General features: G+C 42.6%; 2 protein-coding genes across 8 annotated transcripts; both read left to right on the top strand.

The window, feature by feature from the left end:
- The first annotated feature begins 16,895 nt into the window (after positions 1-16,895).
- SNUPN (snurportin 1) lies at positions 16,896-35,806 on the top strand. Of its 4 annotated transcripts, none has more exons than XM_061394772.1 (10): positions 18,329-18,436; positions 20,571-20,613; positions 21,113-21,275; positions 22,871-23,018; positions 27,518-27,622; positions 27,856-27,952; positions 29,411-29,508; positions 31,864-31,941; positions 33,460-33,540; positions 35,219-35,806. In XM_061394772.1, exons 3-10 carry the CDS (start codon positions 21,118-21,120, stop codon positions 35,540-35,542), a joined length of 1,089 nt encoding a protein of 362 aa, XP_061250756.1. In that variant the 5' UTR covers positions 18,329-18,436; positions 20,571-20,613; positions 21,113-21,117; the 3' UTR covers positions 35,543-35,806. The 4 variants fall into 4 exon arrangements, with proteins under 4 accessions (XP_061250754.1, XP_061250753.1, XP_061250756.1 ...); XM_061394768.1 differs by having other exon boundaries at positions 18,341-18,532; XM_061394770.1 differs by lacking the exon at positions 20,571-20,613 and having other exon boundaries at positions 16,896-18,334.
- Positions 35,807-50,048: 14,242 nt separating this feature from the next.
- On the top strand, positions 50,049-120,116 carry PTPN9 (protein tyrosine phosphatase non-receptor type 9). Of its 4 annotated transcripts, none has more exons than XM_061394781.1 (13): positions 50,049-50,266; positions 81,268-81,411; positions 83,726-83,815; positions 84,535-84,659; positions 89,760-89,865; positions 98,783-98,893; positions 100,671-100,999; positions 104,849-104,942; positions 109,929-109,995; positions 114,858-114,936; positions 116,692-116,842; positions 117,262-117,469; positions 118,280-120,116. In XM_061394781.1, the coding sequence occupies exons 1-13, from the start codon at positions 50,204-50,206 to the stop codon at positions 118,492-118,494; spliced, it is 1,782 nt and encodes a 593-aa protein (XP_061250765.1). In that variant the 5' UTR covers positions 50,049-50,203; the 3' UTR covers positions 118,495-120,116. The 4 variants fall into 4 exon arrangements, with proteins under 4 accessions (XP_061250765.1, XP_061250762.1, XP_061250763.1 ...); XM_061394778.1 differs by lacking the exon at positions 50,049-50,266 and adding an exon at positions 57,582-59,232; XM_061394779.1 differs by lacking the exon at positions 50,049-50,266 and adding an exon at positions 68,762-70,381.
- Positions 120,117-123,681: the final 3,565 nt, after the last annotated feature.

Raw genomic sequence — 123,681 nt, forward strand, 5'->3', positions numbered from 1 at the left:
TGCAGGATGTTGTACAGGGCTGAGCAGATTTGTCAGTTTACTGATCCCTTCCTCAGAAAGAGTGTTTTGGCAGAACTCTTCCCCACAGGACTTCCTGTTGCTATTCCAGCCTCAGGAAATACCATATTAGAGGGCTGAAGTGTTTGCTTGCCTAAGGAAATAATCACCCTGTAGCTTGTCTATCTAGCGGTTAGAAGTAGCCCAGGAGGGTCTTGGAAAAATCTTAGGAGTGGAGACCTCAGCAGGCTCCAGGGCTGCCTGCCCAAAGCAGCAGCTGCACAGCTCCTATCCATCACAGCCCACCATCACTACCTGCCCAGCCTTTAATTTAGAGAAAGGTTTGTTGCCCAATTAGAGTGGGTTTTATTGAGGGACACAAAGGGTGGATTGGGAGTCAGGGAGCCTAGCCTGTTGACAATGGAGGAACATGAAGGGAGAGGATCTGTTCTAATGCAGCCAGCTCACTGGTAGGAAGACTATCGCATTTACTCAGTACCACTACAAGGAAAATAACAGAACGCCAAGACCAGTGGGTTGCTTTTCCCTGGACCATCTGCATTTCCCCAGGTGTAAAGCAACATTTGGTGAAGAAACGAGAAGGTGACACTGGAGATGACAATAATAGCAAATGCTTCTACTGTATGTCAGACACTTAGTGCGTTACATATCTTAATCCGTTTAACCCAACAATTCAGTGATGTGGGGAGCCCAGTTCTCTACTGTTCAAATAAGGGAACTGAGGCAGAGATGGGTCAAACTACCCCAGATTGCATAGCCAATAAGTGGTGGAGCTGGAATGCTTCTTTTAAGAGTTAGAACTGCCATATGACCCAGCAATCCCACCGCTGGGCATACACACCAAGGAAACCAGAATTGAAAGAGACACGTGTACCCCAGTGTTCATCGAAGCACTGTTTATAATAGCCAGGACATGGAAGCAACCTAGATGCCCATCAGCAGATGAATAGATAAGAAAGCTATGGTACATATACACAATGGAGTATTACTCAGCCATTAAAAAGAATACATTTGAATCAGTTCTAATGAGGTAGATGAAACTGGAGCCTATTATACAGAGTGAACTAAGCCAGAAAGAAAAACGCCAATACAGTATATTAATGCATATATATGGACTTTAGAAAGATGGTAACGATAACCCTGTATGTGATACAGCAAAAGAGACACAGATGTATAGAACAGTCTTTTGGACTCTGGGAGAGGGCGAGGGTGGGATGATTTGGGAGAATGGCATTGAAACATGTATATTATCATATGTGTAATGAATCACCAGTCCAGGTGTGATGTATGGTACGGGGTGCTCGGGGCTGGTGCACTGGGATGACCCAGAGGGATGGGATGGGGAGGGAGGTGGGAGGGGGGTTCAGGATGGGGAACACATGTACACCCATGGTGGATTCATGTCAATATATGGCAAAACCAATACAATATTGTAAAGTAATTAGCCTCCAAAAAAAAAAAAGAGTCATGCGGGGACTTCCCTGGCGAGCCAGTGGTTAAGACTGTGCTTCCAAAGCAGGGGCTGGTGGTTCGATCCCTGGTCAAGAACAAAGATGTCCCATGGCACAGGGTGTGTCCAAACAAACAAAGTACAAACATTGTCACAGCCAGCCTGTGGGAAACATCAGGGTTTAGAAAGAGTTCCTGAACCTCAGTTTCCAAGCCAGCAGAGAAGCAGCAGCTCTAGACAACATGGTTGGTCCCCAACAGGGTGTAAAGGTTTGAATTGAACAAGGAACAGGCATTGAGTTGCCAAGGTTTGACTAACATTCATTGAGGTCCTGTCTATGCTAGGCTGCCGTTTCTTTTCCTAACAATCCTTACAGGTAGGTGGTGGTATTTAGACATTTTCAGTTTGGCAAACAAATTTGGGAGGATAACTTGTCCAAAGCTGGGGTTCGGGTCTAGGCTCATGCAGCTCCAAAGGCCGTATTCTTTTCAGTGCCATTCCTTTAAGAAAGGAAGAAGAAAGAATCCCACTCCTCAGCTCTGGTGGCTGAGCAGAATCTCTTGCCCATTTGAGGAGTGTCCTCAGGGCTCTTAAAATTAGGGATCTTATGGGGGAGAATTTGGTGGTTCTAGAAGGCAGAAACCGCCTATAGCCCTCCAGCTCTCACTAGACCCCACAGGGCAAGGCAGACTGGTCCCTTTGGAGTAGTTGAATCCTGCCTTTATCACTCAAGCAGATACAACTTCAAAGTTCTCATGAAGGAAACTGGGTTTAGAAAGTTAGGAGTAAAATTCAAGATTCTTTAGAAAAGCTATTTCTTCTCTCTTTGGGGGGAAAGAGTGGAAAGAAATAACTTACTAGAACCTGTAACCAGAAACTTTGGGCTTAAAAAACAAACCCAAAAAAAAAAAAAAAAAAATCACTGCAAAACAAGTGATTCGGAAGGCTACCAGGTCTGTGCCCAACTAGCTGTGTAACGATTATTTTACTTGGCCTCTATGTGCTTCCATTTTCCTTGTCACAAATATGGTAATATAGAGTGGGGGGAAAGAATGGGAAATATTATTTAATGGGTCCAGAGTTTCTGATTGGGGCAGTGAAAAAAAATTGGAAATAGATAGTGATAATGGTTGTACAACATTGCAAATATAATGCCACTGAATTGTACACTTAAAAATAGCTAAAATGACAAATTTTGTTATACACACACACACACACACACACACACACACCTGGGGAAGGAAATGGCAACCCACTCCAGTATTCTTTCTTGGAGAATTCCATGGACAGAGGAGCCTGGCAGGCTACAGTCCATGAAGTGGCAAGAGTCAGACGACTTAGCAACTAAGCAACAACAAGTTTATGACTTTCCAGGCAACAAACTGATGAACCCAAATGAGCAACATCCTCAAACACACGCAACAACAATATAAATTTTCTTACCTGTGACATCTAGTTTGACAGAATGGCTCCAGATTAAACTTGTAAAAAGTTTAATTTTTCATGTTCTCTCTGCTGCCTTTGATTAGTCCTTTACTCTCTTCCCACTTACTTGCCTATTTTTGGTGGGGCTTTGAAACATGTCTTTCTTTACAAAATGACTTGGAGAAATTTCCAATATAGTTCTTTCTTTTTGGAAAGAATAATATCTCACTGGTACATCAGGTCATTTTATCACCGTATGGCTCTATTATTTTCCTGAGTCTTTCCAACTGACTGCTACCTATGGCAACAGCGCCACAATCCGAACCTCTGGAAACTGACCAAGAATTTGGAATCAAGCATGCTAAGGAGGAAACTGAAACTTACAGAAAATATAATGGGCATTCTGTCTCTGATCTCTTAACCACAGAGAAGTAAAGAAGATTCTGTGGTAATTCAGTTTAGGTCAGTCGCTCAGTCAGGTCCGACTCTTGGTGACCCCATGAACCGCAGCACACCAGGCTTCCCTGTCCATCACCAATTCCCAGAGCTTACTCAAAATCATGTCCATCGAGTCAGTGATGCCATCCAACCATCTCATCCTCTGTCGTCCCCTTTTCCTCCTGTCCTCAATCTTTCCCAGCATCAGGGTCTTTTCAAATGAGTCAGCTCTTCGCATCAGGTGACCAAAGTATTGGAGTTTCAGCTTCAACATCAGTCCTTCCAATGAACACTCAGGACTGATCTTTAGAATGGACTGGTTGTATCTCCTTGCAGTCCAAGGGACTCTAAAGAGTCTTCTCCAACACCACAGTTCAAAAGCATCAATTCTTCATCGCTCAGCTTTCTTTATAATCCAACTCTCACATCCATACATGACCACTGGAAAAACCATAGCCTTGACTAGATGGACCTTTGTTGACAAAGTAATGTCTCTGTGGTAATATATAAGGCAAAATTGATATTAAGACTAGGGAGGTGGGAGAGGAGTTCAGGATGGGGGATGTATGTATACCTGTGGCTGATTCATGTTGATGTATGGCAAAAACCATCATAATATTGTCAAGTAATTATCTTCCAATTAAAATAAATAATTTAAAAAAATTTATTACACAGGGGGCAGGAGGGCAAGTTTGTACAAGCTCTCAGGAGAGCGGTTTTACATGTATCAAGAACTTTAGAAACATACATTATACACCTTCTGACCTAGAACTGCCCCTTTTAAGAATTCAGCATAAATAATGGATATTTGCAAAAAATTAATTACAGGGATCTTCATCACCATGTATGTGTGTGTTTAAGTTGCTCAGTCGTGTCCAACTCTGCGACCCCATGGACTGTAGCCTGCCAGGCTCCTCTGTCCATGGAATTCTCCAGGCTAGAGTACTGGAGTAGGTTGCCATTCCCTTCTTCAGGGGAATTCTCCAGGATCTTCCCAACCCGGGGTTTGAAACTGGGTCTCCTACATTGCAGGCAGATTCTTTACTGTCTGAGCCACCAGGGAAGCCCCCAAAATAGAATATAATAGGGAAGAATTGAAAATACGTCTAAAGGGGACCTATTAAATTACCGGATATCTTTATGATGAAGCACAACTATTAAAAATTATTGTAACAAGATATTTAAGGACTCAAAAAGTTAATAAATAAAACGTAAAACAGTACTAATAGTGTCCGCATTTTTTTGAAGACATATAAGCATAGACAAAATAATGGAAAAAATATTGTCTCTGGGTAGTAGTAGTATTGGGTTTTAATCTTTTTCTTTGTGCTTTTCAGTATTTTCCAACTTTTCTATGAAGATTGTGCATTATGCTAAGATAAATTACAGTTTTGTATGATCTCAGTCCGACGTTTATACCTGCAGCAAGTTTTTGGAAAAGAAACAGCTTTAAAAAGCAGTGTTCTTAATCAAAGAGTGACTGAAATGCTCTCGTTAAAGAGAAAAGCAGTGACACTAACCTCTCTTAGAAAGAGGCTTGGACAAAGAGCTCAGGGAACTGAAAGTCATTTCTTCCCCAAATTCAGTGAATCAAGGAAAGGGCAGCTTGGGAATTAATTCCCTGTTGCTGGTGGTTAGGACTCAGCACTTTCACTGCTGGGGCCTGGGTTTGATCCCTACTCTGCATGCTGCTGCAGTGCAGCCAAAATAAATAAATAACTAGGTAGATACTAAAAGTTTCTCATCACAAGGGGAAAAAAAAAAGAATGGTCAGCTTTCCTCAGCCTCTGGGAGCCTGGTGTGCCATCACAACTTAGGCCAGCTTCCTAAGTATTAATATGTAGATAACTGAAACAAAAGTTTTATAAAACTATGTGTCATTATTAATTTTTTTAAATGCTGGTCCCAACCTACTAAGTTAATTTCACAATCCACTGATGAGTCAAAACCTTTGTTAAAGTTTGAAAAAGTGCCCTTAATAACATTTCAACCTTTTTCAAATTACTATGGTATTTTAACTTGGAATATTTAAGAAATTGTTGTTTCCAGGGGCGGAACATAGGCTCCATCTTTTATTGACTGTTTAATCACAAATAAGCTTCCTCCCACCTCAGAGCCTTGTTTGCTCATCTGTGAAATGAAGATGTGACGGTATCACAAAGCCCTCTAATGAGCTTGTGTGCCCAGATGGACTCTTGGGCAGGCCTCATTGTCAAGGGATGTCCAAGAGACTCTGGCTGGATCTGAAGAATCAAAACGATAGGACCGGGATTTCCCTGGCAGCCTGGTGGTTAAGACTTCTGAGCTTCCAAAACAGGGGCCGAGGGTTCGATCCCTGGTTGGGAAATTAGGATCCCACATGCCCTGTGGCATAGCAAAAAAAAAAAAAAAAATTACAGGACCAAGCTGACCTGGGAACGTTGTGGACAAAAGCAGGTCCCAGGCTGCCATTTCCCCCTGAGGCCTTTGCACATGATTTTGCATGTGAGCTATGTCGAGGTAAAAATGCCTCTGACCACAGTAGTCAAGAGCAACTGAGGGTTTGGGGGCTGTACAAGCCAGAGGAGTAGCAACAAAAGGAAAGAAGAGAGCTCAGGCCTCATTCTGTAAGTACTTAGGTCAGAGCTTTTGGCATTGCCCAGTTCTGTGCCTACTTAGTCACATGCACCTCTGGTCTGAGCAATTTTTTTTTAATTTATTTATTTTTAATCAAAGGATAGTTGCTTCCTATTATTGTGTTGGTTTGGTCTGGCCAATTTCTGTATCAGTTATCTATTGCCTCAATAACGGTGTATAACAAACCCAACCCAAAACTCAGAGTTAAAACAGTAAGGATTGATTTAGCTCATGAATTTGCAGGTCACCTGGCACTTCAGATCTTTGCTGGGCTCACTTAGATTCTGTGATTGAGTGTGTATTGGATTAATGACTCTGCTGACTTTGACTATGCTGTCTCAAGTCTGGAGGTAGGCTGGCTGGCTGTCAGCTGGTCTAGGATGCCTTGGCTGTGAAAACTGGCAACTTGGCTGAACTGCATTTGTCTCATCCCCCAGCAGCAGCAGTTAACTTGCATGGTATTTTAATATTAGTCTTAAGTTGCCTGTGGCTAGTGTGACTGCCCAAGAGTGTGGCTCAGGCATGATGGAAAATTAGCTGTGTCACCACCATGGGCCCCAGGATGAGGACTTGCATACAGTAGGTGTTTAATAAATGCTTCAAATTTAACCTCTTTGTAGTGACCAGCTGGGCTGGATCAAGGTGAGGCAAAGGAGGGACTTCCCTAGTGGTCTAGTGAGCTCCCAACGCAGGGAGCACAGGTTTGATCCCTGGTCGGGGAACCAAGATCCTGCATGCCTCACAACTCAGCCTTAAATGTGGGCTTCCCATGTGGCTCAGTGGTAAAGAAACCACCTGCCAAGCAAAAGACACAGGTTCGATCCCTAGGTTGGGAAAATCCTCTTGAGAAAGAAATGGTAACCTACTCCAGTATTCTTGCCTGGAAAATCCCATGGACAGAAGAGCCTGGCAGGCTATGGTCCATAGGGTCGCAAAGAGTTGGACACGACTTAGCAACTAAGCAACAACAGGGAACTGTATCCTGCATGCTGCAACTAAGATCTGGTGCAGCCATATAAATATTTTTTTTAAAGGGGAGGAGGCACCCAGGGCACTTGCTAGACCCCAAAAATGAGCACCTGCTTAAATTTTGCACCCTTCATTTGTCTCTCCTTAGCTCCTGCCCTGGTGATAGGCATGGTGCTCTCAAAGCTCGTGAGAAATTAATACAGAGAAGTCCCGGTCCCTATCTGAAGAAGACAGAGGCTACAGTAAGTTGGCTGTTTACATCTCTGGACTTACTAGCAGCTGAGGATTTGGGAGCTGAGCAAGCCAGAGGAGAATCTAACAGGCTTCACTCTGGGTCTCCCAGGGTCTGGTCATTCTGAACAGTTATCACACTTATTTGCCATAGCCACTTCTCACTGGTATTATGGTGTAGTAAAGAATTTAACTTTGGGGACTTCCATGGTGGTTCTGTGGCTGACACTCTGTGTTCCCAATGCCAGGGCCCTGGGTTCAATCCCTGGTCAGGAAACTAAATTCCATGAGCCACAACTCAGAGTTCTCATACTGCAACTAAAAAAAAAAAAAACCTCACATGTCACAACAAATAAAGATCCACCACCACAGCTAAAATAAACCAAAAAAAGTGAAATCGCTCAGTCGTGTCCGACTCTTTGAGACCCCATGGACTGTAGCCTACCAGTCTCCTCAGTCTATGGAATTTTCCAGGCAAGAATACTGGAGTGGGTTGCCATTTCCTTCTCCAGGGGATCTTCCCAACCCAGGGATCAAACCCAGGTCTCCGGCACTGCAGGCAGACGCTTTACCGTCTGAGCCACCAGGAAGTCAAAATAACAAATATTTAAAAAAAAAAAAGAAGAATATAACTTTGCCCCAAAAGGTCATCACCCTTTCTTCTGGGAGGTAATCCCTAAACCTTTGGACTGTCATGTCTGATAGGAATGTCTTTGTTTGCCTGGTGCCCTTGGCACAGTCAGATAACTGCAGTGTGAGTTAGGGTGGGGCTCTGAGCCACACCCACACCATGATGAAGGGTGGGAGTTTTGGAATAATAGCTGTTGTCTTGAAGGGGCTGAAAACTGCCCCGAGGTGGACAGTTAACCATTCATTTTTTAATTTATTTTTAATTGAAGGATAATTGCTTTACAATGTTGTATTGATTTCTGCCATACCTCAATATGGATCAGCCATGGGTATACATATGCCCCTTCTCTCTTGAACCTCCCTCCCACCTCCCACCCCTTCCCACCCCTCCATGTTGTCAGAGAGCACCGGTTTGAGTCCCCTGAGTCATAGAGCAAATTCCACTAGCTACCTATTTTGACAGTTAACCATTTCTATGTAATGGAGCCCCAATAAAGGCTCTGGCCTGGTGATCTTCGCTGGGGGGCAGCATTCTGTGCATATTGTCATCCATGGAAGCTAGCAGAAGAATGCTGTCCTGACCCCATAGGGAGAGGACAATGGAAATTCTTAGATCTGAGCTTCTTCCCTTGGGTTACTTTGTTTATTTTTTTTTATGGCTGTGCTGGATTCTCCCTGCTGCTTGAGGGCTTTCTCTAGTGTCGAGAGGGGGCTACTCTCTAGATGTGGTATGCAGGCTTCTCATGACTGTGGTTTCTCTTGTTTCAGAGCACCAGTTCTAGGGCATGCTGGCTTCAGTAGCTGCAGCTCGTAGGCTCTAGAGCATGGGCTTAGTTGTCTGAGGCACGTGGTATCTCCCTAGAGCCCGGACCAAATCCATGTCCCCTGCATTGGCAGGCAGACTCATCCACTGTACCAACAAGGAAGTCCTCTCCTGCCTGTTTTAAGATAGGTCTTTTTGGTTGAGCTGTAGTTCTTTTTTATATTCTGGATACTAGCCATTTGTCAGATATTTGATTTACAAAATTTTCTCTGTAGGTTGTCTATTCACTCTTGACAACGTCCTTATTTTTGCTTTCTGGGTTTTTTTTTTTTTGGCCATGCCATGCGGCTTTAGGGAATCTTAGTTCCCCAACCAGGATTGAACCTGGGCCCCTGGGAGTGGAAGCACAGAGTCCTAATCACTGGACTGCCAGGGAATTCCCCATAGTGTCCTTTGATGTACAGAAGTTTTTACTTTTGATGGAGTCCAATTTATCTACTTTTTTCTGTTGCCTGTGCTTTCGGTGTCGTAACCAAGAAACCACTGGCAAATTCAATGTCATAAAGATTTTCCCTTGTGGTTTCTTCTACAAGTTTTACAGTTTCAGTTGTTTCAGTTCTGGTTCTTTTTTTTTTTTTTTTCTCAGTTCTAGTTATTTAAGTTTTTAAAGTATTTTTATTTATTTTGGCTGTGCCGGGTCTTCCTTGCTGCTCAAGCTTTTCTTCAGTTGTGGCAAGCAAGGGCTACTCTCTAGTTTCAGTGCACAGACTTCGCATTGTGCCTTCTCTTGTTGGAGCACAGGCTCTAGAGCCTGCAGGCTTCAGTAACTGCGGCTCCCAGGTTCCATAGCACAGGCTCAACAGTTCTGGGCCACAGGCTCAGTTGCTCCGTGGCATGTGGGATCTTCCCAGATCAGGGATCGAACCCATGTCTCACGTATTGACAGGCGGATTCTTTACCACTGAGCCACTATCGAAACCCCAGTCACTTATTTACACACACATGCACCTTGGATTTGCTTGCTGCTGGCTCCAAGTTCCATACACTTATGGCTTAGAGCAGTTCTCAACTTGAGCAGGCATCAGACTCACTCGGAGAGCCCGTGAAAACAGATGCTTCCCATTCCTTCTGAATTTCTGATTTAAGAGGTCTGGAGTGGGCCTGAGAATTTGCTTTTTTTTTTTTTGGTCATGTCTCGAGGCTTATGGGATTCTGGGTGGTGAAAGATCAGAGTTCTAACAGACTTCTCAGGTGGTCCAGTGGTTGGGAGTCTGCTTGCCAGTTTGATCCCCAGTCTGGGAAGATGCTGAAGTTCCAATACTTTGGCCACCTGATGCGAAGAGCCTACTCATTAGAAAAGACCCTGATGCTGGGAAAGACTGAAGGCAGGAGAAGGGGACGACAGAGTGACAGTCCGACATGACTGAGTGACTAAACTAGGAAGATTCCACACGCCTCAGGGCAGCTAAGCCGGTGCACAGCAACTACAGAGCCTGCATGCCCTAGAGCCCAAGTTCTGCAACAAGAGAAGCCAAGGCAGTGAGTGGCCCCTGCTTGCCACAACTTGCCGCCACTCACGGCGATGAAGACCCAGCGCAGCCAATAAACAAACAACAAAAATGAATCCAAATAGAAAAAACAAAACTCAAGAGTCCTAACCACTGGTTGTTCGGTTGATCTTGCAGAGTAAAGATTAGGACGTTGGAATCAGTGGGGCCTGGATTAAAATCCTGGCCCTATGGCTTTCTGGCTGTACATAACTTGGACAAGCTGCTTCAAACCCTTTAATCTGGGTAAGCACTACTGTCTGCAGTTTTTAAAAAAAATATATATTTACTTATTTATTTGGCTGTGCTGGGTCTTAGATGTGGCACTTGGGACCTTTAGCTGCAGCCTGTGGGATCTAGTACCCTGACCAGGCAAACCCAGGCCCCCTGCACTGGGAGCATGGAATCTTAGCCTCTGGACTACCAGGGAAGTCCTGGAAGCAGAGCCTTAACCACTGGACCACCAGGGAAGTTGGAGAAAGGTTATCTTATTCAGTTCAGTTCAGTTCAGTCGCTCGGTCGTGTCTGACTCTTTGCGACCCCATGAATCGCAGCACGCCAGGCCTCCCTGTCCATCACCAACTCCTGGAGTTCACCCAAACCCATGTGCATCGAGTCGGTAGTGCCATCCAGCCATCTCATCCTCTGTCATCCCCTTCTCCTCCTGCCCCCAATCCCTCCCAGCATCAGGGTCTTTTCCAATGAGTCAACTCTTTGCATGAGGTGGCCAAAGTATTGGAGTTTCAGCCTCAGCATCAGTCCTTCCAGTGAACACCCAGGACTGGTCTCCTTTAGGATGGACTGGTTGGATCTCCTTGCAGTCCAAGGGACTCTCAAGAGTCTTCTCTAACACCACAGTTCAAAAGCATCAATTTTTCAGTGCTCAGCTTTCTTCACAGTCCAACTCTCACATCCATACATGACCACTGGAAAAACCATAGCCTTGACTAGACGGACCTTTGTTGGCAAAGTAATGTCTCTGCTTTCGAATATGTTATCTAGGTTGGTCATAACTTTCCTTCCAAGGAGTAAGCATCTTTTAATTTCATGGCTGCAATCACCATCTGCAGTGATTTTGGAGCCCCAAAATATAAAGTCTGACACTGTTTCCCCATCTATTTGCCAAGAAGTGATGAGACCAGATGCCATGATCTTTGCTGTCTGAATGTTGAGCTTTAAGCCAACTTTTTCACCCTCCTTTTTCACCCTCCTCTTTCACTTTCATCAAGAGGCTTTTTAGTTCCTCTTCACTTTCTGCCATAAGGGTGGTGTCATCTGGGTATCTGAGGTTATTGATATTTCTCCTGGCAATCTTGATTCCAGTTTGTTCTTCTTCCAGCCCAGTGTTTCTCATGATGTACTCTGCATAGAAGTTAAATAAACAGGGTGACAATATACAGCCTTGACGTACTCCTTTTCCTATTTGGAACCAGTCTGTTGTTCCATGTCCAGTTCTAACTGTTGCTTCCTGACCTGCATATAGGTTTCTCAAGAGGCAGGTCAGGCGGTCTGTGTTCCCATCTCTTTCATAATTTTCCACAGTTTATTGTGATCCACACAGTACTCTTGCCTGGAAAATCCCATGGGCGGAGGAGCCTGGTAGGCTGCAGTCCATGGGGTCACTAAGAGTTGGACATGACTGAGTGACTTCACTTTCACTTTTCACTTTCATGTATTGGAGAAGGAAATGGCAACCCACTCCAGTGTTCTTGCCTGGAGAATCCCAGGGACAGGGGAGCATGGTGGGCTGCCGTCTATGGGGTCGCAGAGTCAGACACGACTGAAGTGCCTTAGCAGCAGTAGCAGCACACAGTCAAAGGCAGAAATAGATGTTTTTCTGGAACTCTCTTGCTTTTTCGATGATCCAGAGGATGTTGGCAATTGGATCTCTGGTTCCTCTGCCTACAAACAAAACAACATTTTTGAGGACTTAGCCTGTGCCAGGTACTGTTCTAAAGACCTTCCCTGGAATGACTCACTTAACTATAATAATCTTATGAGGTAGGTGCTATTAGCCACATTTTACAAAGTGGGAAACTGAGGCATATGGAGATGAAATAAACATGCAGGCCCCAGAGCCAGCGAGTAACTGAGTTAAAATTTAGACCCAAGCCATCCAACTCCAGAGCCTAAAACCTTAATCACTCTGACATGCTTCCTGCAACCCAGAGCTGAGCCCCAGGAACCATGCTGGGGTGGAGAAGAGGTTTGCCATGTCCCAGAACTTAATAGTCTCCTATGACTGAGTTTCTGCATCCTGGCTCATGGGACCCCTCCCACTGATACACGACTTTGTCACGCTCTCAGTTCAACTTCTCCTTCCTGCCACAAACAGCTGAAAAAGCCCCCTCCTGCAGGTGTCTCCAAGTGGGCAGTGAGAAGCACTGGTCCTTAAGATGGCGTAGGTGATGGCCTCAGGGAGTTATTTCAACTCCACAGTCTCAGTTTCCCCCTCCAGGCCTTAAATATTGAATTACATAGGGGAAAGCAGTTCCCTTTTCAATTTCAGTAACTTCAAGGGGAAAGTCTTCGCTGGGGGCTAGACTTTTACACATGTATAATTCTTAGTGACATCTTCCTTTTAAGAACAGTAAGCCCTCTTGGTTTCTTTTCTAGACTATATCCCCAATCCAGCCCTTCCCATAATGTCCACTGCCACAACTTGAGTGCTAGTGCTGCTTACTGACCTCCTGACCTCCATGCTCGCTTGGCTGAATTCAGTTCTCTATCCAATAGCCAGTGTACTCTCTCTGCAGCTCAATTTTGGTTATGTTATAGCTGTTTAAAAACCTTTGTAACAGAGGTAAAATCTGAACTCCTTTTGGCCCACAGGCCTGTGTCCCACCTGCCTCTGTGACTCCCTTTGCCTCCTGCTTCCCCCTCCTGCTGGCTTTCTGTCTGTTGTTGTTGTTCAGTCACCCAGTCGTATATGACTCTTTGCGACCCCGTCGACTGCAGCACGCCAGGCCTCCCTGTCCCTCACCATCTCCCGAAGTTTGCCCAAGTTCAGGTCCATTGCATCGGTGATGCCATCCAGCCATCTCATCCTCTGACGCCCTCTTCTCCAGCCCTCAATCTTTCCCAGCATCAGAGACTTTCCCAATGAGTAGGCTGTTCAAATCAGATGACCAAAATACTGGTGCTTCAGCTTCAGCAGCATCAGTCCTTCCAGTCAGTATTCAGGGTTGATTTCCCTTAAGGTTGATGACTGATTTGATCTCTTTGCTGTCCAAGGGACTTTCAGAAGTCTTCTCTAGCACCACAGTTCGAAGGCGTCAATTCTTTGGTGTTCTACCTTCTTTACAGTTCACCCCTTCATGGATCACTGCCTTGTCATGGTGAAGGGGCCTGCATAACTCAGTGAAGCTATGAGCCCTGCAGTGTAGCGCCAACCAAGACGAACGGGTCATGGCACAGAGTTCTGACAAACATGATCCACTGGAGGAGGGAATGGCAAACCATCCTGTATACTTGCCGAGGGAACCTCATGAACCGTATAAAGGCTTTCTGTCTACCCTTCACACAAAGCCTCTCTTTGCACCCATGGTGCCTTCCACTGGAAATGGTTGGTCTTCCTATCCTTATGACTGGCTCCTTTTTTCATTATTTAGGTCTAGATTCAGATGTTACCTCCTGGGAGAAGAGTTTCCCAAACACTGTAGCTTCAGCAGCTCCACCCAACTCATTCTCTGCCCAGTTACCTGAGCTCCCTGGTACTGGTCTGCATTCAGCTATGGCATCTATGTTTATCGTTCCTACCACAGTTGGGCTGTGAGTTCCTGAAAGGCAGGCATCAACTCAGTCTTGGTCATTATGGTATCTCTTGGGCCTGGCACAGTACCTGACCAACAGCAGGCATTAAACACATATTTGTTAATTGAGTGACACTCAGGGTGCTTCTTTGGGAAAAGGGTGGACACCTTTCTGCCTCGCTAGAGGCCTGTCCCTGGCACCATTCACAGTTTCAAAGGGAAGGAGCCGACCTCGGGGACCCCCAAGATTCCACCCCTTTCTTCCTCTCAATCTCCTATTTTCAAGGTAGAGATTCTTCTGCCTGTAGGTGCTTACTAGATTTTGTGTGCTCAGTCACTCAGTCCTGTCCGACTCTTCTGCAACCCCAAGGACAGTAACCCACCATGTCCCTCTGTCCATTGGATTTCCCAGGCAAGAATGCTGGAGTGGGTTGCCATTTCCTTCTCCAGGGGATCTTCCTGACACAGGAATAGAACCCGAGTTCTCTGGTGTCTCCTACATCGCCAGGTAGATTCTTTACCACTGCACCACCTGGGAAACCCTACCAGATTTTAGGGGGTACACAAATTCCACCTTTTTTTTTTTTTGGCCATGTGGCTCAGCATGCAGGATCTTAGTTCCCTGACTAGGGATGGAACCAGAGTCTTAACTACTAGACTGCTAGGGAAATCCCCAAATTACACCTTAAATAATATTAAGTCTTAACTTGAGAAAGTAGATGTTTGCTGTGAATTTTCTAATTATATAAAAGAAGAATTCTGTGTTACTCCTTATGACTTCTCCAACATTTGCTAATCTGATTTTTACAAAGTCTACAGCCTTACACTTTTTTGTATACATCAGTATCTAGATTATAACATTATACTATCTTCACTATTGAGTTCATAGGTACTTTCTATTAAAGTGGGAAGTGATTTAAGGTAATTTTATGGTGTTCTTCTTTCAAATAAATGTACTCAGTTAGTTCAGTTCAGTCGCTCAGCTGTGTCGGACTCTTTGCGATCCCATGGACTGCAGCATGCCAAACTTCCCTGTCCATTACCAACTCCCGGAGCTTACTCAAACTCATGTCCATCGAGTTGGTGATGCCAATCCAACCATCTCATCCTCTGTCATCCCCTTCTCTGGCCTTCAATTTTTCCCAGCATCAGGATCTTTTCCAAAGAGTCAGTTCTGTGCATCAGGTGGCCAAAGTATGGGAGTTTCAGCTTCAGCATCAATCTTTCCAATGAATATTCAGGACTGATTTCCTTTAGGATGGACTGGTTGGAACTCCTTGCAGTCCAAGGGACTCTCAAGAGTCTTCTCCAACACCACAGTTCAAAAGCATCAATTTTTCAGCACTTGGCTTTCTTTATAGTCCAAATCTCACATCCATACATGACCACTGGAAAAACCATAGCTTTAGACGGACCTTTGCAAAGTAATGTCTCTGCTTTTTAATATGCTATCTAGGTTGGTCATAGCTTTTCTTCCAAGGAGCAAGCATCTTTTAATTTCATGGCTGCAGTCACCATCTGCAGTGATTTTGGAGCCCCCAAATATAAAGTCTTTCACTGTTTCCACTGTTTCCCCATCTATTTGTCATGAAGTGATGGGACCAGATGCCATGATCTTAGTTTTCTGAATGTTGAGTTTTAAGCCAACTTTTTAATTTTCCTCTTTCACTTTCATCATGAGGCTCTTTAGTTCCTCTTCACTTTCTGCCATAAGGGTGGTGTCATCTGGGTATCTAAGGTTATTGATATTTCTCCCAGCAATCTTGATTCCAGTTTGTGCTTCATTCGAGTGATGTACTCTGCATGTAAATTAAATAAGCAGGGTGATAGCCTTGACATACTTCTTTTCTTATTTGGAACCAGTCTGTTGTTCCATGTCCAGTTCTAACTGTTGCTTCCTGACAGACTTCTCAGGAGGCAGATAAGGTGGTCTGGTATTCCCATCTCTTGACGAATTTTCCAATTTGTTGTGATCCACAGTCAAAGGCTTTGGCATAGTCAATAAAGCAGAAATATATGTTTTTCTGGAACTCTCTTGCTTTTTCAATGATTCAACAGATGTTAGAACTTTAATGTCTGGTTTCTCTGCCTTTCTAAATCAAGCTTGAACATCTGGAAGTTCCCAGTTCATGTACTATTGAAGCCTGGCTTGGAGAATTTTGAGCATTACTTTGCTAGCATGTGAGATGAGTGCAACTGTGTGGTAGTTTGAGCATTCTTTGGCATTGCCTTTCTTTGGGATTGGAATGAAAACTGACCTTTTCCAGTCCTGTGGCCACTGCTGTTTTCCAAATTTGCTGGCAACATCATCTTTTAGGATTTGAAATAGCTCAACTGGAATTCCATCTCTTCCACTAGCATTGTTTGTAGTGATGCTTCCTAAGGCCCACTTGACTTTAAATTCCAGGATGTCTGGCTCTAGGTGAGTGATCACACCATTGTGGTTATCTGGGTCATGAAGATCTTTTTTGTATAGTTGTTCTGTGTATTCTTGCCACCTCTTCTTAATATTTCTGCTTCTGTTAGGTCCACATCATTTCTGTCCTTTATTGATAGAGTGCCTGAAGAACCATGGACAGAGGTTTGTGACATTGTACAGGAGGCAGTGATCAAGACCATCCCCAAGGAAAAGAAATACAAAGGCAAAATGGTTGTCTGAGGAGGCCTTACAAATACCTGAAAAAAGAAGTTAAAGGCAAAGGAGAAAAGGAAAGATATACCCATTTGAATGCAGAATTCCAAAGAATAGCAAGGAGAGACAAGAAAGCCTTCCTTAGTGACCAATGCAAAGAAATAGAGGAAAACAATGGAATGAGAAAGACTAGAGATCTCAAGAAAATTAGAGAAACCAAGGGAACATGTCATGCAAAGATGGGCACAATTAAAGTACTAGGCTTTTCTAAAAAGTAAATTGGTTTAAAGACATTAAATACAGGTGTATGTGGCCAACCTTGTGGAGTGCAAGAGTCTACAGTTACGGTATCATTGTTGCAGGTAGAGCATAGTTCCCCTTATGGTAAACTGGCCCCAAATGAGCTCCTGGGCTGAGTGCCATTTAGTTTGTTTTTTTCAGTGACATGGGAAGTTATTCATCTGGTGTGAATGATGGACTGGAGCCGTTCTCCTGGACCTCAGTGTGTGAGTTTGTCCATGTCAGTCTATTTTCCTCCAATGTATAGGGCTTTTATTTTCTGTGACCTCCGTGGTGGTGGGTAGAGAATTGTGGTTCTAAGACACAAAATACTTAATATCCTGGTATCAAAGTCGGTCTCATAAATCAGCTTTTATCTGCCAATGCATCAAATAACCTAGTGCACAGCCTAATCATTGCAAGTTAAAGCTCACCTATATAAATTCTAAATTTTTTTTTTTTTAATTGGTCTTCCGGGACCCCTCTACCCTTCCATCAATCTTACCTCCAAATGGATGGAATCGTGTATATAAAATATGCAACACATCCACACCTTGGCATTCCTTGGACTCAAAACGTGCCAACACTGTTTCTGTAGTATAGTAATAATCAACTTCCTTGTGAGACAACCATGCCGCAAACTTAACTATTTGGCTCAAAAGCTGTGTGACTTCCACCGTTACTCAACCTCTCTCGCTTCAGTCTCTACTTCCTTGTATTATTTTAAGTTGAAATAAGATAGGGCGTGTGAAACTCGGTATCCACTTCAACGTAAGTATTCAATAAATGGCTATTCACATTTCTATTTTGCATCTCTACGGTCCTAGTTTACAAAGGCCGCTGTCTAGTTTGATTAACTTCCTAAACCTCAGCTGCTTCCCTCTACCCTTAGCACCAATTCAATCATTCCTTCACCAGTACCTTGCCGTTTGCCGGAGGCAGAAATCAAACCAGGTCCCTACCATTGCCAAGCTCACAGCCGGCTAACGGGCTGTAATCAAGGTTTCCAGTGTTCTAAGGAAACCTTGAACTGAAATGGGGAGGGGACGACTGAGACTTAGGGATCCGCGGGCGGGTGAGGAGGAGCAGTCATTCAGGGCAACTTGCATTGCCCGTATAAGCACGGGCACGGGAGTGGAAGCGGACTGCAGCTGGACCCTTAAGGACTGTGCGGATCTGGGGGAGGCGACAGGACGCAGGCGCTGGAGGAACTTGAATGCCCGGGCACGAGATCGGAGTTCCTGTTGTTAGCCGAAGAAACCTGGAGCAGCTTGTGCCAAGGAGTGAGGCCTCGGCCCAGCCAAGTCACCTTGCAGGCGGGTCACAACACAGGAGGAGAAGGCGGACCCCAAATCCGAGCGGACTGGAAAATACCCGGCCGTTGAGGACGGAAGTAACCGCAAACCTGTGACCGAATCCCCGAGTAACTCCCAGAGTTCTCAACGGCGAGAGGAGCCGGAAACTACCAGCGCAAGGTGGGTGGGCCCGGCGGCGGCCAAGGGGGCGGGGCTAGCTCTCTCACAGCAGCTGATTGGTCGGCCCGGCGGTGGTGGAGGCTGCCCGTGGAATCGTCACCTCGGCCTGGTGAGTCCTGAGTTCGAGCCTGGGCCTCGTCGGCTCGGAAATTGTCCCTAGGCTCCCGGCCGTGACTCCCTCGGGCCGGCTTCACGCTCCCGGCCTCCCGAGGCATGGTCTGGGTTGGGTCGCCGAGCGAGACCGGGGCCTCTCCTTGGGCGGGCTTCAACTCTCAAGTTCCCGGCTGTCTAGCCAGGACCCCTCGGGGTACTTTTGTGGGGGAGGGACGAGTCATGCACTCGTCCATAGAGAAAAACAGTGCGGGGATGTGGCGGGGAGGACTGTCGAGTGGAGCAGGTAGAGGCCCCCGAACTGAAGCCCAGTGGGAGACGCCGAGGAGGCCCAAATCCTGGTCTGGGGGATTCGACGCGGGGGTCCCTGGAGGGGGAGGGAAAGGAGGAAGGAGCCATGGCGGGGAACACGCGGGGTCTGGAGCTCGGAGGGGAGGTCTGAGCCGGTCGGAAATTGAGAGTGAGAGGATGAATGGAGATGGAGGTTGAGACCGCCAAGTCATCTCCATCCGAAGAATGGGTTGAAAGAGCAGGATCTAGCCAAGGACAGCCATAAAAGCGTGGTACAGGGGAGCGGGGCGGGGGTGGGGTGGTGTGGGGGTGGGGGAGGGGAGTCGCCCCACCCCAGTGTACAACGCATCAATTTTAAGGATTTTATAGTTCTTGGCAGAGCATGAGCCCACACCACGATAAGGCATGATGAGGCCTAACGTATTTTTGGTTTGGTCATTACTTGGTAAACCGAAGACATAATGAATATTTTAAAATTTTTATTATGGAAGTGTTCAGACTTACACAAAAGTATAGAAAAATACAGAAAATAGCATACAATTTAGAATCCTAAGTACTTACCACCTAGCCTCAACCATGAATGGCCACCCCCAGTTGCTTAACATATGTGTGTCAGTACGCCTCAAATCCATACTGATAAACTTTAAGTTTTTTTTGTTTTCCATTCATGTTTAGTGAGTATAAAGGTTCCATTTTTCAAGAGTAGAGAGTTCTGGAAATTGCTTGCACAACGGTGAATGTAATTAACACAGCTGGATTATACACTTAATGATTAAGTGGTAAACTTTATGTCATGTGTTTTTAACCACACACACACAAAATGTCCTTTCAAATTAGAAAAAAAACCAAAAAACTAGGGAATTCTCTGGCTGTCCAGTGGTTAGGACTTGGTGCTTTCACAGTGGGGTTCCATCCCTGGTTGAGGAACTAAGATCCCACAAACCCTGCGGTAGGCATTTAAAAAAAAAAACCTAATGCTGTAAATTAAGAAATAAAATCTGAGTTCAAGTGTGCAGTGGAAAATAACTCGTTGCCAAGTAGAGGCCCATAGAGTGTATTTCTCACTATGGAGGCTCTGAAATGAACCTGTTGGTTTTGATGCTGAGAGGACTGGAGCTGGCCTGGGGCGGAGCTGAGCACTAGTGGTGCCCTCTGGTTTGTACCAGAACTTGAAGGGTTGGGCCAGCCCAGCTGTGTGAGTCCAGTTTCTCCCAAATATTCCTGTTTTCTTCCAGTCTGAGGCACACTTTTTTTTCCTGGCCGTAGCAGCTTGTGAGATCTTAGTTCCCAGACCTCGGATTGAGCCCTGGGCAGGGAAAGCAGAGTCCTAACCTTTGGACTACCAGGGAATTCCCTGAGGCGCACATTTAATCCTTGGGTAAGCGCCTGTGCCGGGCTTCTTGGGTGGCTCAATAATAAAGAATACACCTGCTAAGCAGGAGACTTGAGTTCCATCCCTGGGTGGGGAAGATCCCCTGGAGCAGGAAGTGGCAACCCACTCCAGTATTCTTGCCTGGGAAATCCCGTGAACAGAGGAGCCTGGTGGGCTACAAACAGTCCATAGGGTTGTAAAGAATCAGATTTGACTGAGCGACAAGCTTCTGTACTGCCCCATGCTTTCATTCAGGGAAGGGTGAGTGAAGTGTGAAGTCGTCTCTTTCCGCTCCCATTCTTGAGGGTTGCCCTTGGTGGTCTGTCTGTAGTGTGACATCCACCCTCTGTCTCCCGAATGTGCCACGGGTTAGTCCTTTACACTCTTAGGGCAGCTGGTGTTCACTGAACTGGGAGGTGGCCTTCCATATTCTAGTTCTTTTCCAAGTGAGTCCTGCATATGTGACCTTGAAACTTTGCTTCTGCCTGCCCCAAACAAACATACAAAACAAACTACAGACCAAGAAAGTAACTGCCATGTTTGGGTTTTTGGCTCCTTGTCTTCCTCCCAGGGCTTCAGAACCAGCACTTCTCCTGGAGCTCGATTTTCTTGATGTGAGTTCGCATTTATTAGAAAACTAAACAGCCCATCAAACTGCATCTGAAATTACTTTTTAAAAAATTGTCTTAAAAAGACAATTACATTAGTTATCGAAAAACAGATTTTTAGAACTATTCAGGAAAAAACTAGATACTTGATCACGTCACTGAATGTCAGTGATAGTAAGAAGGAATTAGTGACAAGATCCTTGGTGAATGATGACAAAGAGCAAAAATTAGATTCAGTCACCAGGTGGATTTGCTTAGTGATTGATGTTGAAGTTTATACACTCAGAACTATCAAAATGACCATTATTAAAATATCTGTGAGGGAAAAAGTTTTTGCTCATATGTAACTCACCCTTTAATTTCCTTTTTTCCCCAATGGAAATAATTGTGATTTTGGATTAAGTGAGGTTTCTTAGGAATGTAGCCATCATGTTACATCATAACTGCCTGTACCCAGGAGGTGATACAAAATGAATGAACCATTTTCTTATGTTTTCCTTTGTAGGGAAGATGGAAGAACTGAGTCAAGCCCTGGCTGGTAGCTTTTCTGTGTCTCAAGATCTGAACAGCACAGCCGCCCCACACCCCCGCCTGTCCCAGTACAAGTCCAAGTACAGTTCCTTGGAGCAGAGTGAGCGGCGGCGCCAGTTACTGGAACTGCAGAAATTGTAAGAGATGTTTTAACTCCTTAGCTTCTCTCTGTAGGCTGGCAGCTGTGAACCACACAGGAGGCTCCAGGCTTGTCTCTACAGAACCCCCTTCAAAGTGGACCCTTTGTAGATTGTTCTTGCTCACAAGGTCGGGAGGTATAAATCCCGGCAGAGGTAGACATCCTTGACATCCAGAGCTTGGGAAAAGATGAGGAAGTAGAAAGAGACTGAAGTTTGAAAGCAAAAGCTCAACTATCTGGTTAACTTTTTCTTTTCTTTTTTCCTGGCAGCAGTACTGAGCTTTGCAGTTTAAGGGCTTATGAAAGTCACGCCCAGACTTCCATTCCCCACATTCCCTGTGTGGCTTCTCCTGCACTCTGACTTCTGGCTTTGGTTGGTGTGGGCTTCCTGTCTTCCTTCAGCCCAGATGTTTCTGTGGAACCCTTGGGAGTTCCAGACAAATAATTCCACAGGGAATCTGAGGAAATGTCTTCCATACACTTCAGTCTCAGTGCCAAGCTGAGCAAACAGGGAAAGAGAGTTTATAGAATAGCGAGCGTTTGAGGCTGGGCTGCTCTGAAGGCAAGGCCTGTCCTTTTATTCTCAGTGCAACACAGGCCTCCTCTGGGTAAGGAATTAAGGATTAGGAGAAACTGTCAACAGCTGCAGTTTCGATGCAGTCTCCATTTTGCACACTGCTTCCTCGCTAGACGTGTGTAGCAGAGATGGTTCCCTGGGGCTTCTGGGTTGCTTGCAGATTACATTCTCAGATCGCTCCTTCTCCATAACCTCCACAGTTAATTAATTGTGATTAATTAGTTTGGAATAGATAATACATTCATATGGTTCAAAATTCACAATACATAAGAGTACATGGTGAAAAATCTGTCTTCTAGACATCAAGTTCCTTTCTCTCCCTCACTCTTTTTTTTTTTGGTCATACTGAGCGGCTTGCAGGGTCTTAGTTCCCTGACCTGGGATTGAACCTAGGCCCACAGTGGTGAACATGCCTAGTCCTAACCACTGGACTGCCAGGGAATTTCCCACATCTTATAGTATACTTGTTATGGCTGATGAATAAATGTTGATACATTATTATTAGATTTCCTTAGCTCTTCTAAGTGGTCTTTTTTGAAAGTTAGGAGAGATGCATTGCTGTTCCTCAGAAAGCCACAGAAGCTGTACCTGTCTCAGACTTCTCACTGCATCCCAGCGTTTCCTCCTTGCAGTCCCTGAGAGCCTTCAGACTGATGTCTGCCAGGCAGAGAAGTGTCAGCTCTCACCTACGTGGAGATGGGCGTCTAGGGCGGAGTGGGAGGGAGTGGGATCAGCCACTAGCAAAACTTGAAAATTCCTTTAAATATTGTACTTTGCTTGTTCCTAGGAAACTCTGAAGAAAGCCGAGTGTGCTTAAACTGGGTTTCCTATTTAGGATCTGTGAGGAGGTGGTCACTAGTTAAGGCTTACAAAGGAAATTCTATCATCTCTTACTCCCACCACAATTTCCAAATTGCTCCTGAATTTAGAGACTTTGAATTACATCTGTCACATTATAGGGTGTCTTCCTGTGAGACATAAAGACCTGGCCTTATGCCTTTTTTTTTCCCCCTCAGAAAGCGTCTGGATTATGTGAACCATGCCAGAAGACTGGCTGAAGATGACTGGACGGGGATGGAGAGTGAAGAAGAAGAAGAAAAGAAAGATGATGAGGAAATGGACGTTGACACTGGCAAGGAGTTACCAAAACGCTATGCTAATCAAGTGAGTGGTCCAGAGAAGATTAGGTGTAGCTGGTCCTGCTCCATTTACTGTGCAGTCAGAGCTCTTTACTTACCATGAACAGAGAGCAACGAGATAGGAAGAACAGGAACTGCTTTGAAAGTGCTGATGTACAGAACATTTCCGAGATGAAGAGATGGCTTACAGCTCTGTGTGCTGATGGGTGTCGCTGATGGAATCTGAATAGTGGGTTTCAGAATCATCACCCCATGCTGTTAGCAAAGGCTTCTGACCTGCTACCAAAACCCGCTGAGCTATTGATATGCTAGTTGATTCCATTCTTGTCTTTCTTTACTAGTCATTGTACAGATGTTTTGGATTAGGCCTGCCCATCCCAGCACTGTGCCCCACCCCTCCCCCCAGGTTAGTAATCTTTCTCAAGTGGTGGACTAATATGCCAGTCTTGGACCTTTACATTCAGGTGGTTGGAGGTTGGAAGTACAGCTGCCCTTGAACACTGGGAACTGCCCAGCACCCCCAGGCTAGCCAGCTGAGGTTGAGACCACTATAACAGACACTACGGCAAACTTGACTTAGTGCCCTGCTGATTCCAGAGGAGAAGCCACTGTGGCTTGTGGTGCCATAGGGGAGGCAGGCATGGAGACTGTCCAGTGCTCTAGGCAACCCAGGTATTCCAGAGGTAGGGCATGTATCTGAGTGGGGCCAGGGGTCTACCCTGCTATTGCATACTTCTCTCTGTAACCCGAGTGTCTTGTCACCTCAGCGTCCTCTCCTACTTTTAGAATATGGTTTCTGGGTACACACACTCCCATCCTCTTTCTCTGCCTCAAATATAGCACAGACGACGTCTTCTGTGACAAAGTACAGTTGAGTTCTATTGAACTTTGTGCAAGGAACTTGTGCAAGCCTTGTACATGCAGAATCTTAGTTCCAGGGATCAAACCTGTGCAGTGGAAGCATGACTCTTAACCACTGGACCACTGGGCAAGTCCCCAGCAAACATTGTTGAAGGCCCTGTTCTTTGTTAAGCTAGGCTATGCTCAGAAAGTACACATGGGCTGGAAATAGCCCGTGCATGTCTAGAGTAAGTGTAGAGTATGTTTTTTTTTTTTTTTCAGTAAGAAAGTGATATTAACTTCCAGCAGGGAAGGAAGCAGGGTTTCAAAATCAGGAAAAGGTTAATGAAAGAGAAGACAGCTTTGAATCGTGGGTAGGACAGGCAGAGGTACAGAGCATTTCAGGGTGTTTCAGGCAGCACAATAAGGCTGAACAAGAGCCCAGAGGTGGGAGAGGAATATATGATGTGTTCAGGAGGGATGTACAGAGGGTATGTGTGGATGGAGCAACATAGGGTTGGGGGCGGTATATAGCAGAAATATGTACAGGGATTTAGACTCTGGCCTAGACTGTGAGGAAGCACTGAGAATTTTTGAGCCAGGGGCAGAGGTGGGACTTCATGGGATGACTCCCACATCAGTGTGTAGAAAGGCCTGGAAGAGAGAGATTGTGGTAGGGAGCTAGGTTTGCTAAAAGAGCTGATGGTGAGTTTATTGAGGGCAGTAAAAGTGTGTCTGGCTTTTTTCATTTAGCAAAAGGATTCATTTATGTTGCAGCATGTGTCAGAACTTCATTCCTTTTCAAGTAATATTTTGTTGTATAGATATACCACATTTGTTTTTCCATCCATCAGTTGATGGCCATTTGAATTGTTCCACTTTGGGGCTATTATGAATATTGCTGCTATGAATATTTGTTGACCATGTTTTTGTGAGGACATACGTTTTCATTTCTATTGGATATATACCTGGGAGGGAGTCACTAGGCTGTATGATAACTCTGTGTTTAGCCTTTTGAGGAACTGCCAGACTGTTTTCCAAAGTGACTATACCATTTTACATTCCCATCAACGATGTGTGAGAGTTCGTTTCTCCGCATATTTGCCAATACTTGTTATGGTCCAGCGTTTTGATTTAGCCATCCTAGTGGGTGTGAAGTGCTGTTCCATAGTTTTGATTTGCATTTCTCTAGTGACTAATGATGTTGAGCTTCTTTTCATGTGTTTATTAGCCAGTATCTTTGGAGAAATGTCTGTTCAAATTCTTTGCCTATATAAAAGTGGAGTTATTTGTCTTCTGTTATTGAGTTGTAAGAGTTCTTTATAGGTTCTGTGTGAGATACATCTTTATAAGTTCTGTATGAGATACATGATTTGCAGATATTTTCCATTATGTGGGTTGTCTTCACTTTCTTTTTTATTTTATTTTTAAACTTTACAATATTGTATTAGTTTTGCCAAATATTGAAATGAATCCACCACAGGTATACATGTGTTCCCCATCCTGAACCCTCCTCACTCCTCTCTCCGTTGTCTTCACTTTCTTAATATTTTTGGTAGCACAGAAGTTTTACAGCTTGATGTAATCTTAATTTATCTTTTGTTTCGTCATTTGTGCTTTTGATGTTGCATTACTACTGTTGTTTAAGGGATTGTTGATTATGCCTTGGGTTTAAGATTGAATAACACAGAGGGAGGTGATGATATTATTAATAGGGCACAGAATGCAGAAGGGGAAGGGTGGGTGTTTCAGGGATGGGAAGTACTTAGGGTACAGAAGGGAGTGAATTCTGTTTTGGATATGCTGAGTTTAAGGTACAGAGAGGACCAGCAGAGAAAGAGATACCAAGTGGACAGCTGGAAATACAAAATTGGAGCAAAGGAAAGAATTCTGGAGATGAAAAAGAAGAGAATTAGGAGGCATCTTCTTTGGAATGACAAGTAAAGCTACAGAAGTAGATGAGATTCACCCTAACAGGGGATAGCATCTAAGAGGAAAAGAAAAGGGGGACCTAAAACAGCCCTCTGAAGATTATTTACATGTTTGGGAGAGTGTGTGGAGGACTGTTTGGAGGAAAAACAGAAAAGTGGTGTGTCACGGAGCCAAGGAAGTATGTGTCAAGGAGAATACGACTGGCAGCATCGCACCAGGTGCGGAGGAAGGAGGGGGAGATGAGGGAATAGAGATGCTCAGCTGCGGGGAGGTCAGGCAGGGATGTGAGGCAGCGAATCTGGACTGAGGGTGTCAGAGTGGGTGGGAAGGCAGCAGCAGGAAATATGAAGTATTCATAGTTAAAGAGAAAGTGGAAGAGCTTAATAGAAATGTAGAGTATAAAGTTTTATTTTTGCCTTGGATTTGAGGATTAGGGGTTGTGTATTTTGTGGCCTACAGGGAAGGAGAGATGGGAGAGACGATAGATTCAGTGGGAGGGATTACCTGATAGGTGGTATCAATGGGAGGAACCAGTGATGAACGAAAGAGCAGATCTTTTCAAACTCCTTTTACCACAGCCTTTTTTCTTCTTTTTTTGAGGTAGATTTCCTTACATCTTTTGGTGTAGTATTTGGGTCAGTAGTTTGGGACTTGATCCAGTTGAGAGCATCTCAAGGTAAAGGATTTTATTCATCTCTGAGGTATAATCCCTAGAACATAATGGTGTGATAAAGGTAGTTGGGGGGACAAAGTAAGGAAAGAAAGAGGGTTGCATCCTCCAGTATAGTAGGTGAGGTAGTAAGAATGTATATGGATGCAGATAATGAAGGTGAGAAGTTGAAGTTCAGGGTGAACAGGAGATGAGTTGATTACTAAGAGCGAGTGAGGTGGAGGCTCCACTGTCGGTTTTCTGTTCTCATTCTTTTACGTGTATTTTCATTATAATATGTACATGCAGTGAAAGTGTTAGTCACTCACTCCTGTCCGACTCTTTGCAGCCCGTGGACTGTAGCCCTCCAGGCTCCTCTGTCAGTGGAGTTCTCCAGGCAAGGATACTGGAGCAGGTTGCCATTTCCTGTTCCAGGGGATCTTTCTGACCCAGCAGTTGAACCTGGGTCTCCTGCCTTGCAGCAGATTCTTTACCATCTGAGCCACCAGGGAAGCCATATATATATATTTCTTTTCCTTTTAATATTTATTTATTTGCTGCATCGAGTTCTTAGTTGTCAGGCAGGATCTTTAGTTGCATCCATCTTGTGGGATCTTCCCTAACCAGGGATTGAACCTGGACCTCCTGCATTGGGAAGGAGAAGTCTTAGCCACTGAACCAGCAGGGAAGTCCCAGGACATAAATTCTTTGTCACTGTAAACACAGGAGCAGCACACTCCTGTTGACTGTTTTTTGTTTGTTTGTTTTTTTAATTTGTGGAAAATTGCTTTACAATGTTGTGTTGGTTTCTGCCATACAACAACTCGAATCGTCATAATTATATATATATCTACACCCTCCCTCTTGAGCCTCCCTCCTACCCCCATCCCACACCTTTGGATCATCACAGCGCCAGGTGGGGCTCCCGTGTTAAATATTCATGGCGGCTTCCCACCACTGTCTCTTTTACACACGATAGTGTGTGTGTCAGCGCTGGCTCTCAGTTCATCCCGTCTTCACCTTTCGCCATTCTCACCACAAGTCCATTCTCTACTCGGATCATCAGCCTCGTTCACTTTCAACACCATTTTTTGTGTTCCCAGTTAATGCTGTCAGAGTGGTTAATTGACGTCCCTTCAGATTTGGGGCAGGAATGGATTGTGGTCGTGTGCCCTGTTGGAAAAAGATCCCTTATCGTGGCTTCCCAGGTGAGTAGCCGCTCCCACGCGTGTACCAGCGTGCCTGGCCTGCAACTTGAGGGGTTCTCTGCACGCTCTGTGTTCCTTATCTGTCAGGCAGCTGTGCTCGCCCAGGGATTGAAACGCTTTCCTGCGGGAGGGATTTGGTGAGAGCCATCCTTGGACGGATGGCACTCGTACAGAGTGTGGAAGCAAAAAGGGGAGGAGACCTTGATGCCTGATGTAACTGCCTTTCCCCACAGGGTCTTACCAGTGCCTACACCAAGAGTGGCTACTGTGTCAACACGTTTCCTTCCCTTCTGCCAGGAGGCAACAGGCGAAACTCAACAACAGAGAAAGGTGCCTACGTAAAGTTGTCTGTTTTTTAAGTTTTATAATCAGTAAGAGACAGTGCTCGGTTACTTGCCTAGTTGTTTTAAAGACCCACTTTGAAAGAACACCTTTGGAACTGTACAAAGATACTGTTCTGCCCACTGGGCTCTCCTTCAAGGTCAGGCCGCCTCAGTTGCAGAATAGTTGCCACTTGTGAGGCCTGCTGAATTAAACCCCTGAATTAAAGTCAGTGTACCTTTCCCACGGAGAAGGCAATGGCACCCTACTCCAGTACTTTTGCCCGGAAAATCCCATGGATGGAGGAGCCTGGTGGGCTGCAGTCCATGAGGTCGCTAGAGTTGGACACGACTGAGCGACTTCCCTTTCACTTTTAACTTAACTGAATTAAAGTCAGTGTACCTTTCCCACGGAGACGGAAATGGCAACCCACTCCAGTGTTCTTGCCTGGAGAATCCCAGGGACGGGGGACCTGGTGGGCTGCCGTCCATGGGGTCGCACAGAGTCGGACACGACTGAAGCGACTCAACAGCAGCAGCAGCAGCAGCACTTTCCCATGGACTTCGTCACAAGGTGACAGGTGTGATTTTCTGGGGAAAGGTCCCTCAGAAGACCAAGTGTAACATACAGTAAGCTGTTTCTGGGGCTTCCTGCCAAATTCCCTTTTCTCCTTTATCTTTGTCCTCATCTTAGCTTCTCCCTCCCACCTGGGCCCAGGCAAGGAGACTAAAGGTTAAATAACTTGCCTGCAGTCATTCAGCGAGGAGTTGGCAGAGCTGGGCCTACACAGTTCTCTTGTCTCTACCGGCTCAGACTCCCTTAGTGCTTCCTGCTGTCCTCTGTCCTAAGCCCAGATCCCTCCGTTGTTTTTTTTTTCACTCTGGCCTGAAATGGGCCCTCCCCTGCCCCCCGCCCTGTTATTTCAGTCCTCTGATCCCACCAGACTGTTCGTATCCTATTTGTTCATGAAGCATGTCCTGATGTTCCAGTCCCCTTTTCCTGGAACTCTCATTTATCTTGGTTTGGGCTACACATTGCAGTGCTGGGTTTTCTCCTCTTCGATCACTTTATCTCCTCAACTGGACTATAACTTCCCTAAAGGCAGGGAGGACTTACAGTTAATACTCCCCACAGAACGCAGTACCTATGATGGGAACTCAAAAGTAATCGTCAACTAAAATGGAAGGTTACTTGCCTTCAAACTTGAGCTTCTCTTAAACCTTACCTAAAGGTTCAGAGATCCCATGTGGCATGGCCTTGACCCCTCCTATACTCACACACCTCAGGCCACCTTTGGGCTATACCAGGCGGCCAGAAAAGGCTGTGAAGACTTTGTCCCTTAGTGCTGGGCCTTCCTGGGATCACTGAGGGTTGTTGGATGTGGTTCCCAAGCCCCGAAGATGGGGCTCCCTAGATTATGGTGGAGGGAGCCCTGATGGGAACCCTGTACTGACTTTCTGCCCACAGACTACACCATTCTGGACTGCATTTACAGTGAGGTGAACCAAACCTACTACGTTCTGGACGTGATGTGCTGGCGGGGACACCCGTTTTATGACTGCCAGGTGAGGACTGACGCTCGCCTCATGTCTTCTCCTGCTTTCTCCTCTTTTCCCAGGAAAGTGGCTCAGCACGTGGGTTTAGTCCGTGACCAGCTTCTTGGTGTTCACAGGATGTGGTATATCAAGAACATCACCTAATGTTCCTTGCATCTTTGAGTGTGTTTAAATTAGCTTCATTTCTAAAAAGAGGTAGGAGGAACTAAGGGAAGCATAGCCATTCTCTAGGGGAGGAAGGAGAAACAGAGCGGAGGCATAGGCTGGGGCTTCGTGGAAGCTGTAGCCACCCCTCTCTCCAGAGTGTGGGAGGCTTGCTGGCAGGGAAGACTGCTGGTGGCGGGGATGCTGCCTCGTGCAGGCGGCACCAGGAGAGAAGGTGCAGTGGTAAGCAGCACCAGGTAGACTTCTGCCACCTCTGCTCCTTGCCAGCCGCATCCTGACCCTGAATGTCAAGGCCTCCTTAGTATGATGGCCACCCCCACCAATATTCTCCCCTCAAGTTTCAGCTTCCCACAACATTTTTCTCAGATTGGTGATACTTACAAGTGACAAGCAGTCATCGAGAGAGAGGCCAGGTCTCCCCACAGGGTCTGTCTCTTCCCCCGTGCTCCCTGTCCTTGTCCCGGTTTTGTTTGTTGTTGTTTAGTCACTAAGTCATGTCCAGCTCTGTGCAATGACCAGCTTCAGGCTTCTTTGGAATTTTCCAGGCAAGCACACTGGAGTGGGTTGCCACTTCCTACTCCAGGGGACCTTCCCAACTCAGGGATTGTACCCACATCTCCTGCATTGGCAGGTGGCTTCTTTACCCCCTGAGCCACCTGGCAAGCTCTGTCCAGTTTTATAGTAGTGGGTTTTTAATGCTCCCTCTCAGCTGTTAATAGTTTATCATTGTAGTTCTCAATGTGTTCTCAGAAAGTTGTTCAAAATGCAGATTCTTCAACCTCTTGAATCAGAAATTATGGGCATGGGGCTTATGTTTTAATAAGCCTCCAGGTGATCCTCACAGAGGCCCAAGCATGCGAATCACAGGTTATCACCATAGGCTGCTTCTTTCCATAGCCATTACCCCAACCTAGGTTTCCAAATCATGCCAGATGGTGGTAGTTCAGAATTTTAACATGCATCTAATTCAAAAAATAATAGCCAAGACCTGCATCGCTAAGCACTTTGTGAGCATGATCTCACTGAATCCCTTACAACAACTCTAAAAGATAAGTATGTACTATTGTTTTTACTCCTGATCGTTTAGATATGAAAGCTGAGAGCCACAGATGTTAAGTACCTTGCCCAAACACAGAGCCAAGCCCCAAACTCAGAATTCACAAATTCAATCCAGGATCTATTTTTCTTTAATTCTGTTGAAGGATGTTTCGTAACATACATTCACAGCCTACACATTTGATAACTAAAGCCACCTATATTTTGATAATATAAAGAAAAAAGACTGTGGGTTATTTATTTATTTATTTTTTTGGTTTTGGAAATTTGAAAAGAAAAAGAAAAGCCCCTAAATATCAACAGAAGGGTATGTATCAGAAGTAGTAGTTTATGAGAAGTTACAACTACAAAGTCGTTTCTAACCCTCAGGTAAAGTAAGACAGAGGTTAACACAGTGTGCTCTGGAGTTGCAGAGTCCTGGGCCTGTGGTAATGCTGTGTGCACCCGGGTGAGTGACGCAATCTCTCTGAGCCTGAGTCCTCACCCGTAAAATGGAGATAGTCATGATGCAACTTGGAGAGGATGGTTGATGATTAATACGATTATGTGCGTAAGGTCCTTAGTATGGAGCCTGAGACATAGTAGGCCTTCACTGATAAATATTGGCATTACTGCTATTAATAATCCTGTTGGATTTAAGGAAAATATATCCAAAGATTTTATGACATCTTCCTGACCTTAAAGCAGTGTTTAACAGAATTGAGGGTAATGAGAGGAGGGCTTAGGTTTTCATCCATCAGGTGACTATTTTTCACAGTTTCATTGAAGTGTAACTGACATACAGCACTGTGTAAGTTCAAGGTGCACAGCACAATGATTTGACTTACATAGATGGTACAGTAAGTTAACACCCATCATCTCATATAGATACCAAAAAAAAATAAGAAAAAATAGTTTTTTTTTCCTTGCCATGAGAACTCTTAGGATCAACAACTCGCAACAGCTGTCACGTATACCAGGCGGCAAAGCTGACCGTAGTCACCGTGTTGCGCTGTCAGTGTCTAGCACTTATTTATCTTATAACGACATCTGTGCCTTTTGACCCTCAAGCAGATTTTTAGAATGGGGTGTTTTTGTTCATAAAACAATATTTTGTTCATGAAACAGTGAGCCTTATTTCATCTTTCCCTGTCTCTTTGGCAGACTGATTTCCGATTCTACTGGTTGCATTCAAAGCTACCAGAAGAAGAAGGACTGGGAGAGAAAACCAAGCGCAATCCAGTAAGGCCTGGTGCTAGGACTGCAGAGTTCGTTCTGGGGATCAGTTTGGAGTGCTCTGTTGTCTGAATTCAATCATTATGGATAAAATTATCTTTATTTTGTCTTTTTGAGGCAGCATGGCATAGTGGGAAAAGTATGGACTTAATAGTTATCCAGATTCCAGTTTTGGCTTTTAACAATTATTTGGTTAAGTTAATATCTTCACTTGGCTTTCATTTCTTCATCTGTTTAACAGGGTTAATAACACCTACCTTACAGAGCTGTTCTGTGAACCAAATGATGTAAATGTGCAAGTCTTTCTAGTGAGCACTCAATAAATAGCAGTTGATAGAAAATGCTAATACCTTCTTTTATTAATAATGCTATTTAGGATGCTAGTACGGTGGTTCTCAAACTATAGGTTGCATCCATAGCCACTGGAGGCTTGTTGAAATTCAAGCTCCTGGGCTTCACCCCCAGAGTTTCTGATTCAGTAGGTCTGGGGTAAAGCCTGAGAGTGCATTTCTAACAAGTTTCCCAGTGAAATTGATACTGCTGGTCCATGGACCACACTTTGAGAACCCCTGCTTTTATATCTGAGCTAAGAGTGACCTCATCTAGTGAGTTCCCTCTTTTTATAGATGAGGATGCAGGCTCAGAGAAAGAGTGCTGCCTTCCCCAAGGTCCCACGGTCCAGGATGATAGCCCAAGTGTCTTTGCTGTTCCTTCAGGGATTAAACACAGGACGGCTATTTTCATTGCGTTTTATTTGTTAAGCTCTATAGACTGGCATTTGCTTGGGTTGCTTACAGCATTTTTAAAGGCAACTAGATAGCCAGTTACAGGACATTAAATGGAGCCAGTACTTCAGTGACATTGTCAATAAGGCCCAGAAAGAACACGGGCGCTGCTTCCTCTGAGACGCTGGTCTGTGTGCTCTGCATGTACTGTCTCACTGAGTCTGCCTGACAGCCCTGTGCAGTAGATGCTTTTATTATCCCTTTTTATAGACAGGAAAATGGAGGCATATGGAGATTAAATGATGGACAGAGGTGCACTTCAGACCCAAGCAATCTGACTGAGAGGTTGTCATAATCCTCATCACTTTGTTATGTTGCTTTAGTATAGAATTTTTTGCTGTTGTGGCATTTCACCAGCACTTCATTTGGGGTAGCGGTCATAAGGTTGGGAGAATAACAGAATCCCCACACCTAGTACCTGGTGGTTCAGTCTTGACCATATGTTAAAATCAACTGGAGAGCTTAAAAAACAAAAATGCTTGGGTCCCACCCCAGAGCAGTTCACTCAGAATTTCAGGGGGAGGCCTGGGCATCAGTAATTTTTAAGAGTTTCCCAGATGGTTCTCCTGTAAAAAACAAGGTTGAGAATTCTATGCCTAGTAATTCAGAGGATAGGTAGAGGGGGCCGGTTAGGCTGAGATTGAAAATTTTCTTCTTTGATATATTTTTAGGTCTTCAACTGCTGAAACCAGTATTGTTTGTAACATATAGTAATTATTTGTTCTAATTTATGTTTCAGTTTAAATTTGTGGGACTGAAGAATTTCCCTTGTACCCCTGAGAGCCTGTGTAAGGTGCTATCTATGGACTTCCCTTTTGAGGTAACAAAACCATTGTCTTTATTGCTCTGATGTGATTGTGGGACACAGGGAAACTCGGCTACATGGAGTCTTAAGAGTGCCTCTGACTTTGCTGTGTCAAAGCATCAGAAAAAGGGCTGAAAGCTGACTCTTGGGAAAGGATGTGCTCGTGACCCTTCAGAGTCAGGTAAGTCAGATGGCCAGAGCTGGAAGGGCCCTGAAAGGAAAGCTCATCTCACTCCCTCGTTTTACAGATGGAGAAACTGAGGCCCAGAGAGAGGTGAGGGCTCCATTGCTGGGTCCTTGTGTCCTCTGTGCTACAAGCGTGAGAATCAGCCCCATGTTTGACTGCCACTGCTGATTGTGATGTAAAGGCGCTTCTGTGGTCGACAGACTACAGGGCTTTGAACTCCTAATCCTTCCTTCTTCCCACCAGCAGATGGTCCCCAGGGATGGCAGTGCATGCTGAGCAGTGGCAGGGCAGCAGAGTGACTGACTTGTCCCAGGTTGCCTAGGACCTCCAGGGTTTTAGTGCTCAACTCAGAGTCTCAGGTCCTCAGGGTCTGCTCAGCCCTGGGGCCTTTTGTCCTCCTCAGAATGTGCCTGTACCCTCTACACAGACTTCCTTTGCCCATCGTACCCTTTAAAATACTGCCTAGTCACCCACAAGTATTTGCTTGAACTGAATATAATTTTGCTAAAAGGATCACAGCTTCCCGAATAAGGAAATAGCAAAGGCTGAGCTGCCTTCATTTCTGGGAGTCAATTAAGAAGGTGGTAAGAACACCATCTTTATTTATAACCCTTATGCCCCAGTGACAATAAATGCTTTTTAGAGATGAGTCACTGAATCACAGAAAAGAAAATATGGAACTGTGGGAGGTCTTCCCGTTGAGAAAAACTGAGTTTCCCAGAATGTAGCATTCAAACAATTTAGGGGGAGGTTCAGGCAGCCAGAAATGCTGGCTGCTTGACCGCTGCTTCCCTTGCACTCAGCAGTCTGGCATCTTGGAGGGGCTTGTCTAGTTTCCCTGATTTGTTCCCTGCATGGAGCACATCCCCCACTCCTGGGACCTCCAGGTGGTAGGAAGTACATGGAATCAGAGGAGAGAAGACCTGGGCTCAAGGTGGATTTCTCCTTCATCCTCAGTGTGTTTGGGGGATGCCCCAGAACTCCTGGAGCTGGAGCAGCCCCAACTCTCAGACACTTTCATGGTGGGTAAGAGAGTGAAATGGGGCTTTCCTGGTGGCTCAGACGGTAAAAAATCTGCCTGCAGTGCAGGAGACAGATTCCATCCCTGGGTCTGGAAGATCTCTTGGAGAAGGGAATGGCTACCCACTCCAGTATTCTTGCCTGGAACATTCCATGGACAGAGGAGCCTGGTGGGCTATAGTCCATAGGGTCACAAGGAGTCGGACACAACTGAGTGACTAACACGTACTTCAAGAGGGTGAAATAGTGGGTAGGAAAGCACCCTGTGAACGGGAAAGTACTTTGTATGTTTCTATATATTAGAATTTCGTTTTCTAGGCCATTTCTTCATTTAGAGAAATGCATGTCTGAGAATGAGGACTCTCTGTCATCCGGCAGTGACCCAGGAAGAAAGAACTGGACCAGAGGAACGGCCGCAGTGTACATAGCTCTCCTGGAGACATGAGCCCCAGAGTCCCTTCTCATCCCAGGTTTCCTCTCTCGTAGGTGGATGGGCTTCTCTTCTACCACAAGCAGACCCACTACAGCCCTGGAAGCACTCCTCTGGTGGGCTGGCTGCGCCCCTACATGGTGTCAGATGTTCTTGGCGTAGCTGTGCCAGCCTGCCCACTGACTACCAAGCCAGAATATGCTGGCTACCAGCTCCAGCAGATTATTGAGCACAAGAAGAGCAAGAAGGAGGGCATAATGGGGAAGCTCACACCCAGGGCCTCTGAGAATGGACACTATGAGTTGGAGCACCTGTCTACCCCCAAGCTGAAGAGCCCTCCCCAGAGCCCCAACCACCCGGAGAGCCTCATGGAGAACTAGGCAGGGCAGCCTCCTCTGGGAGCCACAGGATGGTGGTTGGCTCAGAGGAAGGCTGGGGAGGTGGACAGTCACAAGAACAAAGTGACTTCATTTTAGGGCAGACCTTCCAAAGCCATTCCAGCTGGGAAGAGCTTGTCTACTATCTGAAATGCTGGCTTTAACAGTAGGGAGGGTTCCCACATTGAGTGGTCCTCGGATTTGAGCAGCAACTCCTGTGAAAATGTATCACAGATCCACAGTGTAAATATATGTCATTCTTAAGAAGTTATTTGTGGTTCTTAAACTTTAGACTGTCAGGAATCTCCCCCACCTCCACTCCTTCAGGCTACCCAAACCATGACTGTCAAGTGTTGGCCCATTTCACTGTTTAGCGCTTAAGCATTCTGCTGAGTTTCTAGTTGCTGCTGTTGGTAACGTCATTTTCTAAAAGGTCTTACCAGGAACTGCAGTTCTTGGTATTTGAATATGTTCCCTCTTCTGAGAAGACAAGTGTGATTTTCTCTGGTTTCGACACAGCCAGAGATAAAATGCAAATAGAGTTCATTCACTGCTTCCACCAACATTTGAACATCTTCCAGAAAATAAGCCTTGTGCTAGGTCCAGGGGTGTAGAGTGGGCTGTAATAGGATTTCATCCCTGCCCTTGAGCTCAGGATCCAGTGAGGAAATAAACTCACCAGCATCTAGATGGTGGGATGATGGCTTTAGTGCAGAAAGGGGGGCGGGGGAGAGTGGGAGGAGCAGAGGGAGGTTTCAGAGCTGGGCTGAGACTCAGGAGGGACAGAAATGTGCTCTGTGGACAAGGAGCGGGGAGTTTCTCACAGAAGCAGGAGTTGATGCAGTTGCATCCCTCCAGAGCTGAGCAGGACTTGCTCTGGGGCCTGAAGTTGGTTCAGCATGGCTCGAGGGTGAAGTGGGGCTGGGAGGCTGTGGGAAAGGAGGCTGGAAAGAGATGGCCCTGACCCTAAGTGGCCTGTGTGTGTAAGGTGTGTTATACAGAGGTTTTGGATTTTATATCATGGATGAAAGAGAGCTGATGAAGCGCTTTGTGCAGGCGGCATCCACTCAGATTTGTGGACGAGAGCTCTGTGGCAGCTGCGGGGGTGGAAGGCGGCCTCTAACACCAACCAGTTAGTTTCTGCTCTTTGTTCAGGAAATGTGTCCCATTTCCCATGGCCTCAATCTGCTTCCCATACTGCTTTCCACTCTTCTAGGACTTCTCTTAGTAGACAAAAGGTCTTCACTATTCCACTCCAGTGTACTAGTATCCTGCGGAGAAATGTTCAGAGGGATCCAGGTCAGATCTTGTCTGACATGCAGTTGTTTCTTTGTGTTGATCAATTCTGGGAACGGATCTGGGCAGAAGCTGTGGTTAAGCAGAGCCTAATTACAAAAATTCAGCACCCCATTGGAACTAGCCTCAGTGTTGGGCTCTTAGAGGGCCACTCAGGCTGACACTGTAAAATTGGAGAAGGAAGAAACCCCCTTCCCTACCCAGTAATGACCCAGCTGGCCGCAGATTTAAGCATGCCTACATCAGTAAGCTGCTTCCTGAATTTAGGTCAATTCTGTAATAGGAACATCGTGTTCCCCTTGCCAAAAAGCATGTTGTAGGCTGCTTAGAGGTTTAGTCTCTGTTTAATGATCTTCTGAATGCTCTAGTTTGTGCTCTCAGCAGCCAACTGTATCATTTCAGGAGCTGTGCATGCCAGTATCAGTAGAGACTTGACCAGGCTCTGCCCAAAAATAATCGGGTCTGGAAGGACTACTTCCCTCAAAGAATGCTCTCTGGGGACAGATGCAGGAATCAAAGAACGTAGCCAAACATCACCACGTACAACTTGATACTGTTAAATGGTACCTTGAAGGATGTTTCTCAGGGGTATGCCCTCATATTTTTAAATGAGCCAGTATGATTTATCAATCACTGAATAGAATGTGTCTCCTGGTCATATTTCTCTGTGAATTATGAAATCACCCCCTGCCACCCATTTCAAAGACGGTTGTGTTGTCAGTTTCTGTGATTGGATACTACTTATTTTAAGGTTAACTCCAAATTTAGATTGTAGAGGAAATGGAGAAGAGAGAGGTGGGACTTAAGGACATGGTGACTCGCTAGCTGTGAAATGAAAGAAATGGACAGGAGGAGGAGGAAATGGCAACCCACTCCAGTATTCTTGCCTGGGAAATCCCATGGACAGAGGAGCCTGGCGTGCTACAGTCCATGGGGTCGCAAAATAGTCGGACATGACCGAGTCATGTCCAACAACGACAAAATGTGAATGAGTGTAAAAAGTGTGAAGTGTTGATTTGGGAGGTTTCCGGTTTTGGCAAGTAGGCAAATTTACAAATACCAAATCTGTGAAAAAGGAGGACTGAGTAATTGTCTTGCCATAAATTATGCATAAAGACATTAAGAAAAAAAAAAAAGAAATGGACAGGAATCATCAGAATGATTCTTAAGTTCCTAACTTGGGTGCCTAAATGCTATTAACAAGGACAAGCATTTCAGGAAGAACATGACTGGGAGGGACTCCGGGGCTGAAGGATAATGAGCTCAGTTTGGGACAAGCCGAGTTTGAAATGAGTGGGAGAGTGACTCGTCAGTAGTCAGGCTTTAATTCAAGTCTTCATCATTTCTCTGCTGCAGCAGTACCAGTGTCTCTCACCTGGGTTTCCTGCCACCAGTCTTCCCCACCTCCCCCTCAGCTCTAGTCAGTCTCTGTTACAACAACTGGCAGAGTGACCCTTTGTAAAAATGCAAATCTGACCATGTTACTTCAAGGACTTCCCATGGCCTGCAGTGTACACGTAAAGCTCCTCGGCCTGCTGTGCGAGTTTCTTCATGACCTGGCCTTAGTATATCTGTCTCGTCTCATGGAGTACCTTGCCGCTTTTACTGCCTCCTTTCTAGCCATGCTGCTTTATGGTTTAGTACAAACACGTGTTTAATACTTCTCCCCCCCAACCCCCAAGCCAGCCCTCCTCGCTCTGATTTCATCCACTTGATGGATATACCTACCCATCTGTGTTTTTGGCTGCTCCAGGTCTTAGTTGTAGCACACGGGATCTTTTGAGTTGTAGCATGCAAACTTTTAGTTGCGGCGTGTGGGGTCTAGTTCCCTGACCAGGGATCAAACCCAGGCCTCTTGTGTTGGGAACATGAAGTCCTAGCCACTGGACCACCAGGGAAGTCCCTACCTATCTACATGTTGAATAGACAAGATACCTGTTTGGAACATTACCTCTGCAGGTGGAATTAGCCATTCTCGTCTTTGTGCCCTCCCCATTCCATTACATATCTATTTCCCAAAGTCAGGATAGTCTCCAAGACTGTCCTTTGATTTGATAATTCACCAGAAGGACTCAGCACACTCACCGAAAACTGTTTGACTCCCAGTTACAGTTTATCACAGTGAAATGAAACATTTAAGTCAACCAAGGGAAGAAATGCATGGAGTGGAGTCCAGAAAACTTCTGAACAAGGATCTTGCCCACTGGTCTTCTCCCAGTAGCATCATGGACAGCTTTAAATTTCCTAGTAATTGTGTGACAAAACTCATGGAATATTGCCAACCAGAGAATCTCACCTGTACCTTGGTGTTGAAAGTTTGTTATTGAACTTGGTCATACAGACCTGGTTGGCCGACCTCATTCTCCAGCCGCTCCTGAGGTCTGGCTGATAACATGTCACATTGCTGGATTATCTGGTGAGGCAAAAGATACCCATGCAAACAAAGACATTATTGTTAGTCAAGACATTCCAAGGGCTTAGAGGTTACTTCCCAGGAGCCAAGGGCAAAGGCCAGCCTCTCTTTGGGCAAGGTTGAATTATTTATGACATCCTCTATTAGATGGTAAGCACTTTGAGGTCAGGGACTTGGTTTTATTCATCTTTCAGTGCCTGGTGCCTGGCACTATGACTGGTACTTGCACCAATATGTGTTTGCTGAGTGAATGAAATGATGAGCTGGAATGAGAATGCAGTCTGGAGGGGAACCCCTCCCCCCTCTCTCATGCCCAGGGCAGTGACCCTGGGGAGAAGATTGAGAGGAGGTGTGTAAGCTGCTAACAGGTGGTTGGATATGCTACAGACTTCTAAGAATAAGAACTGTATTTAACTCGTGAATGTGATTAAAAGGAGAGCCATAAAAGGGGACATCCTGGGCAGTCCAGTGTTTAAGTCCTACTGCAGAGGGTGCAAGTTCCTTGATCCCTGGTGGGGGAAACTAAGATCCTGCACTTGCCACCTGGTGTGGCCAAAAAAAAGGGCAGCCACAAAAACCACACTGCATACCTTGGAGGAGGGAAAGAAATGACCTTCCCAGCTATAGACTTCCTTTCTAACAGAGAAATCAATAAAAAGCTCAGCTGGTAAAGAATCCATCTGCAATGCAGGAGACCCCAGTTCGATTCCTGGGTCAGGAAGATCCGCTGGAAAAGGAAGAGGCTACCCACTCCAGTATTCTTGGGCGTCCCTTGTGGCTCAGCTGGTAAAGAATCCACCTGCAATGTGGGAGACCTGGATTCAATCCTTGGGTTGGGAAGATCCCCTGGAGGAGGGAACAGCTACCCACTCCATTATTCAGTTCCATGAAGTGTATAGTCCGTGGGGTCACAAACAGTCGGACACGACTGAGTGACTTTCACTTATATATGTATTTAATTTATTTTAGGCTGCGTTGAGTCTTCATTGTTGCGCTTGGGCTTTCTCTAGTTGTGGTCGGGGCTTACTCTTCACTGTGATCACAGGCTTCTCTCTGTGGTGGCTTCTCTTGTTGCAGAGCATGGGCTCAGTAGTTGCAGCTCCCAGGCTCTAGAGCACAGGTCAGCATTTGTGGTGCACAGGCTTAGTTGCTCCATGGTATGTGGGATCTCACCTGGACCAGGGATCGAATGTCCGCTGCATTGGCAGGTGGAGTCTTAACCACTGGACCACCAGGGAAGCCCAAATGTGTCTTTTTGAATTATGATTCTCTCTGGATATATGCCCAGTAGTAGGATTGCTGGGTCACATGAGAGTAGTTCTATTTTTAGTTTTTGAGGAACCTCCATAGTGGCTGTACCAGTTTATATTCCCACCAACAGTATAGGAGGGTTCCCTTTTCTGCACACTTTTCCCAGCATTTATTGTTTGTAGATTTTTTGATGATGGCCATTCTGATGGGTTTGAGGTAACACCTAATGTGCTTTTTAGCTATCTGTATGTCTTTGGAGAAACATCTATGTAGATCTTCCACCCATTTTTTTAAATTGGGTTGTTCATTTTTTTGATATTGAGCTGCAAGAGCTGTTTGTATATTTTACAGATTAATCCCTTGTAAGTTGCTTCATTTGCAAATATTTTCTCCTGAGGATTGTCTCTTTGTGTTGTTGATGGTTTCCTTTGCTGTGTAAAAGTTTTAAAATTTAATTAGGTCCCATTTGTTTATTTTTATTTTTATTACTCAAGGAGGTGGGTCAAAAAAGAAAGTGTTCTGCCTATGGTTTCCTTTAAGAATTTTATAGTATCTGGCCTTACATTTAGGACTTTAATCCATTTTGAGTTTATTGAAATGGTTGAATGGCATCACTGACTCAATGCACATGAGTTTGAGCAAGCTCCGGGAGTTGGTGAAGGACAGGGAATCCTGGCATGCTGCAGTCCATGGGGTCACGAAGTGTCGGACATGACTGAGTGACTGAACTGAGTTTATTTTTGTGCATGGTGTCAGGGAGTGTTCTAATTCATTCATTCCCACGGAGTTGTCCAGTTTTCCCAGCACCGAGGATTGATGAGACTGTATTTTCTCCACTGTATATTCTTGCTGAGGCTGTTCTTAATACACTTTCACTACTGCTAGCTTCCCAGCACTCTCAGGCCCCTCTACACCTCACGTCTGCCTTGTTATTAGATAGCAGATACTCTTCGGGGAAGACGGAGCAGGAGGTAAGTCACAATCAATCAGGGCCCAAGATCAAACTTCTCAGTACTTGGAGGGGGAAACAGAATTTAAAAATTAATCTGGTTCTTCTTTTGATGTAAAGATTGAGTATAATAACAAAAGCCTAAGACAAAGTGGGACTCAAAAATCAGCTCATCTTACCAAAGGAACCAGTCATACGCTGGCTAAAAGCTCAAAGCTTATCAATCTTTCCTGCCCTGCGTATGTGAAGGCATAAAACAAAAGATCATGCTTGCTTAAAAATATATGTTGGACTTTGCTGGTGGTCTACTGGTTAAGAATCCACCTGGCAACACAGGGGACATGGGTTTGATCCCTGGTCCAGGAAGATCCCACATGCCCTGGAACAACTGCTGCCTGTGCTCTGGAGCCTGGGAGCCACAATGACTGAGCCCAGTTGCTGAAAGTACTGAAGCTCAAAAACCTTAGAGCCTGTGCTCCACATCAAAAGAAGCCACAGCAATGAGAAGCTTGTGTGCTACAATGGAGAGTAGCCCCTCTTCTGCAACTAGGAAAAGCCTGCCTGCAGCAACAAAGACCCAGTGCAACAAAAACTAATAAAAAAATATATAAAAAAAGACACATGTACCCCAGTGTACATTGCAGCACTATTTCCAATAGCCAGGGCATGGAAACAATGTAAATGTCTATCACAGAGGAACGAATAAAGATGTGTGCATGTATATAATGGAATATTACTCAGCCGTAAAAAGGAATGGAATTTAGGTCATTTATAGAGACTGGCAAACACAGTGAAGCAAGTCAGAAAGAAAAACAAATACCATATATTAATACATGTGGAATCTGAAAAAAATGGTATAGATGATCTTATTTACAAAGAAGAAATAGAGACACAGACATAGGGAACAAACATGGATAGCAAGGGAGAAAGGGTGGATAGGATGAATTGGGAGATTTGGACTGACTGACACATATCTATATATACACTATTGATACTAAGTATAAAATAGATAACTAATGAGAACCTACTGTATAACATAGGGAACTCTGCTCAATGCTTTGTGGTGACCTAAATGAGAAGGGAATCCTTCTCTAAATCCCCCAAAAGAGGGGATATGTGTATGGCTAATTCACTTTGCTGTAGAGCAGAAACTAACACAATATTGTAAAGCAACTATACTACTATACTCCAATAAGATTTAAAAAAAACAAAATGATTAAACAAGGGGAAAAAAGACAAACCTAAAGACTTAAAAACAGAGCTACCATATGGTCCTGAAATCCTACTCTTAGACATGTATATAGAGAAAGCCATAATTCAAAAAGATACATGTACCCCAGTGTTCACTGCAGTGCTATTTACAATAGCCAGGACACGGAAGCAACCTAAATGTCCACTGACGAGTAATGGATAAAGATGTGGCACGTATATACAATGGAATATTACTCAGCCTGAGAAAATGAAATAATACCATCTGCAGCAACATGGATGTACCTAGAGATTGCCAGGCTGAGTGAAGTAAGTCAGAAAAAGACAAATATCATATGATATGATATTACTTATAGGTGGAATCTAAAAAAAAAAAGAGTGCAAATAAACTTATCTACAAAACACAAATAGAGTTACAGATGTAGAAAATATATTTATGGTTACCAGGGGGTGAGGGTAGAGGGAAGGTACATTGAGAGATTGGGATTGACATATATACACTGCTGCTGCTGCTAAGTCGTTTCAGTCGTGTCCGACTCTGTGTGACCCCATAGACGGCAGCCCACCAGGCTCCCCCGTCCCTAGGATTCTCCAGGCAAGAACACTGGAGTGGGTTGCCATTTCCTTCTCCAATATATACACTAATATATATAAAATAGATAATTAATCAGGACCTACTGCTGCAGGGGATCCCAACCCCCAGGCAGGACTGGTACTAACCAGTCCGTGGCCTGTTAAGAGCGAGGCTCCACAACAGGAGGTGAGCAGTGGGTAAAGCCGAAACCATCTCCCCCACCCCTAGTCCATGGAAAAACTGTCTTCCACAAAACCTGTCCCTTTCCTCAAGAAGGCTGGGGACTCCTGACCTACTGTATAGCACAGGAAACTACAATACTCTGTAATGGCCTATATTGGAAAAGAATCTAAAAAGAATGGATATATGTATATGTATCACTGATTCACTTTGCTTTAGACCTGAAACTAACACAACATTATAAATCAACTATAGTCCAATAATCATAAGAGAATGGCCTCAGGCAGCAAATAACTGAGGGAAGGGACAGAGTCCCCAAAAGTAGGATGCGTACATTTGTTTCTCACATCCATTTCACGAGATGGTGAGTATTTTGAAAAGTTGATTTTTTAAAATCTGCTTTGATGAGGCACAAAAATGACCCCAGAGGCAGCCTTGGAAACTGGGAGGTAGGCCTCACTTTTGGATCCAGCCCAGGAGCATACTTCCCATCTTCAGGGACAATGTGGAACTGGAAGAGGCAAATTTTGAAACCTAGAGAGCTCTTCTGGCTGGGGCTTTGCACAGACCATCAACATTTTTAGCAAACTTCCTCCATTCCTCCCTCCGAGGGGGTTGGCAGTCTTTCAAGTCTTCTGTCTCTCCCTCTGTTTTTGCCCTTCAGGTTTTCTCTGCACTCAGTCTGGGAAATAAACGATGGAACTCAAATCTGTCAGTTCTGCTTCTCATTAACAAAACTTTTAACAAAACTTTTTAAAAGGAAGTTGAAACTGGCTCAAATAAAGATCTATCTATGGACCTTATGCATTCTTCTCTGGCCTCCCCACTAACACAGGTAAGTCAAAGAGTAAAGTAACTAATTGGTACCTTGCACCTGTATTGAATATTTTCCCAGGAGCAATTAAGTATCCAAGGTAACCAAACCTATTTGGCACTCTTTGACAGGAAATGGACCTTGTTTAGGGCTTCCCTGGTGGCTCAGTGGTAAAGAACTCACCTGCAAAGCAGAAGATGCAGGAAACGCAGGTTCAATCCCTGGGTTGGGAAGATACCCTGGAGGAGGGCATGGCAACCCACTCCAGTATTCTTGCCTGGAGAATCCCATGGACAGAGGAGCCTGATGGGCTTCAGTACATAGGCTCACAAAGATTCTGATTCAATTGAAGCAACTGAGCATGAACGCATGGACCTTGTTTGCAAAAAAGGATGGGTCCATTCTTTTAGCAAACTTTGGTTGAGTACCAGCTTCTCTGAACTATATATTATGCCAGGTTCTGAAGGGACAGCAATGAGTAAGACATTAAGGAACCCTCAAGGAACTCATGGTGCCCTCAAGGAACTCATGGTGCCTTCAAGGAACTCATGGTCTAGTGGGGGAGACCAGACAAATAAGCAAATAATTACAATTCAGACTGTTGGGTAAACTCTAGACAATGGGTATCAGGTATAGACGTAACCGACTCAGTTCAGTTCAGTTCAGTCGCTCAGTTGTGTCTGACTCTTTGCGACCCCATGAATTGCAGCACACCAGGCCTCCCTGTACATCACCAACTCCCAGAGTTCACTCAAACTCATGTCCATTGACTTGATGATGCCTTCCAGCCATCTCATCCGACATAGACTAGTAACCGATAAATCCGTGATCTGGGAGTGGTAGATAGGGGTGTTGGATAAGAAAACTGTGTGATGAAGAAGACAGATCATATTTTAGCTTAGAGAAAAAGGAAAAGAATAGAAAAAAGCAGAGAATAGCAGTAGGTAAATACCAGGCCCTAAGGTATTTGGTAATGGGGAACTGTTATCTATACAAGATTTTTCACCTTCCTTACTTTGGCCATCCTAGTGATTATAGATTTGGCCTATGAATAAACGAGAACAAATTTTTACCCTAGATATTGGTTAGTAGTATGACCTTATTCAGAGAAGGCAATGGCACCTCACTCCAGTACTCTTGCCTGGAAAATCACATGGACAGAGGATCCTGGTAGGCTGTAGTCCATGGGGTCGCTAAGAGTCAGACACGACTGAGCAACTTCACTTTCTCTTTTCACCTTCATGCATTGGAGAAGGAAATGGCAACCCACTCCAATGTTCTTGCCTGGAGAATCCCAGGGACAGGGGAGCCTAGTGGGCAGCCGACTATGGGGTTGTGCAGAGTCGGACACGATTGAAGCGACTTAGCAGCAGCAGCAGCAGCAGCATGACCTTGTTATTTTTTTATGTTTTTGATGTGGACCATTTTTAAAATCTTTATTGAATTTGTTACAATATTGCTTCTGTTCTATGTTTTGGCTTTTTGGTCTCAAGGCATGTGGAATCTTAGCTCCCTGACCAGAGATTGAACCCACACTGCCTGTATTGGAAGGCAAAATCTTAACCACTGGACAGCCAGGGTAGTCCCTGGCCTTACTTAATCTGTATCTGTCTTTTACACATGTCTTTCATAGGCAGTAGATATTTTGGAGCGATATTTAAGAGAACCTTTAGATTTTAGAAGTAAAGGTATTATGGGGGAAACTTTACAAAATTCTAATCACAGCTTTGGAAATACTTCTATGCCTAGACTCAAACAAATATTTAAAAAGGCAGGAGAAAATGGTAAGACAGAGCTCTCAGTGTTAAGGTGGCTGTCTTATTGATTCAGTCATTCAACACATATTCATGAAGGACCTGCCTACTAGGTACTAGGCTCTAGGCACTGAAGGTACCAGGGCCAGCAAGACAGATGTGGCTCCTGCCTTCCTGGCTAAGCAGGCAGACACGAGGCCAGTGAACATGGAAACTCATGCATAATTACTGATTGTGATCAGCTCTCTAATAAAGGATAAGAAGGTGCTAGGAGAGAGTAACAGGGAGCAGTTCAGGGAGTAGTCAAGGAAGATCTTACTGAGGAAGTGACTTTTGAGCGAGACCTTAAGGATGAGTCAGATTCGTCTGGTGAAGGAGGTGGGAGGAAGGAGAGAGTAAGCTTTCTAGAGACAGACTTGAAACCTGTGCTTTCAAAGCAAAAAACAAATGTACAACCCCTAACACTCCTCTTCCTAAGGTTCCCTCTTTGTAATTTATTTTCCACTTTCAGATTTCAGTTCATGTTAATTTAATAAAACTGTGATTTTTTTTCCTGTCGCTTATACTCCTTCAACCCTCTAGCCTTCCTTTTGAGGCCCTGCAGCCAAGCACTGAAAAATCCAAGCCTTTGTCAATACATATGGATCTACTTTATACACACACACACACACATGTATATATATTTATGCTTTTTGGAAGATCAAAACTTCAGCTACCTCATACTGTGATGGTGAGATTAATGAATGAAAAGAAGAGTGTGTGGCACTTGGTAAGGCTAAATAAATGTGAACTATTAGTTCAGTATATGTGTGTATCATGATTTATTTACTGAGTATCTTATTGATGGGCCATTACATTGTTTCCAATCTTTTGTATTACAAATCGTTTTGTAGTTTCTAAGATTTGAGTGAACAGAAAGACAGTATTGCACTTGATTTTGTTAGCTCAAGCGTGCAGTTCAAGGCAAGACTTTGTACTCTGATTCTCCAAAGATTTTGCACTTAGAGCAAATCCAGCCAGCTGCCTTGCACTTGGTTCTGTTCCTTATGTCTCTGCTCAGAAACTTCCAAACATTATCCTGTTTGGACTGTGATAGGCAACAGTTCCAGAAAACTGTTCCCTTACACACCCACACGCCCACACACACAGCTGTGCTTCTGAAAACTCTGCTGATCTCTCTCTCCTAGCTCACTCAGTTCAACCTCCCCCTTTTAAAATTTCTGTCACCAGATACCTGCATGAGGAGTCAGAATGCTAGGATTCAAGTTTGAGTTCAATACTAATTAATTAGCTGTGTTGCACCAACTCCTGGTATCCTGAGGGTCATTGGCAAAAACAAGTGAAAATAGTGGGTTGAGAAACTTCAATCTCTTCTACTTCCACTCGGTGATTTGTGCTACTCAGGTTTGCCATTTCCTACTCCAGCTTAGCCCTAGAGCCATTTGCCTGCTTTGGGATAACAACCATATTTAAGTTACTATTAAAAAAATTTTTTTGGAAAAGGTTATACATACATGTGCAAAATTTAAACACACACACAATGTTGTTAGAAGTCAAAATAGTGGTAACTCAAGTAGTGACCGGGAGGGGACATAGGAGGACTTTGACAAGTTGGGAATTTCTTGATCTCTGTGCTGGTTACATGGGTGTGTTCAGTTTACAAAAATCATGCTGTACACATATTTTCACCTTTATGTATATATATTATACATCACTAAAAAGTTCTTAAAAGAAACTTAAAATGTATAATTGATCATATAGGGGAAAGTCTCCCTCTTCCCTTCTGTTCCCAAGAAACCCAGTTCCCCTCTGGGAGACCACCACTGCTCTCTTTCTTGCGTATCCCCTCAAACCTTTTCGGTGTATAAATAAATTTACAAATACATATTCATTTCTTTCTTTATACAAGTGACAGCATGATATACCCACTATTTGGGTCTTGCTTTTTTCTCACTTACTAACATAGCTTACGATGTTCCATTCCTTACATGTGGAAGAGACCACTGTCTTGTTCATGGTTGTAACCCTAGGGCAGACTCAGTGCCAGGCATATAAAATACTTGTTAAATAGTCCTCCAGAGGAGCATCCGGTTACAACACTGAAACGAACTTCTTCATGGGGTAATGAACTCAACCTGGAGTCATCCTTACTGGTCCAAACATCTGCTGCTGCTGCTAAGTCGCTTCAGTCGTGTCCGACTCTGTGCGACCCCATAGACGGCAGCCCACCAGGCTCCCCGTCCCTGGGATTCTCCAGGCAAGAACACTGGAGTGGGTTGCCATTTCCATCTGAGACAGAAACAAATCCAACCACCAGGGGTTTCTTCTCTAATCAAAGGCAGCCTGAAGTTTATATTGCAATGATGTAGAAATAAGGTGAGGTCAGCGGTTACTTTTAACTTATTTTTAAAAAATATTTATTTAGGCTGTGCTACGTCTTCTTTGCAGCAGGCAGTCTTTCTCTAGCTGCCTCCAGCGGGGGCTCCTCTCTAGTTGTGGCCTGAGGGCTTCACATTGTGGTAGCTTCTCTTACGGCAGAGCTCAGGCTCTAGGGCGGGTGGGTTTCAGTAGTTGTTGTCTACGGGCTCCATTGCCTTGCAGCATGTGGGGTCTTAGTTCCCTGACCAAGTCTGGAGTCCAATGTCCAAGGTCTCCTGCGTTGGACCACTGGACCACCAGGGAAGTCCCACCAGAGGTTACTTTTTAAGTTCCAGAAGGAGCATCAGAACTCAGAGCATCTTCCTCTGTTGTCTGAGGACCCCTCCTGTTGGCCTCTGTGACCTCTCCAGCCCTCTGCCCTTGGCACTAGCTGTGGCACTACTTGTTAGCTGCATCCCTTTCAGAGTATTTTTGGTCTGGAATGATGCAAAAACATACTAGACCCAGTCCTGCCTTCCCAGTGCCCTCTCTATTCCCAAACTGACACCCAAGACCTTCCCCAAGCTCTTTGCTGCTCTCGCCTTCATGAAAATCAAACGCTTGCATACACTGCGTGATTCCTGCAAGGGGTTCGAAATTGAATGGTGTTTCTTTTGAAGCACTAAATTTAACCACGCGGATAATGGATTACCGGATACCCGTGGCAAGGAGTGAGAGCGAGCTAGGGCTGCGAGCAGCTAGCTAATAGGATCTGTTTCTTCTACCTGCGGACCCTGGACTTCGTAAGCAACCTTTCCAGGGGTCTTCCAGTCAGCAAGTGACGTGGAAGTGGGTAACGACTGTGGATTCCTCACAAGGAAGTAATAGCAGCAACCTCAGTCCAGGTGCCTATGGCAGCTAGTTTTCAAACACTTGTATTTTTCTTCCTCCTCCACGGAGCTTAACCTCTCGAAACTCACACCCTTTTTCTTCCTTTTTCTCGCTCCGCGCGCTGCAGAAGTCCCCGAAGCCCCTCCCCCGCCCCGGTTCCTCTGGGTCTCCGCTCCCCGCGCCGGCCTCTCCCCGCCCCCGCCCCCTCTTCGCGTCCCCCTCCTCGCGCTCCGCAGCCCCCGCCCCTGGGCTCCTCTCTGTCTCCCCCTCCCGGACGGCGTCGGCGCTCGGCCGGGCCCTCCGCGTCGCCAGTTTGTGAATGAGACGCTCAGTTTCTCAATGGAGCCGCGGGGGGCTCGGGCGGGCGCAGTGCGGCCGCAGCGCTGGCAGTGAGCCGGGAGGGGGGCGCCTTTCCCTCGCTCCCTCCTTCTCTCCCTCCCTCCCGCCACCGCGGCTTTTGAGGAACGGGGCTGAGAGGCCGCGGCGCAGGTCGCAGGGCCCCGCATCCCCGAGGACGCCTCCGTCGCGTTCTGCTGGAGCCGGAGCGCCGCCGACGAAGCTGGACGCCGAGGAGGCCGGTGGCCTTCGGGATATTTCCCCCTACTCCCCGCGGTCCTTTGCTCTGGGTTTAGAAACTTCTTGATTTCCCATTTCCTTTTTTAAATCCCGATTAGCTCCTTGCCTGCACTGTTTTTTTTTTTTTTTCCGGGAGAGGTGGGGGAGTGTGAGGAAAGGAACGAAGAAAATAAAAAAGAATTTCCGCCCAGAAGACAGCGACAGTTCTGAGAGCTTTTTCTTAAGGAAACAGAAGCGGCGTTTGCGGCCGCCGCGGGCGCGGGGCCCCGCCGGCCCAGCCATGCGCGAGCCGGCCCCGGGCTGCTGAGGCGCGGGCACGCGGAAGCGGAGGCCCACCGCACCGGGCTCCCCGCGCTCCCGGGCGACTTCTGTCCGCCGGGCGGCGGCAGCGGCGGTGGGATGGAGCCCGCGACCGCGCCCCAGCCCGACATGGCGCCGGAGCTGACCCCGGAGGAGGAGCAGGTAAGCCGGGCTGCGGCCGCGGCGGTGGGTGTGTCCGGACCCCCGAGGCCTAGCAGGGCTGCGCTCTTCGCGGCCCCGGGTCCGCGATGGCCTCCAACCCCCTCCCCCCCGCGGCCGCGCCCCAGGCCGTCATCCCCCAAGCCAGGGGCGCCGCTGGCCGCTGCTTCTGCTCCCGGCCTCTTCAGTCTGCTGCTTACGGGCCGCGTATTGCCCCCTCCCCGTATTCCGATGATGATTGCAGTTTCTCCAGTTGGGGGCCTCCCTTTACCCTTACCAACATCCCCCGACGTTTTTAAGAACACCTACGTTGCCTCTGGCCCTTCCACCCTTAAACGTGTTTTGCTTCATTCCGTGAGGGTTTGTGGTTTTCTAAGGTCAGAGAAAGCCCACTTTGGGGGCCGGATTCCTTCGAGGACTGTCTCTCCTCCCCAGGACAGTGAGAACTCCACAGATGCTCTAGATTTTCAGACGAGCCCCTCGGGCTTCTTAGAGGGCTGTGGCCTACTTGGACATCATTCTGGAAGATCCAGGCCTTCTCAGGCTCCCAAAGTCCCTGGCCTTGACCGTCCTGTTTAGTTTTCTCTGGCTGGGCGCATCCCTTCACCCCCACTTACCTACCCCCGTCTCATCTCACTGTCTCCATCTTTCTGAAGTCTACATTGAGCCCCATTGTCCTTTAAAGCTTTAAGCTCCTAGAAGGAAACGCTTTGCGGTGTCATTTGAGGGCCTCGGATAAGGAAAGAGCCCAGGGTCGTTATAACTTTCCCTCACCCACATTACTGTTAGGGAGACATGGACCACTCCTCTGAGGACGGTAGGAAAATCTGCTAGCTGAGATTGGAACCCTAAAGTCTTTTTGCTCTTTCTTCCTTAGCACTGCCCACATCCATGGTCAGATATAGCCATGCTCTGATTCTATGTTTAAAAACAAAACAAATAAACAGAAAAAAACCCTAAAAAAAGAAAAAAGATGAACCATGCTGGTAACCATTTCATGCTTGCCAGGCCTTGTTTCCAAGGACCACATTTGGTAGTACAGTCTCTAGTGTGAAGACAGTCTGGTTTTACAAACTAATATTGGTTAATAGGCTTGTTTAAGACCAGGTTTTTAAAATGCCCTTGACTTTTCTCCTCATTTGTGGAGATGACTTTTTTCATATTTGGCTTCAGACCACAGTTTTGTCTTTTGACACCTAGAGATAAAATCAGCATGAGGAAAAAAAAAATTCTGCTGCTCTGTACAAGCAGTGGTAACATCCTGGTAACTGTAGTGTACTGCAAGCAGGTGGCCAAGGAGACCACCCTGCCAAAATTAGGGAAATACTACTTCAGTACCAAGATGCCATGTGTTTGGTTGATTTTAAATGGGCAAAACTCTTTCACTTCTTTTCTTTTGGTTAGTCAGATTTGAAGTTTTTATATTTCTGAGACTTGAGGGCATCAGTATTCCACTATGAAAATGCCATTTGGTTGCAAATTAAAAAATTTAAACTGAGAGAAGTAAATTAAAGTGTACGTAGTATTGATAAAGTATTAACTTTATTCTGAACATATATACAATGTATATACATATATACAACTGTGTTTAAACTAGAAATAATGTTGAATGAATGTGATGGAATTAACAAGGACTAGATGGAAATAGTAAAATGTACATATATTAAGATCAACAAGTTCTGTGGGTTTTTTAACCATAACTTTTCCTACAAAACAACAAGTTTTCTACAGTCACTTCAAAATGTTGAGACATAAACATAAAAGCATAATTCCAATTGTGGTAATGCCTGATGAAATATCATATTTTAATTTAATATCACATAAGAGTACTCTTAACTGGTAAGATTACTTTAAACTATTTTAGGCTTATCAAAGTAGTTATCATGGGAAATAACACTTCATTCCATAATGCCCCATTGCTCAAACCAATTTTAGAACTCATTTGGAGTTTATTTCAAACTTTGTATCAGAATCTTTGAAATATATTTAATGTTGGGAAAATCTTGTACATTTGAGCATCCATCTGATTTTGGGAAATAGAAAAAAAATTTTTGGAATCCTATTTCATAGGTAAAGGAGGATATCAAAATGTTTAACATAGTTTCAGGCTCTTTATGAGGTGTGTAAACTGTCTTAAAGATGTTTCTGGAACAGATCCCTCTCAAATAGTACCTCTTTCTATACAGTCGTGCAAATCATAAACCCAAAAGTTTTCTTGGATACTCTGCTCTCTTTCAGCCCCTGTATGTTGTACATCATCACGTTTTCCTGAATATCTTGAATTCTTTGACTTCTTCCACCCTCACCACCACCATATTGTCACCCTAGTTCAAGCTGCTGTCATATCCTGACAGAACTTTTGTTTCCTACTTGATACATCTGCATTCCTTAGCTCTTTTTCCAAGAAACAAAGGCAAATCGCAAATCTGATTGCATCTTCCCTTCCCTGTGTGTGTTAGTCACTCAGATGTGTCTGACTCTGTGACCCCCATGAACTTTAGCCCACTAAGCTCCTCTCTCCAGGCAAGATACTGGAGTGGGTAGCCATTCCTTTCTGTAGGGGATCTTCCCGACACAGGGATTGAACCTGAGTCTCCTGCATTGCAGGCAGATTCTTTATCATCTGAGCCACCAGGGAAGCTCAAAATGTAAGCATTTATAAAAGCCTCAGTGGTTTTTCATAGTTCTTGGGATTGTTAACAGCTCGTGAATGATGTGTTACAGCTCTTGAATGTGGTCTGCAGTGCCTCAGCCCTTGTATGGTTTAGAGCCCTAGCTTATTCTCACAGTTCATCTTTGCTCCAGGAGCACTGTCCTTTTGGTCCTGCATTCTCGCCTGTTTCCTCCTGCTCCAAGGTCTTGGCACAAGTTGCTTTCCTCTGTCTGGAAATACCCTCCACTGTTAATTCCCTCTTCATCCTTCAGCTCATGGGAAGACCTTCCTTGTTCTCCTCAGTTAGGTTAGATCTGTTATTGGCTCTTGGAGTACCGTGTACTGTCCTCTACATCACTTGTCACAAGTATACACCATTTGTATCCGGGAGTTGGTGATGGACAGGGCGGCCTGGCGTGCTGCAGTTCATGGGGTCGCAAAGAGTCGGACACGACTGAGTGACTGAACTGAACTGAACTGATGATTGTATGGGGCTTCCCAGGTGGCACTAGTGGTAAAGAACCCTTCTGGCTAATGCAAGAGATAAGAGATGCTGGTTTGATCCCTGGGTTGGGAAGATCCCCTGGAGGAGGGCATGGCAACCCACTCCAGTATTCTTGCCTGGAGAATCCCCATGGCCAGAGGAGCCTGGCGGGCTACAGTCCATAGGGTTGCAAAGAGTTGGACACAACTAAAGCGACCTAGCATGCACATGATTGTATGATGGGAAGCTCCATGAGGCTTGAACTGTGTCTGGTTTTGCTCACCATCATATGAACATTGCTGAGCATGACTGGCACTTAATGAACTATTAGGAAGTATAGTACTGGTGGAATGAAGAGTAGTTCTATTTGTGATATGTATACAGACAGCAGCATCTTTCCAAGTGGCTTATAAAAATAAGGGCACTGTTCATTTTTATATATGTTTTGAAGGTCATCATTACTTAGTAGTCTCATTTCCTATCTACTCATGTTTTGAACTGATATTATACCCAGTCCTTTGTAACCTTGATGTTTCTTGCCTTTATGTTTTCAGTTCTCAATATTATAAAGCCTACAATTGAGTTATAAGAAAAAGCATGCTTTGCCTTTAAGAAGTTCACATGAATAACAACAGGGTAATAACAGTAACTGTTTCCTGTGCTCCTGCTTTGAGTCAGGCTCTGTGCTGGGCATTGCACATACAGTTAATCCTCATAAGATTGGAATTATTACCTCATTTTGCAAACGAGAAAACTCAGACTGAGAGAAGGAAATTGCCCAAATGCACATAGTTGGCAGGTAATGGGGGCTTCCCTGATGGTTCAGTGGTAAAAGACCCACCTGCAATGCAGGAGACTGGGATTGATCCCTCTCTGGGTTGGGAAGCTCCCCTGGAGAAGGAAGTGGCAACCAACTCCAGTATTCTTGCCTGGGAAATCCCGTGGACAGAGGAACTTGACAGGCTGCAGTCCATGGGATCTCAAAAGAGTTGGACATGACTCAGAGACTAAACAACGACAGCAGCAAGCAAGTGATGGAGCTTTGGTTTCCACTCAGCTCTAGGTTATTCTGCCTCCACTGCAGATGTTCGGTCTGTTACACTCACTACATTACATCTTGTGAAGCAGTTAACCAGCTTAATAAGATGCCTACATGGATATGTAATAGCTAATTTTGGGTTTGGGTATTGATACATATATGCACATATGTACATGTATTGATATGTGTTTGAGTTTGAAGTTTTTTTTTTTTAATGAAAAGAGTTCTATTTGTTTATTTGGCTGTACCAGGTCTTGGTTGCAGCACAAGGGATCTTTGATCTTCACTGTAGCATGCAGGATCTTTAGTTGTAGCATGTGGGATCTAGTTCCCTGACCAGGGATGGAACCTGAGCTTCTTGCATTGGGAGCTCAGAGTCTTAGCCACTGGACTACCAGAGAAATCCTTGATGATGCTTCTTAAAATATAGTATTAAAAATTCAGGGGCTTTCTTGGTGGTCCCGTGGCTGGGACTCCACACTCCCAGTGCTGGGGGCCCGAGTCCATCCCTGGTCAGGGAACTAGATCCCACATGCTGCAACTAAAGATTGAAGATTTGGTGTGCTGCAAATAAGACCCTACACAGCCAAATATATTAAAAAAAAATGCAGACAGAAAAATTTGGAAAACCTTATTCAGACTTGTTTATTTCCAGCAGAAACATATTGTACAGTCTGTGCAAGAAATTATGATGAAATTACTCTTGGAAAAAATTTGTTCCTTAAGATAGAGTTGGCAACTCTCCATTTTGAGGTGTGGTTACAATAAAAATTTACTTTTTAAAATATTTTCTTTTTCTTTTGTATATGAGAGATAGCTATTCTTAGAGCCAAATATGAAGGATATTATTTCTCCAAACTGTAAAAGCCAAGGTGTTTTTGTGTCAGAAATATATTCTTTTTTTGATATGTTTATATGTGAATATAAAAGCCTTTCTTAATAGGCTGGCAAAATTGTAAATTTGCCAGTGTGAAGGGTAATTTCTGCATTTCAGTACTAATCTTCATTCTTATTATTGTAATTGTCTTAGTTTTACTTTTCCAAAGCAGGTGCTCTCACATTTGTAACTTGACCTGAAGTTGGTAATTTTATCAGATATGCTAAATTATAATTAACTTGACCACCAGGGTTAGTTAAGGGTGTCTTACTTATCTGTTCTGTGTCCACATAACCTACAGAAAGTGGGATATCTTGGATTGCATCAATTTAGGATAAGTTATGAGGAAAACTTCCTCTTTGCAATAAACCTTAAAAGAAAGATGTTTAACAAGGATTATAAACCTATTTGATGGGCTGTCTAAAGAATTACAGCCTTTAGGGTCTTTTGGTTTCTCACAGATTTCCCAGTAATGGCCAGTAGATTAATTGTTTTCTAAAATAGTTACGCTTTTATTCATATTTTCATTTTAGTTGGTTCTAATAACTTACAGAATCCTTCTGTCACATTATAAATAATGCGTGTTTTTTAAAGTTGTTGTAACAGATAATCTACTAATACTTACTTTCAAAGCTTCCAAAGAAAATTTTTATTTTCAGAGTTCATGTTGTTTAGAGCTAATTTGTAAGAATTAATAAGCTAATGCATATAGATAGTAATGCATTACACAGTAAGCACTCCGTTACATTAGCCATTATATTCTCTGTCTTTGGATAGTGAAAGAGTTTAGAGCCAAGTTAGCTTAAACCAGTCCTAAGGGAAAAGAATATTCATGTTTCACACTGAGGACCATCACTTAGCATGGATTCTTTTCAATGCCAGAAAATAGTTATCTTGCAACTTCATAGTGTAATTTTCAAAAAGCTATTCTGATTCTGTGCCATGATTTGTGTTCTTATAACAGGATTTTCTGAAATTAAAATTTTAACTGCCTTGCAGTGGACTTTAGAGATTTTTGGCATTTTTCCCAAGGGCAGGGGTTTTGTCCTGGTTCTTGTGGCCAAGAACTTCCCTTTTCCCACAGCCTCACATGTCCTGTGCTAAATGTCATCTGTCCCCCTGGAAGTAACCATACGTCAAAGACCAAATGATTCATAATGTTGAGTCCTTCCAGAAAGGGGAAGGAGAGGAGGGGTAGATGCAGAATTCTCATTCCTTTCCTTATTGCCAGTAGCTAAAGATATTGTAATTAGCACTTAGGCAAGATCTCGTTTGGATGTGAAAATTTGCTTCTTTTAAAACTTCTGAGTGTATCAGGGGTCTTGGGCTTTAGTTGTGAATGTTAAAGAGACCTGCAGATTTTCCCCAAGGAACCTAACTTCTATTACTTACTAATGAATTGAAAAGTAAGACAAACACTCTAAAAAGGAACTGAACTGTTTAACAGAGGTAAAAGTTAAAACTCATTGTAGGTCAGTACAGCTAAATCTCATTTTACGACATATATATCTTTATTATCGTGGAAAAGACATAGTAATGTTGGGATTCTCCAACTTTGTTATCTAAATATTCAGTTCAAAAAAAAATAAATATTCAGTTCAATTCCGTCACTGTGTCCAATTCTTTGTGACCCCATGGACTGCAGCATGCCAGGCTTCCCTGTCCATCACCAACTCCCGGAGCTTGCTCAAATTCATGTCCATTGAGTTGGTGATACCATCATCGTCCCCTTCTCCTCCTGCCTTCACTCTTTCCCAGCCTCAGGGCGTTTTCCAATAAGTCCACATATTAAGACCTATTTTATAGCAGAATGGCTGATCCACTGCAGTGTCAATATTATACATCAGAGCCCCTAACTCTAGTTATTTGTTCAGGTACTTGGGTGTTCAGTGCAATTTCAGCCATTTCGCACCTGTTTTATCACTCTGTCTTGATGTCTTAGACAGTTAGGGCTACTTTCTTTTTCCAAATCAATCATTATTACATTTCCGGTGCTCCCCCGTATGCCTCCACACTGGAATAGTCACTGTTTTTTATTCCTCTTCCTCTGGAGTAGGGGCAGATATCCCTAGAATAGGTAGTTAAGCTTGCGCTGCTCAGTGCTGGAGGGCCTGTGCTTACTGGAATGAGCACTTTCATATATGATTTTGAAAAGACCTCATTAGAACCTAACTGAGATGGCTGGGGGCTGGGAATAGGAGACAGAAAAGCTTCAGAGCCCGTGGGAAGAGTTGTTTATTAAGGACTGGTTATCTCTTAGGTCCAGACTATAAAACGATGAAACCCAAACAGTAGATTAGAGGTGGCTTTTTCTTTAGTTTCTGCTTCTGAGAAAAGCATTCCATTCTTTTCTCTGGGAAAGACAATTTCTGTTACGTACTGGTTGCCTCTAAAATACCAGATCCATTCAAAACAAACATGCACACTTCTTGTCTTTTTATCCAGCATGGGTGGCACAGATCTAACTAGCCTAGTAGCATTATTATGAGACCAGAATTTATTCTCAGTATTGATGGGCACATTCTAAAGAGAATCATCCATGACTTTAATCCTGAAGTGTCTGGGGATATTAATCCATTAATTACTTTTTCATTGAACACATGGCTAATCTTTCCTTTTGCATTTACTTTTCTATACCTCATTGTAACACGATAGACATCATTATTAAAATGCACCTATTTTGAAATAGGTTTTTTATATTATCTACAATGATCATGTTTCCTTTATCATTAAAACCAGTAACTTTCTGTAGAAAGTGTTGCATGCTCTGTACAGGTTTGGGATTATGTTATTAACTGGTGAGATCCCAGTATTTAAGATTAATGCAAATCTGGCTTTTTTTCTAAACAATATTTACAGGTGAAATCTGGGCCTTTGGAGAGTTGATGGCAATGAGTCTCAGGTAAACTTCAGGAATCCTTGGCTTCCTTTGTGGCTCCAGCCATTTTATCTAATACTTTATTAATTTTATTTAAGTCCCTTACAGGCTTCCCTTGTGGCTCAGATAGTAAAGAATTTGCCTGCAGTGCAGGAGACCCAGGTTTGATTTCTGCATCGGGAAGATCCCCTGGAGAATGGAATAGCTAACTACTCTAGTATTCTTGCTTGGAGAATGGAATGGACAGAGGAGCTTGGTGGGCTGCAGTCCATGGGATCACAAAGAGTCAGACATGACTGAGCAGCTATCACTTTAAACTCCCTTACAGTTACAAAACGCTCAATAAATATCTGTGATAATAGTATTCTTACCCTTTGTGCTGTAGGAAATCATGTTTTTCAAATAAGAATAGGAGGAAAAATAAAGAATCTTACTTTGTAGCAATGAAATAGATTTCTAGGTGGCCTAAGACTTCTAACAACTGAATACTGTATCTCGAAGATGGTAGTGAGGCTGCCTATGCTCATTTTATGCTAGTAGCACTTAATGCACCATCCATTGGTCCGTTGGTTTATTTCCTCTTGGTTAATAGATTTCTTGTTTAAGTGCACTGATTATCATCTTTTTGTTTTTTCCAGATAAAACTTGAAAAGGTCATCTGATGATCTAAAAATGACATGTTTAGAGTACAAAGAATTATAGTTTATGTCATCTTTCATATTTTAGTTCAACAGCTTTTGTGAAAAAATTCCCATTCCATTGTTCATATCAGTGGTTCTCAACCAGGGTGATTTTATTTATTTCCAAACTTAAAACCTTTTATTTTGTGTTTGGGTATAGCCAATTATGGAGAAGGAAATGGCAACCCACTCCAGTATTCTTGCCTGGAAAATGCCATGGACAGAGAAACCTGGCGGGCTGCAGTCCATGGTGTCACCAAGAGCTGGACACGACTGAGGACGCACACACACAGAGCCAGTTAACATTATTGTGGTAGCTGCAGGTGAACGGCAGAGGCACTCAGCCATATATATGCAGGTATCCATTCTCCCCTAAACCCCCTCCCATATATTTACATTTTTTAAAATTTATTTTTGGCTGTACTGGATCTTTGTTGCTGCAAGAGGGCTTTCTCTAATTGTGGCGAGAGGACTTCTCATTGCGGCGGCTTCTCTTATTGCACGAGCACAAGCTCTAGGGCTCTCAGGCATCCAGAGTGGCTCGTGGGCTCTCAAGTGCAGGCTCAGTAGTTGTGGCTCATGGGCTTAGTTACCCGTGGCATGTAGAATCTTCCCAGACCAGGGATCAAACCCATGTCCTTTGCATTGACAAACAGATTCTTAACCACTGGACCACCAGGGAAGTTTGTCAATCACTAGGGTGTTCTTTTGAAAGAATGATGCTACAGCTGAAACTCCAGGACTTTGGCCACCTCATGAGAAGAGTTGACTCATTGGAAAAGACTCTGATGCTGGGAGGGATTGGGGGCAGGGGGAGAAAGGGACGACAGAGGGTGAGATGGCTGGATGGCATCACCGACTTGATGGATGTGAGTTTGGGTGAACTCCTGGAGTTGGTAATGAACAGGGAGGCCTGGCGTGCTACAAGTCATGGGGTCTCAGAGTCAGACACGACTGAGCGACTGAACTGAACTGAACTGAGATACATTTGATTGTCCCAACTGGGGATGCTACTGGGATCTAGTGGGTAGAGGCCAGTAATACTGCCAGTATAATGATGGGCATAGAGCCCGCCACAACCAAAGGTGAACTGGCCCAAAATGTCAGTAGTGCCAAGGTTGAGAAACCCGTTTATATCTGAAGAATTTTGTAGTTCTTAGGAACAGAGTTACAAGTTCCTACTTTTTAGTTCAAGGCAGGTCTTTGGTTAACACAGTAAATATTTATTCAAATTCTGTGTCCCTAAATACTGGTTTTTGCAATTGACTTCACATACTGAAAAACTCCAGTCTAGAACATAATTATTTTGCAGCATAACCATCACACAGGATAGAATGAGACATCTCCACAGCCTTTGCTGGGGTTTTCAGAGATGAGAGATTTTATGTGACTAGCAGAACGCTACTTGAGTCCTGCCATGGGATGATAATGGGAATTGTGATTTTTACTTTCCCTTCCAAGTATTTCTGTGTTGCTACTAAGTGTCTATGTTCTCCCAGTGAGTGAGGTGATTATTATGTATCAACCTCTTTCCCTTTTCATGTTAATGTCTACAAAGAGGAAAGTTTTACAGATCATAAACAGAAATACAGTTTGTTCATTCAGCAGTCATTTGTTCTCTGTCACTGTGTGCCAGGTTCTTGTTCAGCATGGATTGAGGGCTCTTTGTCCTTGAGGAATTGCCCTCCAGTTATTTGTGGGCAGGTCTTGAACTGGGGGGTATATACCAAGGAGGAGGACCTCTTATCTTCAGCGCGGGCAGACACTTAATCTTATACATCTTTCATGTATACATCTTTCGTGTACATTGTGAGAGTTCAAAATATGTTTGCTGAAGAATGAGTGAAACTGTGTATGTTGAAATTATTTATTCCTCACCCACCCATGAAGTGAGTATTATTTTGTTTAGGATGATTATCTTCCTGATATAGAGATTAAGTTCAGAAGCTTTCAGCAATCCACCAGGGAGGCAACCTGGGACTCAAGCTCTCTGATTAAATGCAGTGCTGTCTCTAGTAAATGTCATCTGTGTTAATCACGTGTTTCTATGTATGACACAGTACATACATATATACCAGAAACAGCTCTCTCTTGGCATTTGTATGTTAAATATTCCTGGTTTCAACCATTTACAGATTTCTCTACAGACATGTGATTCCATTGTTCCTAGCTGCTTGTTGTACATTTATGAAAGAAATTATATATTTTAATGGGATTAGTGAACTTGAAGTTTCATATAAGTCTCTGGTTGTACCTCTCAGAATGTTGTGGGTCTGTTGTTTGCCTTTATAAAGCTAGTGTTTAGTCTTGTCTATGTGGAGTTTAATCTTTCAGATACTATTATCAGCATCATGGGAAAGTATATATGGTGTATTTGCCTACCAGTAATTAGGATGAGACTACAGCTTTTTAAATTGTTTTGTCCATGATACCTTCAGTTTACCCACGTTTTTGTCTGTACTTACATTACTACTGGGGCTTCCCTGGTAGCTCAGCTGGTAACGAATCCACCTGCAATGCAGAAGAGCCCGGTTTGATTCTTGGGTCAGGAAAATCCCCTGGAGAAGGGATAGGCTACCCACTCCAGTATTCTTGGGCTTCCCTGGTGGCCCAGATGGTAAAGAATCCGCCTGCAATGCAGGAGACCTGGGTTCGATCTCTGGGTTGGGAAGAACCCCTGGAGGAGGGCATGGCAGCTCACTCCGTATTCTTACCTGGAGACTCCCCATGGACTGAGGAGCTGGTTGGGCTACAGTCCATGGGGTTGCAAAGAGTCAGACACAGCTGAGCGACTAAGCACGAGCACAAACTACTACTAGATTTCCCTTTCCAGCTCTTGCCAAGCGTTAAAGTTGAGGAAGAAATTTTTTCCAAAAAAAGGGTTTTTTCCCCTTGATTTTATTTTCTGTACTTATAAATTTTCTTATGTTTGTAAAGGAAGAAAAACAGTTATTAAGAGACCTAAAACCTTGAACATAAAACATAAGCACAAGAAAACAGTTTTAGTTGGGAATGAGACAGTTTGTCTCATTGATTTTACCTCCTCTATGCCAGGAAACCCCGGAAGTGAAGAGAAAAAGGTATTTCTGGCAAGGTTAGGGATATAGCTAGCAAGATTAAAATACACAGAAATTCCCAGCATACTTTTTTTTAAATCTTTTTAGATTAGGATTCTGAATGTTTTAGAGAAACCATCTGATGTTTCTTCATACTGAATGCTGGTGCATCATTTTGTTCATAGGAAATAAACTGCATTGTTATGGAATTAATAGTAACATTAAAAAAAAAATTGAAAACCATTCATTTTCTTTTCTTTAACCACCCAAAGCATCATTTTCTTTCATAGTTTATATCAGGCTAGGGAAGTGCTAGCTTTGGAGGTGATTTTTGTGAGAAAATTAGAAACAACTGGAAATTTGTGTTTTGAATAAAATTGCTAGGACCACTGGAACATGGAAACTAGTCAGAACCTCTCATTGTTGTCATGCTGTCCTTACAGTGCTGGAAGTATTGGTGAAAGCCCACATCAAACTTGTGATAATAGTAGTGGCTAAGCACTAACTAGGACTTCCCTGGTGGCGCAGACGGTAAAGCATCTGTCTACAATGCGGGAGACCCTGGTTCGATCCATGGGTCGGGAAGATCCCCTGGAGAAGGCAATGGCACCCCGCTCTAGTACTCTTGCCTGGAAAATCCCGTGGACAGAGGAGCCTGGTAGGCTGCAGTCTGTGGGGTTGCTAGAGTCGGACACGACTGAGCAACTTCACTTTCAAGCACTAGGGTGGCTACCATTAAAAAAGAAAAAACACCAAAAAAGAGAGAGAGAGGAAGAAAGAAAGAAAATAAGTGTTGGCATTGCTGGTGGGAATGTAATATGGTACAGCTACTGTGAAAAACAATTTGGTGGTTTCTCAAAAGGTTAAACATAGAACTACCCATGTGATGCAACAGTTTCATTTGTAGGTATGTATGCAAAAGATTAAAAGTAGGCACTCAAATAGACACATGTATGTGCATTCATAGCAACATTATTCCCAATACCAAAAGGTAGAAGCAGCCTGACTATCCAATGATAAATGAATAGCTAAACAGAATGTAGTATATACGTATAATGGAGTATTATTCAGCTTTAAAAAGAAATGAAATGTTGATATATGCTATAATATGGATAGGTCTTAAAAACATTATGCTTACTGAAATAAGCCAGACACAGAAGTCAAATGTATGATTCCACTTGTATAAGGTACAGATTCATGGAGACAGTAGAATACCAGGGACTGGGAGGAGGTGGAAAGGAATTACTGTTTGAAGAGTATACAGGTTTTGTTGAGGGTTATGGAGAAGTTTTGGGACTCGATAGTGGTGCTGTTTCACCCAACTTTGTGAAAGCATTTAATGCCACTGAATTGTGTACTTACAAATGGTGAGAAAAATCAAAAGTATTTTGTGTATTATATCATAGTAAAAAAAACAGTTAAGCACCTTTCAAAGTGTTTTATGAATCTTAATTCATTTAGTGAATAACGCAGCTGGTGAGTCAAAGGAAAGAGAATAGGTGTTACTTCTGCTCCTCCTTGGCTCCTGATCTTAAGCCTAGAATCTCTTATATAAGTACCATTTATTGTTTCTGGGTGTATGTATGTTAATGATTTGTTAGAATGTGAATTGTCATGTGTTTAAACGCCTGAATATTTCACCTGTGAGATCCCAGTTCACTTCTACTCTGTAGGAAAATAAGGAGTTTTCTGTGAGGAACAAAGTTCTGAGTGTCATGGTATGAATGGACCCTGTATGTATAGCGTTCTCGTCTCCTCCCCCTGCCCCATTTCCAGTACAGTTCTGGGAATGACTTGAAATATTGTTGATCTAGAGCTCTGGTTCTCAACGTGTAGTCTCCAGATCAGCGGCATAGGCTTGCCTTGGGAGCTTGTTAAAAATGCAAATATTCACGTCTTATCCCAGACCTACTGAGTCAGGAACTCTAGGGCTGAGGTCTAACAGTGTGTATTTTAACAAGTCTCCAAATGCATGCTCAAGTTGGAGAACTAGTAGTCCAGAAAATAACTAGGGTGCTGTCGCGCTGGTTGGGGAATCATTTAGAACTGAGTTTAAACATTTCAGTTCACTTTGGAAAGGGAAGATTTACAAATTGCTTACAAATTGCTCTGGAACTCCAGGTATTGTCTGAACTGGCTGAAAGCTGCAGGAATCATCTCATTCTGTACTAGAACTGTGTTGTTCCAAAGACTAGCATTTACCACGATCCGATCCAAAGAAAGAGCAGAGCCTTACTACTTGAGAAGTAGAAAGGGAACCAGGATGTCTGCAAAACAAGGCATTGAGACACCTGATGTCCACTGCAGATGGCATTCCCTAGAGAGATGCTCAGCTTCCAAGGAAGTATTGAATGAAAGAAGACACAGGCTGTTCAGATTTAGCCAGGAAAAACCTGCCAGCTTTGACAGGGCCAGTCCATAAGAAGCTTGTGTTACTTCAGTGTCAGTTACCCTGAGAATCTGGACCTAGGAGTTACCAGATTTTCCTGTCTGGGTCCTGTACAGGAGCTGAGCTAGTTATGTTTGGAGTTGAAAATGGAACATTGCAGTGAGGACGGCCAGATTGTAGGCAGCTTTTCCAGGCTTCATTCTTTGTAGGCCTCTTCGGTACAATAAACTGATCTGCTTGTATTGTTTTATGAATGTGAATAAGTTTGTCCTTTAGTTAGTGAGAGGCCTCCTTGGATTTGGAAGTATTAATCCAGCAAGTTTGAGATGAGTGGATGACTGACATTGCCTAATTTGCAGTCTCCCAGCCAGATTTCATTTGAGGTCATGGTCCCAGTTTCTTCAATGTGTGACAGTCAAGATTCAGTAACCTAAGGCTTGGCCATAGGAAGAAAACTGGGCCAGTTAAATTTGGTGTCGATAAGCAACAGCTGGTCTAATATGCAGGCCAGGGCCAGGTTAGCCACAGATCTGAGGTGCTGAATCCTAAAGTGTTGGATTAGAAATTGTCAAATCAGCCCTGTTAGATCCATTTGACATTGGCAAAACTGAGCCTGAGGGGTGTGAGAGAGAGGAGAGGGGGATGGAGATGAAGATAGGGGGAGGAGATATATGGGGGTGATGTGCTAGTTATTAGGGAATGGAAGCAGTTGAGAGGGTAGCTTCATTGTGTGAAGTGGGAGGGAATATAAAACCAAAAAAGAAGGAACTAGCTATTACATTTTCAAAGCATCTCACCACTCTGATCTTTTCTTGGACTGATTTTTATTTGCCAGTGACCATCTTAAAGTTTAGCATCTGAACTGAAGACAGTATTACAAACAATGTCTGATAGGCCCCCTTGTTTTGGGCACCACGCTTCTGTAATGTGCTCCAAATTCAAAACAGTTTTTGGCAGTTTTAGTAAACTGTTGACTAAGAGATTCAAGTCAACTAAGATTCCTAAGTCTTTTCTTATGAGCTTCTGTTAAATTTCATCTGATGCTTCTAAAATTTATTTTCTTGCCTTTATCCTTAAATATCATTTTGTTAGATTTAATGTTCACTACCACTTGTTGAGCTTTAAGAGTCAAAAACTTTACAAATATTACTTTTTCTTCCCTCTTACACCAATTCTGTGGGAGTGTTATTCCCATTTTATTTGTTTGTGTGATTTATTTTAGTTTTGGCTGTACTGGGTCTTCACCGCTTCATTTGTGAGGGCTTTCTCTAGTTGCAGCAAGCAGGGGCTTCTCTCGTTGCGGAGCATGGGCTTTAGGCACGGGGGCTTCAGTAGTTGGGGCTGAGGGGCTGCAGAGCATGGGCTCTGTAGTTGTGGTGCATGGGCTTAGTTGCTCCAGGGCACGTGGAGTCTTCCCCGGCCGGGGATGGAATCCCTGTCTGGCGGGCGGATTCTTACCTGCTGCACCACCAGGGAAGTCCCATTACTCGCTTTTTAAAGGTGTGGAGTCTTTAAGCCTCAAAGAAGTAAGTTGCTTGCGTTCTAAACACTAAGTGCTAGAACCTGGTATTCCAACCCTGTTTGTCTGACCCCAAAGCTTCACTTCTGAGTACCACTCTAGCCCATTGTTCTATCCTGTTTTGATCTTTTAGATCTGTTTTCTCTTTTACAATATGTTTGTTGTCTAAGCTTAGCTCTCCTCTTACATGGTCAGCCTGGCCCAGTGCCCCTATCTAGGTCATTTATAGGCCAGGGAGGGATGTAGAGCAAGTCAAGGAACAGAGTGTGAGCTTTACAATCAGGCTTGGTTTTGGAATCTTGGTTGAATCATCAGGAGTTGTGTGAATTGGCAAAGTACTTAACTTGTCTGGGCCTCCATTTCCTCACACATAAAACGTCTCAATACCTGCCATTGGAAAAGCTGAATATAAACAACATGGATGCAAAGTGCTTGACGCATGGGCTAGCAAGCAGACTGTAGGCTTTCAGTAAACAGTAGTCTATCTGTCTCCCTTCTTTCAGAGAATTCTTTAACATCTTTTTTTTTTTTTTAATATCCTTTAAAATCCCCCACTTCAGGTCCCACTCATTTTTTAAAAAATTGACTGTCTTTGGGTGTAATTGTTTATTGTTTCTTGCAGGGTTTATCATAAGCCCCACTGTGGCAGCACACTTGGCTGTAGAAAGAAGTGGTTAAGAACTGTACCATAAGTTCTGTGTGATTATGAGTAAGCAGCTTAATCCCTTTTTGCCTTAGTTTCATCATATGTAAAATGTAGGTAACACTAGTAAAGAATAGTTATGAGGATTAAATAAGTTAATATATATGAAATCCTTGAAACAATTTAATCTTTGCTACTATGAATATCTGCAAATTACAGATAATAATGCCCACTTTGTAGGGTTATTAGTGAATTAAATAAGTAGTCACCTGCTTAACATTTAACATTTTATAATTTACTCATTTTTGGCTGCACTGGATCTTCGTTGCTGCGTGCGGGCTTTCTGTAGTTGTTGCAAGTGGAGGCTTCTGTCTCTAGTTGCGGTGCTCAGGCTTCTCATTGTGATGGCGTCTCTTGTTGCAGAGTACAGACTCTAGGCATGTGAGCTTTCGTATTTGTGGGCTCAGTAGTTGTGGTGCATGGGCTTATCATTTGCCCTTTGGCATGTGGAATCTTCCCAGATTGGAGATTGAACCCTGTACCCTGCATTGGCAGGCAGATTCTTAACCACCAGGGTGTCCTGCTTAACATTTTGATTGGCAAATATACAGAAATTAATAGAAGGAAATCTTTCTGTCCACGAAGATAGCATGAAATGCTCATCAGATGCCTTGCTAAAAGTAGATCTGTTTTGTACATCAATGATTTTCAAACGTAATCACACAGAAGAATCATCTAGGATCTTGTTAACATGAGGATTCTGATTAAATGTGGTGAGGCCTGTGGTCTGCATTTCTGACTTCCTTGGTGATTCCATTACTACTTGTCTACAAGATGTCACTTTTGAGTATCACTGCTAAATAGTACATTCATTACTTTTCAGTCTAGTGTATTCTTTCTTTAAAGACTTGTTTTCAGTAAATCGCTTCTGGTGATCAGTATTCCCCTGCCTAAAACCTCAAAGCTCACTTTATTTTTTGGCCTCACCACTTAGTTTGTGGGATCTTAGTTTTCTGACTAGGGATCAAACCTGGGCCCCAGCAGTGAAAGCAAAAGCACTGAGCCCTAATCAGTGGACCACCAGGGAACTCCTCAAAGCCAACTTAAAAAAAAACATCGAGCCAGGGCTAGGTTTATGTGTAAACGATCTGCCTGCTGATGCAGGGGACACAGGTTTGATCCCTGATCTGGGAAGATTCCACATGCCAAGGAACAACTAAGTCCGTGTGCCACAACTGTTGAACTTATACTCTGGAGCCCAGGAGCCACAACTGCTGATGCCTGCACGCCCTAGAGCCCGTGCTCTGCAACAAGAGAAGCTGCCACAATTAGAAGCCCATGCACTGGAGCTAAAGAGTAGCCGCAGCTCACTCACTGCAACTAGAGAAAAGCCTACGTAGCAGTAAAGACCCAGCACAGCCAGAAATAAATAAATTACATATAGAAAAAAGATTTGAGTGAGATTTGCCCATCCATTGGCATACAGCATTCACAAATTCATTATACTCAGATTTTCATGGGTAGGAACCATGTCTTACTTCATAAAATTTGTAAACTTTAACTTATTTTGGACATCTCTCTTATAGATGTCTTTTTTAAAAAAATAATAAACCTCCTTTATTCCTTTGCATTTTCTCTTTTCTTCAGTCCTTTTTATTTTATTTATTTATTTTCTGGTTGCTCTGCATGGCTTGCAGGATCTCAATTCCCCACTGAAGGACTGAACTGCCCTCTGCAGTGGAAGCATGAGGTCCTAACCACTGGACCACCAGGAAGTTCCCTAGATGTCTTAGGATAGTGGCAGTTTAATTTTCAGATATTTTCTTTTGTGACTTCATAGTTTACTCTCTCATTGCTTTTCTTATGTCATTCCTGGTATTCTTTGCCAGTTTTATCCAGGAATTTTTCTCACTCAGTTTTCAGTTTTAAACTCTCATAATCAGATCAGCAAGCATTCAGACGAATATATTCTTCCTACTACTTGTCAACACCACTCTTTTAGCAAGCTGAGAGCCCATCATCATTCGTACGTTCACTCATCAGAATGGTGCCATGCAATGTGCTTGGTGTTGCGTATGCATCTGTGAGCATGCGAGACTGGGCCCTTTCACCTCCCTAAACTTACAGGCCAACAGGAGCAGGTAGACAATAGCTTTTATAATACTGTGTGCCTGGGTGGAAGACAGTGAAGACTTCCAGGATGAAGAAGTGGGATTTAGACTGACACATTAGAAAAGACCCTGATGATGGGAAAGATTGAAGGTGGGAGGAGAAGGGGACAACAGAGGATGAGATGGTTGGATAGCATCACCGACTCAATGGACATGAGTTTGAGTAAGCTCTGGGGGGTGGTGAAGGACAGGGAAGCCTGGTGTGCTGCAGTCCATGGGGTCGCAAAGAGTTGGACACGACTGAGCAACTGAACACAAACAACAAATAAAGGGTGAATAGAAGTAAGCCAGGGTTGGGAGGAGGGAAAGGAGAAGAATGTTCCAGCAGGATCTGGCATATCTGATTTACTGATAGTCATTCACATCCTCCTTTCTTCTCTGATGTCTCAGCCAGCAATTGAAAGAAGAGAGAATTGTTACTAAAGGCCTCCCCCATCGCCTGGGTTCCACAAATCCTTTGGATTTTTTTTTTCCTCTAGAAATACATTCCAGGTTCTTCTGGTTGTGTAGTTCACCCTCTTATTAACCAGCTGGAATGGGTAGCAGTTGGCAGGCTGCCTTTGGGTTTGTTCTTATGGAGAGTGACCAATTATATGCTCACCCCCAGTCCCCACAACCCCTGTTTCCCCCTGGAAACATGGATGGCTTTGCTCTTGTTGATGGTGAGGAGCTTCCTGTTTATTCTCCAGATTTCTGTTTTGTTTTGTTTTGTTTTTCCTGTGTTTCTTGCCTGTGTTATATTCTTCTGCCCCTGTACCTCTGGACATGAATTTTTTCCTATGACAATTCAGAAATGTTTGCTTCTTTATTTTCTTGTTGAATTATTTCCTCCATTGTCTCTGGGAGTTCTTCATCCTCTTTGATAACTGTTGTCTGGAGAATGGTATTTATAAGCCTGAGAGGAGAGATGCCAGCTTGTGTTTAGTAAACATGCTTTTGGCAAAGACCTCCATCAGGAAAGCGAACGTGGCACAATTCTGCAGTGCCTTGGAACATCCTGTTTAGGGCTTGTTGTTGTTTAGTCGCTAAGTTGTGTCCGACTTTTGCAGCCCCATGGGCTGTAGCACACTAGGCTCCTCTCTCCTCCACTATCTCTTGGAGTTTGCTCAAAGTCCCGTCCCTTGAGCTGGTATTGCTATCTAACCATCTCATTCTCTTCCACCCGCTTCTCCTTTGCCTTCAATCTTTCCTAGCATCAGAGTCTTTTTCAGTGAGTCAGTTCTTCTGTTTAGTCCTGAAGGTTCCAAAAAGCAGCTATAATCCTTTATCCCTTTGTAGAGCTCACTAACTCATCATCTTTGGCCTTGATAGGAAGACTGATAGACTATCAACAAACTCATCATTTGGTGGCATTGTGTTCAGATAACCTTATTATATATATTTTAGTTAAAGACTATATAAAATTAATATATTCTATTTTGGGGGTAGATAATGTAGTCACGTGATTTAAACTTAAAAAGGTACAGAGAAGAATTTGGTAAATATCCTCCCTCTTGCCATATCTCTCAGCCACCTAATTCTCCTCTGAGACAAGCAGTGTTACCAGTTTATTATATATCCTTCCAGAGTAATTTTGTGCATAGACAAACACACGACATACTATGTATGTCATAATATATATTTCAGGTAATGTCCCAGCCAGTACTGGTCTGTGGCCTGTTAGGAACCAGGCCACATAGCAGGAGGTGAACACTTGTCTTCCACAAAACCGGTCCCTGGTATCAAAAAGGTTGGGAACTGCTGATACAATATGTATGTTGATGAGATGAATGATGTGTATCCAGTATTTCTCAAGGCCACTTAGTGGGTAGAAAGACTGTAGGATTTGAAAAATTTTGAATTCAAGCCTCAAAACCTCAGCTATGCCATTTATTAGTTGAGTGACCTTGAACAGCTTCCTTAGGCTCTATGTGCTTTGATTTCTTTAAGTGGTTGAATATGATATATTCCAGGCTTCCTGGGTGGTGCTAGTGGTAAAGAACCTGCCTGCCAATGCAGGCGATGTAGGAGTTCAATCGCTGGGTCAGGAAGATCCCCTGGAGGAGGGCATGGCAACTTACTCCAATATTCTTGCCTGGAGAATCCCATGGACGGAGGATCCCGGCAGGCTGCCATTCATAGGGTCATAAAGAGTCGGACACAGCTGGAGCAGCTGAGCACACACACGCTGTACGCACGCTCCTTCTTTGGTGCGTGTTAAATGCTTCTCAAGCGGTTGCTTCTTGCTGGACCACACTCTTTGGCCTATGTGAACAGGGAGGGGCGGAGTCTTGCTGTACAAAAAGGAATGGATTGAACTGCCTTCTTTAGTGTAATGTGTGACCAGTGCTCTCTACTTATGAAGGGGACCATGAGCCAGGGGAGACAGAAAGAGCACTTTGAAAAGAATAGAGCATTTCTTGTTCATCAGGAATTGGTGAACAGCTATTCCTGGTCTGAGGCCTTCATGCTTGACTGTTGGAGTGCTGATAAACCCTAGGACTTCACTTCTTCTGGTAGGAAGTTACTAAGGTTGAGGAGCTTTTCATGTTTAATAACTCAATTAGCTCTGGTTCTTCAGTATTGCTTGAAGCTTTGGACTCTTATGGGAAGCTTTGTTTGGTCAGCCCTACTTTAGGTTTCTTGCTATTCAGTTCCCATTGTGATGTTAATCCTATAATAGCAATTAGTTTTTATTCTTTTTGGTTCTTGCACAATGCTTGATTAGTAGATGGAAGAGTCTGAATTTCAGAACCAGTCCCATGTGGTTTTATCAGGAGGATGGTGTTAAGCCCTCTTTCCTGGTTATCTGGACTTAGCATTTTTGATGGGATTTGTAGGCCTTTGAATCTGAGGTTTCCTTGGTCTCTTAATGAGTGAAAGAAAGAGATTTTTTAATAATTAATTATTTTGGTCGCACCATGCAGCATGTAGGATCTTAGTTTCCCATCCAGGGATCAAACCCACATCCCCTGCATTGCAAAGAGGATTCTTAACTGCTGAACTACCAGGGGAGTCCCAAGAAAGAGATTTTATATAGTTTAACACATGGATACCAGAATAGAGACAACTGCTGATATGGGGATATCTTTAAAGTAAGGAAAATTTCAGGACTTCCTGGCGGTCCATCAGTTAAGACTCTGTGCATCCTGTAGGGGGCACAGGTTCAATCCCTGGTGGGAGAACTAAGATCCTGCATGCCATGGCCAAGAAAAAAAAGTAAGAAAAAATTTGAATATCCACTGTGCAAGATTCTAAGTGTTTTTAAGTCACTGGTTGTGAGTTCCCGAATTACTGTTCTCCAGATTGCTATTAATGATTTATCTTTTATAAACAAATTACATTTACTATCTCTTCTCTGAAGAAGCTTTGTATTTAGTATATTGCTAGAGAAAACTGGGGAACCACTGAAAGGTAGAAATGTCTATCTATTTGAATATGTGGATTTAAGAATTGTATGTCATGTTTTATATATTAGGAAGTGTGAAATACAGAATTTCTTATAGCTAAGGCCCAAGGAATCAAAATTTAGAGACATTAAAATATCCCATAGTTGCTCTGACTTTTTCAAAGAAAGCATTAAAAATAAAAAACGAATGAAAGTGAAATTAATTTTTTTAAAGTTTGATCCATTGAAATAGAGAAAATAAATGAGGACAATGAAGCAAAAGTGAATAGAAATCAGACTTGAGTGCATTGTGAGTACTTACAAAAGAAAGTGAAGCAGATCTGATTGCAGGCACCACCTCTATTGCCTTCTTGTATTTTTCAACTGCTGTAAGAATGATCCTAGAGCTGACCCCAGTGGGAGGTAGACTAGGAGTTGTTGTTCAGTCTCTAAGTTGTGTCCGACTCTTTGCAACCCCGTGAACTGTAGCATGCCAGGCTTCCCTGTCCTTTGCTATCTGCTTGAGTTTGTTCAAACTCATGTCCATTGAGTCTATGATGCCGTCCAAACATCTCATTCTCTGTTGCCATCTTCTCCTCCTGCCCTCAGTCTTCCCAGCATCAGGGTCTTTTCCAATGAGTCTGCACTTTGCATCATGTGGCCAAAGGATTGGAGCTTCAGATTCAGCATCAGTTCTTCCGGTGAATATTCAGGGTTGATTTCCTTTAGGATTGACTGATTTGATCTCCTTGCTGTCCAAGGGACTCTCAAGAGTCTTCTCCAGCACCACAGTTCAGAAGCATCAATTCTTTGGCGCTCAGTCTTCTTTATGGTCCAACTCCCACATCTGTACATACTGGAAAAATCATAGCTTTGACTGTAGGGACCTTTGTCAGCAAAGTGATATCTCTGCTTTTTAATACACTGTCTAGGTTTGTCATATCTTTTCTTCCAAGGAGCAAGTGTCTTTTAATTTTGTGGCTGCAGTCACTGTCTGAAGTGAATTTGGAGCCCAATAAAATAAAATCTGTCACTGTTTCCACTTTTTGATAAATCACTGAGATGTTAACAGCTTTTTACTTGGTTAATTGATCTGTGGTAAGTTCACTTTTCTATGGGAAAAAGTTATGTATTTTTCTTTTTAAAAAATAAATGAAAAGTTCAGTTATTGCATTTAAAATGAGGACCACTTATAGTTTGGAATGGCTGCACAGATTTGGTTTTCATTTCTAACCATGTTTTTTTTTTGGTTAGGAATTTTTGGTTAGGAATTTGGTCAGGCTGCCATTGGAGGATCTTTTTTTCATTTTAAGAAAGTTTTTGGTGGCAGTAATTATAGTATAATTTAAGTAACATTGGTAGTAATTTAAGTAAACAAATAGAACTATTTTGGATCGATTTGAAATTCATATATATTTTTCCTTTTTTTTTTCTGAAAGAAAAGTATTAGCATGGAACAAAAGGATAAAAGGTGTTTGGTTCTGTGTTTTACAGATTGATGCCATGTTTGTGGTGTCTCAGTGTTTTTAACAGAAAACTGATGTACTTTGGGTATGTGGTGGTCCTGTGTGTGAACGTTCCATAATTTATTCATGACCTTATTTATTGGTCATTTAGGTTATTTCTAACATTTTGTCATTAGACACAGTGCTGCAGTAAATAAACGTTTGTCTGGTATTCATTGCAGCATTATTTCTAATGGCAAAATATTAGAAACAACTCTGGGTGTGTATTTGTCTTTTACAATTCATGTTTATATTTCTGTACAGTGGATTCCTGGAAGTGGTTGTGTGGGTCATAAGATTTGCACATTTAGAACTATGCTAGATAAGTGCCAAATTGATTTTTTTAAAAAGTGTTATAAATTATATAGTTGCCACATTGTGTGAAAGCATTCATTGCTTACATTCTCTCTCTCTTTTTTTTTTTTTTTTGGCTGCCCTTTGCCACTTGCTGGGTCTTAGTTCCCAGACCAGGAATTGAACCCAGGTCCCCACAGTGAAAGCACCAAGTTCTATCACTGGCCACCAAGGAATTCCCCCATATTCTTGTCAATACTATATATGTCAGTCTTGCAAACTGTCATCAGTTGACAGAAGAAAATGGTATCCCTTTTTATTTATCTTTTAATATCTATAAATTTTATTTACTTTTTGACTAGGTTGGACTTCCCTGGTGGCTACATGGTAAAGAATCTGCCTGCAACACGGAAGACCTGGATTCAATCCAGATGTAGTTTAAAAGATGTGAAAGTTTATAGTTTACCTTATTTCCTAGTCTCAGTTCATTTCCTCTCCTCAGAGATGATCAATATTATCAGTTTTTTTTTTCTGTTGTATTCTGCTACAAATACTTTATGCATGTATGAACAGATTCATATAATACACTTTTCGTATTAATTGACATATCATTTGTATCATATACACAAGGATTATGTATACAAATTCTGCATATACTTAAGATTATTTTTGGATTGTATTCTCTTCTTAAAAGTCCTGTCTCTATGAGTCAGGTTTCTCTTTTTTTTTCAAGAATTATTTTAACTCTTTATGTATTTATTCATGACTGCGCTGGGTCTTTGTTGCCCTTGGGCTTCCTCTGGCTGAGGCGTGCTGGCTTCTCATGGTGCTGGTTTCCTTCGTTGTGGAGCGAGCTCTAGGCTCGTGGGCTTCAGTCGTTGCAGCACATGAGCTCAGCAGTTGATCCCTCTATCCCTCGAGGGAAGTTTGCTCAGTTTAAAAAAAAAAATCATAATGGGTGTTGAATTTTATACGGTGCATTTTCTCCATCTCTTAAGAAGGTTATATGCTTTTTCTCCATTAGTATCTGTTTATATAGAAAATTGCTCTGGTAGATGTCCTTATGTTAAACTGTCTTTTCATTCCTGGGAAGAGTTTTCTTTGGTTATGATGTATTTGTTCTCTATTATATTGGTGTTTCTACAACAAGAGCATTATCTGTACCATGAAGCTTTAATAGAATATAGCATAAAAACCATCTGAGTCTGTAGGTAATTGTGTATGTTTGTGTGTAGGGGATATTTCACAACTCTTGTTTTTTCATTCACATTTGATACTCAGTGGTCATTTGTACTTCTAAAAGTGAATCTTAAAAGTTCCTTGGTTCTTCCTCCTCTGCCCTCTAAATGTTAATATTGTTTAGAGTTCTTTTGTTCATTACTCATTCATACATATTTATTAGATATTATTAGAGATGTTTATTTATGCCAGGCACAGTGCTAGGAGCTAAGTGAATAAAAATAAATATGATCCTTGACTTCGGCTTCCCAGGTGGCTCAGTGGTAAAGAATCCACCTGCCAGTGTGGGAGCCACAGATGTGGGTTCCATCCTTGGGTTGGGAAGATCCCCTCAAGGAGGAAATGGCAACCCACTGCAGTCTTCTTGCCTGGGAAATCTCATGGAAGAGGAGCCTGGGGGGCTACAGTCCATGGGGTCCAAAGAGTTGGACACAACTGAGTGAGCACAATCCTTGACTTAACAGAACTTCCCTCCCTACTGCAGTTTTTTCCTTCTGTCTGGCTTCCCCACTGCTGGAAGAGTCATTTTTAGCTGGGAGAGGAGAACTAAACTTATTTCATCCCTTCTCTTAAAGGTCTCTGTTGAATCCTTCATGGGTATAGAATTACGGACCTTTCCTGTGTGGCTCAGCCTCCCTGTCAGCTCATCTTCTGCCAATCTCTGTCATATACACTGGGCACACGGCTACACTGTATCCCCCAGTAACCCCCATTCCATCATGACTCAGCCTTTACACATTAAAAAAAAAAAAAAAAAAGCCTTGCTTTTCTTTTTTAAAAAATACTGTATTTTAAAAAAATATTTATTTTTATTTACCTGGCTGCACCAGGTCTTAGTTGAGACATGTGGGATCTTTGGTTTTTGCTGCAGCATTTGGGGTTTTTAGTTGCAGCATGCATATTCTTAGCTGTGGCATGTGGGCTCTAGTCCCCTGACCAGGGATTGAACCTGGGTCCCCTGCACTGGGAGTGCAGTCTTAGCCTCTGAACCACCAGGGAAGTCCACTTTTACACACATTTTGTTTTCTCTAATGAGAATTCTTATCTCTTCCTGGCAAAGTTTTACTCATCCTTCAAGGCACTCTTTTAAAAAGATTTATTTTTAATTTTCCTGAGAGTTTGAATCCCACAGTACTCTGTTCATACATCTTAGAACTTAAACTGTGTGATGCTGACCTATGCATGTCTCCGTGTTTAAATGATTGTAACCTGCTCAGAATGGGTCTTTTTCTCTCTGAGTTATGTCTGAACAGCTACTGTACTGCTTAGCACAAAGTGTGTGTGTGTGTGTGTGTGTGTGTGTGTGCTTAGTCGCTCAGTCATGTCTGACTCTTGCGACTTAGATACTGTAGCCTACCAGGCTCCACTGTCCATGGGATTCTCCAGGCAAGAATACTGGAGTGGGTTGCCATTTCCTTCTCCAGGGGATCTTCCAGACCCAGGAATCCCGACCCAGGTCTCCTGCATTGCAGTCAGACTCTTTACTGACTGAGCTATGAGGGAAGCCCCTAGCACAAAGTAGTTCCTCAGCAAATACTTGTAAATGCTTGAGTGACCACATGAGTGGATGCCTGAAAGAGCTCTGCTGTGCTGTTGCCTTGAAGAGAGATGCTACTGCTACTAGTCATGGAAGGTTGCCAGGGAGGAAACAAGTCTCTGAACCAACACAGTGTATACTTTCTTCTTGCCTCTCCCCAAAATGTGTGTGTGTGTTAGGGGGTGGGGGGGCAGAGTGAGGTGGTTGTAGGGACATAAACTTAAAAAAGTATATATATTTAGTAGTATTTTTCTGTTGATTTTAACTTTTAAATTATTAAATACATGAGAACAGCTGGATTTTGATTGACCTTTTCCCTTTTTTTGCAGATTTTCTTTATTACCTTATTTCATAACATGATAAAATCAGAAGTTGTTCTTAGAACTTTTTCCTTTCAAGAAGCAGTAAAACCCTGTTTAAGGCAACACTGGCTCTTTTAAAATCACATTTTAAGAAAAGGCAAAATTTTCCTGATAAAATGAAAGTATTTGAGAGTAACCAGTAAATACTAATTCAAAGAGACTAGGTTTATTTCCCTGTTTGACACAATAACAGAGGGCTAAAGGGAAGATGGTAGTTTTTAGTTTGAAAATTCAACAGGCTTCACCTTGTTGCATTAAAGCAATCTAGTGTATTTTAGTTCAGATTCTGTTTCCTGGCAGATTTATATGGACTAAAGGGATTAACAGACAATTCACAATGAAGGAAAGGTGGGAAAACAGGTAAAAGAGGAAGGTAAATTTACTAATGCGTTTGTCACTGAAATTAATGGGAAAATGGCATATTTGCCAAAATACAGAGGTAACCTCACAATTGGTGAAAGGCAGACACTGGGTCTTATATTGAATCACTTTTCTTATTTAGGTATTCAATGCCTTTTTTTTTTTTTTTTTGCTTCAGTGCACGTGTTTGCCCTGCACAAAGTTGTTCCTGTATTATGATGAGAAATACTCTCAAGTCAGTTTGATGCTGTTGAAAAGGATTTGTGCTCAGGATGGCAGTGTTAATCTCCAGAGCTGCCAGTGTAGGGACAAAAGCATTTAGAGTTGGGAGCAAGGGTATAAATACCTCTGGATCTGGCTTTTTCTATGTTGTCACAGAGCCCTGAATGAGGATAAGTTGCTCCTTTCAAGACTTTTGTCTTGCAGTTGAACACGTATTGGAAATTTCCAATTTAAATTTATGCTTTTGGATAAAAAGGATTAGAGAGATTGAATTGCTGCAGGCTAACGAGAAGCAACAGTGGTTACTTGATTTTGAGGAGCTCTATCTCTGTTGAAAGAAGTTTCAGTGTGAAATGACTGGAGTAAGAAAAAAAAGAATGAACACCCATTCAGAGACTACCTATCAAGGACCAGGTACTGTGGTGAATGCTTCCTATCCATTGTCTTATTCAAGCTTTATCCTTTCATGAGGAAATAGAGACTCAGAGAGAAGTATATAATTACAGTAAGCTTTTTTAAAAAATTTGGCTCTACCAGGTCTTAATTGCAATATGTGGCATCTAGCTCCCCAACCAAAGATTGAACCTAAGGCCTCTTGCACTGGGAACACGAAATCCCAGCCACTGGACCACCAGGGAATTCCCCTACAATAAGCTTTGACTATGCTGAAACAAATTTGCCTATGCTGAACAAGTTGATTGAGGAAGGTTATAAGTGGTAAGGTTAGTTTTTCTGCACATCAGTTCAGACCTTTTCCCAGAGGAAGACCAAGGCTGTTTGAACTGTGACCACTCCTTAGTCGCCAGATGTTAACAACTTGTGGTTACTTATAAGCCTAGATAGATTCAAACCATTGACCTTGAGCTGAAGTATTTTGTAAGCTGTGATTGACCTTTTGGTTAGTTCATTCTTTCACCAGGAAATATACTGAGTATTAATTTCTGGAATTTCAGTGATCCCTTCTGAAGAGTGTACTGCTCATTAAAATATCTGGGTCTTGTTTTTCTGGTAACAAACAGAACCACAAATTAGTCTATCCTTAGTGGTTGTGCCAAATCCTTGTTTAAACAGAGGAAGAGATCTGATAACTATCTGGAGAGATGCTGTTAAAGATCTGATTAACTGTTTGGAGAGAGGCTGTTGTTGAAAGGTCATCCTTTCTAGCTTCTGTAAGAGGTTCATCTCTTCCTCCAGAGGAGTGGGGATACAGGAGAGTGAATCCGAGGCTGAACATAACAGGTGGTGTATGTGTGTATTTGTATCTGTGAATACCACATCTCTGTTTATCGGACACTGGACTCTCTTCATGCAAAGCCTAGTCAGGCCAAATCTGGAGGAATTGTTCCCGTGCTTAAAGCCAAGAATAACATCCTGACCAGCAGGGAACAGAGGTCAGCTCAAGGCAGCAGCTCTTGGGAGCTACACGACATCAAGAACCTGAAGGAACTTAGTCTAATAAGAAGGAAGCCAGTATGTACCTTGAAGGAGGTGTGTGAAACCTTGTCTCTTGTTGTTGTTGTTGTTCAGTTACTAGGTCATGTCCAACTCTTGGCGACTCTTCGCGTGAACTGCAGCGTGCCAGGCTTCTCTGTCCATCTCTGTCTCCCGGAGTTTGCTCAAACTCATGTCCATTGAGTTGGTGATGCCATACAACCATCTCATCCTCTGTCGTCCCCTTCTCCTCTTGGGCTTAGTCTTTCTCACCATCAGGGTCTTTTCCAATGAGTCAGTTCATTGGGATATAAGAAATGAAAAACAATCATCCTAACAGGTGATTCATATTACCTCCTGGTCATCTAACTATATTTTCCCCTCCTACTTGGATATTGATTTATCTGTTTATTGTTTTTATTAGAAAAGGAGGAAAAATATATTCTGTTATTCTGGTGTTTTATTCTACAGGCAGCTTTGGAGACGTCCAGAAGTGCTGGCTTTAAAAGATGATATGTTAAACAAATAGCCTTTACAAAATCTCCTGGAACCTTCCAGTTTTCCTGAAGTTTTGTCTCTGGGATCTTTATGCTCCAGTTTCTCTTCCGTCTTTCCTCATTCTGATGCTGACCACTCATCCCACAGAGGCAACTCCAACTGTTTTCTGGTGGAGCATTCTAAGTTTGTCCTATTGTCTTCTCTGAGACTCATTTCTCTGGTCTGACTTCAAGTGGTTCTGAGCCAAAGTGATTGTAAAAGCTTTTCTTCATAGCCTTTATTTCTTGGCTCTTTCTATTTATGCACTTTGTCTGATTAGTTTTGCTGGTTTCCTCCTTTTCTAGCTGATGTGAGGTATATTGCCTCAGCTGCAGGGTTCTAAAGCTCAGATGCAGCCCCAGGCCTCTTAGATTTTGCTCCACTTTGTAAAGTGCCTTTTTCCTTTCCTAGAAATGGGGGCTGTGGTATGAGCTATTGCTGACTCTTCCGGGACTCTAGTTTGCTATTTGTTTAAACACGTATGTAGCAATTTGGATTGTATTTGCAAGGTAGAACTTGTTGCCAAGACTCTGAACAGGTCATTGCTGTTACCCTTTCTCCCCTATTTTTGAACTGAAAAATTAGAGACCATGGTCACATAGTAGGTTGGTCTTATACCTCTTGAAACAAACCTCATTTTTGCATTCCTTATATGTAGCACAACAGTTGGCCTTTAGGTGTTAACAAATAGTTAAATGCATAATAGTTTAATTAATACATCTTAACTGTGGGGTTGATTGATCAATTAAATCTCAGAATTCTCATCAAGTTGATCACATTTTGGATCCATATGTGAGAGAAGTTTCTGGTTGGAAGGGACCAAACAGCAATGTAGGAAGTGTTTGGCAATTTAAAATATGCAAGCCAAAAAATCCTGATGTAAATCCTGTTCTAAAATGAAGAAAAGAAGGGTGGTTTGGCTAGAGCAGAGACTGGTTAAAACATAAGGAGAAGTAGGGTGAGGCAGGATAAAAGAACGTGGATTAAAAAACAGCAACAATTATGGAGGTAGGCATCCTGTCGGTTTGGGATTAAACCATGAGAATGAAACTTTCCCACCCTTCCCCCAGTAGCAGGCCCTCCACCTTCACTCCCCTCCCTCCAACCGCTATCCAGAGGAGCTGCTAATGACCCTGTGGCCACTAGTGTCCAGCTTTGAGGGCTGCTGTATGAAGCACAGAGAGGTCCTGTGAGGTCAGTCAGTGCAAAGAGCAGTTGGCCTTTAGATTCATTAAATTCTTCGTAATCGTTTTGCTGCTCTCAACAGTATTGCTAATTCCAAAGCCAAAACCATTTTCTAATTGTTTTACTGTGTGTGACCAGCTTATGGGACCAAAACAGCAGCTGAGACTGCTTTACTGCCCTGTGCATTATGCAGTAACCCTTCAGAGGGGCCCTTTACTTCTTTTTTAGCCTTAAAAACAAACAAACAAAAAAAACTCTGCTTATTTTTTTGCTTTGGGGCCAGTAATTTGCATCTTATTTGGGAACTTTGCTCTCCCCCCTCATTATTTCTTCATATATCCTTGTGCTAAGTAAGCCCTGCTCTCTGAAACTGGCTCTGGCTTCTGGCCTCATTGAATTGTATGAATTGTAATCGTTTCTGATTTCAGATCTGTTTCCAACTTTTGTTTTTCCCTGCTGCCTTGGGGTTCAAACTTGCTTGGGCTTGGAGAAAGGTTTTTTTTTTTTTCTTGTTTATTTTTTTGTTTCTGTAAATATATTCTCTGATAATTACTCTTTATTTTCTTTTTCAAACAGGCCACCAAGCAGTTTCTTGAAGAGATTAACAAGTGGACAGTTCAGTACAACGTATCCCCCCTCTCTTGGAATGTGGCCGTCAAATTCCTCATGGCCCGGAAGTTTGATGTGCTTCGTGCTATTGAGTTGTTTCACTCCTACAGAGTACGTAGCTCAGAGATGGACTTGCTGTATGCCACTGGGGCTGTTTATGTTGCTGTTGTCTCTGCCAGTCTGTACACATGGTGTTTCTCCCCACTCCCATAAAAAAAAAAAAAAGAAGAAGTGGAGCAGTATCCAAGAGCCCTACCTTGAAGTCAGAAAATCCTTCTGAAGATATTTAGACTCTCCCTAAATAAATTAAAAAAAAAAAAAAAGGAGAGGGGGATAAGAGGCACTGGGATTAGTTTATGAGTTTAAGACTAAAGCTCACTTACACCCATTTTATGGATCATCTTGTTCAATATTCATTTATTCAACAGTTATTTATTATATACCTACTATGTTCTAGATGCAGAGATTACTGTTTAGAAAGAGAGAGTAAGCAAATAATTACAGAAAAGCTATGATAGGACAAAACTGTGTTCCGTGGAAAGAAAATTTAGTTAGGAGACTCAAGGAAGCTTTCCTGAAGGAAATGACTTCTAAAGTAAGAAGGGTGAGTAGGAATCGGACAGTGGGGGAGTATGGCAGAGAGAACAGCAAGTTCAGATGCCTAGTGGCAAGAGGGAAATTGAGCTGAGCGGAAATGCTCAGTAGGGGTGGGAGTATGGCAGGAGATTGAGCAACAGAGGTAAACAAGGCCAGATCAGAGAGTATCTGCTTTTTCTTAAGGGCAGAGACATTCATTGACAGTATAAACAGTAAAATGTGTTGATCAAACATGCTTTCTGGAAAGATTTTTTTCACTGTGCTTTAGAGGATGGATCAGAAAGGCTATAGCGGAGACAGATCCATTAGAAGGCTGCTGTACTTATTAGGAAACGATTGTCATGTCATTAAGCATAGTGTTAGTGGGAATAGAGAAAAAGTGGGTAGATTCTAGAAGTGAAATTGATAGAATAAGTTACTTAAATTGGTGTGTGAGGAAAGGGGAGTGGTGGATTCCAGGTCTCTGAGTTGGGCAACAGGGTGGTAAATGGTGGCGGCATTTACTAATTAAGAGACACTGAAGGGGTATGGGTATGTGAACAGAGTAGGCCGTGAGTTCAGTTTGGCCATGTTAAGGTTGAAGTGCCAGTGGGATAGCCAAATAGACATGTCCTCCAAGCAGTTGGGATATGAGTCTAGGGTTTGGGAAAGAAGGCTGGACTGGAAGTAGAGACTTCAGAGTGACCACAGTAGAATATTGCAGCTAAATATTGGAGCCATGAGAATGGGGGTGGGCATCTGGGGAGAGAGTGAGGAGTAGGGATATGTGTAGAGCAGAACCTCATTTCATACTTTTTGCTTTTTTCTCACTAGTGTTTGTTAAAGTTAAATTTTCATGGTTTAGGGAAGGCACGCACTCTCCTGTGATTCCAGCATGCATACTATCTTCACTTGCTGCCTTGCCTCTGCAGGCATTTGAATTTGATTTGGGGATGAATTGGGGAAGAATGTGAACAAAGACCTAGTTTGTTGTATTCACCACAGTGTTCTTAACACTTAGTTCAGGGCCCAGCACATAATAGTTGCTCTACAAATATTGGCAGAATGAATGAATGAGTCAGTGAGTGAAATGAGTGAACAAATGAATGATAAAAAGCCCACAAAAGACTCTTAGAAGGAGTAGCTGAAGAAATAGAAAAACCAAGAGAGTATTTTTTTTTTTTTTTTTAATAAAAAATAGAGAATCTCTTAGGAAAAAGAGAATGTGAGTGGTCAACCTTATTAAAAGGAGGACTAAAGATGCGCACTGGATTCAGTGACTGGAAGGTCCTGGTCACTGGGGCAGGAGCTCTGGGTGGTATGGTTAGACTGGGAGGAAATGAGAATGTGATGGAATGAGTGTTGAGGGAGCTGAGGGTGAGCTTAAAGAATGTGGCTGTGAAGATGAATTAAAATGAAATCATGGTAGCTATTGTTGCAGAGGATACTAAGTGGGGGGATGGGTCCTGTTTAAGACAGAAGAAGCCTAAGCCTGGATGAGGTGTTAGGATATATGCTTCCAGGCAGTTTAGGTGCATATTTTAATATCAGTGCTGCTGCATGTTTAAGAAGTTTAGCTTTGTACTCTAATGATTGATATATATTGATTGGTCTTCAGGGTTAAGCTTATCACTCATTCAAAGGAAAGATCCTAAGCTCTGAGGGGCTGATAAGGTAGCATTAGACAAGAATTCTGCTAACAGTTGGCCTAGAGGAAGGTTACAAAGGAATTCATGTTTCAATAAGCTGATTTCTAAAATCCCTTATCTGTGAGATTTGGTGGTTACATAAAGCTGTCGTAAGTATACAGTATTTTTATATTAATTTATCTTGCTTGTTTTATTTTTAGGAAACACGAAGGAAGGAGGGCATTGTGAAGCTGAAACCTCATGAGGAACCTCTCCGTTCTGAGATCCTTAGTGGAAAATTCACCATCTTAGTGAGTATTTATGAAACCCTCTTGTAACATCTCTTTATTTCCTTTTGTAGCTATTATTCTCTTTGGACTTTGTTCCTAGATGTCTTATCCTGAATCTAGAGTCTTAATAGTGGGGAATAGATGTAAAACAGCTGTGAAGTTTGGCATAAAATTATTCTAGTAATAATTGAAAAAATTGAAACTCAGTTGTTTAGTAGTTTTAGAAAAGTTTCCTCACTGGTCCATTAAGGTCAGTCAGGACCTTTGGGAGTTGTATACAGCGTGTCAGAGCCCTGTCCTTCCTTATTTAACGTAAGTTCTCTCCACTTAGAGACCACAGCCTTTCAGGTAAGTGTCCAGTGGTACTTTTAAGGCAGAGCGTGGAAACCATGGTCGTATTCTATGGTTTTCTCCTGTTGCTTTTTCTTCACTATCCTGCCTGGGAAATTAGCTAGGCAGCCAATATAGACCATTGTTTAATTTAATTTCTCTGTACTTGAAGAGTTAAGAGAACATAGTTTTTTCCTTCCATAGGAATATGATCCTGGGAGTGCTGAGAGTCAGACATGGGATGATTAAAAAGTTTTTTTCCTTTTCTGGAGCAATTGATGCAAGTCAGAGAAGTATTTTCAGCATCTGTGCTCTTTATGGCAAACCTTTGTCCAGCCTATAAGAAGCCTTAGTGATTTCTGTGATTTTTCTATTTGATATCTAAATATTTCTTGTTTTGTTTGCTCTAGAATGTTCGGGACCCAACAGGAGCCTCTATCGCCCTCTTCACTGCCAGATTACATCATCCCCACAAGTCAGTCCAACATGTGGTACTTCAGGCTCTGTTTTACTTGCTGGACAGAGCTGTGGATAGGTGAGCTTGGACATTATCTTTTGGGTGTTCTACATCCAGATGGGAAAGTGACAGTGTTTGATTTGATTAAACTCAGCAGTGCATTCACTCCTAGGATGTGCTCCTAGGATGTGCCTTAGGCAGTGCTATGAATAGAAAACACTCCATGTCCTTAAGGGCTTGGCGTGTTTCCAGGTACTATCAAGATGATGAGTATTCTGCATCCTTACCTGCTTGGCTCTATTTCAGGGTAACAGAAGCTAAGAAAGCTAATTAACTAGCCATTCTTAGTGTACTGAGAATTACTTATTGAAAGAGTGTGAAGGTAAGATGACCTGTGCTGGTTCTTTCTGACCATTCTCCCCTGGTGTTGATTTTCAAAACCGTCTGGAGCCTCAGTTTCTTTATCTGTAAAAGTGGAATAATGCTGAGGATTTTAAGAATCAGCATTCAGGAGAGAGGAGTCCAAGAGCATAAGTTAAGCAGAATCATCTTTATAAATAGTGTGCTGTGTGTTCAGTCGCTCAGTCGTGTCTGATTCTTTGCAATCCCGTGGACTGTGGCCCACCAGGCTCCTCTATAAGCCAAAAGAACCAGCTTGGGTCATGTCTCCATTCCTGCTCTTAGGTAAATAGTATTTTTACTGTTCTATGGACAAAGAAACTTAGGCCCCAGGAAGTTTTGTGGCTTTTTTACAGTCATCACATATTGACTGAACTAAGTCTAAGACCCTGGTTTCTTCACTCTTGGTCAGAACTATCTGTACTCCTACTATGTCATCTTTCTCTCTTGCATCCTTTTTTCCCTCGTGCCCACCATTTACAGTGTGTTATTGCTCCCAGCGTCATTCACCGGTCCTCTGGCTTAGAAGTCATATATCGAGGGCTGAGACTGGAGATAGTGAGAGGCAGCTAAGCACCTTAGTCATACTTCTGTACTTAGAGGATGGGGATAGCCGAAGGATTTTCTGAGGTGGGGCTCTGTGTCTAGTTCACTTTGCTCCTGCCTTGTTATTATTACTTTCATGTACTTAGCTTCTGCTGGTGGTGTTCAGGGGGAGATATATCCAAACCACACCCACAGCATTATTCTAAAAACGAGAAGTTACTAAGGAGAAAGGATTTCTCAGTTCTTCTTTCTTATGATTGTTCTTCAGACATAATTTCTGGACTATAATTCCCTTTGAAATGTTTCTTTACCTCAGGGGGTTGAGTGGAAGGCTCTTTTACCGGAAATTTAGCATTGGCTTCCTCTTTGAGCAGCTTAGAGTCAGAGCTTTCATACAGGCATGACAGAGACCAAAGCTTGCTTTTTCCAGTGAGAGTATTGAATCCCATAGGAATACCACAAAGGTAAACGTAATTAAAACTTTGTTCTCATGATCTCCATCACTTTCTTAAAAATCCTCAGTGACTCCTCGTTTTTCAGAGGGTGCATGTAGGCTAAATAAATGTGAGCCCTTTTCTTCCCCTAAATGAAATATTCTACCAGTGAGTAGAAACTTTTGTTTTCCTTTGTTACCTTGGAAGAGGAGGAAACCCTCTTCACTAAATCTTGCCCTTCTGTGAAGGCCCATTTCTGTGCCTGGCTCCCTCACCCCTCCAACTAGTCATAAAATTCTTTCTACTCTGACTTTAATAGCAGTTATTACTAATACCAATCATTTTGTATTTAATTATACATAGCTTTATGATGTCATTTATCTTATGCTTTTTTTTTTTAACCTACCACTGGGTGGTAAGCTCTAGGAGGGCAGGGAACCTTCTTTTCAACATCATATGATGGAAAATTCCTAAATCCCCATGGTGGAGAGCAAATCATATCAACTTTCACATGCCTATCATTCATCTTCTTTCACAGTGATCTGAAACCAGTCTTGTTTTGTTGATAGCTCCTCACCCACCCTTTTGGAGAAGGCAATGGCAACCCACTCCAGTACTCTTGCCTGGAAAATCCCGTGGATGGAGGAGCCCGGTAGGCTGCAGTCCATGGGGTCGATAAGAGTTGGACATGACTGAGCGACTTCACTTTCACTTCTCACTTTCATGCATTGGAGAAGGAAATGGCAACCCACTCCAGTGTTCTTGCCTGGAGAATCCCCAGGGACGGGGAAGCCTGGTGGGCTGCCGTCTATGGAGTCGCACAGAGTCGGACACGACTGAAGCGACTTAGCAGCAGCAGCACCCACCCTTTTACTTTTGATTATTTTGAAGCAAATGTCAGGGGCAGCAGTAGTCTTCTTGGTGTTCCCAGTTATATCCTAGTTCAGGAATCAGTCTCAATAGGGTAGGGAAGCAGTTATTCTTAGTAGGGAATTAGCGTTGTTGTTGAATAATGAACCTTATATTCTGTACCCAGGGAAGTAAAAATGCTATTGCATTTGTATTTCATATGACTTCAAAGGATGAGCAGTTTCAGGTCTAGGAATATAGAATCTGCATCATTATGCACTATAACTTCTTTTATTAAATTCTGTTTTCTCTGGTGCTGATTTCTCTTTGTTTCAATCCCCTGCCACGGGCTGGAGCTATGAGGGGGAAACCTGTAATTCTTCTGGTTTGGCCCTTATTGAGCCTGTGGAGAGAATCGAAATCTCTAGATGTGGGTGGTCTTCTCAATGCTGGGCCACTCATTTAACACAGCATCTTTGATCTTGGTAAATTAGTCTCTCTGGGGTCGTGAAAAAAGGAGACAAGATATAGCTCTCACTTTAACATGTGAGGGGCCATTTGAAATTAAGTCCGTATAGAAACTTGGTTCTACTTCAGAGATTTTTGAAGTGCTACTTCATGGATAGGTGCTTCTGTCTCGTATTATGTTGAAAGGATGAAGTTATGGAGGTTTCCAGGAGGTAATGCCAGAAACAAAAAATAAGGATACAAAGTAACATTGAGATTCCTGATTTCAGGAATTTGTTTTGTATCAAAAAGTTTTCTTGAATGTCAATACATGTGAAAACTATTGCTCTCATCTGTGAATAGTCCAATCAAATAGTTTATTTCTAACAGTCATGTAGGTGTGCAGATCAGAAGCAGGTGAAGATCGGGCTTGGTGGAAGAGTGCAACTTTAGGAATTAAGGAGATTGGACCAAGTGATATTTTTTGTCCCTAACTTCAATCTGGGAATAGGCCCACCAGCTCTTTATATACTTTTTAAGATGCCTCCCAAAGACCATTAGTAGGTTTTTCTCTTCCTTCATTAAAGTCATCAGAGATAAATACATCATCATTGAGTTTAGAATTTTGTTTTACAGTTTTTCATAGACCCACAGTGTTTTCTTAGTGATGGGCTTCGAGCCCACTGAATTACAATTCTGTGACCATTCATTATATTTGCAAGGACTGTGCTGTGGACTGTGGAGGGTAATGAGGTGAACAAAACATGTTTTTGCCCTCTAGGAGAGAATGAGATTGCTATACAAAATTGGAGTATATTAAGAGACACTAGAAAAATCCACAGAAAGATTTGTGGGGCTTCGAGGGATGTGAATGATGGTAGTACATTTGGTGACAATTATCAGGGAGACTTTCATGGAAGAGAAAAGTTTTTGAGTTAAACATAGTATGGTACAGAATTTGGATAGTCAGATTCAGAAATAAAGGAGAAAACAGTTCAAATTTTGATAACCTAGATGCTCTGGAACATTCTCAGACTATGAGTTTGGTACTTGATGAATCTGGATAAATATGCATCAATAAGTATAATTCAATTTCCAACATGTGGGCTTCTTCCTCCGTAGTATCAAGCAGTTCTCCCCCACCAACTGGGCATTTGGCAGTTCAACTCGACTCTGACACTATATAACTGGAGATAGCCTCAGATTACACAAGTTAAGGGTTCAGTCCGAAAAGACTGTCCCTTCAGACGCCAGTGGCAAGTCCAGGTTGTCATCTCTGCTTCTGATCATAGATCAAAGGGTCCAGTGCCCCCTCCTTGGGTTTGATTAATTTGCTGGAGCAGTTTATAGAACTCAAACATTGTACTTAATATGTTACCAGTTTATTATAAGAGGGTATAATTTAGGAAGAGCCAAATGGAAGAGATGGCACCCCACTCCAGTACTCTTGCCTGGAAAATCCCATGGACGGAGGAGCCTGGTAGGCTGCAGTCCATGGGGTCACTAAGAGTCCACACGACCGAGCAACTTCACTTTCACGCATTGGAGAAGGAAATGGCAACCCACTCCAGTGTTCTTGCCTGGAGAATCCCGGGGACGGGGGAGCCTGGCGGGCTGCTGTCTGTGGGGTCGCACAGAGTCGGACACGACTGAAACGACTTAGCAGCAGCAAATGGAAGAGATGCATAGAGGGAAGGTTTGGGGAAAGGGGCATGGAGCTTCCATGCCCTCTCTGAGAGGAAGTCGCTCAGTCATGTCTGACTCTTTGCAACCCCATGGACTATAGCCTACCAGGCTCCTCCGTCCATGGAATTCTCCAGGCAAGAGTACTGGAGTGGGTTGCCATTTCCTTCTCCAGGGGATCTTGCCAACCCAGGGATCGAATCCGGGTCTCCTGCATAGAGATGCAGGAGAGATGCATGGAGGTAAAGGTATGGGGAAAGGGGCATGGAGCTCCCATGCCCTCTCTGAAAGGGCTACATGTGTTCATCTGCGTGTGTTCATGTGTTCCTCAACCGGGAAATTCTCCAAAATCATATCCTTTTGGCATTTTCTGGAGGCTTCATTCATTGCAAGGCATGATTGATTAAATCATTGGCCATTGGTGACTGAGCTCAGTCCCAGTGCCAGTCCTCTTCCTGGGTGTGGGAGGGTGGGACTAGAAGTTCCAACCCTTTCTAATCACGTGGTTGGTTCCTCTGGCAAACAGCCCGCATCCTTAGATGTCCTAAGAGCATTCCAAGGGTCACCTCGTTCATATAGCAGTGGATACCTTCCTTGCTTTCCTAGGAAATTCCAAGTTTTAGGAATTCTGCCGGGAAACAGGGTCAAAGTACAAATATGTATTTCTTATTATAAATTCTTTGTAAGGCCGGTGTTCAGGGAAGGCAGTTATTTCAGTCCCACACACACACTCTGTGTTCTTTGTTTTTGAGCCAGGTTTTCAATCTGCCTCATCCATCTTATTACTTATAAATATTTTTGTTCAATGATTGGTTTACAGCTTTGAAACTCAGAGGAATGGACTGGTGTTTATCTATGACATGTGCGGTTCTAATTACACCAACTTTGAGCTGGATCTTGGCAAGAAAGTCCTGAACTTGCTAAAGGTAAGGAAGGGCTATGGGAGGACCCTTTCAACCCTCCTTCAGTGGCTACTTTTTTCTATTCTTTGTGAGGTTTAGGAATGATGTAAGCTTCAGAATTATGTTCAATGTAAAGGTCACCTGTAAATGATGACCAATACCTGCTTCCTCAGAATAAAAAACAGTCTTAAAAGTAAAGTGGGAGGAATTAAAATGCACAGGAACAATGAGTTGTAAAGATGGAATGTCTCTTTCTTGGAGTTTTATAGAATAAAAATTAATGAAGGTTAGGGATGGTCATTGTCTGTGAAAAATGTAACCTAGCCAGTGATTTTCAGACTTTTTGTTTCAGTCTAGTCGGAACCATGTTTTCCATTGCAATTTAGTTCACAAAGGTATATGTACACTAAGTCTACACATACATATAAAGTTATATACAGAGATAGTTTCTTATTCTCTTATCTCAAACTCTTAGGTCCAGAGTGTTATGTAATATTTTGAACTTTAAAAGATAATGTGGTATGTATGTCTCTCTAGTATCAAGTATTTCTGCAATGAAATGTATTATTCATAATGAGTGGAGAAGAACAAAGGTCATAAATAACCTGTGAAATTTCAGGTCAGAGTTTGCTGTCGCATGGATTTTTGCACCAAACTAACAATAGAAACCAGTGGTTTCAGAGATGTTTAGACTTCAGAACCCAAGGATATAGGTGTATAGATCTTTGTGTACATATTTATAAAACAAAAATGTTTCATAAAACAAACTTTACCTTTGCTCTGTATAGTCATTTTGATTATTCTATTCTATATCATATTTCTAAAGTGTTAGTCGTGACTTACTAAATTGATTTCAGGACCCGATGCATGACAACCTGCAGTGGGAAAAACATTCACCCAGGAGTCTGTGTAGTCTTTGTTCTAGTACCTCACTTGGGAGTATTGTGGAACTGGATGTTTAGAAGTGTTCATTTACTACTACAGCTTTACAGCAGAAATTATAGAAAGAGAATATTATAATGCATGTTGTTCACTGGGACTTACATTTTTACACTCATCACTGTGTTGCTAAAATTGCTAGTGTGGTTTGTAGCTGATATTCATTCCTTTTTAATTGATGGTTGAAGGATTCATGCCTTTTAATTCCTCATCCATTGGTGAATATACCATTTTGTTTATCCACTTCTATTGATGGCTCCTTGGGTGGTTTTATGATTTTTGCTATTAATATTAGAAACAGTGCTGCCGCGAACATTCTTATACATGTCTTCTGGTGAGTGTGTGGGAGAGTATCTCTAAGGCAGAATGTGTATCTGTGCTTTGTGTGCAAAGAGAGCAGGTATGTTTGGACCATTTTTCCCATTCCCAGTCTTCTCAGAACTAATTTCACCCTCTGGGGGCGATACCACCCCCACTGAAAATGCTCTAGAGTATACATCTAGGAGTAGAGTTACTGGGTCATAAGGCCTGGGAAGATTCAGTTTTATAAGATAGTGTTTAATTGTTTTCCAAAATGGTTGTGCCTACCTGCTATGTGTAAATTTTCCACATCCTTTCCAATACATGATAATGTTGTACTTCTTAATTTTTCCCAATCAACAGGTATAAAATGGTATCTTGTGATATAACTCAAAATCTCTTTTATTAGTGAGATTAAGTATCTCTTCATATATTTATTGGCCATTTATGTTTTCTTCTGCACAGTGCCTATTTATGACTTTTACCCATTTTCCTATCATCCATTTATGTAGTTGTTTATGTATTAGTACTAATCTCTTTGTGTGTATGTCAGGCTTCTCTGGTAGCTCAGAGGGTAAAGAATCTGCCTGCAATGCAGGATACCCGGGTTTAATCCCTGGGTCGGAAACATCCCCTGGACGAAGGCATGGCAACCCACTCCAGTATTCTTGCCTGGAGAATCTCATGGATAGAGGCGCCTGGTGGGCTACAGGCTATGGGGTCGCAAAGAGTCAGACACAACTGAGCAACTAACACACACACACACTTGTATATGTACATACATACACATCTATATACATACATACACATGTATGTACATATACACACATATACTCAGTTTATAGCTTGCTTTTTCACTTTTTGTAGAGTCCTTTTGACTAACAAAAGTTCTTCATTTTAATATGGTTAAATGTGTCTGTGTTTAATTTCTGCTTAATACATTTTGCATCATAAGTCCTTCCCTATTCTAAAGTCAGAAAAATAATATTAAATATTTATTTTTTTACTGCTCTACCACTGATTGCACCATATGCATTAATTTTTTATTGTGATAAAATACACACTTATACACAATCTTATGGTTACTGTTGTTAACAATTTTGAGTGTACAGTTCAGTAGCATTAAGTACATTCACAATGTAACCCTTTACCACTATCCATTTTCAGAACTGTTCATCATCCCACACAGAAACTCAGTGCTCATTAAACAGTATATCCCCACTCTGCCCCCACAGTCCCCGGTGACCTCTCTTCTACTTTCTGTCTCTATGAATTTGCCTATTCTAGGTCCTCATGTAAATGGAGTCATGCAATATTTGCCCTTTGTGTCTGTTTTATTTCACTTAGCCTGATATTTTAAAGATTCATCTGTATTGGAGCATGTATCAGAATTTCATTCCTTCTTAAGGCTGAATAATATTCTATCATATGTATATACCTTGTGTTGTTAATCCATTCATTTGTCAAATGACAGTTGGGTTGTTTCCACGCTTTGGCTATTGTGAACGATGCTGCTGTGGACACTGGTGTTACAGCATCTGTTTGAGTCCTTGCTTTCAATTCTTCGGTGTGTATGCCTACATGTGGAATTGTTAGATCATATGGTGATTCTACATTTAATTTTTTGAGGAACTATTTTCTTTTAAAAGTTTAAAATTTTGTTTTTGTCATTTAAGACCTTAATCCATCTGGAGTTGATTTTCGAATATGGTATGAGATGTAGGAATCTGACTTTTTTTCCATGTGGATAGCTATTTTTTTTTTCCAGTTCTGCATACTAAATAGCCTCTCCTTTCCACAACATAGGCCTTTTACTTATCAGTTTTAATAGAGTCACAATAACTTGGTAAGTTAATATATCATAGACACTTTAACTATCTAACCACCTTTCTGTATTACTCAGATTGTTTTCAGGTTTAATAATACTATTATGATTATTTTCACTCTTTCTCTTAACTTATTTTAAGAAGATATTTCTGAGAGTTGGATTATTTGGCTAAAGATTATGAATATTCTTGTGTCTCTCTTATACATCACTAGGTTACCCTTGATAAAAATGGAAAAGAAATATACATTGTCACCAACAAATAAGAGTATCTGTTTCCTTTAACTGTCCCACTACTGAATTCTATAATTTTTCTCCTTTTTTGAATATAGAATTTTAAAATAATAGTATCCTTTTTTTGTTGTTTGAACTCCTTAAAAACATGATATCTTTTTCTTCAAATGTTTTTTTGCTGTTTGTATGTCCTCCTTTATTTGCTGCAAAATAATAAAAATACTGTAGATGTTTTGTTATATAAATTCAAACAATGAAATAAAAGTTTGGTTGCTTTAAAATCCATATATCTATATGTTCTCTTTAGTGACTTGTTGCTCCATCATTGGGAATAGATAAAATTTTAAATGCAGTCCCCTACCATCCTCATTCTTGTGAAAGTTATAAATAGAAGTTTGTCTTTAATGCACAGTCTCACACTTTAGATTTCTATTCAGTGTGAATTAATTTCCAATAGTTACTGTGACACTAGAATAAAAGTATAAATAATCTATGACTTCGTAAGTTGCTCTGAATAGATTTTCCCCATCTTGGTAACTTTCTTAGGAGTAATCCTTGTTTTAAATTTTAAAATGTCATAACCTATTTTAGTAGCCATCATATGGACTCTTAACTATTGTTTTAGATGAACCATTTAAACCATGCAGTGTGAAATTTACCTTTACTAGACAATGTGGAATTTGTCTAGCCCAAAGAATAAATGTTTATTTTTCTGATTATGAAACACATGACTGGGACTTCCTGGTGGTCCAGTGGTTAAGAGTCTGCCGGCTAATGCAGGGCACACAGGTTCGATCCCTGGTTCAGGAGGATTGCACATGCTGTGGGGAAACTGAGCCCGTGCACCACGGCTACTGGCAGCGCTCTAGATCCCGTGCATCACAACTGGAGAGTAGCCCTACTTGCTGCAATGAGAGAAAGCCCGCACGCTGCAGCAAAGAAGATGAAGTGCAGCCGACAGTAAAAATAAATGAGTGAGTTAAAAAAAAGAGAAATACATGACTAAAAGTACATGAATGTTCAGAAAATTTATTAATGCTGGCACTTATAAAGTAATATTTGTTAACACTTACTGAATGTTTTGAATACAGTTCTAACTTCATGTTTAAATTAATTAATCCTGATATCATTTAATCCTCAATTAATCCTAATATCATTCCCGTGAGTTGTGATGGCTATTACTATTATTGTACCCATTTTATAGATCTAGAAACTTAGGCCTAGAAAATACAAGAACTTGCTGAAGGTAATACAGCTAATAAGTACAGCTGCTGCTGCTGCTAAGTCGCTTCAGTCGTCTCCGACTCTGTGCGACCCCATAGACAGTAGCCCACCAGGCTCCCCCATCCCTGGGATTCTCCAGGCAAGAACACTGGAGTGGGTTGCCATTTCCTTCTCCAATGCATGAAAGTGAAAAGTCAAAGTGAAGTCACTCAGTCGTGTCCGACTCCCAGCGACCCCATGGACTGCAGCCTACCAGGCTCCTCCATCCATGGGATTCTCCAGGCAGGAGTACTGGAGTGGGTTGCCATTGCCTTCTCCAATAAGTACAGAGCTATTACTTATAATTCCACCCCTTGAAAATTATCAGTATAAAGAACTTAGGGTATGTATGTCCAAGGTCCAAGCTTTTAAAATGTGTACATGTGTATGTAGGTATACATACATATGGGATGAGGATAATTACTTTTCTTTACAAGTATGGCATATTATATTCAGCAGTTGTAATTTGCCATTTTTTTACTTAACAATGTATCTTTGTCGTCTATATGTCAGTACGTATAGCTCTGAGCTCATTTTTTCCCTCACTTTTTTAAATGGCTGCACAACTTTTGTTTTTTTCTGTGCTGGGTCTTCACTGCTGCGTGGGCTTTCTCTAGTTGCAGCAAGTGGGGGCTGCTCTTTTTTGTGGTGTGTGGGCTTCTCATTGTGTGACTTCTCTTGTTGCAGAGCGCAGGCTCTAGGGCCTGGGGGGCTTCAGTATTTGGGGCACATAGGCTCACTAGTTGTGACACCTAGGCTTAACTGCTCCACAGAATGTGGGATCTTCCCGGACCAGGGATTGAACCCATGTCCCCCTTCATTGGCTGGCTTCCCAGGTGGCGCTAGTGGTAAAGAACCCGGTTGCTAATGCAGGAGACATAATGAGACATCAGTTCGATCCCTGGGTTGGAAAGATCCCCTGGACAAGGGCATGGCAACCCACTCCAGTATTCTTGCCTTGAGAATCTCATGGATAGAGGAACCTGGTGGACTACAGTCCATGGGGTCACAAAGAGTCAGACACCATTGAAGTGACTTAGCAGCACTGCCTGCATTGTCAGGCAGATTCTTAACCACTGGGAACACCAGAGAAGTCCCTTGCAAAAAGTGTTCCTGTTGTTGATATACCAAGCAGAAAAAATGAAGTTTATTCTATTTTTTTATGTTGTTATAAAGGTTTCAGTGAACATTGTTTTACATTTATTTTTGTATATTTGGTGAATTATTTCCTCAGGATAAATTTCTGTAAGCAGATATTTATGGTCAAAAGGTAGGCACATTTAAAATTTGCTAAATATTGCCAAATAGTCCTCTAAAACCTTAGTTCAGATTTATACTCCCATCAGCATCCTTGTTTGCTAGATTCTCATCATCATTTATTATTTGGATTTTAATTATATTCATGTCTTTATTTGGTGTTTTTTTATTACTGATGAACTTTAACTTATTTTCACATTTAACATCAGTGTTTCTTTAAAAAATTTTTTCTGCTTATATATTCTACCCATTTTTCTGTTGAAGTGTTTGTCTCATTAATTTGCAAGATTTGTTATTAAGAATATTAGGAATATTATTAAGTATGTGTTACCAGCATTTTTGCAGTTTATAATTTGCTCAATATGACTATGTCTCGTCATATAGTACTATGTTTTCTCAATTTTTCATTACAGTTTTAATATACTGTATTACATATTTTACATTTAATAATATGCATAGTACATAATATTATGGACAAAATAATTTGTTTTCAAATAACTGTCTTGGTGATATTTGTTAACTAATACACTTTTTTCCCTACTTACTTCGGATAACACCTTTATCTTACACTAAATTTCCATATGGTAAGTGTGTCTATTTCTAGACTCCCTGTTCTATTGATCTAGGCATCCAGACCAACATACTCACTTTTTAAATTTATTGTAGCCTTATAATGAAGTTTAACAGTTTATAGGATAAGCTTCCCTATATTCTTTTATTTCTAAAAATTGTTCTATTTTTACACTTTTGTTCTTTTACATGCACTTGTGTGTGCTTTTACTTAAATTTTTACTGGTATATAACATGCATACTAAAAACAAACTTTATACCTTTTTTTAAATTATAAAAACAAACAAAAAAGGTAATTCAAGGAAAAGTCTCTAACCCCTCCTTCATACACCCCAGTGCCATTCCACAGAGGTAATCACTTTTTCAAAATTATAAATCTGTTGAGAAAATGCTTTTAAAAAATCATCATCTTTTGATTAGATGAACATTAGAGTCATTCAGTCAAGTTCTGGTAGATAAGACACTTTAGGATTTAATTTGGATATAATGAATTAGTTTAAGGAGAATTGACTTTACAGCCTCATCTTCACCTATCCAGGAATGCTTTGTTTTATGGATTTTTTAAAGTCTTTTGTTATGTCTTTCAATAAAATTTAAAAACTCCGTGTCTTACATGTTTCTTATGATGTATATTCTTAGGCTAAAAAATGTACATGTATATATGTATAAACATAGTAAACTCCAAGGATAAATCATCTTTTTTGTAAGACCAGTATCATACAGGGAGAGAGATGGTGCTTTTGTGTACAAATACTATTATAAACCAGAGTCTTTTTACCATTATACTTTTATGGTGATTAGTATTTATAGGGTGGCTGATTTTCTCATATTTTTCATATTTTAAAATGCTATTACAGTACTTTAAAATACTATTATAAAGCTGGGAATAATTTCTTCCCAGGAGAAGTACAGTATTACTCATTATCCCTGCCTATGAGCAGGACTGGAGTGTTGAGAAACTAAATGAAACAAAGAGCTGTGGCTTAAAAAGAAATAATATTTAGTTCTATGCCTTGTGCAGATCAGGGTGTCTCCTTTCTTTTAGACCTCATTTGTCCTCATGCCCAGGAGATCATATTGTTTGACTGAATGAATGAATATATAAATAGATGAAGAGATGAGTCAAAAATGATTATAAACACACAGATATCAATATAAAGGAAAGATTATGAGAAATGTTTCATGTTCATTTTATTTGTGATCTAATTGTTCCTTAAAGTTTTAATAATTAAAACATAAGGATGTATACATTTATGCTGACAAGAAAAGTCAGAGTAGTTTTGATCTATAAAGCTTATATTGACAAGAACATAATATTATTACTTTTTTAGTTTGTTTATTTGTTTTACAAATAAGAGTTTCTTTGAAAATGTGGTGTTGTACTGACAATAAAAATCATAGAGAACTCACTTGATCAAGGGAATATAATCCCAGAAAAAAAAGGTAAGGAGATACTCATCTGTTTCCTTTGAGATTCCTCTTTCAGATCTGCAGGGAGACTTGAGAATCTTTAGGGTATATCTTACTTACTAATGTAACCAAAAGTTCTGAAGTCGTTCTCAGGCATTAAATGGATCCAGATCAAATAACTCAAAGCTCATGCATTTCAATGTGTGGATTCCAACATACGCACCTATAATTCTTAGGTGTCCCAGGCTGAACTTTTGCCCCCATCTATGTCTCCATAATATGATTACTTTGAACGGTAAATCAGCTTTTAATTTCTTTTTTTGAACTTTATTGAACTGTAGTTGACTTATAATGCTGTGTTAGTTTCAGGTGTACAGCAAAGTGAATCAGTTACATGTTTTATATATAGGATTGTGTTTATGTCAATCCCAACCTCCCAATTTATCCCTCCCCTACCCTTACCCCCTAGTAACCATTAGTTTGTTTTCTATATCTGTGGCTCTACTTCAGTTTTGGGAATAAGTTTCTTTGTACCCTTTTTTTTTTTTTAAGATTCCACATATAAGTGGTATATTTGTGTCTGACTCACTCAGTATGAGAGTCTCTTGGTCCACCCATGTTGCTGCAAATGGCATTGTTTTGTTCTTTTTAATGGCCGAGTGATATTCCATTGTATACATGTACCACATCTTTATCCATTCCTCTGTTGATGGACTTTTAGGTTGCTTTCATTTCTTTCTTTTTAACTACTTTTTCTCTAGCCACTAAGTGAAATCTGAATTAGGCTGTAGACTCCCCCTGCTGGGTAAGAATGGTGAAAAGAGCAGAAAACCTAAATTTTGGATTTAAATAATCAAAGGTCCCACTAGGCACTGTTGAAGTGCCCTAATTGGTGTATTAAATCCTTGTATGTGTTCTCCACAGGGCTTCCCTGGTGGCTCAGACGGTAATCTGCCTGCAGTGCAGGAGACCCGGGTTTGATCCCTGGGTTAGGAAGATCCCCTGGAGAAGGGAATGGCAACCCACTCCAGTATTTCTGCTGAGAGAATTCTGTGGACAGAGGAGCCTGGCAGGCTGTAGTCCATGGGGTCACAGAGAGTCAGACACGACTGAGTGACTAACACACACATGTATTCTCCACAGGGAGCTTTTCCAGCTCGTTTGAAGAAAGTGCTGATTGTGGGAGCACCCATATGGTTCCGAGTGCCCTATTCCATCATCAGCCTCCTTCTGAAGGATAAAGTTCGGGAGAGGGTAAGGCAAGCTAACTTTATTATTTGGAGGTTGGATAGGTACAGTTCCATCTCTGCTGTTGAAACTTGCCAGTTAATTCTCTACCTTCAAAACCTTCCTGGCTTGTCTCTCTTCCTGCTTCTGTTAGTGTGTTCACTTACATTTTCTGCTTTATTCTTTACTCAGCTCTGTACAAGCTGCCTTTTTGACTGTACTACAAGTTCCTTGAAGTTTGTACCTTGACATAATTTGGGCACTTCCCCTCGATATAGAACCTTGCATGCAGCTAGTATCGAAGAAATGTGTCCCATGCGTAACTTAGAGATAGCTACCACTTCCCAAATTTAGATTTGTACAGCTTCTAATATAATTACATCAGCTGAGCTGGTATTTGATTTTGTTCAACTGGAAGTATCACTCGGTCCCTTTGACCACCAGGGTGGTAAAGGAAAATCTCAGACTCTTTTTACTCCTGGCATTTTCTCATAAAACAGCTTGTTGCTTCCTAACTTCAAAAGTGTTGTCTAATATCATCTTAATTCTATTATCATTCCCCGAATATTCCATGACACAAAGATTATGGTTTTAGTCATTCACTCATTCATTTCTTACCCTTAAAAGAAAGGGTATAGGAAACATTGATATACTAGAATAAGATAATAATGTAAAATATTGTCAGAGGATTTTTTTTTTAAAAGAATATGAGATTATATGAATACTAACAATTCAGATCTTTGTAGCTGAGGCAACTTGGGTTGGAGGGAAAAAACTAAAGACAGTTGGTTTTGTAGAAGCTTAGGGACTTAGTGACCCCAGAGTAGGAGAGGTACTCTCCCAGGTGACTCTTTGAGAGGACTCCTTGGGTGAGTTCTTAACACTTGAATTTTATACAAGTGTATATACATGCATGTATAAGCTCAAAATATATTGAGCACCTTTACAGTTCAGGTGCTGAGCCTTAGGAATTAAAACTGGAGTGCCATAGCCGTTACTCCTGTGGAGTTCATGGTTGTGAAAGGGGACAAGACATGTTCAGAGGACTGTGGCTCGACGGGAACACAGAGGAGAATATTGCCTCAGACAGTCAGGGAAGGCTTCACAAAAGAGGTGAGCCATAAGCTGGTCCTTGAAGAGGCCATAGAGAAAAAGACAGCATTCCAGGAAGCAGCAGCAGCAAGCAAGGCAAACATCCCATTCCACACAGATTTCAAAAGGAACGAACTAGGCTAATTTGCTCCAATATGGCTGTGTCCACTATGGCAGCAAAGAGAGGAATTGAGTATTATAGTTCTCTAGCATTTTTCCTGGGCTTCCCTGCCTCTGGGTGGCTAGTCTTATCTTGCTCTCATTTAGAAATCTATTTTTGAGAACATCCATACCAAGCTGTGAGTAAAGGACAAGTTAGCTTAGAATTGGTTACCTTAGTATGGGGTTGACAGAAACCACCACTTTCTATGCATTCTTGGTAGTCAAAAAGGCCAGGACCCATGTGAGATGGAACTGGAAAGCCTTGTATATAGTATAAAGCCTTGGTTCTCTATACCTACCTTTATGTTTATAACAGGGCCCCTAATTCCAGGAATGAATTTGGTATACATTGTGGAAAATCAAACCTTTCCTGGGAAATTCCTAGGATTTCAATGTTAAACAGATGAAACTGCATTTACGTCTTTTCTAAGTATACCACATGTTTCAAGCCAATCTCATCTCATTCTCTGAAGTACTTTGGTTCTTTACCTTCACTGTCTGTATGCCCCTCCCTCCCCACAGACTCACGTGGTTCTCTCTTACTTTCCAGATTCAGATATTGAAGACGTCTGAGGTCACCCAGCACCTGCCCAGAGAGTGCCTCCCGGAAAACCTGGGTGGATATGTCAAAATTGACCTCGCCACTTGGAATTTCCAGTTTCTATCCCAGATGAATGGCCACCCAGATCCCTTCGATGAGATCATCCTGTTCTCCCTCCCTCCGGCCTTAGACTGGGACTCAGTGCATGTCCCAGACCCCCAAGCCATGACCATCCAGGAGTTGATGGACTATGTTAGCACCAGGCAGAAGCGGGGTATATACGAGGAGTACGAAGACATCCGTCGTGAGAACCCAGTTGGTACTTTCCACTGTTCCATGTAAGTAGGAAAGGTTTGGGCCAGCAATCACTTTCCAAGATGCTTGTGACACGTGTTAGTACACCTTCCACACCTCACATCCTTAAGAGAGGCTCTTCCTTAGGTTAAGGAGCACCACTTTCACTTAGATCATCATTTCTCTCATCCAGAAAGAGGCACCTGTTGGCGCTTGTTGCCAGCAGCATACGCTGTGAAGTTTCTGAAGGTCTTTGGTAACAATGGAGAAACTGTGTACTAAAGGATGCATTTTTTGATGTGTTCCTGATATGCAAGTGCTTTTAGGGAAAAAAAAAAGTAGAGGCCCAAAAGGTAGGCTGTTGATTCTTGTTCTAAGTGTGATCTCTGGTCCTTGCTTTTGGGCAGCTTCTGCCTAGAGCATTTATGGTGTTACATTACTTTCTGAGGAGGAGTACTGGTCCATTTAAAATAACACACAGTCAGTAAGAGAGAAGAGTTGCCTCTTAGGAATTTAGCCTGTGGGATTTTCCTTCTACCTAAATTCTATAACTGGTTTGTAACTACTTGATAACTCTTGTTGGCAGTAGAGCACTGATCATTTCTCTTACTGCTGCTGTCATTTATCCTAACATGTTTTCATTGGCTGCAGCAAAAACTTCTTTTCCTCCAAGTTTTGAGATCTGTTTGTTAAAAATTAAGGAAGCTGTCTCCAGTGGGTCTTAGGCTCAAGTTCCAGCTTAGCCAAAAATATCCTCTGTGACTTACCCAAGTTATTTCCCTACTCTGTACCTCAGTTTTCCTGTTTGTAATATTTTATGTTAGACTCGCTGATATCCACTGATTATTTTATAGCTTAAATGTTTTAGGGATCTGTGAGTACCTCTCTCCCCTTGTAATTCCTCTCCAGCTTAGTCAGTGTGCTGTAAAAAAAAAATATGCAAAGAGTGAGGAAAGAGAGAGAAGGAAAAAGAAAGAGAAAAATAACCAGTTAGGAAACAGATAAGGAAGGTAAGAGAGAAGAAGCAATTGAGAAAAAAAAAAATCAATAAAACAAGAATGCAAAGAAAAATAAGGGAAAAAGAGAGAAAGCAGAACATGTATCATGTGGGGAGAATGTTCTTCCCTACCGGTTCTAGACCCCTATATGTGTCCAGTCCTTTTCCCAGCCAGAGCAGAGGGTGTACCCTTGTTCTGGGAATTCCTGACTCTGCTCTGGTGCTTCTACTGAAGGGGCCTTAAGGTGTCATTTCTACCATGGTTCCCCTTCACCACATTAAAAATGTGTGTTTGGATTGTCCTCTTTGCATCTCCAAGTCAGCTATCATGTTATAATCAGAGAATATATCCCGATGTTATGGAAGGATTCCCAGTCTTGCCTCTTTATTTATTGAATGAATGAAAACATCCTACTTCAGGAGCTGGAAACCAGAACACTCAACATCTTCAGGCCTGTGTCTCACCCCCAGTTCCAGTAGAACTACTTACACACAACAAACTGTTTTCCTTGGAATTCTAGTTTAAGAAGTAGGTATCAAGAGTATTCACTGCGGTCCAGGATGCCCACGGACTGTGAGACTTTACCTTTTTTTTCCCCTCATTCTTTCAAAGGATTTTTTTTAATAAATAAAAATTTAATTTTTATTATGAGAAAATTATAGATTCAAAGATCATGTATACCCTTTCCACACCTATCCCATGGTAACATTTTCCAGAAGCTTTGTATAGTATCACAACTGGGATATTGATAAGTAAGTAAGTGAAAGTTGCTCAGTTGTGTCTGACTCTTTGCAACCCCATGGACTGTACAGTCCGTGGAATTCTCCAGGCCAGAATAGTGGAGTGGGTTAGGGTTGGAGATCTTCCCAACCCAGGGATTGAACCCAGGTCTTCCACACTGCAGGTCCACCAATCTTATTCAGATTTCCCCAGTTTTTGTTTGTGTGTTTGTGTATTTAGTTCTTTGCAATTTTTATCACTCAGGTAGGTTTGTGTATACAAAAGCACAGTCAAGATACAGAATTCCATAGCCATATACCTCTCCATTCTGTCCCTCCCCATCCCCCACCCCTGTAACTACTAATCAGTTTTCCATTACTATGATTTTGTCATCTCAAGAATGTTATTATATAGATGGAATCATACTGTATATAGACTTTTGGGATTGCCTTTTTTCACTCAGTATAATTCTCTGGAGTTTCACCCAAGTTGTTATTTGTATCAAGTTTGTTCCTTTTTATTGCTGAATAATATTCCATGATATGAATGAACCACAGTGTAAACTGTTAACCAGTTAACCACTTACCTGTTGAAGGACATCTGGGTTGTTTCCAGTTCTAGCTATTACGAGTAAAGCTGCTGTGAACATTCATGTCTAGGTTTTGTGTAAAAATAAGTTTCTGTTTCTCTGGGATAAATGGCTAAGGGTGGAATTGCTAGGTTATATGTTAATTAAGTGTTTAGTTTTATGAAAAACTGTCCAGCTGTTTTCCAGAGTGGCTATATTCTTCTGCATTTCCCCCCAGCAATATATGAATGGGCTGTTTCTTTTTTTAAAATATGTATTAGTTCTTTTTTTGACTCTGCTGGGTCTCTGACCGTCATTGTGGCATATGGGATTCTTAGTTGCAGCATGTGGGCTTCAGTTCCCTGACCAGGGACCAAACCCGGGCCACCTGCGTTGGGAGCTCGGAGTCTTAGCCACTGGACTACCAGGGAAGTCCCAGAGTGATCCATTTTCTTTGCATCCTCACCAGTGTTCAGTGTTGTCACTTTTTTTTTTTTTTTTATTTTGGCTGTTCTGATAGGTATGTAGTGATACCTCTAAGTTAAAATTAAAATTGTGGTCTTAATTTACATTTTTCTACTAGCTAATGTTATTGAACATTTTTTCATGTACTTATTTGCCATCTGTATATCCTCTTTGTAAAAATGTCTTTTGCCCATTTTCTATTTGGAATTTTTTTTTTTTTTAAACTCTTGATACTTGAGAGTTCTTTATGTTCTAGGTACTGGTTCTTTGTTGGATGCATAGTTTGAAAATATTTTCTTTCAGTCTGTAGCTTTTCTTTCTTTTTTTCTTTTCTGGTTCTCTTGTGAAGCAGAAGTTTATTTTGATGAAGTTCCTTTAATCATTTTTTCCTCTATGGCTCATACTCTTGATGTCAAGCCTAAGAACACATTGCTTTGCCTTAGAATCCAAAGATTTTTCTACTTTTTTCCCTTAAATTTTTATAGTTTATGTTTTACATTTAACTTAAATTTGTGATCCATTTTGAATTAATTTTTTGTGTAAGGTTTAGTTTGGTGTTCAGATTTTTTCCCTATAGATATCTAATTGTTCCAGCACCATTGGTCGAAAAGAGTATTCCTTCTTCTGTTAAATTGTTCTTGGAACTTTTTAAAATATCAGCTGGGTTTCTTTGTGTGGGAAGATTCCTCTAAGAGTATAACCTTACTAACAACTATTTCTTACCATCAAGAATTAATAACTGGCAGTTTTTAGTATTTTGTTGTATTTGCTTTATCTTTTTATATAAAAGAAAGAGTTAATTGTAAAGTTGAAATCTCTTCTAATCGTCACCATCAATTCTCACTCAGAAGTAGTCATGTGGTATGTTTCCTTCCAGATCATTATGTTTATATCCTTACATATACATTCATACCCATAAATAATATAGACTATTAGTTTATGTGTGTGGTCTTTGTAAAAACTTTTTTGCTTTTAATCAATATATATGCAGATGACTTTTTCAGAATCAAATAATACCAAAGAAAAAAAGTAATGAATGACAAATAGCAGTCTCCCGCCTTACCCTCAGTTCCACTCCCGTTGTCATCCATTTTCAACTCTTGTAGTTGTTTCTTTATTTCAGTTCGTTTCATCTCTTTCAGGTCTCCAGGAAACCTAGAGAAGAACCGCTATGGGGATGTACCCTGCCTGGACCAAACTAGAGTGAAGCTGACAAAACGAAGCGGCCACACTCAGGTAGAAAGATAAATGTCTTTCAGAAGCACTGGGGGAAATGTAAGCCTCTTCCAAAGTGAAGCTTACTAATACTGTAGTAGAAAGAACATGAACTCTAAGCCAGAGAGAGAGAGTTTGAGTTTTAGACTACATACTAGTCTGTTACCATATGAAAGTCCTTTTATGCCCATCTCACAGTATTAAGTGGAAATTAAATGAAATACTTGATGTACATGCTGATAGCCCAAAGTCTGGTATATTACTGTAGGTACTCAATAAATTATTTCTCCTTTTACTCTTTAGTTATAAAGTCATAGACATGTCATCTACCTTACTGGTGTGAGGTTATATATTGCATCAATACCAGAGGACTCATTATAAGTGACCTCTGATTTTTCCATCTAGAAGATCTGACAAAAATTTTAGACAACTAGTGTATGCATGGACTTCCCTGGTGGCTCAGATGGTAAAGAATCTGCCTGAATGCGGGAGACCTGTGTTTGATCCCTGGGTTGGGAAGATCCCCTGGAGGAGGGCATGGCAACCCACTTCAGTATTGTTGCCTGGAGAATCCCTATGGACAGAGGAGCCTGGTGGGCTACAGTTCATGGGGTCGCAAAGAGTCGGACATGACTGAGCACCTGAGCACAAAAGAGATGAATTGGTCAAATGCCTATATTATTTAGTATTGATTCAATCATATCTGTACATATTAAAAATCATATATGTTTAGTAGGGATATTTAGTGAAAATGTTATTCAGACTCTTCACATACATCTGTCCTTATTTGAGCTACTTTTTGAGTCAATCTAACACGGTTTTCCAGAACACATCTTTTTATTTCTTTTTTTAAGTATATTGTCACTGGAAAATTTATCCTAAATCAGAAAAAAAATCTATAACATTAGCACAGTTTTTTCTTTTCTTTCATTCTGTATCTCATGCATCCTCTAAAGCATAATCACTTACTTCTTTTTAAAGTCCTCTTTAGTATGACTTGATTACAGCGACATCCAAAACTTAGAATTTTGAGGTCAGCAATTAAATAGGTGTTATATTTCCTTTTTTTTCCTTCTGATACAACAGTTCTGTCTGGTGACCTCTATATACATCAAAAAACAGCATTGATTGAGCTTCCTGTTCACAGTTAAAGGAGTTTAAATAGTGCCCCTTAACATCACACACAGTATAAGGACTTGTTATATCCCTCCTCTTGTTTCTGGAGGATAATTCTTAGGAAGATGATTGCTTTATATTTGGGCATATATGATATATGAATCAGGACCGTGGGATCATGGTTTTAATCTCTTTGATCCTACTGTTTCAATTCATAAACTGAATTCATAACCCTGTCTAGGGTCCTTACAGAGGGTTTTTGTGCAGTGGTATTAGCTGAGAGTCTGCCTGATTGAAGGCAAATTCATCAGTATTACTGAGTTTTGTCTTTGTTGAATTGAGGCTCTAGAGTCAGAGATATCTGAACGCATCTGTCTTGTTGACTGCTCTGTCTCTAAGACCTAGAACAGTGCCTATCATGTATCAGACATTCAGTAAATTATTTGTGAGTGAATGAGTGAACCCACCCCAGTGTACCAGGAGACTATTCTAGTCATCGTGTAATTAATCTGAAGATCATCACTTGAGTTAATACTCCCTCTCCATACTACAAATATTGGTAGAGGCTTTTTTCCACAGTAAGTGGAGGATTCAGGTTTGTTAGTGAATTGTTTAGCAGGTTTATATATACCTGGAATTATGTTTCTATTGAACCTGGCCCATAACATAATGTGTGTGCTGCTTTGGTTCTTCCTGCTGTTTCAGTTTGCCCCCAAGTCTGCACTTTATCTCTGAGGTCGTTTTCAGTTTTTAATATCTAATGATTCTTCTGAAATTGCTGGTTTTAATTCCCAGTGCTCTCAGAGACAAGGATGCTAAAAACTGGTATCCTTAGTTATAAAGAAATAAGTCCCCTTTAAAGAAGTGCCATTTCTTTTCAAAGCATGAAGGTAACTCCAAGTGTGACAGCTTATATATTACTTATACAATAGTGTTGATTGACATGTACCAGCTAAATCATTTGTACTTTTCTATGCCTTCTCACATGGGCCCTTTAGGGTCCCATCTGAGTGTGCCAGGCAGAACAGAGGATGGGCTTTGGCTGACTGTGGGTGAGGCCTGGATTAAGAGGCCTGGTTGGGGTGAATGTGACTTTTAGCTTGCTGGGTCCACTGCATGTTTCATTAGCTTAGTGAAGGTGTCCTAATCAGGGTAGAGCACTAGTATTAATAGTATGAGGTCACTACCAGTTGCTGTGGGAGAAGAAAAGAGCAGGAAACTTGACTAAATAATCAGTGGGAGGATAAGTTGGTAGACTGACTATCTAATGGACATGCATCCAAATAACATGGGTTTGACCGTGAGATAGAGATGTTTTCTTTTTGTGGTTGAGCCATGCAGCTTACATGATCTTAGTTCCCTGATCAGGGATTGAACCCGGCTCACATCAGTGAAAGACCTAGGTCCTAATCACTGGACCACTCAGGGAATTCCTCAGAGATGTTTTCTGAGGGTGGCTGTGGGGGTACTGACAGCTCAGACTATTCTCCAAGTGTTGGAACCAGTGGCGAAAGGGTTGATGGGGAGTCGTTTTGATCTCTTTAGACTGGAGTGGAGTATGAATTTTCCCTAGTTTCTTGTTGAAACATCTTTACTTTTGCCCTGTAACCCTTCATATCCTCTAATATCCATCCATCCTAGCTGCTAGATACTCTCAACTAGTTATATTGTGACTTGAGGCTGTAGCTGCATCCGTTTGGCTTTTTTATCAGTTTGGACTAAATAGTGTTGACAGAGATCTTGTGAGGAGGTAGAATAAAAACAATAAAAATTTAAGCCTATTTAATTTTCCTGATGGCTAATGATGTAAATAGACGGAGGACATTGGGAGGTGGGAGAAGGCCCGCAGAAGAGAGTGCATCATGAACTGTTCATTGAGATTCTTCTGAAGGTGTGTGGCTTTTGCTTTGTGTCAATTTAGGCAGTAACAGAGCCTGGGTGTTTGGCCCATGCTGTTGATGGTCCTAGGTGTGAGGTGTAACTTTCTTCCTTCTCCAGTCACACTTTGCCTTTTGTGTGTCACCACGTGGACAGGATGTTCCTGCTCAGGTTGCTTGGCTTGCCTCCCTTCTGAGTTTGGTTTTGAGCTGCAGTGCTGTAGTCCTAAGGGACTTTTTTTTTTTTTTTTAATAGCGGCTTTTCTGAGATATAATACACACACCATACGGTTCACTCTTTGAAAGTGTACAAATCATTGGTTTTTAATATATTCTGAGTTGTGCAACTGTCACCACAATCAACTTTAGAACATTTTTATCACCTAAAAAAGAAACTCACCTTGGTAGTCACTCCCCATTTCCCCCAAGGACATCTGCTCTTTGTGTACTCTTTTGGCCTTTTGTGGACATCTTACGTAGAGTCATGCAATATGTGACCCTTTATGTCTGGTTTCTCTCACTTAGCACGTTTTCAAGGTTCATTCATATTGTAGTATGTATCAGTATTTCTTTTTTATTGCTGAATAATATTCCATTGTGTGTGTGTGTGTGTGTACACATCTTATAAAATATTTATTCATTTGTTTATTTTTGGTTGTGCTGGTCTTTGTTGCTGCACTCAGGCTTTCTCTAGTTTCAGCAGGCAGAGGCTACTCTCTAGTTGCCGTGCACAGGCTTCTCGCTGCAGTGGTTTCTCTGGTTGCGGAGCATGGGCTCAGTGGTTGTGGCACATGGACTTAGTTGTCCCATGGCATGTGGGAGCTTTCCAGACCAGGGATCGAACCCATGGTCCCCTACATTGGCAGCTGAATTCTTAACCACTGGACCACCAGGGAAATCCCTACACCACATTTTATTTATCCATTCCATTAGCTGATAAACAATTGAGTTGTTTCTATTTTTTGGCTACTATGAATGATGCTGCTATGAATATTTGTATATGAGTTTTTTTTATGTAGATCTATGTTTTCATTTCCCTAGGGTTTAGAATTGCCAGGTCATATGGTAGCTTTAACCTTTTGAGGAAATGTCAGACTGTTTTCTAAAGTGACTGCACCATTTTATATTACCACTAGTGATGTATGAGGATTCCAGTTTCTTCACATCTTTGCCAATATTCGTTATTATCTTTGACCTGTAGCGATTCTAGTGGGTGTGAAGTGGTATCTCATTGTGGATTTGATTTGCATTTCTCTGATAACTAATGATGTTGAGCAACTTTTCAGGTACACATTGTCCATTTGTATATTCTCTTGGCGAAATGGCTATTCTGATTCTTTGCCCATTTTAAAATTGAATTGTCTTTTTACTGTTTATTTGTGAGAATTCTTTATATAGTCTAGCTACAAATCCCTTATAAAATGTGTGCATTCTGTGGGTTGTTTTTTCACTTTCTTGATGGTGTCCTTTGAAGCACAAAAGTTTTCTATTTTACTGTAGTTCGATTTATCTGTGTTTTTCTTCTGTTGCTTGTGTTTTTGATGTCGTATCTAAGGAGGCTTTGCCTAACCCAAGGTCACAAACATTTATTACTATGTTTTCTTCTACGAGTTTTATAGTTTTAGCTCTTATGTTAGGTCTGCAATCCATTTGGAGTTAGGTTTTGTTTTGGCTGTGCTGTGTAGCCTGCAGAACCTTAATTCCTTGACCAGGGACTGAACCATGCCCACAGCAATGACAGCTCAGAGTTCTAAGCACTGGACTGCCAGGGAGTTCCCTGGAGTTAGGCTTTTGTGTATGCTGTAAGAGGGTAGGCTTGATTTTTCTGCATGTGGATATCCAGTTGTTTCAGTAACATTTGTGCAGGTGAGGTTTTGAATTGGTCCTTTCACTTCTTCACTGCCTGACAAGAAGAGAAAATCCATACCTTGAGTTTTATGTACCTAGTACATCATTTTCGTACCCAATTGGTATATTCCACACAATTGCAATGATATTTCCTTTTTATCATTAGACAGATTACATCAATGCCAGTTTCATGGATGGCTACAAGCAGAAGAATGCTTACATTGGTACACAAGGTAAGTTAGTCTGCCATTCACAAATTGGTTTTGTATCATCTACCTGTGATTGTTTGCACCAGGGGATAGCATAATTTTTAAAGGAAATGGTAACTTGTGGTGATGTTGCAGCCTTTAGATCTTGTGAAAGTGAAAGTCACTCAGTCGTGTCTGACTCTTTGCGACCCCATGGACTGTATAGTCCATGGAATTCTCTAGGCCAGAATACTGGAGTGGGTAGCTTTTCCCTTCTCTAGATCTTGGTCTTTCATAAAGATTGAGGGTTCTTGAAGAAGGCAGATGAGAGGTGTAGAGTTTCTTTATCAAATGTGCCTGGAAACTCACTGCATAGAGATAAACTAGAGATTTGAACACACAACATTTCTACAAGTTTTTGGATTGAGTCTTAGTGTTGCAGACCCAGGGGAATGGACATCAGAATTGACTGGCTAGTGAGATTGTCTTTATGTCAAGTAGGACATAAAGGGATGGCAGTGGACTTCCCAGAGATAGAATTCAGCCTGTGAATGGGTGTTGCTGGCTTAAGAGACTTTCGCTGGTCTGTGTACCATTACAGAGTACACCAGCCTCTAACATGGATAGTCTTTGCTAAGTCTGACAGTGAAGTATTGGGCTCTAGGAGGATTTCAGATGGAGTTTCTATTAATGCTCTTGTGGGCCCTAGTACTATTAATGACTTGTTCTCTGCCATCTCAAGAATACCAGGTTTCCTTCAAAGAGAGTGGTAAGAAATCAGTGGTAAGTGGTAAGAGGAGGATAAGAGAGGCCATCATATGGATTTAAGGGCCGTTGACCATTGTGGAGTATGGCCAGCAAGAGATCTGGCTGGTACCTCCTTAATCAAGCGATCACACTTAGTATCACCAATAATGGAGAAACAGATATATGCCTCCTATTCTGATACAATGAGAACTACACAATGTAACCTTTGTTGTATGTTGCCAGTTTTTAAGTGAATCAATCGGATCATGAGAAACAAACCTGAGAAATCCAGATTGTGGAACATTGCTGGAGAACTGGCTTAGATTTTTTCAAGTTAATGCCCTGGGGAAAAAAAAGTGGGGGAGGGATTAAAGGACACTAAAGAGTCACTGATAACCAAAGGCAGTGTGTCATCCATAACTCAATTTGGAAAAATAATTTTTAAGGACAAAATATTGGCACAGTTGGAGACTGTATATTAGATAGTATTGTTGTATTAATGTGTAATTGCTGCAGTGTGATAATGATATTGTTCTATGGAGAATGTTCTTCTAAATACGTGTTCAGGTATTTAGGAGTGAAATGTCATAATGTCTGAAACACATTTTTAAATAGCAAAAAAGAAAATATGTGTTGTGTATATATAGAGAAGGCTTTGTAAAATAATAGCTAAAAATGATAGCCTTCAAGCTAAAGAATGTATGCATACATTGTGCTGTGGTTTTTTTTTTTTTTTTTTTTTTACTTTCTGTAGGTTTCAAATTTTTCAAAATAGAAATTGAGGGAGAATAAAAAGGAAAAGGGCCTTTGGATTTTTGGTACATTATTAACTGATCTGATGGTCACAGTCTTACTTTTCCTTAGGGGGGACTACTACCTCCAGAAAGCATCCTTTAAGACCTTAGGAAGAAGTAAGAGAACTATCAGGAAAGATTTTTGGCACGTATAGAATAGGATGTGATCTGCCTGAGAGTAAGGAGATGTCTTTGTTGAGGAGGGTATCTGTGGCATGAGTGGGCTTCTGGAGGGTAAAGTTTGGCTCTAGGGGTCTCAGAGTGCTCCTTTCTCTGGTTTAGACGGCAAATGCACTTCCTAGAGTTGTTAGCTATGCAGGGATTGGATCCTTTAGGCTGGCTCTGAAGGCCCTGTCTGGGAGAGGAAACTCATCCAGAAGTATGAGAGAGTTCAGCACTGATCACTTAGAAGGCATCAGCACTGTTAGGACTGGAAAATGGGTTGGTTTGATATATCTGGTTAACCTTCTTGGCTATATTCCGTGTTCTGATTTTTATTCATAATAGTTCTACTGTTATTTATAAAAGTATCTATTTTAAATATAATAGATATATAATTGCCATCTAATTATTATAGAGACTCTGCAAGGAAGGTTTATAAATCCATGAACAAACTGAAGCTCAAAAAGGTTAAGTGACCTTGGATCACACAGCTAGTAAGTGGCAGAGCCAGGATTTGAGCACATGTCTGCTTGATTCAAACAGACAAGCCAGGTTAGTGGATTGTTTCACCCACATCTGCATAAACTGCTGACTTTGTTTCTTTAGAGATGTCTACTGTTAAAGAATCTAATCTGGGGAAGCATAACTTTCCCTTCTAAATCTCTCTCTTATGCTTCTGAGGAAATTATGACCCTTCTCTGTCCAGCCTGAGTCTTGAGTGGTATTGTCAGGTGCTCTGTGTGGCAACACCAGCTTTGCCCGTGGTTTAAATGTAGAAAATAAAGTCTGTGAGAGCTACTGTGATGCAGAATAGTGAGATGCAAACAAGGCTAAGAGTCAGAGGTAGGGAAAGGCTGTTTTTATTATCTTCTTGACATGCATGCTATAGTAATGCCATGTCCGTTGTGGAAAAGGAAGATGAAAATCACTCATAACCCTGAGACTCAGAGAAAGTGCTGGCATTTTGCAGCATCTCCTTCTAAACCTCATTCTGTGCATACAAATAGATGTGGACATATAAAATACCTAAAAAAACAGGCGTTTTCTATACATTATTTCTTTTTTCTTTTGATGGTTATCTTGTGAATACCTTTCCATAGCAAAAATACAGATCTTACAGTATCACCTTTATGGACTGCTAAAATTCGGGGTATGCCATAATTTAACATCCTCTCTTGTTAAACATTTAGCTTGTTTTCAAGACTTCACATGCTTCTGGCAGTGTCCCCTTCTGCATAGAGGGAACTCTAGTATCATAAAATGTTTGTGCTTCCTAACAGACTTGAGCAAAAATGGCAGTAAAATTAGCAGACTTCCAGGACCAAATCAACCCGTGGTTCTGCCCTGCTTCCTTGAAAGCAAAGGCGGAAAAGGCACTGGAAAAGTATAAGGAATTATCCTGAGCCATTACTCACTTGATTGAAAGGGAGTTATTGGCTCTGAAGCATCTTCAAAGTTCCTGCTGCGTGCCCAGCCCTGTACAGGTTCTAACTCTAAAAGGGGAAGTTGATGACACGGCCCTTGCCCTCAGCACCATGTTTGGCTGAGATATGATTGCTTCTCACAAAGTAAAATGCCTGATGTAAGACCATGTACATCAAATGGTTAAGCTGTTTTGATCCAGCTGTGCCATCGAGAACTGAGAGGAGAGGGAGCCCTACAAAGAATGTGATGTTAAAAGAAAGATTTAGGGAAGAGGCAGTACTTGAATGGAGAAGGACATGGCAACCCACTCCAGTATTCTTGCCTGGAGAATCCCATGGACAGAGGAGCCTGGCGGGCTACAGTCCATAGGGTCGCACAGAGTCAGACATGACTCAAGCGACTTAGCGTGCATGCATGCAGCACTTGAAAATGGGCGGCATGGTGATCATTTTGCAGTGCATAGGAATACTGAATCAGCATCTTGTGCACTGGGAGCTAACATAGTGTTGTAGGCCAGTTATACTTCAAAACAAACAAACTCATAGGAAAAGAGATCATATTTGTGGTTAGAGGGGCAGGGGTTGGGGGAGGGGGAAACTGGATGAAGACAGTCAGAGGTACAAATTCAGTATAGGCTGAATAAGTACTGGGGATGCAATGTGCAGTGTGATAAATGTAATTAACACTGCTGTGTGTTATACCTCAAAGTTAAAATAAAACCTGAGTCCTCATGATGAGGAAAAAAGTGGGTTTTTTTTTTCTTTTTAAATTTTGTATCTATGTGAAATGATGGGTGTTCACTAAACTTTCTGTGGTAATCATGTCATGATATACTTAAGTCAAATCGTTATGCTTCCTATACCTTAAACTTACACAGTGCTGCAGGCTGACTATATCTCAAAAAAACTAGAAGGGGGAAGAAAAAATGGGTAGAAAGTCAGTGGCAGTAGAGGTGAAACAGAGAGCATGAAAAAAGTCAGAAGTGAGCATGTGTGTCTATATTGTGATGAAGCAAAACTGGCAGAGGTATCCAGAAGAGACTGGAAGAGAAATTCCTATTGAGAAAAGTAAACCAAAATGATATTATAGGAACTTAGAAAAAAAATGATGTAGTCCTTGTGACAGTGAATTTTGGTAGGAAGACAAAAAGATAAAAATCAAAAAATTCCAAAGGCAAAAATAATCTAGGACTTGTGGCTACTTCTGGGAGATGAAAGAAATGAGTGAGTCAGAGTTGGAATTTCCAACTTTTTGAAATGGAATGATTTAAGAATGCAGTACTGTTAACAGAGTTGAGAAAGTATAGAGAGAAGACTAACTTTGAAGGACACTGGATTGCAGACATCCAGGGTCTGAGGATATCGGGTGATGGCACATGGGAGGGGAATGGTTAGGTAGGCAGCTGGTGATTATAAGGCTTAGACGGGGTGAAAACAGCTGGAGACATGTACACAGGTGACACTGTCAGGCTGGATGTGGTAGCTGAGGCCCTGACGATGAGGCTATAAGAGGCTATAAAACAGTGCTTCTTAAGTGGTAGCCTACCTACAGCTTTACCTGGGAATTTTGTTCAAATGCAGAGTGTGCATTTCTGACACTCTCCCGTATGATGCTGGTGCTTCTTGCCCAAGCCCCTCCCTGAATAGCAGGGATGTAGTCAAAAAGGCAGGGAGCCAGCATATGTGCTTTGGAGTTAGTATCTAGGAAAAAACAGAAGAGCCTGAGGAGGAAAGAAGTGCTTGCCAGGGTTATGTTCCTTGTTTTGTTCTTACATTGTAGGCCCTTTGGAGAATACCTACCGAGATTTCTGGCTTATGGTATGGGAGCAAAAAGTCTTGGTGATTGTCATGACCACCCGGTGAGTTCATCCCTTTCCTACCGATTGCCCTTCTTTTCTACCCACCCCCCAACCCCCAAGCATGGGTGATTATAGAGGGGAGTTTAGCTCTTAGAAACAGGGAGGGTTAGGAAAGCAAAGAGTTTGAGCTTTTCCTTAGCTGACCCAGGGTTAACAGAGCCAGGGTATGGTGGAAGTTGGTAGATCTAACGTGTCAGAGCTTTAATCCTTGGCTCTGGTGACGTTGTGTGAGGTATAGCCTATCCTTAGGTCCTGGCCTTAACTACTTACTAGAGGAAGCACTGGGAAACACATGGGGCAGGCCACTTCCAGCCTCCTTCCTGCTTATAAAGGTCAGCTGTCTTCCTGGCTTCTGAATTACCAGTTCCCCATAGTTCTCCCTGGGAGAAGGTGACGGCACCCCACTCCAGTACTCCTGCCTGGAAAATCCCATGGACGGAGGAGCGTGGTGGGCTGCAGTCCATGGGGTCGCGAAGAGTCGGACATGACTGAGCGACTTCCCTTTCACTTTTCACTTTCATGCATTGAAGAAGGAAATGGCAACCCACTCCAGTGTTCTTGCCTGGAGAATCCCAGGGACAGGGTAGCCTGGTGGGCTGCCGTCTATGGGGTCTCACAGGGTCAGACACGACTGAAGTGACTTAGCAGCACCATAGTTCTCCCTTTCCCTGCTACTTTGGACCAGTTTTCTTCTGGTTCATATTTGCACCTGCTGCTGCTGCTGCTAAGTCGCTTCAGTCGTGTCCGACTCTGTGTGACCCCATAGACAGCAGCCCACCAGGCTCCCCGTCCCTGGGATTCTCCAGGCAAGAACACTGGAGTGGGTTGCCATTTCCTTCTCCAAAGCACGAAAGTGAAAAGTGAAAGGGAAGTCGCACAGTCGTGTCTGACTCTTCTCGACCCCATGGACTGCAGCCTACCAGGCTCCTCTGTCCATGGGATTCTCCAGGCAAGAGTACGGGAGTGGGGTGCCATTGCCTTTTCCATGGTTGCACCTAGAGGTGAACTTACCAAAAGGACATGTAACACGTAATAGGTCTGCAGGAAGCTCTTGATGAAAGGAATAGTTTTGAAATTTTGTTGTACATATCTGCCAAAATTCAGGAACTACTATTTCATTAGTATCATTATTATTATGATTATTATAACCCATTTTGGATGAGGAGAAAAAAATTCATGAGAATGTTTGCTTAGATCCCTTCCTCATGGCATTGTTACAAGCCGCCTTTGACTTGGAGAGGAGGTAGTGGAGGAAGTGCCCCCCTGGCGCACTTTGGAGCCACTGAAGAGTAGTGAGGGCTGACTTGAGGCCTTTACATAAACCTTCTGTGGCATTCCAGGAACCATGCCTTTCCCAGTCCTCTGTCCACCAAGGGCTCTCACTGGGGAACAGAATGCACAGTAGCTGAGGTACAGGGCAGGGTTCAGTCTGGCCCACCATATTTTCTCAACTGTCTTTCTTTGTCCACCCAGTATTTATGCCAGGTATGTGCGGAGTACCAAGAGGTATCAGGAAAGGGACCAAATGGATGTAACTGGCGCTCAGTAAATGTTTGCTTAATGGGTACATGCGGAAAATTTAGCTGTTGTCTAGAAGGAAGGTTTTCTTTTTCTGCCAAAAAGCAAGGGGATAAATAGACAGAAGCAGTGCAAGAGATGACATTTCTGCCTAGGGGTACAGCAGGTTCATGGGCAAGCAAGGTTACTGCTGTGGAGAAGAAGGATGGAGGCTTATTTTTCTCTCTGTGTCTTCAGCTTTGAGGAGGGCGGCAGGAGAAAGTGTGGCCAATACTGGCCTTTAGAAAAAGACTCTCGGATCCGATTTGGCTTCCTCACCGTGACCAATCTAGGCGTGGAGAATATGACCCATTATAAGAAAACAACCCTAGAAATTCACAACATAGAGGTAAATTTTATTTTCTCACTGTCTTAAAACTGGGAGAAAATGTTTACTATAAAGAAAATCTCCAAAGGGAATAGGCAGGATTCCAGAGAGCTTAGAAGTGGCTTCCATTCTTCTGGAAGCAGGATTAGGATATTCAGCTCAGAGCCAAAATAGCCATATTGTCTCAACACGTAGTGGCTTTACTTAGGGATGAAGCTTTCTATAACGTATGAAGTCTGGATCGTTTAACATAGGAATTCTGCCCTCTCCAGACAGTTAATCTTCCCTTTGGGTTTGCAGAGAAGCAGTTGTGGAGAAAGTTGAGAGTGTTACAACCTTGATGGAGGGAACTCCAGAGGGCTGAGAATCTGGAAAAGCCAAAGGTAGTCAGGGGCACAGAGCAATGACCTCATTAACTTTTGCTTCTTTTTCCATCCAAGGAACGGCAGAAACGCCAGGTGACCCACTTTCAGTTCCTGAGCTGGCCAGATTATGGTGTCCCTTCCTCGGCAGCCTCCCTCATTGATTTCTTGAGAGCCGTCAGGAACCAGCAGAGGTTGGCCGTCAGCAGCATGGGAGCACGCACCAAAGGGCAGTGCCCTGAGCCGCCCATTGTGGTCCACTGCAGTGCGGGCATCGGCCGGACAGGTACTGCACTGGGTGCAGCTCTTGGAGCGTCCAATGGTGCTAAGGGTGGGGGAGGAATAACAGAGCTCTTAGTCGCCAGAATGTGAGTCTTTGATCCGCTGGTGGTGAATTGCCATGAAAACAATTCCTCTTTAATGTCCTCTTAGTATTCCTAGTGCTAGGTGTACTGGCCAGAATGTACAGTTCATGAGCCAGGTCCTCTAGGGGTTGATGCGTTATACAGCCCATCAACATGATTATCTTCTGATCCCATCACAGTCACTGGGTGTCCCAGAGAGCTGATCTGGGCTGTTGCTCTCTTCGCATCCCTCTGCCCGGGGAGGTCCCACCCTGGGCCGTGCTCTCCATTCTGGAACCAGTTAGCAGCTTTTGCCTTAAGGGGATGAAGATTGCAGGGACTGCTGGCCTTCTAGCTCAGAGGTTCCTTTGGGGGAAAGTCAGGAAGAATAGGTTTGTGTTAGGTCTCTGTGGAGAAGTTGTAGTCTGAAAATTGGGGCCCAGGTATGGAAGCAGGGCAGGTATGGGAGTGCTGTCATTCTCTGTGTCTGGGATTGAAGTAGAAGTCCTGCTTCCCACCTACTGATCCTATTACCCTCAGATGCCCTGGGAGACAAGAGGCCTTCTCATTTCTCTGGCCTTCTGCACTCCCTGAGACTCCTCCTGAGTCTTCTCAGGCCTAAGGCCAACTGGCCACCTGCCATGAGGCACCTTGCCATTGAATTCATTCATCCAGTCCTGCCTGGGTCATTTGGTAGAGGGAGGAAAAGAGGAGAGGTAGATCAGGTGTGACCACTTCCTTCCTTCCTTCAGGTACCTTCTGCTCACTGGACATCTGCCTGGCACAGCTGGAGGAGCTTGGCACCCTTAATGTGTTCCAGACAGTGTCCCGCATGAGGACCCAGAGGGCCTTCAGCATCCAGACCCCTGAGCAGTACTATTTCTGCTACAAGGCAATCCTGGAGTTTGCAGAGAGGGAGGGCATGGTGCCCCCCAGCCACAACCTCCTGGCCATGGAGGGTCAGTAACTGTCCCACGAGCCTCCTGTCTGCTGGCCAGCCATCCTTAAACTACCCTGGACACTGCTGAGCCTGTAGGTTGCCATCAGTTACGCTGAAGCCATGGACCAACCTCTTTCTTGTGTCTCCCGGCGCACGCGTGCACGCAAGGCAGCCTTTCCCTTTGGCTAGATAGATGTGGTGAAATTGCCTCTGGAAAGGGCCAGCAGCAATGTGTTCTTAATTCCTAGCACCTGCTATCGAACTGTGCCTTATTAAAACCAAATTGTGGCTATCGATATTTGCCAGGGGCCCCGAGGTAAGTGGGGAAGGAACCTCCCTCCCCCTTTCCCAATGCCATTCTCCTTCTCAAGATCTGTTTCCATTCCTTCCATTCCTTCCCTTTGCTAGGATTTGGTGGGGAGGTTTGGTGAGCATCCACCTCCTTCCCAGAGAGCTTGACCAAGTTACATATTCTAGAGAACGTCCCGAGTGCCAAGCACGTTTATACCTAGGGCGTGTATTCCAGTCTTTTCTGTCATTCTGTGTGTGTGCGTGTGTGTATGTGCACTTATGTGTATGAGTCCATATGTACGTGTGTATATAATATATATTGTATGTGATAATATGGTCGTATTCTATAAATACATATACACAGAGATACTCCTTTGTAGAAGTTCCTGGGGCTTCTTGTTGCAGTTCAGGACTCCTTGCTTCTTGGTTCTACTGTTTATCCTGGACTAGCTGGGGTTGGGGGATCATGTCTCCTGTTGTCAGACCACAGAGTGGTAGAAGAGGAGGACACACACATCCACTCTCCGTGCTCCTGCCACAGGCCCTCATCCTTACATAATGACTTCTCTCTCTCCAGGATGCTGCCTGTTGGAACCAGGAATACTGGTTTGTGGTGACACTGGTTTAATTCAGCATGGATTGCCCTTATCTAATGAGTTTTCTCTGTTTACTTTGCCAATTTTGGGAGTAGACCTCCACTGTGATTCCAGACTGTCTGTCCCCTCTCCCTCTTCCTCAGGGATGGGGATCTGGGCAGAGATGAATTCACTGAGCAGTGAGAGCCAAAAGCAATCGGTACGAAGTCTTAGAAGGAAAGAGAGGGAGCCCAGGTGTGAGAGAAAGGAAACTCCATACTCTGAGGCTCCCTCCCTGAAAGATTGAGCTGGGGCCCCTTTCTCTCTTGCTGGAAGGTTCTTTTTCTTATGCAACTTGGCCCTGTCTACTCAGATGCCCATCTCTTCCCTGCCTACTAGCCTCCCAGACCCTGGAGCTCAGGCTTGGTGGGTTCTGTGTCAATAAAAAGCTTAACCCCTGTCTGGGTGAAACAGTCCCCTACACTCACCGTTTTCCCCCCTATTCACCCTACCTGTCTCTGTCTGCTCCCGGCCTACCAAGCCCATTATGCCAGGGATGGGGCCAAGAATCCCCAGCATTCCACGTTCCCAAGAAAACCCCAGGAGCCCCTAAAATTTTTTCCCCATCACAGATGAGGTTGGCAGCTGATCAGACCTCAATAATTTTATACTGTAATAAGCTCTTTGAATGTATATATTCTTATTTTTACAATCTTTTCATTTTGTATTTAACGTCAATGGACTGAGTCAGATTCAGAAAATAATTGTAATGTTCATATTCAATATCTTACAGCGATACAGTTTTGTATTTACATATAAATATACCGACGTGATCAAATCCTTTTAGCTTCATCAATTTAGTAGCAGTCTGGGGCTGGGAAGGTGAGGAGGGGCTCCAAGAGCTGGTCTGGGAGGGATGGGGAGGCAGGGAGCAACCCAAGACTTAGAGCCTTTCAGTTCTGAGAGCTGTCCACCTTGCCCCAGGCCATGGCCCAGCTCTGGGCAGACAAGGGGAACCAGCACCAGTTGACCGCTTGCCAAGTTCCAGTTTCCATGCTTGGTGCTTCCCCCACTCCCATACTTCATTTAAACCTCACAACAGTCCAGTGAGATGTTATTCCCCCTCCCTTCTGTTTCTGTGTTGATGAGGAAGGTAAAGTCCCAGGGGTTACAGAGAGTGTCACAGTGAAGCTAAGGCTTATTAGCAGGTCCAGCTCTAGAACTGCAGCTCTAGTTGGTTCGCTCACAAAGCCTTTGACCTCTTTACAGCATGTTTTGTGTTTGGAAATTAGTTTTAAAATGTTCTTTTCAAAGTATGGACAGTTCTTAGGTTCCAGCTAGTTGATTTTGAGCCCCATGATGTATGTAGAAGACTAGAAGGGTTTCTGACAGAGCTGGTGACTGATTCTCCCAGATGGGACCTCCTGTTATAGGTCCTCAAGTCTGCAGCATACCAGAGGGGTCATTCTCTCAGGGATACCCCATACATGTGGATATACTGGTACCTCTGTGGGAAGATCTTGAGTCATTTGCATCTCTCTCTTAGAGCAGAACCAGAAGCATTGTCCACATAGGACCACTCCCCATGCTGTGTAGTTACTTTCTGTCGGCCAGTGATACCTGCCCAGTTGGAGCCATTCTGGCCTGGGGTGTTCTTAATAAGAGTGACAGCAGCAGGCATTTACTGGTTAACCCTGTTCCAGGTACTTTTCAAAGTGCTTTCTAGATATTATTTCATGCACCCTCAAACCAAACTTTTGACAGAAGTATTGACAGAAGAGAAAAACTGAGGCACAGGAAAATTAATCTGCCACAGCAAGAACTCAGACCTTTACGGTTCCATCTCCTGATTTTCCAACAAAATTTCCTTGCGTTTTTACCTTAATCAAGAGCTGAATTATATAATAAAAATTAAGCCAAACCTTTCTTTGGATGCAGGCAAGCATAATAGGTAAAGAGAGACATGTGAAATCTGGGAAATTAGTGGTTGGGGTTTGGTGAAATATGTAGGAAACAGAATTAATGATAAAAGATTTGGAGGAGGTAGCTTTGAACTGTCACTTCTTTGAAGAGACTGTAGCCCAATAGCTGTGTAAACTCAGAAGTTATGCTTGAGTTCCTCATTGCACATCTAAGGATTGGTGAGGTTATCACTTGCGAGAGCTCCATAAAAATGCAGTTTCCTGGGTCCTACCCAATAGGTGGTTGAGTGAGTGGCAGGATGAGCAAGCTTGTTGAACTACTGTTCAGGCCCCGGACATAAATCTGAGAGAAAAGGATCAATGGCTTTCCCCTGCTATAGTCTACTTGTAGCCCTTTACCCGTGAGATAATACTCAGTGTGAGCCTACCTGTGTTAGGTGTGAAGGTGAACTCTCTGTCGTGTCCGACTCTTTGCGACCCCATGGACTGTAGCCTACCAGGCTTCTCCATCCAAGATTCTCCATCCAGGATTCTCCAAGCAAGAATACTGGAGTGGGTTACCATTTCCTTCTCCAGGGGATCTTCCCAACCCAGGGATCGAACCTGGGTCTCCCACATTGGAGGCAGATGCTTTAACCTCTGAGCCACCGGGGAAGCGTTAGATGTACAAGGAGGTAAAGAAAGGGGAAGACACGGGAAGAGCCCTGAATCTGTCCAGAAGTCAAGGCTGTCACATAGGAGATTTGGTGAACAAAGCCAGAGAACCCACAATCAAATGCTGGATTGCACAGTTGAGAAAATACGATGAAGAAAGTGTTGACAGGAGAGAGAGTATTGTACAGAACTCAGGCTTTTGCTAGGATGAGGATTCCTGAGGTGTGAAGGGTACCCCAGCGTCCTCAGCATAGAAGGTTCTTCTCTGTCGTGTGCAGGTAAATGGCAGAATGTGACTGGTTCTTATGAGACTGGGCTATTTAGCATCATACCTTGAGGAAGATGGGGCTCCTGCCTTATGATCTTCCCATCTCTAGAGAACCAGACACATACGGAAACTCTCACAAGTCAGACCACTGCAGGGAGGTGGGGCAGGAAGTATGGCCAGGTAGAAAAGTCTTCCTAGAGTAACTGAGCTCTTCGGTAGTTCTGAGGTCTCACCACTCAACTCAAGGCAGGTCCTAGCTTTTATGAAAAAAGGTGCTGTATTAATTGATCCTACTATAGGCCCTCCGACACTAAGGGTCTAGTTCTTTACTGGACAGTGCAAAATACCTATAGAGGAACCATCAGACCCTTCTCTGGTTGGGTCAGCTGCCTCTTGGAATCCCCAGTTTTAGTTTATTTTCAAAGTCTCCTCTTTCAAGGTGCGTCCACCTCCCTATAATCCCTCAGTTCCCTATCCAAGGGTGCCAACCCATGGACCTTTAAGGCTTTTGTGTTATTACATGTGGGACAGACTGGGTGACTCAGAGCAGAGCTACCAGAGCTCCCAACCAAGGTCTTCGGTTTGTTTCCATTCTTGGTTACTACCAAGACTACTATCCACACACAATCATTAACTTACCAAGGACAGGAGCTAAAAGATCCACCAGTTTGGGAATCAGATTTAGTCTTGGGAGATACCCACTCTACAGTTACCATCACACAGACAGTTGTGAATATCGAGTGTTTTAAGACTGCACTGCTTTTAACTGACCACAGAGAAAACAGCTCCACAAATAGAAATCTAGCACTCTCAGAAACCTGTTGCAGTGTTCAGCCTTCTTTTCCCTCTCACCATAGCTTTCATAAAATCTGTTTTAGCTAAGTCTGGTGTTCTGCAGTCTTAAATACTCTCAGTTTTTTTTCTGGCTAAACCCAACATGGACAAAGCTAACTAAACCAGAAACCTAGAGTGTGTTGGATGGAATGGGGAGCCATTGATTCCTTCTCAACAACTCAGGGTAATAATATGCTCCTCCTAACATGGTAATATGTTCCTGATAGTTTGGGGGACTAAGATGAAGGTGAAAATAGGAAAGCAAGACAGTGAGTTGTGTAGAGAAAGTAGTAAAAAAAGACACAGCACGCTCTTCCCCACTAGGCTCACTTCTACCCTTCCCCTCGCATCAGAACCTGGTTCTTTTCTAAGCTAATGTATCAATAGTTGTCTTAGCCTCGTGACTGGCCAGATGGATAGCTGAGTCCAGCTCACCCATTTCATCCTGTGAAGTCTGTTTTACCTCCTTGACCTTTAATGATACCTGTTCTGTGGCCAGCAATGAGTGGACTACAGAGTAGGATGTTCAGAGCTAGTCTGGAGATAGCAACTGGTGACTTAGTTTAGATATAAGCTAGGAGCCTTGGAAGTGGGTGAGAACAAAGAACAATGAGGAGGGCAAGAAGAGAGGCGAGACCCTTGGGAGCCACTGATATTTAGGGGAGGATGG

The sequence above is a fragment of the Bos javanicus genome, chromosome 21 (genome assembly GCF_032452875.1).
Source record: "Bos javanicus breed banteng chromosome 21, ARS-OSU_banteng_1.0, whole genome shotgun sequence".
Lineage (NCBI taxonomy): Eukaryota > Metazoa > Chordata > Mammalia > Artiodactyla > Bovidae > Bos > Bos javanicus.

Coding starts and splice junctions, on each gene's coding strand:
- SNUPN (XM_061394770.1), top strand. CDS start 21,118: ATGGAAGAACTGAGTCAAGCCCTGGCTGGTAGCTTTTCTGTGTCTCAA. Junction 27,623..27,855: donor CCCTTATCGTGGCTTCCCAG/GTGAGTAGCCGC, acceptor CTTTCCCCACAG/GGTCTTACCAGTGCCTACAC. Junction 27,953..29,410: donor AAACTCAACAACAGAGAAAG/GTGCCTACGTAA, acceptor TTCTGCCCACAG/ACTACACCATTCTGGACTGC.
- PTPN9 (XM_061394781.1), top strand. CDS start 50,204: ATGGAGCCCGCGACCGCGCCCCAGCCCGACATGGCGCCGGAGCTGACC. Junction 84,660..89,759: donor CTGGACAGAGCTGTGGATAG/GTGAGCTTGGAC, acceptor ATTGGTTTACAG/CTTTGAAACTCAGAGGAATG. Junction 117,470..118,279: donor TGCGGGCATCGGCCGGACAG/GTACTGCACTGG, acceptor TCCTTCCTTCAG/GTACCTTCTGCTCACTGGAC.